Below are 137,213 nucleotides of genomic sequence, written 5' to 3'. Positions count from 1 at the left end.
CCCACACAAATGGCTCAGGTAGTGCAGCTCATCCAGGATGGTACATCAATGCAAGCTGTGGCAAGAAGGTTTGCTGTGTCTGTCAGCGTAGTGTCCAGAGTATGGAGGCACTACCAGGAGACAGGCCAGTACATCAGGAGATGTGGAAGAGGCCATAGAAGGGCAACAACCCAGCAGCAGGACAGCTACCTCCGCCTTTGTGCAAGGAGGAACAGGAGGAGCACTGCCAGAGCCCTGCAAAATGACCTCCAGCGGCCCACAAATGTGCATGTGTCTGCTCAAACGATCAGACACAGACTCCATGAGGGTGGTATGAGGGCCCGACATCCAAAGGTGGGGGTTGTGCATACTGCCCAACACCGTGCAGGACGTTTGCCATTTGCCAGAGAACACCAAGATTGGCAAATTCGCCACTAGCGCCCTGTGCTCTTCACAGATGAAAGCAGGTTCACGCTGAGCACATGTGACAGACGTGACAGAGTCTGGAGATGCCGTGGAGAACTTTCTTCTGCCTGAAACATCCTCCAGCATGACCAGTTTGGCAGTGGGTCAATAATGGTGTGGGGTGGCATTTCTTTGGGGGGCTGGACAGCCCTCCATGTGCTCACCAGAGGTAGCCTGACTGCCATTAGGTACCGAGATGAGATCTTCAGACCCCTTGTGACAGCATATGCTGGTGCAGTTGACCCTGGGTTCCTCCTAATCAAGGACATCATGTGGCTGGAGTGTGTCAGTAGTTCCTGCAAGACGAAGGCATTGATGCTATGGACTGGCCTGCCCGTTCCCCAGACCGGAATCCAATTGAGCACATCTGGGACATCATATCTTGCTCCATCCACCAACGCCACGTTGCACCACAGACTGTCCAGAAGTTGGTGGATCCTTTAGTCCAGGTCTGGGAGGAGATCCCTCAGGAGACCATCCACCACCTCATCAGGAGCATGCCCAGGTGTTGTAGGGAGGTCATACAGGCACGTGGAGGCCACACACACTACTGAGCCTCATTTCGACTTGTTTAAGGACATTACATCAAAGTTGGATCAGCCTGTAGTGTTTTTTTCCACTTTAATTTTGAGAGTGACTCCAAATCCAGACCTCCATGGGTTGATAAATTTGATTTCCATTGATAATTTTTGTGTGATTTTGTTGTCAGCACATTCAACTTATATGTTTTGTTAATTTTCTAAGTGCCAAGAAGTAAACATAAGCTCTGTAGGAAACAAACTTATTTTGCAAATGTTGTATATTTACTACAGATATGCAATATATAAAGGAAAACTATACCCCCAGAATGAATATTTAACCAACAGACAGTTTATATTATGCTAAGTGACCTAGTAAAGAATCTCACCAAACTGGAATATATATATCAGTAAATATTGCCCTTTTACATCCTTTCCCTTGATCCACCATTTAGTGATGGACTGTGTGCTCACATGACCAGAAATAATGCAGCTCCAACTGTAACAGGAAGTAGTGTGGGAGCAAAAGGCAGAACTCTGTCCATTCATTGGCTGATGTGTGCCTTGGCTCGTTTGTGTGCGCTGTGAATCCTATGATCCCAGGAGGTATTAATTATTGAAACGGCAATTTTCTATATAGTAATACCCAATAGCACATACTACTAAAAAAGTATATTTTTCTGAAAATGGTTTATTTAGATGAAGCACGGTTTTACATGAGCTTGTTCATGCAATATAGTTTTCCTTTAATATTCTGAAAAAAATACAATATCTAATATTACAATGTGCCAGACTTTCAGCACCTGGTCAGTCAGTACCTAGTGGCATGCACTAGCCAGCTAATAGTCTTATTATTCTTGTTTTATGAACTTGCAGCACTCTTCTTCTAAATGATCTATATGGTTTTCAAATATATGTCTACTGACAGTGAAGGTCATTCCAAAAACTTTAACTTTTTGTTTTTATTTTGAGTAATTTCCTGTTGATTTTTAGCTATGTTTTAACCATTGTCTTGTTCCAGTATCAAAACTTTTTGATATTCTTTAGTGAATATAGTAATACAGGTATGGGATCCATTATCCGGAAACCCATTATCCAGAAAGCTCCGAATTACGGAAAGCCCGTCTCCCATAGACTCAATTTTAATCAAATAATACAGAATTTTAAAACTGTTTCCCTTTTTCTCTGTAGTAATAAAACAGTACCTGTATTTTATCCCAACTAAGATATAATTACCCCTTATTGGGGGCAGAACAATCCTATTGGGTTTAATTACTGTTTTATTGATTTTTTTAGTAGACTTAAGGTATGGTGATCCAAATTACGGAAAGAACCCAGAATAGCCTTGGTCCCGAGCATTCTGGATAACAGGTCCCATACCTGTACAAAGTTTTCTAAATAGTGAAATCTATTCTCTTTTACCTGCTCAATGTTTTTTTTGTGCCACTGGCTATGGCCCAATGCATCATTCTTAGTACATGTCCAGTTCAGGACCCAGGTCTGCAAGGTCACATAGCATTTTCCTACTTTTAAGGGCGGTTTTGGGCGCTTTAGGCATGTTGGATATTTTGAGCTACCTTAAAGGAGAAAGAAAGGTAAAAACTAAGTGTTCTCAAAAGAAACGCAGGATTTCTGGTCTGTTTGTTTTCCTCTGCCACAGGCACGCAGCTCTCTGCTCTCTCCCTCTCCTGCTCCCCCCTCCCGCAAGAATGCTAAGAACTCACTCCCCCCCTTAGGAATGTGTATCTGAGCCAATCAGCAGGAAGCTGACTCATAGGGGCACATTTACTTATCCACGAATGCTCCGAGCGTTCGGTCGATCGGTCCAATCGTATTTTCCGCCACTTTTTAACTGCTTGCGCAACTTTTTCGTATTTTTTGCGTCAAAAAATCTAATCGGTTTTGCCAATCGTACCATTCGAAAATTTGGTGACTTTCGGATTGCCAATACGATATCGTGACTAATATGATTATTTTCGTAAGCGTTTTCGTGATATTTGCGATCTTCAGAAATTTTAGTTTCCAATCCGAATTTTTCCCATTCCGGATTCGAACTCGTGTTTTGATAAATCTGCCCCTCAGTCTTACACACTGAGCATGTACACTTGGTCTGGGTCTCGGTGCACAGCTCAGCGTTTTTTCTTCCTGTTTGGCTTCTGATCATCTGAACGGGAGAAATATGGGGAGACTTAAGGGCACTATTGGGAGAACTGAAGGTATGCCTGCAGCTTGAGATTAACTCTTTATTAGCCTTTCCTTCTCCTTTAAAAAGTAGCACCAAAGTGCCTGAAACTACACCCCATGGATTTAAATTTAAATTATTAGACAATAGCTTTTGCCAGCACTTGTAAGGTCATAGCTGCAAGGATATGTATCCATACTTGAAAGCAATTGCATATTCCAGGGTTTATATAAATCTTTTTGTCTATATAAATCTATCCTTCATGGCTCTTGAGTACTGGCTAGTTTTTATTGTTCCTGTCCCAGTCTATGCACGTATCTTGTGAATTCTCTAAATTTCATTTTTAATGACAAATATGTAAACAAGCAGAGATGTTGCCCTGGAAAAAAAATAACAAAAATGGGACCTATAAAAGTATGTCGATTAAGCATGTTATTCTGCAACCTATTGTATTTTTTGTGACAGAATACAATAGCTCCTAGTACACTCAAGGTGCTTGACCATTGGTATTTGTCGTTGTTAAGACTGTGGTTCTTGGATAGTTTAGGGTTATTTCTCTAGTTCTACAAAGATAAGAGAACCTCTGCTCTCACCCAATATCAATAAAGAAGGGAATTTAAGACATTTTTTCAATATTGCCCATAAACAATATAGGAGTATGTTGTTGAATAGCTCTGAGGATTATGAAAGGCATTTATTTGTTGATGTCTGTTGAGATAAAACTAAATAACCATGGTAAGCTAAAAAAATAATTTTAAGCTGTTCCCCACAGAGATTGTGTTATCTTTTTTTTACATAGTAAGTCACAACTGAAACATGTAATTTGACCAGATACTAATTTGATACTATGCTGTATTTTAAGGCTAATGTCCCACGAAGCAAGTTAGATGTCTTTGATAGATCTCTGCTACCGCAGGCAGCTAACTGCTCCGAAATGCCTTTCCACCGGCAACAATAGGAGTTGCTGGTGGAAAGGCCTACGCATCACTTTCGGAAGTTTCGTAAACTTTCCTCTTGCAGGTTACTGCAGGAGGCCCAGGGGCAAATTTGCCCAGTGTTCATGAATGAGCCTCGCTTACACAGCATTTCCCCAGGGATGTTCCTCAACCTGCTGCAATATAAATTCAGTACAAAGAATATGACAAACCAGACAAGTTTTGTGTGAAGACCCCTTCATCAGGTAAATATCAGCAAATATTTGTTGTAGAGCTTGGTGGCTTATCAAAGAATCTATGTTCCTCTGTCTTCTTTGTTCTGTAGTGGGCTTCAGTCTGGAGAGGCAAGTGGTCATGGTGAGTGGTGTACTTTGTACTCTGTACAGGTACATTAGAGGGGATTATAGGCAGATGGGGGATGTTCTTTTCTCCTATAAAAACGATCAGCGCACCAGAGGTCACCCCTTTAGATTAGAGGAACGGAGCTTCCATTTGAAGCAGCGTAGGTGGTTTTTCATGGTGAGGGCAGTGAGGTTGGGGAATGCCCTTCCTAGTGATGTGGTAATGGCAGATTCTGTTAATGCCTTTAAGAGGGGCCTGGATGAGTTCTTGAACAATCAGAATATCCAAGGCTATTGTGATACTAATATCTACAGTTAGTACTAGTGGTTGTATTTATAGTTTATGTATGTGAGTGTATAGATTGGTAGGTGTGGGTTGTGTGTGCTGGGTTTACTTGGATGGGTTGAACTTGATGGACTCTGGTCTTTTTTCAACCCTATGTAACTATGTAACTATGTATCTGCCCACCCCCTAGAAAAGTCATAGCACCCCTTTCCCGAATAAGCCGCACAGTTTGACACCTCATTCATGGGTCTACGACAAAAGGTGGTTAATTGCCCCCTACTGGGGCAATTAACCTCCCACCCCTGCTGGGGCAATTTACTGCCCGCCCCTAGAAAAGTCATAGAACCACATTCCTGAATCAGCCGCATGGTTTGACACCCCATTAATGGGTCTACGACAAACGGTGGTTAATTGCCCCCTGCTGGGGTCTCAATGTTAAGTCTATTGGCGGTTAATCTCCCCCTTGCTTGGGCAATTAACCGCCCACCCCTCAGAAAAGTCATAGCACCCCCATTCCTGAATAAGCCACACCGTTTGATGCCTCATTCATGGGTCTACGACAAACTAGTTATTCGCTAAAATCCCCATTATAAGTCAATGGAGCAAATTTGGGGACCTCTCTTGCCCCGGGGGTAAAACTTATACCCTTGTGTGGGGTATCTTCTGACACAGGTTGCAAACCTCTTCAAATGTGGTAAGTTTCACGTTTCTAAAAAACTCCCTCTCTGCGCTAAAATCCTTCATTTCATTCAGTCGGTTAGGATAGGCCAACTGCCAAGATGACGATGACAAGCGGACGAAAAAAACATCCTACAAGCGGGAGGAGCAAGCATAGCCTAGTGGTCAAGGCACCCGCCTTAAGCCAGCCAGCCAGTAGTTCTAATCCCCCCATAGCTAGAAATATGCCTCACCGCAGGTTACGCCCTTGTGACCCCTGGACAGAAGTCACTTAACCTCCCTATGTCCCGGTGACCGCTTGGCCCAGAAATGGGCTGAAGCGGTTGTCGTTATGACTTTTTCAATGGCTACATTTCCCCACAAGTCCTATATTTTGCACTTTCAAGGGCAGCTCACGATTTCTGATACAGGTATGGGACCTGTTACCCAGAATGCTCGGGACCTGGAGTTTCTTTCTGTAATTTGGATCTCCATACCTTAAGTCAACTAAAAATAATTTAAACATTAATGAAACCCAATGGGATTATTTTGCCTCCAGTATGGATTAATGGTATTTTAGTGGGGATCAAGTACAAACTCACTGTTTTATTGATACAGAGAAAAAGGAAATTATTTTAAAACATTAGAATTATTTGCTTATAATGGAGTCTATGGGAGATGGCCTCTCTGTAATTTGGAACGTTCTGGATAATGGGTTTCCAGATAATGGATTTCATACCTGTACCACCATAAGCATGCCTGCTTGTCAAACCGTGCGGCTGATTCGGGAATGGGGTTCTATGACTTTTCTAGGGGCGGGCAGTTAATTGCCCCAGCTGGGGTGGGAGGTTAATTGCCCCAGCAGGGGGGCAATTAACCACCATTTGTCGTAGACCCATGAATGAGGTGTCAAACTGTGCTGCTTATTCGGGAATGGGGTGCTATGACTTTTCTGAGGGGTGGGCAGTTAATTGCCCCAGCAGGGGGCAATTAACCACCGTTTGTCATAGACCTATGAATCAGGTGGCAAACCGTGTGGCTTATTCGGGAATCGGGTGCTATGACTTTTCTGAGGGGTGGGCAGTTAATTGCCCCCGCAGGGGTGGGAGGTGATTCTATTTATACAGTCTGTAAAGGTCAACTAATCAAACCCCACCCACCTCAAACTGAGGGTAATTACAAAGGAATGTAACTTCTGGCAAACCTGCTTGTAAGCCTTATAGATAAATTAGCACCAAAAACAACAATTACTTTTGAAAAAAAAATTAAACCCAACAGTTAAAAAAAACACAATGGTTTTGATAAAAGTTAATAAAGAATACTTCTCCCTCTTTTGTTGAATTGAAAGCAAATTGATTCAACCAGCCACCAGCCTGTTAGTAAGCCCCAGCAGGGGGCAATTAACCACCATTTGTCGTAGACCCATGAATGAGGTGTCAAACCGTGCGGCTTATTCGGGAATGGGGTGCTATGACTTTTCTAGGGGATTGGCGGTTAATTGCCCCAGCAGGGGGTAATTAACCACTGTTTGTCGTAGACCCATGAATGAGGTGTCAAACCGTGCAGCTTATTCGGGAATGGGGTGCTATGACTTTTCTGAGGGGTGGGAGGTTAATTGCCCCAGCAGGGGGCAATTAACCACCGTTTGTCGTAGACCTATGAATGAGGTGTCAAACCATGCGGCTTATTTGGGAATCGGGTGCTATGACTATTCTGAGGGGCGGGCGGTTAATTGACCCCGCAGGGGGGGGAGGTTAATTGCCCCAGCAGGGGGCAATTAACCACCGTTTGTTGTAGACCCATGAATGAGGTGTCGAACCATGCGGCTTATTCGGGAATGGGGTGCTATGACTTTTCTAGGGGGTGGGCGGGTTATTGCCCCAGCAGGGGGTAATTAACCACCGTTTGTCGTAGACCCATGAATGAGGTGTCAAACCGTGCGGCTTATTCGGGAATGGGGTGCTATGACTTTTCTAAGGTTTTGGGAGGTTAATTGCCCCAGCAGGGGGCAATTAACCACCATTTGTCGTAGACCTATGAATGAGGTGTCAAACCGTGTGGCTTATTCAGTAATCGGGTGATATGACTTTTCTGAGGGGTAGGCGGTTAATTGCCCCCGTAGGGGTGGGAGGTTAATTGCCCAAGCAGGGGGCAATTAACCACCGTTAGTCGTAGACCTATGAATGAGGTGTCAAACCCTGCGGCTTATTCGGGAATGGGTGGGCAGTTAATTGCCCCAGCAGTGATAGGAAACTCATTTTTTTCCCATGACAGTTGCTTTCAGCTGGGGCAATTAACCTCCCACCCCTGCGGGGGCAATTAACTGCCCACCCCTCAGAAAAGTCATAGCACCCCATTCCCGAATAAGCCGCACGGTTTGACACCTCATTCATGGGTCTACGACAAACGGTGGTTAATTACCCCCTGCTGGGGCTTACTAACAGGCTGGTGGCTGGTTGAATCAATTTGCTTTCAATTCAACAAAAGAGGGAGAAGTATTCTTTATTAACTTTTATCAAAACCATTGTGTTTTTTTTAACTGTTGGGTTTAATTTTTTTTTCAAAAGTAATTGTTGTTTTTGGTGCTAATTTATCTATAAGGCTTACAAGCAGGTTTGCCAGAAGTTACATTCCTTTGTAATTACCCTCAGTTTGAGGTGGGTGGGGTTTGATTAGTTAACCTTTACAGACTGTATAAATAGAACCACTGGCACTCCAGTGAAGCTTGCTCTGGTGGTAGGTGCTCTGTAAGTGTTTGCTCTTTAAGTGGGTGCTCTGTAAGTGGAGTTATAAACTCAGGAGTTAGTGGGTGCTCTGTAAGTGGAGTTATAAACTCAGGAGTTAGTGGGTGCTCTGTAAGTGGAGTTATAAACTCAGGAGTTAGTGGGTGCTCTGTAAGTGGAGTTATAAACTCAGGAGTTAGTGGGTGCTCTGTAAGTGGAGTTATAAACTCAGGAGTTAGTGGGTGCTCTGTAAGTGGAGTTATAAACTCAGGAGTTAGTGGGTGCTCTGTAAGTGGAGTTATAAACTCAGGAGTTAAACACAAAGGGAGTTAAAAATCAAGGTTAAACAAGGTATTTACTACAAGTTCTTTCACCTATTTTTGTTTAACTGTTCTTGTAACTGGGAGAATGAGTGGTAGCAACATTGAAGGTCTGACACAGTGCACAGCCTGCCACATGTATGCAGTTGTGGAACAACAGTTTCAAAGTGCATACCTCTGTTGTGGATGTGAGCGAGTTGCCACTTTAGAGGCTCGCGTTAGAGCACTAGAGGAACAGCAAAAGGATGAAAGGGCAGTAAGCAGGGTGACAGTTAGAAAATCTAGTGTGGGTAAAAGGAAAAGGGAGGCTGCTCCAGGGTTTGCGCATCCCAACAGATTTGCCAGATTGTGTGAAGAAGATGGGAGTGTGAACTCTGGACTGGCGGTTGTAGATGAGGCTGATCTCTCTAACAGCCGGGAGACCAGTTTCTCTAGTAGTGGTGGGGAGGAGAGCAGAGCTAGGCCTAAACAGATTGGGGTTATAGGGGATTCGATCATTAGGAAAGTGGACAGGGTAATCTGTCAAGCGGATCGCTTCCACCGGACAGTTTGCTGTCTTCCTGGTGCCAGTGTTCGGCATGTGGTTGATCGGGTTGACACATTATTGGGAGGGGCAGGGCATGACCCGGCTGTCTTGGTACATATCGGTACTAACGACAAAATGAACGGTAGGTGGGGGACCTTAAAGAGTGAGTTCAGGGATCTAGGCTCTAAGATTAAGCAAAGGTCCTCCAATGTCATTTTTTCGGAAATTTTGCCGGTGCCATGTGCAAGTTTAGGGAGACAGCGGGAGCTTAGGGAGCTAAATTCATGGCTAAAGTCTTGGTGTAGGAAGGAAGGGTTTGGGTTCCTAGAGCACTGGGCTGACTTTTCCTTGGGGTACAATCTATACAGCCCTGACGGATTGCACCTCAATGGAAGGGGGTCTGCTGTGCTAGGGGAGAGAATGGTTAAGAGGTTGGAGGAGTGTTTAAACTAGACAAGGGGGGGGTGGGTGAGCTAGAGTTCTATAGGAAAATTAGTGTAGACGGGGCAGGGGGACTAGCAAAGGGTTGTGGGGGAGGAGTGAGGGGGGCATATAGTTTATCAGATAAGGAGCCTTAGCTCTAACTCTCCGTTAGCTAATGTAAACATCAGAGGGAGAAGTAGTAATCTCCGCTGCATGCTGGCTAATGCGCGTAGCTTGTCGGGTAAATTAGGGGAGCTGCAAGCTATTGCATGTATTGAAAATTATGATTTAATAGGTATCACTGAGACCTGGTGGGATGAAAAATGCGACTGGGCTGTGAATTTAAATGGTTATACACTCTTTAGGAGGGACAGAGAGATTATAAAGGGTGGAGGGGTTTGTCTTTATGTAAAGTCAGATTTAAAGCCATGTAATAAAGACATTACCAATGAAAACGTTGAATCTCTTTGGATAGAAATTTCAGTAGGGCTGAAGGTCACAAAGAAAATGATCATTGGTGTATGCTATAAACCACCCCGTATAGATGAGGGGGATGAGGCCCAGCTATTGTTGCAAATGGAGGAGGCTTCAAAACTGAGTCAAGCTGTTATTATGGGGGACTTTAATTATCCGGACATTGACTGGAGTAATGGGCTGGCAGAAAAGTCAGAAAAGTCAGAAAAAGCTAGTAGGTTTGTAAATATTCTAAATGACAACTTTTTATTTCAGCCGGTTCAAGAACCTACTAGGAATGACTCTATTTTGGACCTGGTAATATCTAATAATACTGAACTTATCTCTAACATTTGTGTGGGTGAGCATTTGGGGAACAGTGATCACAACATGGTCTCCTTTGAGATAATGCTACAGAGACAGCTCTATAAGGGAGTAACTAAAACGTTCAATTTTAGACGTGCAGACTTTGCCAGTATAAGGGCATCTCTGCAATGTGTCAGCTGGGAAAGGCTTTTCATGGGGTTAGACACAGAAGGAAAATGGAACATCTTTAAAACATTGCTTTGCAAGTATACACAACAGTATATTCCCCTTGTAAGCAAGGAGAGGCATCGCAAAGCAAAACCTTTATGGCTGAATAAAAGTGTTAGTGTCGAGGTTGGTAAGAAAAAACGTGCTTTTAAACATTCAAGTTAGCTGGGACAGCAGAAACTTTCATCAGGTACAAGGAAGCAAATAAAGCAGCAAAAAAGCTATCAGGCAAGCTAAAATAGAAATGGAAAGGGATATTGCAGCTAGGAGTAAAAAGAATCCAAAATTATTTTTTAATTATGTGAATAGTAAAAAAATGAAGCAAGAAGGGGTGGGAACTTTATTATCACGGGGGGGTACGTTGGTTGATGAGAACGGGGAAAAAGCAGAAATTTTGAACTCTTATTTTTCATCTGTCTATACATCTGAGGAGCCGGCTAATGAAGGCTTCCCTTGTAATATACCCAGTTCTAGTAATTTAGCTACTGACGCGTGGGTCACTCAGGAGGGAATTCAAAAAAGACTTGAACATGTAAAGGTAAACAAAGGTCCAGGGCCGGATGGGATTCATCCCAGGGTATTAAATGAGCTGAGCGCTGTGATAGCCAAAAAGGGATCCCGTTCTCAGCCTGAAAACTATAGGCCTATTAGTCTGACATCAGTAGTAGGAAAAGGGGTAATAAGGGATAGGGTACTTGAATACATTGCAGTTCACAATACTATTAGTTTGTGCCAGCATGGTTTTATGCGAAACAGATCTTGCCAGACTAATTTAGTCGCCTTTTATGAGGAGGTGAGTAGGAACCTTGATGCTAAAACTAAAAACTAAACTTTGCTAAAGCGTTTGATACAGTACCTCACAGAAGGTTAATGATCAAATTAAGGAATATTGGCCTAGAACATCATATTTGTAATTGGATAGAGAACTGGCTGAAGGATAGAGTACAAAGAGTGGTGGTAAATGGAACATTTTCTAATTGGGCCAGTGTGGTTAGTGGAGTACCGCAGGGGTCAGTCCTTGGTCCTTTGCTTTTTCACTTGTTTATTAATGACCTGGAGGTGGGCATAGACAGTACTGTTTCTATTTTTGCTGATGACACAAAATTGTGCAAAACTATAAGTTCCATGCAGGATGCTGCCACTTTGCAGAGCAATTTGACAAAATTGGAAAACTGGGCAGCAAACTGGAAAATGAGGTTCAATGTTGATAAGTGCAAAGTTATGCACTTTGGTAGAAATAATATAAACGCGAACTATCTACTGAATGGTAGTGTGTTGGGGGGATCCTTAATGGAGAAGGATCTAGGGGTTTTTGTAGATAACAAGTTGTCTAATTCCAGGCAGTGTCATTCTGTGGCTACTAAAGCAAATAAAGTGCTGTCTTGTATAAAAAAGGGCATTGACTCAAGGGATGAAAACATAATTTTGCCGCTTTATAGGTCCCTGGTAAGGCCTCACCTTGAGTATGCAGTGCAGTTTTGGGCTCCAGTCCTTAAGAAGGATATTAATGAGCTGGAGAGAGTGCAGAGACTGCAACTAAACTGGTAAAGGGGATGGAAGGGTTCAACTATGAGGTTAGACTGTCGAGGTTGGGGTTGTTTTCTCTGGAAAAGAGGCGCTTGCGAGGGGACATGATTACTCTGTACAAGTACATTAGAGGGGATTATAGGCAGTTGGGGGATGTTCTTTTTTCCCATAAAAACAATCAGCGCACCAGAGGCCCCCCCTTTAGATTAGAGGAATGGAGATTCCATTTGCAGCAGCGTAGGTGGTTTTTCACAGCGAGGGCAGTGAGATTGTGGAATGCCCTTAAAGGAGAAGGAAAGGCTTGTAAAGAGTTAATCTTGATTCCCCAGGAGGGGGTGCGAGCGGGGGAATCCAAGATGGCGGCCGTGACAGGCTGCAAATAACAAGCCAATTTTTGGGAGATGTGACCATTATTTTAAAAAATAAATTTGGCGATTTGCTTCGGGCAAGGGACCTCTACACTATATTAAGGGCTACACTAGTAGCCTTTCCTTGCTCTTTAAAGGAGAAGGAAAGGCTAAGTCATTTGGGGGTGCCAAAATGTTAGGCACCCCCAAATGACTTAAATAGCTTACCTTGTACCCTGGGCTGGTGCCCCTGTTAGAAGAAAACCGTACCAGCCTGGGGTAGCTGTAGCGAGCGCTTCCTCCTTCTGCATTTCTTCTGCGCCGAATTCCCTGGGCCGGCGCATGCGCATTAGAGTGAAAAGCCTAACATTTTGGCACCCCCAAGTGACTTAGGCTTTCCTTCTCCTTTAAGAGGGGCCAGGATGAGTTCTTGAACAAGCATAGTATCCAAGGCTATTGTGATACTAATATCTACAGTTAGTATTGATGTTGGTATAAATGGTTTATGTATGTGAGAGTATAGATAGGTCAGTGTAGGTTTGTTTACTTGGAAGGGTTGAACTTGATGGACTCTGGTCTTTTTTCAATCCTTTGTATTTTTACTTAACAATGCAATGCATTAAACATCTCCTAAAATCCTTACAAGCTACGGAGCAGGGAGTAAGATCATAGGCAGGAGTCACCTCTAAATGTCATTTAGATCTTTCATGCGTGGAGACTAGGCAGTGACATGAGTCACAACAGGGCCCTGTACTTATCACTTGCCTATGTCAGGAGTACAGGGCTGCTTTGAGCCTGATAGTGCTGGGTACTGCATTTTGTACATTAATATTTAATCAGCACAAGGTGCAGAGTGCAGCTATCACTCTAGATTCAAGTGTTCTAAATATGAGCACTATAGGTGTGCAATTTTGCACCACTCAGTGCTGTTAATTTTGAGTACAGGGCAGTAATGAGTGAGAAGTGTAGGTCGGAGACAGCATCATGCAATGCAAATGTTTTTAATTAAAGGTGGATTCAAGGCAGGTAGAAAGATAAAATGCACATGCAAATATATATTGCATGATTTATCCCTTTAAGATGTAGGTCAAGAGCCAGCAGTGAGGCACGTCAGAATGAGTAATTAAAGGTGGATTAACTCAGGGTAACATACGGTACTACGTGAAATAACATTTATAATTCATCAAGGGAATATTTACTACCCTCCATGGCTTCATTAATAATTACCTGTTTTACAGAATTGGCTCTAATGCCTCAGCAAAAAGACCTGATGGAGGTTGTTATGGAAAAAGGCAATCATCAAATTGTCGCTTTGAATACAACAGGCTAAATTTAGGCCAGCAAATGGCCTGACCAAATAGGCATGGTCACAGCTTCCAATCAGCATTTATCTTAGGCGTAAAATGTAACAAAAAGGGAAGCAATTTATATTCGGTGTACTTGTTAAATGAGCCGGACTCAGCAATGTTGTGGATCCTTAATGACACTAAAGATGTTTTTATTAAGAGCTGGGCAGCCCTGTTCTGCCTTCTCCTCTCAGACAAGATTTGCAGTCTGTAGCTCTCACTATGAAGTTGTGCTACCCCAACATCCCAATGATAATCAACAGCTTTCTTTATTTTCGGTAAATCTTAAATAAGTCCAGTTTAATGTTTTATACCCCCACCCCCGACTACAAAATGTATTGTGAAAAACCCATGCATTAGAGGTTATGATACCTTTGAGAATTAAATTATCAGCAAACGTTTTAACCAATATGTCTAGCAAACCAACTTGTGGGCCCCCATTCCAAAAATGATTATGATACCCAACTAATTGTACATCTTTACTAATCTACTGTACATAAGATGGCTACTACGAGCAATAAAATATCCCAGCAAAAGCTATAAATCATTTGCAAGGTCTAGCACACAAATTTGTCACTGGGCGAGAGGTGAGTGGGCCCTGGGTCAGTGCACTTTTGCTGTTTTATAAAAGTGCCTCTAACTTCAAAGAAGGAACCTGCAATCTGTAACTCTGCAATTGAACTGTGATTCTCAGCATGCTACAACAGCCAAGCTGTAGTTCAGCAAGAGCTGGAGAACCTTAGGTTTCAGATATCTTATTAATATAAGGCTAATTCCAGAAGAGGCATAGGGCGGATATTTTCGGCAAGTGGAAAACGCTTGCCGGAAATTCCGCCCTACGCCTCCTACTTGTGCCTGCACCCGAATGAATAGAATATGCTCGGGTGCAGGCACATGTAGCGAAAATATGCATAAAAACATGAGAGTTTGAAAGTCTTGCGTTTTTATGCGTATATCGGCTACATGTGCCTGCACCCGAGTGTATCTCACTCATTCCAGTGCAGGCACATGTAGGAGGCGTAGGGTGGTATTTTCAGCAAGCGCTTTTCGCGGATAGTTCAATGAATGTCCCGCATTTCCGTAATCTATTACGGAAATACAGGACATTCATTGAACTATCCGGGACAGCAGGATGCGCTATTAAAAGCAGGACAGTTGGGGGGTATGCAATGAGACCAAATTTCATCACATTCCAGACCATGGAACACCCCACACGCATGCCACCCTCCATTGTCCTGCTGGGTGGGTTCGGCCGAACCCAAAAAAGTGGGTTCAGTGCATCCCTAAAAAAAACAGATGACATGTTCCACACACAATGTTGATTCTGGTGCCATAAGCACACCCAGAATCCTGTTACTGGCATAGAGTTGATTCGGGAGCTAACTTTGTGCCTGAGTATCAGAGAGCTGTGTGGCAAATATATACTGAGTTACTGACTTAACTTAATGTAGACAGTTATATTTTAAGACAATTTGCAGTTGGTGTTAATTTTTTTGTGGTTTTCAAAACAGCTTTTTGTTTAGCAGCTCGTTTAGTTTGGAATTTTAGCAGCTATCTGGTTGCTAGGGTCTAGTTTACCATAACAACCAGGCAGTAATTTTAAGAAAAGGCTGAACAGTCAAGGGATGTCATTTTAGACTTAAAATAGATCCCAGCATTTCAGTAAACTGAGGCGGCTCGGGCAGGCCAAAATATAAAATTGCAGGTCTATGGCAGCCTACTGCACCCACTCTGGCATTTGCCAGAATATTCCGAGAACCAGCCCAGGCCTGCATGTGATACTAACTTCCTCTGTAAGCATGAACTGCTTTAGGGTTCACCCAATGTGTAATCATTTAATTATCAGAATAGTCTGAGCATTGATTTATGTTATCATTAATTATACATAATTATAAGTTCAAAATTAATGATCTCTCATTATTAAATCTCCCCTAATAACACATGTAATTAAACATTTTATTTATACCACTCACAGAATATGTTTCTTTTCAGGTTCCATTAAATGGTTATTACATTACCAGATAGCGCATAATACTTTTTAAGTATTCTAAAAGCTTTTAGGCTAATGCCACGCCATGCGTATGGCATATATTTTCGGCAAGCCAAAAAACGCTTGCCAAAAATGCACGCCATACACTCCTGTGCCTGCACCTGAATGAATGGAATACGCTCAGGTGTAGGCACATGTAGCCGATATCCGCATAAATCACAAGACTTCTGCATGCTCTCTCGCTATTTTATGCAGATTTCGGCTACACGTGCCTGCACCCGAGCGTATTCTATTTATTCGGGTGCAGGCACAGGTAGGAGCATATGGCACGTATTTTCAGAAAGTGTTTTTGCCACATGGTGTGGCATTAGCCCAAGACACTGAATTATTTCTGGATCAGCATAAATAAAGCAGTAGGATTTGTAATCAGTGATGCGCTGCTATCATCTGCTGACAAATTCAAGAACTACACTAGTTAGCCTTCGGGCATGTAGTACATTATGTAGACTAAGGAAATTTGAATCCTGGCTTTAAGGTTGCTCAGATATGCTTAATCACAAAACAAAAACTGTAGTACCGTGTTAGCCAGTGTCAAAAATAATAATAAAAAAACAACAAAACACAAATACAAGAGTATTGTAGAAATGATACCTATATTGGCTAACAATAAAAATACATTGCAAGCTTTCGGAGCCCTAAGGCCCCTTCATCAGGCAAAATACAAATGAGAACTGAAATGGCACAACATTTATACTGATAGATCAGAGAGAAGTGTTTACAAGCAATAAATTAGGAAGTTACAGATAGATAGAGATAACTTGTGAAGATAGTGAACGTAATTAAGGTTTATTAGGGTGGGTTGTTAATAGTCCAGGGGTCTGGATTCAGTCAGATCAGATAGTGTGACATGAAACCTGACCCCAAATTAAGGCCCTGTCTTAATGCGTTAAATAACTCCATACATTTGAATTCATAGATCTTCCTTTCTCGTTCAGATCCAAAGTTCCCTTTTAGAATTAACACCTTCATGTCCTGAAGCCTGTGGTCCTGATTGCAGAAGTGTTGTCCCACTGGTGTATCACATGCTTTGGTTTTGACCTTATGTCTGTGATGGTTCATCCTTGTGCGCAGTTATTGCCCTGTTTCTCCAATGTACATTCCTCCTGTAGGGCACTTAGTACATATGATCAAGTACACAACATTGGAGGAAGCACATGAATAGCAGTCCTGAATGGTGTAGACTTTTTGTGTATTCGGTATTGCAATTTGATCTTTGCACAGAACAGTCCTATTGGGTTTATTCAATATTTAAATGAATTTTAGCAGACTTACGTTATGGAGATCCAAACTACAGACAGATCCCTTATCTCCCAGGTCCCGAGCAATCTGGATAACAGGTCCCATACCTGTACCTGGAAGTGGTTGTAAAGGAAACTGTTGTGAAATTCCACATGCACAAAATATATCATAAGCGTTCCCATGTACCTTAAATTTGGTAAGGTGTAAAAAGAAATACAAGACTTCTCAATGTGTGCTTCAACAGGTCTGCACTTGTATTTAATGTATAAAACCTAATAACAGTAAAAGTACAGTCTTCCAGAAAATAAACCACAGTCTCATAACAAGATGTTTAGTTTCAAAGTGACACCAGAAGCCTTAGCAACACTTTCAACACTGGCACATCTTCACTGTGGGAATGGGGATAGCAGTTGTGATCAGGGATTGTATTTCTTCATGTCCACAGAAGTGAATGTTTCCGGAGAGCGGTGCTGGTTCCATGCAGGTGGAAACCTTAAGGGAATACCCAGCGCCTTCTGTCTTGATCTGGCGCAGTTACACCATAAAGAATAGGCATAATGACATTGGTGATCATGGAATCCATGTTTTGCTACTCAGAGGCACATGTTCATGCTGAAACAAGGTAGGCTTTGCACTGGAAAGGTTCACAGCTAAAACATCCATAGTTAAAGTGGTGGTTCACATTTTAAGTTAACTTTTAGTATGTTGTAAAATGGCCAGTTCTAAGCAACTTTTTAATTGGTCTTCATTCTTTATTTTTCATAGTTTTTTAATTATTTGCCTTCTTCTTCTAACTGTTTGCAGCTTTCAAATATGGGTTGGTGACCCCAGCAGCCAAATAAGTATCACTTTGTGTACAGTTTTGTTGTTATTGTTATTTTTTATAACTTATTTTTCTAATTAAGTCCTCTCCTATTCATATACCAGATTCTATTCAAACCATTCCCTGGTTGCTAAGGTATTTTGGACCCTTGCAACCACATAGCTGCTGAAACTCCAAACTGTAGAGCTGCTGAACAAAAATCACAAAAACAAATAAAAAACTACAAATAATAAAAAATGAAGACCAATCGCAAATTGTCTCCAAATATTACTCTCTTCATCATACTAGAAGGTGAACAACCCTTTAAAATCCAAAAAAAACTCTTTTAGTTAAAAAAAAGTTTACTTAAAAGATTGTACAGCCATCCAAATGAACCTGCACCACACAGCACCTTTTAAACATCATTCATCTCTTAGACCGATTTGGCAGCTTATCGGCCCGTGTAGGGGCAGCAACGAGGGGCATGCCCGACCGATATCTGGGCTGACATTGGCCAGATATCGATCGGGCAGGTTAAAAGATCTAGTAGGATCGGGGACTGCATCAGCCCATTGCCGCTGTTATAATTCGAACGTTTGGCCCCAGGGCCAAAGATCAAATTAGCCTACATTTGCCCAATATCACACACCCATAGGTGGGGATATCGGGAGAAGATCCGCTCGCCAAGCCAGCAGATCTTAAAGCTGGCCATACACGGGCAGATCCGCTCGTTTGGCGATGTCGCCAAGCGAGCGGATCTTCGCCCGATATCCCCACCTACGGGTGGGCGATATCGGGTAGCAGGTAGCAGGCCCTGGGGCCAAACGATTGGATTACATTTGCGGCCATGGGGCAGTCGGTTCGGGGACCGCATCAACGAGCCGATGCGGTCCCTGATCCGACTGGATTTTCTAACCTGGCCGATCGATATCTGGCCAATTTCAGGCCAGATATCGGTCGGCCAGGCCCCTCGTTTCTGCCCCTACACGGGCCGATAAGCTGCCGAGTCGGCCTGTGTATCCCCATGTATGGCCACCTTTAGTGTCACAGTGCTGTATCCCACAGGCCCATTTATTTGTACATCTCGTAAAACTAATAAGGACTCCCAGACACTATGCTTTAAACACATAATCACGAGTCTTTAATCCTTTATGACTTTCATGTCCTTTACTTAATGTTCACAGGAATGATATCTTGATTGGACTACTGTTTGCTGACAAGTTATAATGTGCAGATGATAATGGTGCTTCATAGATTGCGAGCATTTAACTTTCCCAAGAGGAGATACTCTGCACAGCCGAACAGTTGGCATCATGGAAAGGCCCCGCTCCCAGAAGGTTGAAATGTTAGAGAAAGACTTTGCACAGTGAGAGGCGGTGCCAATTATATTGCCTTCATAGTAGATAGTTTGTCCCAATGAATTTACCCATATTTTTAGAGTGCTTGGGTGTGTGCGTTCTTTTTATCAGTATAACATGCCTAATTAATATGATTTATTAGAAACTATAAGGCACATTAATCAGCACTGGGTGCACCCTTTACCTGTAACTCAGAGACCTGGCCTTCTGAAAATAAAGAGTAGAGAATGGATACCCCATTTGTCCTGAGACAGTTATAAAGTCCCACGTGACACTGCACTCTTTCCATAAATTCTTCCATGCATTCTACAGGAGAATGGCAAATTCTATAAATCTGCATTATTCACATTATTCCCGAATATAGAAATTAACTGGGAAATTGGGTTAATTAGACATGGACAAAGGACCTGTTTTTTCATGCTGGAAATGCTGAACAAACACACAAGTGATAAGACCAAATATCGCATTCCAGACCATGGAAGTGCCCCACCCCACATGTGTTATTTATGCCAATAACAGGATTCTACCTGTGATTGTGGCACCAGGATCAATAGTGTAGCAGTGCAGAACAACAAATCTGTTTTGTGTGCTGCAAGTTTTTACAATAAAGGTTGTAAAAACATACATTTGTTGTTCTACACTGCTATACTAGTGATCCTGGTGCCACAAGCACAGGTTATTGTGTTCCTGTTATTGGCATAAACACAAGGTGATTTGGAATTATATATATATTTTCCTCTAGAACTTCTATCCCATTTGTGACCCAATAGTGCTGCACATATACAAGTTGTTGACAGAGAAATGGAACCCTGCTGAAGACAGACTTTCAAATGGACCCATCTTTATGAGAAAACGAAAAGCAAAAACCAAGAGTTTGGTTATGCAGCTCATAAGTTTATACTTTTTATTGCTATCCGGTTGCTGGGGCCATTGATGCTAGCAACAGGGCAACTAAAAGATGAAAAAGAGCTAAATTGAGCAAAAATAAAATAATTAACAATAACAATAATAATTTAACCCTACAATCAAACTGTGTTCTGGTTGGCTGAGTTACTGACTAAACTTTTAAGAGCAGAATTATCAAAATGTGAATGTGAACTCCAACTTTCACCCGTTAATAAATACGTTTCTAAAAATCCCATAGGAATAAATAGAAAGTAGATGACACATTTGATAAATCTGCCCCTTAGTGTCATGTAGACAGGTATATTTTGAGACAATTTGCAGCTTAATTTTAAAATTGTTGTTGTGGTTTATGAGGGTCTAGTTTACCATAACAACCAGGCAGTGATTTTTGAATGAAAGACTGAATTAGAGAGAGCCTGAACAGTTAAGGGAAGTCAAATTGCATGTGGGCCTCAGCATTTCAGTAAACAGAGGCCCAGGCAGAATAAAGTGCAGGTCCATGGCAGCCTACAGCACCCACTCACAGTGCCAGTTTAGGCCGGCCTGCAATACTAAGTTCTTCCTCCTCAGTAAAACCTGAGCACTAATTTCTCTTATAATAAAATAATACATAATTATAAGTTAACAACAAATCATCTTTTATAATTAATTCTCTCCTAATAGTACATGTAATTAAACATTTTGTTTATATCAGTCACAGACCCTGTTTTCATTTCCTTTGAAGTTCAGGTTGAAGTAAATGGTTTATTACATTACTGAATATCACCAAGCATGATACTTTGTAAGTGTTCTGGAAACCATTACAGACAATGGATTATTCCTGGATGAGGCAAAGTGGTAGGATTTGTAATCAGTAATGCAACATTACCATCTGCTGACAAATTTGAGAACTACACTAGTTAGCCTCTGGGAACATAATATGGTGAAGAAATTTAAATTTGACTTTAAAGTGGCTGAGGGAAAAATTATTTTATTTCATATTTTCAACAGTGGCTTGTGGTACAGAGACTTTATTCCCCTGTCTCTTTCCTAATGCAGGAACCCATATAGGCTAAACAGTACAGAGTGCTAGTGAAGAGTTAATTTCCTTTTTATGTTGATTTTGTGAACTCACATATTGATCTTTGCCATTTCACCCAGGGATGCTATAAATATATCAAGTAAGACCTCACCCCTATAATGCTGCTAAAAATAAATGATCAGGTCAGTTCATATTATAAAACATAAAATGGTTGAGTAGATGCACTGCGCAAATAACTAGTAACTAAGCTTTTCTCAGTGGTGTTGCTTGATATAAAATATTGAGCCATTTAATGATATGAGGCACAAAGCATCTGGTTCCAGGATCCACAGACACATAATCAGTGTGCACTGATTCTTATCAAAGTAAAGGCAATTAGTATTGATGTTGGTATATAGGGTTTATGTATGTCAGTGTCTAGATAGGTCAGTATGGGTCTGTATGTGAGTGGATAGATAGGTCAGTATGGGTCTGTATGTAAGTGTATATATAGGTCAGTATGGGTCTGTATGTGAGTGTATAGATAGGTCAGTATGGGTCTGTATGTGAGTGGATAGATAGGTCAGTATGGGTCTGTATGTGAGTGGATAGATAGATCAGTATGGGTCTGTATGTGAGTGGATAGATAGGTCAGTATGGGTCTGTATGTGAGTGGATAGATAGGTCAGTATGGGTCTGTATGTGAGTGGATAGATAGGTCAGTATGGGTCTGTATGTGAGTGTATAGATAGGTCAGTGTGGGTCTGTATGTGAGTGTATAGATAGGGCAGTATGGGTTTATCTATGTAAGTGGATAGATAGGTCAGTATAGGTTTGTGCGTGCTGGGTTTACTTGGAAGGGTTGAACTTGATGGATTTTGGTCTTTTTTCACCCTATGAAATTATGTAAGGTCTCCAACCAGAGAGAGAGAGAGAGGCCAAACAAAGTTTTTTGTAGATAGATGTAGTATTCCCATAAACTTCATATGACCATACAAAATTAATAAAAAAATACACGGATGCTGTGGTGTGGAAAGTATTATATAAGCTCCCAAACACCTACTTAGTCTCTCCCACCTGTAAAAGTTTTTACAGAAAGTTCCTATGGGCCTCCTCTACACTACCTTGTCAAATTTAAGGTCCAAATTTACCTCTTCTAAGCGGTAGAACATGATCAGTGATCATATGTTTAAAATGTGGTAATGTGTGTGATGGATAGGAAGTATATGGTTTTGCATTATCAACCTTGTCAGCATTAAGTGCAGCTGGCCAAACCATATGGACACCAGGCCATATAAACTATGTGGCTACTGATGCAAGTCAACTTGTATAATATATTCATCATGTCCTGTGGAAGGCTAAAGGTAATCCCTTATGGCTTACCGCCACATGTCTCGGAACCCCACACATTTAAACCAATCAGCTTATTCCGGCAACTCTGAGGCTTATTGGTAGATGGCAAATCTTGTTTTATAAGTTATTCCCCCAAATTCCTTGCTTTTTCTGTAGCCTATCATAGGCCTCTGTATAGAAGAACATGGTAATGTGGGGTCAGTCTTGTCCAGTTCCCAGTGTTAGAACAGGGAGTGAATGTATGCAGTCCCAACAGAGTAGGTACTGGAGAAATAACTGGTGGATTACTCTTTGGGTTTTGGTGATAAAAGATCCCTATAGTGAAAGCCTTACCATTGTTTAAACATTATTAATGTTCAGCGTAACCTTGAAAGTCTCAAGAACAGTTAATCTTAATTAATTGTTACACCACTCCATAGGTTTAAAGTCTATACAGAATGGAAAAGGACAAATCATCTAGGGGTTTGTAAATGTACTGAGTGTCTGGAATCTGTTTACTCAACATCCACACTACTGCATCTGACCAATAAGACTGTCTTTCTGTAGTATCTGAGAAGTACTCAGCAGGCAATAATTTAGACACCAAAGGGAGCGCTAACTGGGATCTGAGTGTCCCACTGTGCTACAACATGTCAGCCCACAATTGCTGCTGTGTAGATATGCAGTAATACAAATATACAGTTATTACAAAATGTGTTGGTGATCCATATTCTAGGCTTATCCTGCCCTAGGTACCATATACTGTATTGCCAGAGCATCCATCTTTACTCTCATGGGAAAGTGTTTACAAAACCACCAATCAGAAAGTCCATGTGTCACAAATATGTACAGAGGATCTAAAAGGGAAATGACTACAGAGAGCAGAGACTGGTACCTGGAATGGTCCCCCCCAGCCAATGAATTAAATCTTTTCCACAGATTTAAAAAGCATCACAGGGTAAAGGTTAAAAATGAGCAGTTTGATAAGAGTTGCTGCCAAGCAACTTGCGGTTATTAAGGGGTTCCATAGTTTTAAAATGATCTTGTAACTTTATAACTTTGCAACTTTGCAACTTCCAGTGTATGCTGTTGGTTAAAGGAAAAACACAAAGTTCATGAAAAAATCTGTTCATTTATTATATTACAGTCACATAGACAAGATTTTCACATTATTAAACAGTGTTCTTTTTTTTCAAGAATCTTATTTGCCTTTCTGAGAAACTCCCTAGATTATTACTAAATGCTCTAAATTAATAGGTCAGTGATTTTTTAATATAATCAGCAGAATAATTAATATTAAGAAACATTATTTCATGTTCACCCCCAACAGCAGGCTGGCAGACCAAGGCCCCCCCTATTACATCTAATGGAAGTGCATGTGGAGTATCTAACCCCGGGGTTACATTGCCACCAGCTTTGCCCAGAGGTAGCAGAAAGTCAAGTATCGCCCTTAGATGTTTTTTCTGCAATTATATTTGGGTGCCGGTATTTGGTTCAAAAGGGAAATAAATGAGACATGGGACCTAGAACAAACCTCATGGACTATATATTTGGCACAAAATAAAAAAGTCCCTATTTCTACACAGTACTAACCAATCCCCCCAAAATGGCAGTATTTATGAGGGGTTAAGGTGGTCCTAACATAAAACATACATAAACATATACTGTTTGGTTGATGCAAAATAAAGTAGAGGCATTCTGAACCTCCCATCCTCCAGTATTAAGCTGGGACCTTGACCCCAAAATATTTCCTAAGCTGTTCCAGAAACACAAAGGTCAAAACAGTGTGAGGAATAAGCCTGATCCCGGCTGGTACTAAGCCCTGGAATAAAAAAAGGGAGACAAGTTAATATGGAGAGCTAGACATGAAAAGTATGAAAAACAGTCACACGTTTTCCTTCTACATAACTACTATAATGGAACAAGGTATCAAACAACATGGAATCTACTATTTAATTCATATGTGCATAGGTGGGAAAATAATAGGGGTCCTATTATTATTTTTACCCTCAAGTAAAATGTGCAAATCGCTTCCCCACAACGGTTTCTTTCCTATAATTTCAGTGTAACTGCAGGATGATGCAATTATAGCGGATTCATGAATCAGACACAAATTAGCTAAAAAGCTTCTGGCTGGTGTCACTCCCAGCATTCAGCATTCAGTCAAAATGATGTGCATGCCCAATCTTTAGGCGCTAGATTAATTGATGCAGGGCACTGTGTAAACCCTGGAGCTACCTCCAACTTTAGAAGTGACAGTGGTACCAGGGCCCCCCTGTGTCAATAGACGCACAGCACAGGAGGCAGGAAGGGCTGAACAGTGCTGAGCACAACTATATGGAAGTGCAAACAGCAGCTTTTAACACAAATACCTTTTTATAAGCAACAACAGCTTGTGATTTTGTGCAACCATTTTCTATAGGGACACACTAAATCCACTGTTTTGGTATTCTTGGCCGAATCCCAAACCAAATCCTGAATTTGGTGCATCTCTAGTTTTCTTGTAAATGAACCCTAATATCCATTACATTTATTTTAATGTTTCCTTTTATATTTCTCTTATAGGGATATAAAAGCAAATTCTGTAGCAAAAACAATAATGCTTATTTTTTTGTAAATGTTTCCCTTTATGAAGACACTTTATGGGTTTATTAGGATTTGTTTTCAATGTATGCTTTTTTAAATTGATATAAATAAACTTTTGGTGCATTTTCATACATTACAGCACCTCTTTCAAAAACTTCAGTAATATGTTTGAGCACTGTGTGCCTATTTATGCAATATCCTCCACTCAAACAGTTCTCTCTGGGCTGCTGTCAGTGTACTACTTGCTAAAAGCCCCTGATGAATTCTGCACAGTATCCAATATGGTAAGGAATCAGCCAACATCCTACAGTGGTAACTAACTGCTATTTTATTGGTCAGTGTTTTGCTCTCAGTACATGTTTAGGACAATACACTAAAGTCTTTTCACAGTGAAAGGAGGCCAAAGACAGAATTCATGAATTAAATCTTAATGGTTTAATTTGCTTTTAAGATGCAAATATATAATTATATTCCTCTGGAGATTGCATGGACTTTATGCACCTTAAATGAATGGGTGTGGCTGAAATATCAAAACCTATTTATTAGAAACGTTACACTTTTGGCCATTACCTTGAGGGAAAAATGCAGATGAAAGTTGGTGCTGCCTGTATAAACCAATGACAAATATCCCAGATGTACCCTTGTTATCCCCCAGCTGCTTTATAAATCCTATATAAATGTCCCACTAGTTGTAAATTATAATGGCATTAGCTATCTTCTTGCATTGTTACATTTCTGCCCAGAAATGTACCTTATAGAAGGCAAGTGGTCCCAGTTTTGCAGTTTCCAAAGTGCAGTGAACAACCCCCTACAACACAAAACCGTTTTTATTAGCACAGAATATAAAAAGGGCTTGGAATAAATCATAAAAACAAAAATATTCAGAGGCACACAGACATTAAACAGTCATCCTATAATACTCACCCGGTACTCCCCCTTAGCATTCATTAAACGTGTTTTCAAAACATCGAGGGGCTGACATAGAAATGTGGCACATCCTCCCTGTAGATCAACACAAGAGTTTACTTGGAACAAAATCATTCCCTTATCATTATAGTTCTACATATGTATCACACTTAAGATAATTCTCCATCCTTCTTTCCATGCAGATCTAGTGTTGTGTACTCACCGCAATGGAGCTGGCCAGAAAATGGGTAAATATATTATCAGACAGGAATCCAGTGTTTAGAACCAGCTGCTTTGCTTGATCATAGCAAGCCAACTATAAAAGAAACATTCACATTAGATGCGAGGGCAGCAAGCCTAACATTTGTGTGGTATGTAACAGATATAACAGAGTAACAGAGTGTGTTTTGAGACAGAGTGAATGGACAGAGCCAATGTACTGTGGTAGAAAGGTAAAAGAGAGGGTAAGAGAAAGGGGTCACAAATGACAAGCACATATTAAACTAAAATGTACAATTTTATTGTCATGTGTAAGGCCAGCTTTAGCCTGAAGCATATGCAAAAGGACAACAGGGGAAGATTAGATTTTAAGAGATGAGAATAAATATGTTAGGCAGTGCCAGGCCAAGTTGGAAGGGCACCCAAGGCAAGCTGTCCTTTATCAGTATTAATACTTACCTGCCCCACTGTCACCAAAGCTCCTCTACTTGATGCCATAGTGGCCCCTGAGAAGAGCTTTCTGAATCCCTCTAGGGAAGGAAGAAAGATTATATAATGCTGTCTGGGTACATTAAAGGTTTAAAAAAATTAAACACTAAAAGACATAAAGAGGAGGAAAAGATACAAAAGCAACATCAGTACAGTACAAAAAAGTAAGCCAATATATGAAAATACTTAAAAACCCCCCTTCTTTACCTGCAAATCTGTGTATTTAGCATATATCCAACCTCACAAATGGCAAATGGGGAAAAGTTATTATCCAGGCCTTTTAAGGCTGAGCCCTATAGAGCTACAAATATAATCCTAAACTCAAAGAGTGGAGAGTATGTTATGGGGCTGTTGTAACACTCTGTCTGTGTATTGTGCATCTGTATTACAGTATCTTTCTCTGTGTTTTTTTCTTTTTTCGAGAGGAAAAGATTCTGCTAATGCCTTCTGCAAGTACACTGTGGTCTCTTTACTAGAGAATATTGTTGTTAGTGATTATATTCCTTCACTATTTCACTCAGCTGCTGCTGCTGGCTATCCACAGTATTCAAGTTGATTTATGGAATATGGGCACAGGTTTCCCGACCCCAGTGGCGAGAGCTCTCTGCTTATAGTCAATGAGTCCAGGAAAAGAAAATATTAATATGTTAAGTGCACACTATTTAAAGGGGTTGTTTGCCTTCAATGTCCAATATATTAAACCACCAACAATGCTCTCATCCATTTTTGAAGAGTTCTTTGGTAGGCTAGGATACGCTTAGAAGTACATTTTTTGCCTGTGGATCGCAGTTTATTTCTCAGCTTAGCCAAAACATTTAGGATTTTTCAGCTAATGTAATACTGTAAATCCCTAGGAATTCCTGAATATTACTTCACAGAGACTCTCCCCAGAGTTTGTGTAAGAAACCCTTATGCTAACACCAAGTTAGAAAGAAATGGTCATTTTAGAAAAAAGCCTATTCAACGAGGCTCTTGACAATAAGTCCTACTATTGCCTATTGAGTGTATCGGTATGCGTTGTCGGTTATCTTTAATGAAGGCTGAACTGGAAAGGATTATCATTCAGGTAATATCCCCACAACTAGAACAGTAATGAGCTCCAACTTTAAGAATATCAAATGCATAACAACAGGGGGATGCAGAATCAGGGCATCTTTTTGAGAAAAGGGGGTGGGAATTGCACAGTTAGTTTTGCTGCGAGGCCAAACACTAGCAGTTACACAATTGGCTACCCTAAGGTAATCCGAGTAATGGAAAAGCACAATAAATACATATAAGTAAGAACTCTTCTGTCTCTGTTGCAAGTTATCAAGATTAAAAAAAATTAAACATTTTTTAAAAACTCAGAAACATGAAGGTCTCACAATAATCATTTATACATCATCATACCTTCTCTGATGACTCTAAACATGCCGTCCAAGGCGTGAGCATAACTACAAACAACAAATGGGAAGAGCATTATCTTCACTGAAAACATTTTCACAATCCTATGCTACTCTCCGGACATGAAATCTGCACATGTAAACGCTGAATGGTATTTTACAGAAAGCTTGGGTTGTCCTGAAAAAAAGTTATATGTAGTTTTCCTAGATCCCCCCAGGAAATTCTGCAGGCACTTAAAGGAGAAGGAAAGTCATTTTGGCATTTTACTACCAATAGATTTGCCACATTAGTGCCAACTAGAATGCTACATTTATTCTGCAGAAAGCTTTCTCATACCTGAGTAAACAGCCCTAGAAGCTCCCTCCGTTTATTTAAGACAGCAGCTGCCATTTTAAGTAGCTTCCTGCTTGCAGCTCTTGCTGTTGGTAGCTCAGATTACACATTCCTAAGGGAAGGGGGAGGAGGAGAGAGCTGCACAGACTCAGATACCAAATAACATGTTTAAAAAAAGGAGACAAATGGAGGAAATCCTGTGTTTCTTTTGATAGAGGACTCGTTTCTGTGAGTGCTTATGGCTGTATTTACATAGACCTTTTTGACAAAGCTTACTTTGTTTTTACCTTCTTTGGGGGGGGAGGGACAAAGCCTTCCTGTTAGGAAGATCCAGTCCCTGGTGGATATTCCACAGAGCATTGACTCACCAAGGCCCCAGTAAAGCCTTCTTACCCCAGGGGGACCATTACCTTTGGAGAAGTTGGGGAGCAGGGCCCCATGAACAAGAATTAGCTAATGCAGGATAGATTCTAGGAAAGTTTAGAAACTTTCTGGCTCCAACCAGGAGAGATAGCCTGGTTGGAGCCTTTACAGGCTTTGTTGCCTCAGAGAAGTGAACGCAACAGCAACAGAGAATTCAGGCATAGGGGCTGATTTACTAACCCACCAATCCGACCCGAATTGGAAAAGTTCCGACTTGAAAACGAACATTTTGCGACTTTTTCGTATGTTTTGCGATTTTTTCGGATTCTGTACGAATTTTTCGTTACCAATACGATTTTTGCGTAAAAACGCGAGTTTTTCGTATCCATTACGAAAGTTGCGTAAAAAGTTGCGCATTTTTCGTAGCGTTAAAACTTACGCGAAAAGTTGCGCATTTTTCGCGTAAGTTTTAACGCTACGAAAAATGCGCAACTTTTTACGCAACTTTCGTAATGGATAGGAAAACTCGCGTTTTTACGCAAAAATCGTATTGGTAACGAAAAATTCGTAAAGAATCCGAAAAAATCGCAAAATACCGATCATTACGAAAAAAACGCAATCGGACTCCATTCGACCCGTTCGTGGGTAAGTAAATCAGCCCCATAGTGTTCTCCCTGATTCAAGTCGGCTGTAGAGACCACTAGAGGTAGAAACCCTAAGGACTTTGTTACTACCCAGACTACTCTCCACAGTGGTGCCTTTCAATTCTGCTTGCTCTGCATTGAAACTGCCTAATCCATTGCTACATCTGTACTACATGCATTTAAACAGGTGACCAGTAAACACATGAGCAGCTCAGTACATTTTCTGACTTTTCTATACTGTACATGCTCAGGCCTAGTGGGCGCAGCGGAACCCTAGCTAAAAAGGGTATGATAAAAATGCTTAGCAAAAATGAACCATGGTTTAATTCCTTCCAAAGAGGACCACGGGCCTGGTGTGGCACTTAGACTAATGGAACCCCAGGCTGGTGCATATCTTTGTTTCCAAAGAGGAGCAACATTCCTAACAAATGGCACCCCTGAGTAAAGGGGAAAAAAAATCTTGGGGGTTTTAGCTGAATCAGGGCCCCCACCATCTTACTTGCGTCTTAGATGTGCTGGCAGCTTCACGTCATTCTGCATCCTACAAACAAAAATTAAATAAATTAGTAATTTTTTAGAATAACAGCTATTATGCGCTTACAACACAGTACACAGGACCCCTACGCTGTAAATGAGTTATTAGTACTACAGTAGAAAGCATCTCTATAGATTTTGTTGGTAACCACTAGCACAGGGGTGGCCAAGATGTCGATCGCGGCCCACCAGTCGACCCCCCGTGGATTTCTGGTGGACCACGACGAAGCTGGGGGATGTGGAAGTGCGGCGTGAATGCATACGTACACCGCGTTGTGTGGGTCTGCTGCATCTTGGGGGAGGAGTCATCGGTCGATCGCCAATGGAAAAAGTCTGACCACCCCTGCACTAGCATGTCGATAACCTGGGACTGTCAATCATCTTGTGCCAGCCTTCAAAGAAACATCTATCTATTCCCCTCCTGCATGTCTCTAGGCCTTGACCATTTTCACTTATACACTTGACCTGCAATGTGTGTGGAGCTCAGCCCTCCAGTGTTGTACAATGATGCACCTCCACATGACATCATGACGCTCTGACATGGGGCCCAGTTTAAAATAAAAACACTTCAAAGACCCAGTTTAATGACAATTGTAGGTCTCACTTTCTGAGTTCCTGGCTGCAGTCTAAATTGTCTACTTTTTCTGATTTACTGGTTCTCTGCTTACTGTAGCATGTTCCTCAGTTTTAGGCTTTGTCCTAAGCCCCTCCTTCCAGGTCAGAAAGGCTGTCTGGCCCTGACATACTGTTACTGGGAATCTCAGTAACCTTGTTTTTGACACTTGTTTTGACACTGCAGATGCGTCTAAAAATTATTCAGTACTCTTATATCCTATTGCAAGTCAGACTTCTCTGCTTTAGTAATGACACGGTTTATTTTCATTTGAGGCCTGTGTACATTAGCCTCCAATTTTCTCTATGAAAAAGAAAACTTGAACAGACAACCAGTGGTTGGGAAACACAAATGTTATCACATACAGTCATGTTTAATAAATTTTGAATGTTCCTACCTAGACATGCTCTGAAAAAAAAAAGTAATAATAGTGCACCATGAAATACTAATCTTACCTATAGCATTTTTAAAACTGATTAATACTGCCTACTGCTTGATTATAAATGGAATCAGATCACGAAATTGTTTTTCAGGGTCTGTATGGTAGTAAATGTGCGAGAGTGGAAAAAAAAAGAATTTAGAATCAACACAAGGGGCTTCTTTACTGTACGGGCAGTCCAGTTATAAATGTCACTATAAAGATACTATACTGAATTTGTTGGTGGGTTTTAAAATGGGATGTATGCCTGACAAGCAATAGTAACTGATCCCGGGAATGTTTGCCTTTGAATTTGTGTGGCTAGTCAGATATGTATTAGCTAATTCAGCTATTTATACCGTTATACTGACCCTGAAACTTTTTCTCATAAAGCAAAACCTCCTCTCCTTTACTGCTGAAAAAAAAAACAAAAAAACAATCATACACACTTGTCTACTCCAAAAATAGCTATGGCAGTTTAAATGGCCATACCACCAGCTCTTTAGGCTTGGTATGTAGCTTAACTATTTCTCTATACTAGCACATGACATCAGGTCACACGCAGTAGAATTAGTAGAATGCGATCTCATTACAGTATTGCATTTAGCTAGGCCCCTTCGGATAACAAACACAATGAGGTTGAAGGATGAGCTGACCTACCTGACATTAACCATGTCTGCCGGGGTTCCTATAAATCCACCAGTGAAACCTTAAAGAGCAAACAATAAGGGTGAGGGTCCATCACACAGTCAAACGTTCACACCTTCCTTTGTATCCCTAGATATGGCCCCCAGGAATAAATAACTTTCACTCACACATTTTTCTCAATGCTTAGCACTGGCAACATGGGAATATACAAATGGGTATGAAAGATATATTGCATCTTTTCACAATATAAGGACAAGTATTTATTAATTAATCCACCAAATGGATAAATACGTGACCTTATATCTATATATGGCTTAATACTAAGTGGAGGGCACAGACTGTAAAAGTTATTTGCCTGGGTGCTGTATAGTAAATGTAAAACATGAAACTAAAGTGAATCCAGCACTCACAGGACTTAAAAAATCCTTTTATTTGTGCAAAATCAACATTTTGTTCACATACTCAGACACATGGCTTAATATATGTTGCCCACAGGGGCAGACATGCACTAATGCCAGCAACACAAACATCTAATTTGGCCCCTGCTGCACCAAGGTCACCTTCCACACAGTAGCATCATTCAGCACTGATTTAACACTAAACTGCTGGGGCATTAAACTATTCACTAAAATTATAGGCCAAGTACTGGATGTGTGTGTTTTCCTAACCAGTATAAAGCTAGTACATGCCTATATACTAGTTCTGTGCACATTACAGTTTTGTGATGTACAGTCAGGGGTGTCATCAGGGAGGACAAAAGGAACTCCAGTTAGGGGCACCATGGCAGAGAGGGACACCAAGTTACGTGAAGGTGAGAAATGTGGGTCAGAAAGGCTTGCAACTGAGAGAGTGCGGTTTGGTCAGATGCGAATTGGGTTTGGGCAAAATGTGGTGGTTCTGAATGTAGCCATGGTTTGCCTCCCCATGATTAATGCCTGTGGCCCTGTGTATGGTGTAGTGTAACATTCATTTACTGTGTGCCAAAATACACCCATACAACTTTACAGTATTCACCCTGGCATTCACCCCCAAACCAACTTCCCCTGTCTCCTCTGCCTAAAGTTCCTCACCCCCAACTGCTCCCAGAAGCACCTTCTGATAAAATGGCAGTGGTGCCTTATTGTCCTGCATCAGGCGATCTCTTGCAGTCTCATAGATTGCAAAACGCGTTAGTGAGTAGGTGATCTGCAATGGAATGACAAAAGAGGTGAAACTGAAAAAGAGATGTGATACAGGAATATTTAGAGCCTGATAACAAATCAGGAAAATCTATTAAGTGGTAGATCAATGCCCCAAAGAAATAAGTATGAACAATTCTCCAATAAATTATTAGTTTGAAGGTATAACATTAAGCAAGGCAATATAATGGGACACACAGGAGATGTAAAATTACAATGTGACAAACAGTCTGGTGTGCATATAAACTATATAAGAAAGTGCCATTTGGTGGGGGGATCTCTTATGTGAACTTTTAAAGACTGTATGTGCAGCACAGTGGGAAGGTCACAGGTGTGTGTGGTAGTTATGTGTGTGTGCTAATGTCAGGACTTGTGTGTCAGCACAGTGCACAGTCTAGAGGGAAAAGAGGTAGTCACAAAACTGCTTTGTCAGCCACCACATGTGGTGTGAGAAACAGTCACAATACCACCAGGGGGAGTAATGCAACAGTACTGCATAACATCTCAAGTAGAATGGGAAGCAGTGAGTGCTGAGTTCTATATTACTGACACAAAAGCACAGTCACTATATATTCAGTCTTCATATCAGCCAAGTGTGGCCTGATAAAGTTGAGGACTGCAAAGGTGACTTGAACCCAAAAAAATCCACCGAGAGGATATAATGATGGGCAATCAAAAATAGCACATAGGTAGATATGTTACATTGAGAAAAATTTTGCTTGGACCAACAATGATCAGAGTGAATTCCAGGCCAAGTAAATTTTCCTTCCAGCTTTCTGTTACCTGTCTAAACAATGAGGCGCTTAAACCATTATATAATGCCAAAAATCCATCATTCCTTATGACACTGATTGCCATTCCAGTCATTCGCATCTTCACCTCCTGCTGCGTCTGCAAGTGAACCTGGGGAGAAGCAGAAAGTACATGGTAAATAAAAGGCAAAGACACCAGAGGTCACCCCTATAGATTAGAGGAACAGAGCTTCCATTTGAAGCAGCGTAGGTGGTTTTTCACGGTGAGGGCAGTGAGGCTGTGGAATGCCCTTCCTAGTGATGTGGTAATGGCAGACTCTGTTAATGCCTTTAAGAGGGGCCTGGATGAGTTTTTGAACAAGCAGAATATCCAAGGCTATTGTGATACTAATATCTACAGTTAGTATTACTGGTTGTATATATATAGTTTATGTATGTGAGTGTATAGATTGGTTAGTATAGGTTGTGTGCTGGGTTTACTCGGATGGGTTGAACTTGATGGACAATGGTCTTTTTTCAACCCTATGTAACTATGTAACTATGTAACTATGTAAACTGGCACTGGAAATAAGCCTGCTCACCATACAGGGGTTATTCAGTAAATGAGGCAAATGTTTGTGCTGAACCAGTAACTTATAGCCTCCAGCACCCACCTCTGCTTCAGTGAGTTGATGGGAGTTGCAGTTTCACAAATAGTCACAGATTTAAGTAAAGGTAGCCATATACAAGCTGATTGACCCAATGGTCAAATGGATGGTCAGACCAGGCCTTTCTATTGCAAAGAACACGAAAGATCAGCACATAGAAAAGAGGAGCAGAGACTTCTTTTTTCTCCCTCATCTGAAAATGCACCAAGCACTGGCAGACATGGTGCATCGGCCGATGCAATTTTTAAACCTGCATATGGATATCATTTAGGATTGATGGCCCACTCCAATCAGTACCCACTCCATTTGTGTGCACCGACAAGACTGTAACCTGATTCTTTATAAGACTGCAATCTGCCAGTTAGTGCACCACAAACTGTATATTAGCCAAAAGCACTCTTGAGGGTTTTTTGGGTGGAAATCCACTCAATATAGGGCCTTACAAGCAGAATCGAGTCCTGAGTGCACCCACATATTGAGTAGAGTAGCCCAAATATGTTTACTCAGTCGGCATAAAACATGATCAGAAAAAAAATCCTAACATGCCATGGAAACCCAAGAGCACCAGGCCATCCCATTCAATACAAATTGCTCTGTAACAGATCTGCCACCCTAACACACCACTCCTACTTTTTAAGCACTTATTTACCTCAAAAAAAATAACCATAGTGTAAAAGTTCAGAAAAACACATCAGCACAAATGACTCACTAGCTGGTTCATCATTATAGGGACATACAAACACTTGTGCACTGGCGCTGAGCGATAAGCAACGTGGGTAACTGTTGTGTATACAAAGTATTTAGCCTCATGACCATGGTAACTGATTAGCAGTTCATCGTACTATTGCTTTTGTATCCCATTGCAATTTACAATTATGAAGAAGCCCAAACTAAGCTAAATGGCTATCAGTTTTAGTATGCTAAAATCCCATTTGGGAAAGGTAACACTGTTGGTTCCTAACAGGGGCACTGATGCCACGAGGCAAGTTGAGATTGTTTCCTCGGGCAGCAGCACCCAGCGAGTTACTGGGGCAGCAAAATGCCATACTGGTAACTTTAAGATTTAAAAATTGGAATTTCAGCTCTCTGAATGCAAAGAGTGCAATTGCATAGTAAGCTTGGGGGGGCATCGGAAAAGCACAGGGGCCAGGATCACCCCCGGTTACTAAACTATTGGGCTGGCATGCTGGGGGGCTTGGAGCACTGGCAGGGGGCTCAGCCTGAATGCCAGTCAAGGTGAGATTGGCAAGAATGCCAATTTGCTCTAATAAATACACCTGAATGAAAATTGAAGGTCAGCTAAGGTGAGATTGGGGGGGAATAACTTTTTTGCACTCCTAGATATTCCTGGAACTAAGGCTGACATCCATATTTTCCTACAACTGTAACCTTGTCATGAGCTAAGTGGAGCCCTGGCCAAAAGGTATAATGTTCAAGGTGGGTTTAAACTGCAGATGTCTGACAAGGGCTGGGTTACACTAATCTAAGAGGTAAATGATCAGGGTAACTTCTGCAGTCTGATCCCAACAATCTACCTGATATAAAGTAGTGTTGTACAGCTGCTGCTGCTGCTGAGCTAAACCCACATTCTGTCACTCACTGAGCACACTGGTAGCAGTGCAACAGGAACACATACATGCTTACAGCACAGGCATGGTTAGGGCGGCTGCAGCCCCTCTGATTAGAACATACCTTGATTAAGTCGAGGGGGTGGGTGCAGCATGCTGCCCCGCAGGAGGCTAAACCCCCAAAATACCACCTGGACACCCGGCGCTCTGCCATCTCTCGGCCCCTCTCTCTCACACTCTCCCACACTCTCCCCGGCCTCTGGAGCGCAGGCAGTGCAAGGGACGGGGGCGGAGCTGCGGTCTCTCTGTAGAGTGGATCTGCAAGCAGCCAATCAGAGGCCAGGGAGAACAAGATTACGCCACCCCGTGTGACAGGCAAGAGGCTGCTAGTTAAAGCGGCGCTGCTGGGGGAAGGTTATGTTGTGCAGGCAGCCATTGGGAAGGGAGGATTATAAATGAGGAATAAGTAGCTGAGCTGAGCATGACTGGGCAATGTGCTAGGGCAGGGGAAGCCGTTCGGGGCGGCACGTACCCTTCTGCCCGGAGACACTCAGCAGGAACCATTGCGCTGTATTGCTTATTGCACTTCTCTAGGCCGCATGAACCGGAGAGCAGCACAAGCAGCACGAATGGAGTCTGTGGAACAGTTTACTGCCGCTGATTTAATCAGTTGTATGTATAACAACAAGCACTTTCCAGTTCAAAATCACTACACCCAGAATCCAGCTGAGAACATGTGAAAAGTTGTAGTTCGGCGGCGTGCATTCTGTGGTTTACTAGACTAATATATATATATATATAATTAGTCTAGTAAACCATATATAAAGGACTGACATATCGCCTAATGTTTATATGAGTTTTCCCCCGCACCAATTCAGTCTGAGGCCCTTTGCCCCCAGCCCAGGCTTTTATATAGAAGCTTGCAAAGCCTGTAATGATAAACTGCTGATCAAGGATAAAGATAGAAACACTCTTATTATCAAGATTTCTATGGGTGTGTGGATTTTTTTGCACATCTATTATTCTCCCCTCCATTATCAACATCCATGCATTCTAAATATTATCAGGCCAAAACACTACTTTTTAAAAAAACATTCCTATATTTAGGTTTTCACACAATATGTCCCCTTTAAATAATAATAGCCAAGTGGAAGTGTTTAACCCCTACATAAAAAGACTTTATCAAACAAGTGAGGGAGGTGTAATAGGGAGTAATGGGGCAATAAAACAAATCTTACAGAAATGTATGTGGCCTTCACAAAACTGAAGGTTATCAGAATAGTAAAATAAACATTGTACTCTGGTGTCAAACAGTGACAGCAGCAAAACTCAATATATTGATTTTAACAGATGAAAGGTTAGAGCTGAATTATGGCTGCCTGTTCCATCATTAAGTTCATATGTAACAAGAAGACTGTAGAGCAAAGGGTCAGAAAACCAGTTATTGCAAACGTGAAGGGACGGCAGAGACACAACGTGCAGGTGAGAGGTAACTGGGAGGGAAAAAACACTGAGCTGGATGTAGTGACTTGTATTGCAGGCTGGCAAATATCAGGCTGTACATAAGAACACAAATACAGAACAAACGGTAGCAAATGTGTATTTACACTGCATGCATGGATACATGTGCTTGATTGAATCCACTAGTAAATACAGAAGTGGAAATAATCCGTACTCTCATTTTTAGGTTGCAATGAAATAAACTTTATACAAAACAAATGAAACCTTTTTTTGTCAGCATTCCAACTGAAAAAAAATGACAATGAAAAACTAAAAGAAAAATATATAGAGTAAATACAGAATATTTTATTTGTGGCCAAAAGCTCGTGTGATCTAAATGCTGGGCTCAAGAGCCATTAGGTTCAGGTCAGCCATCAAAAACTTTGGGACACTCATGAACACACATGCATAATATCAACATTTTTGGCAACATCTATTATCAGAACATCTATTATCAGATAGCAGGTAGGTAGGTTTTGCTAGGAAAAAAGGTTGGTTTTTCATTTTTTTCAACCACAAATATGATACAAACTCACTGATCATTTTACTGAAAAGCAACTGTGTAGGAAATAGACCCTGCAGGTAATATATGGGGTCCCGTGGTACAGTGACTAATATATTGCAATGCATGAAAAATGTTCCCAAAGTTTACGGGCCTAGTTATTTTATAGCTCAGTTTGATAAATAGATCCCCCCATATAAACAGCTGATGTTACGCTATAATAGGCAGTTCATAAAAAGTCAATTTTTCATTATTTAATGTAGTAATAAGTCAGTTCATTGGGGGCAGTGGGATTCACCCTAAGATTAAACCCTACACACCTTTCTGCTGTTGTCACAGTGATCTGTGTTGCCACTGCTTGATATGAAAGTTGCATAAGTTAGTAAATTGCATAAATTTAGGGGCCAAATAACCGATTACAGGCGTGGGATCCGTTATCTGGAAACCCAATATCCAGAAAGCTCGGAAATGCCATCTCCCGTAGACCCCATTTTAATCAATTCAGATTTTTAAAACGGATTTATTTTCTCTGTATTAATAATAAAACAGTAGCTTGTACTTGATGGTAACTAAGCAGCATAAATCCACATTGGTGGCAAAACAATCCTATTGGGTTTATTTCATGTTAAAATTATTTTTCATAGACAATGTATGGAGATCCAAATTACAGAAAGATTCCTTATCCTGAAAACGCCAGGTCTTGAGCATTGTGGATAATAGGTCCTAAGTTTTTTAATTCATTGGTGGTTAGTGGCATTTGCCATAACTTCAAACCTACCTGCCTTTGTGAAGTTGTTCTGTGTTGTCATTGCTATCTATGTGAGAGCTTCCCCAAGTAGTGATGCATACCTCCCAACATTTGAAAATGATGAAGAGGAACAACATTTTTTGCCCATGCCCACTATGTGGCCACACCCCTAGATGTGCCGTTTTTGCACACCATCAAGCTGTCCCGGATACTTACTGAAATGTCCCGCAGTGCCTTTAAGTGTCTTCTCAGGTTCTCTCGGCTCCTTCTGTCAACGCTGTCTTTGGACCTTCACAGCTTCTTCTTGTGCATTTGTCTTTGGCTCTTTCCAGCTCCTTCGGGTCATCTTGGATTTTTGTCGTGGGTGCTGATGCTCTACTGCTCCATTTTTTAAAAAACCAAGCTTGGCAAGTCCCTGACTGTAACAAAGGTGTTTATTAATAATTACATTAATTAATAAGCACCTTTGTTACAATCAGGGACTCAACAAGCTTGTTTTTAAAAAATGGAGCAGTAGAGCTTGTAGAGTAGTAGATAAAGGCACAGCAGCACCAGTGTAACTTTTGTGACCCACAGATTGAGCAGCACCAGTACCCACCCTGTTCGTCCTGAATTTGAATTGAAATGGCTTGCTATGCCTTACTCACATCTCACAAGGCTTGCAGACATTCGGAAAAGGACCAAGATGACCCGAAGCGCCTGAAGGAGCCGGAAAGAGTTGAAGACAAATACGCAGGAAGAAGCCATGAAGAGCCGAAAACAGCGGTGATAGAAGGAGCAGAGAGAACCTAAGAAGACCCAAAGACGAGTGGTACATTTTGGCAAGTATCCGGGACTGTCCCACGTAAAGTGGGACAGTTTGGACCTATGGTGATGTGCGGGTCAGGAAAAACTCAACCTGCACCCGACCCTACCCCACAAAGCCTTAACTAAACTTAACTTGCTAATTTTTTTCAGTATTTAGCTTGCCCAAAATGTGATGTGACCTTGTGAATCAAAAGGGAATCTAAAGCTGGCCATACACGTTCAGATTTTAGTCTTCTTCCAATTAACGTTTGGATATTGACAGCGATCTAAAACGAACATTCAGAAAGAGATTGTAGGATAAAGCCCTTAAAATAACAAATGGGATGAGGTTCTGAACATGAAATAGTTGGCAGACCCCACGTATACGAAAGTGACTTCCTGGAAATGCATTGTGGGTCCTCCAAGGACACTGTCAGATACACAAATGCACAGATTTTTTTTATGGGTTAGATTTTAACAGGTCATGTCCTGCAACAGCACAAGATTTTGTAGGAGCCTAAAAAAATCTGATCTCCATCAGTAATGTAAAAGTAAAGTCGGATGTTCCCTCTTATTCATTCTGGGATATGTGCACAAAAATGTTGTGCACAAATTTTACATGTGTGCATGTTTTTAAAAACTGTGTGCTCAACACAATTAGTCGTGTGCGTATGCAGGAGCTCACAGCTTAGAGGGAACATTGGTTGGATGGTGTTTTGTTCCTGCATCTACATCCAACAGTCAGTGTATTTCAGTGAGAAAATTAAGTCTGTCAGACAGCATCAGATTTGATGTCGTGGGATGAAGACACAGCATGCAGCATTCCCTTCCGACAGGCGAGTTGTATAGGAGGCAATGCTTTCATGTTGTTTATGTAGTTTAATGTCAGTTAAGTCGAGTGGGCCCTCATTTTCTTTTTTTAGTGGCTTTTGTTCTATTAGCCATTTTAGCCAATAACTGGTTTTTGGCTTAACAGCAATTTGAAGGTCAGAATGTCAGCAACCCAAACTGTCCTTTTACTGTCCTATGTATGTCCTGTATTTAGTTAACCCTATGGTTGCTGACTCCATTATGCCAAAAGCCTGGCACATACCTTCAAGAAACGCACCAGAAACTGGTCCAAATATAAAGTTAACGTTAACTGCAAAAGATATTTACAAAAGCACAGAAAAAAGAAAAAGCCACCTTGTTACAGACCAAATGTGAACAGCAGTCTCTTGGTGCATGCACCCTTATATCCCTAGCCACTGATGCCTATATAAATAATAACCACCAGGATAAAAGTCTCATTACACCATCAATGAAAATCAGTCTGCAAGGGACAGGTAACTCATGGTTTACACAGACGCCAGAACAAGCGGAACCACAACCCTTTTTGATCACATGCAAAAAATAAAAATGTTTTATAAAACAAAGATAACTACAGAATAGTATACCTTATGGTTAGGCCTTAGGGGTGATTTTATTACTTACTATAGCCCATTCTGTACTGCTCTGGCTACAAACGAGTTACACAGTCAGCTGGAGCCTTCTAAGCAACTCAGGAAAGGCCTGGAATATAGCACCTGATGTTCAGACTAGGCTCATTTCACCATACAATTGCAAGCTAAGTGTAGCCTTTTCCCTGAAATGGAGATTAGTTGCTTATCATTCTTCCATAAATAAGCAAACATCACTGGGGAAAATGTACCTGTAGCCAACGAGTGCTTAACCATATGCGCTTGCTGCAACCACAGGGGGGCCCTGTACAGAGTCTTTCCTGAATTTAAAATGGTTCAATAAATATTCTCATTTGGCCTGGCTTTAAATTCAAAGTGAAGTAGTAATCATTGCCAGAAAATAAACGATGTGCCCGATATTAGCTTGGCTTTCTACTTGCCAAGGCAAAAATGATTGCCAGAGGTTTATAGAAGAAATCAGTGGAACAGGGTATGAAACGAAAGAAGTAAAAGCAAGATCAGGGTGAGAGTTTAATGTATAAAACAAGATTAGATAATGCACTGTTAAGCAGTAGATGGTAAACAAATTGAAGTGCTTTAAAGGTCAAAGACCTTGCTAGGGAGGAGAAAAAAAAAATCTATGATGCCCAACATTGATGCAACTCCGGGGATACGCTTCGACAGAGATATAGCTGAATATATATATATCTTAGATATCTCCACTCCCATCTGACTGCAAGTGAGAAATAAACAGGTTTTCTTATTTTGCCATCAAGTGACCTTATACAAGTTCTCCTGCCAGGGTGCTGGGGGGACCTTGTCCAGAGTACCAGTGACCTCCTTGCTAGTCTTTAGTCTTTAAGAGTCCAAATGATTTACTCCAGTGCAACCTTCCCTCCTGCTGCCTCCAGGGCAGCTTTTATCTTTTCTGCTTCATCTTTGGAAACATTCGCTTTTATCTCTTGGGGGAGAGCCTCTACGAGCTTCTTGGCCTGTGCAAAACAAAAACAGGCAATTAAAACACCACAGTTACAGTAAAAAAAAAACCATGTCCAACCAGTAGACCAACAATTATGTTTTTAAATAACATTTTTGTAGCTTAAGGTTAAGTGCACATGGGGGTTTGTCGCGGAATCTCTCTGCCTCTTTGTGCATCTACGCTAAATTCCCTTCAGTTTGCCTCAAATGGGGAAATATCTTCCTTACTCCAAGGGAACAATCAGACCAGAACTTTGTTATATGAATAATACTCTTGATGCAGGAAGGTGTGGCCTACATAAGGAAATAAATAGGACACAAGGAAGTAGGGCACATCTGCCAAACAGTATTCTGTTAAAAGGACAAGGTAATTCACTGTGGTGAAGCCTGTATTAAGGTCCACTGCAACCCCATGCACCAGACCTAAACGTGTCTCCTATACCTCCACCCTGGATATCAGCAGGATATCCAGGGCCACCCTGCAAAAGCTGCTTATATGTAATTACACCCCGACTGTGGGTGTGCTGATATATATTTCCAGTGCATCTTCCCCCAGACTAGTGCTCCAGTACAGAACAAATAGCACAGTTCCAGGGAACTTTATTACCACCATCTTTGCAGTATCTCCTTTGCACTTTCTAGGTTTATGCATGCTTAAGTCTAGTAAAATCCTACAACTGTGTATATCCCCAACTCTGGGAGTCTGAGTGAGCACAAAGCATCCTTGGGAAATATAGGGAAGATGGTGGCATGGTAAGAAACTCATACAGGTGAAATAAAGGCCAAAATATACCCATATAGCAGAGAAAGTGGTTCACCGCATGCTAACCAGCCCAATAATGTAATTGTGCAAAAACGTGAAAGGTATTTTCAGGTAGATTTGTTGCCTACCTGAAATTGCCCTAAAACTGCTTCCAACAAGGGAGGGAAAATACAACGAAGCTCTATCCATACTTCTCTAGGAACATTCAAGAGAAGAGAACCATTCTTGAATCAAATGGTCTGCCATTTCCGCTTTGCCTCAGATGGTAAAAAAATCCTTCCTGATTTTGAGAAGGCAATCATACCAGTCCCTGTATCACCTTTGCTCTAAAACTTAATTTTGGTAATCCTGTATTTTACCTCTTGCAAATAAAGGTATCCAACCCTTTCTTGAAGCTATCTAAGATATCTGCCAGTACAAACACTTAAGGCAAAGAATCCCATAACTTCACAGCTGGGAAAATGATTGAACTGCAATGTACTCTGAAGTGAAGTGTCTTTTTTGTCTATTCTGAAACCACTTTTGCTTCATTAATCGATTCTATGTATTTCTCTCACCTGTACCAGGTTCAGTCCTTGAATACAGTTCTTCACTTCTTTGATTAGTTTGACTTTATCTGTAGCATTTACTTCTGTCAATTTTACTGTGAAATGTGTCTTCTCCTTCTTCCCTGGAGCTTCTGCCTCTTCTGCAGCCTAGTATAACACAGTTAAACAAGTTATTTCAGCTACTGTACATGGCTTTGGAAGAAACTGGAAATTTTATCTTTAACATGTCTCTACCTGAGAAGGTGCCGCTGTTGCTCCAGATAACATTGAACCCATTGGCATCATCCCAACATCCTGAATCTTCAGGGTTTTCTACAGAGTAAAGGTAAAAGGATTATTAATATATTCAGAAATCATTCTGAAATATACTCCCAGCTCCACCCAACACTGCCTGTTTCTGTGGTGATTCTGATGGGTTTAGGCCTTAATTAAAGAGGTTGAAATTTAAAAGGCAAATTACATGGTGCAGAAGGTTACTGTGGGTGACCAGGTGGCACAAAGTCATTTTCAGTATACTTTAGCACTGTGCTATGGGTGGAAGGTAACAGAATGTTGGACTGAAGAGAGGGCCTGAAACCAGAAAGTCTAAACTTAAGATATCAACACCCAAGAGGCACAAAAGGCACTGGGTCCCAGCACCAAAAGTACATTGTACACAATGAGACATAATGGTACATTATATACAATGAGACACAACAGGTACTGGAAATCCAACTGCATCATATACAGCGAGAGCCAGTAGATCTGGTTCCTTTCTATGTAAATAAAAAAGATAAGATTTAATAATTGTGTACTTGTGCATTTTTAAAAAAAACCCTGCAAAAGTTCCAGTATTTTTCAGCTAGCGGATTACTCCTCCTGCCAGTTATCTTTGGTGGCCAAGTTTATCCGGGCACACATTGCTATATGCCCAGTGCAGAATAGCAAGATGGTAAACTAACCTGCCTGAATAAGTTAAAAGAGGGCATAGCTGAACTCATATTCAGTGAGAGTGATGCAGAACTCTAGCCATCTTCTCTCACTTATTTCATAGTTTCTTTCCGCTCACCACTTTGACAGCTTTATACTTGGCTATTTGACATTAGGTAGATATAACTAGTTATATTTCTATTAAATCAATATCCTGTTCAGCTTCCATTCTAGTTTCTGAACTGCAGCTTGGTTGCTATGGTACATGAGACCATAACAACCAAACGGATAGAAATTCCAAAACTGGAGAGTGACAGACACACAAAAGTTAAATCATTCAAAAGCCACAAGTAAAAACAAATGACCATTAATTGCAAATGTTTAAAAAGTTAAAAGTTAATTTTAAGGCAACGTATCCATTTAAAGTGATGCTGTAAGGTGTTCACACTCCCTTCAGTGTGACCCTTCTCCTACAAGGCCAGCACTTAGCGTACACACTGGCACCTGAAGCACAGCACCCCAGATGAAGCAGGGACATGAAGGCTGAACATGCAATGGAACTTTGACTGCTTTGAGGCTCTGTCTGAAGAGTTATAGAAATGTTGTACATGGTACAGCAGCCATATGTCTTAAAAGACATGTAAACCCCACACACAAAAATGTAATCAATGAACAGCCTCTTTGAAATCTTTCAATACCTGCCACACTGGTTGTCCAGAGGTTAATAGTAAGGCTACAGCATTAAAGGTGCTATAGGAATAAACCGTGGAAAAAGCTACACTTTGATTTCATCCCACCCAAGTGTGCCTAGAGTAAGGAAAGGTGATTAGTATAACAAATTAGCATCTACAGTAGAAACCTCATTTTAAGTTTATTAGGGGGCCCTGTCAAAACAAAAAACATGTAAAATTAGGGGGGGAAAAAGCAGCTTGCCTTAATGGGGCTGTAAAAAAACATAAAATTGGGGTTTTACTGTACTATGGTCACTGTGTACCTACCCGAAGTAACTCATTGAACTCAGAAACTTCCAGCAGAGTAAGGCTGGCAATTTGGTCAACCAGATTATGGATTTTAGGTGGATATTCCTTGGGTGCATTGTCCAGAGATGGAGAGGGTAGCGCCTGATTCTTCAGCTCACTGGTGGTTCTTAACAACCTGACCGTGGATATCTCAAATCTGAGGATATTAAAGGGATACTGTCATCACAAAATGATTCCCCTTTACAGTACCTTTTTAACACTGGCTTTAAATGTTCTCATTTTTTTGTTTTATTACAGTTTCAGATTACATATATTAATTAATTAGTTTATAAATACATCCGTTTATATTGCCACAGCTATTCCTCATTATCTCCTTTGCTAGAAGTGATACTGTCAATTATATTATCTCAACTCATCAAATAATAGTGCTTCTGAAGCATAATTCATTATGGAAACCAGAGGCTTTTAAAGGGGAAATTTATATAGTTATAGTCATATTTAAAACGGAGACATCTGGCAAGCCATTGCAATGATTTCCCAGGATTCCCTCTGACTCGGAAATTGTTCCTTAATAAGCTGCAGCCTTTTTTTTTTTTTACTGCTGCCCTCCTGGAAAGATGGGTTGGAGATATAATGTTACATGGCATGGGTTAAGCCAGGGGTCCCCAACCTTTCTTACTCGTGAGCCACAGTCAAATGTAAAAGCAACACAAGCACCATAAATGTTCATGGAGGTGCCAAATAAGGGCTAAGATTGGTTATTAGGCAGCCTCTATGCACACTATCAGCTTACAGGGGGCTTTATTTGGTAGTAAATCTTGTTTTTATTCAACCAAAACTTGCCCCCAAGTCAGGAATTTAAAAATAACTACATAGTTACATAGTAAGTTGGGTTGAAAAAAGACATACATCCATCACGTTCAACCATAATGCCTATATATATAACCTGCCTAGCTTCTAGTTGATCCAGAGGAAGGCAAAAAAACCCCATCTGAAGCTTCTCTAATTTGCCGCAGGGGGGAAAAAATTCCTTTCTGACTCCAAGATGGCAATCGGACCAGTCCCTGGATCAACTTGTACCAAGAGCTATATCCCATAACCCTGTATTCCCTCACTTGTACTGAGAGCTATCTCCCATACCCCTGTATTCCCTCACTTGTACTGAGAGCTATCTCCCATAACCCTGTATTCCCTCACTTGTACTGAGAGCTATCTCCCATAACCCTGTATTCCCTCACTTGTACTGAGAGCTATCTCCCATAACCCTGTATTCCCTCACTTGCTAAGAATCCATCCAGCCCCTTCTTAAAGCTATATAATGTATCAGCCAGCACGACTGATTCGGGGAGGGAATTCCACAGCTTCACAGCAGTAAAAAAAATCCTTTCCGAATATTTAAACGGAACCTCCCTTCTTCTAAACGGAGTGGGTGCCCTTGTGTCCGTTGGAAGGCCCTACTGGTAAATAAAGCATTAGAGAGGTTATTATATGATCCCCTTATATATTTATACATAGTTATCATGTCACCCCTTAAACTACCTGGTTTGGGGGCACTGAGAGCAACATCCAAGGGGTTGGTGAGCAACATGTTGCCCCTGAGCCACTGGTTGGGGATCACTGGGTTAAGCTACCTATGTAAAGTACCAGGAAGGCTGATAATGGTATATACATGAAAATCTAATTGCCATGAATTATGGGGCAAATCATACTTTGGCAGACAAGTGATGTGGGAAGGTGAATGTAGGCCAAACTGACAGCAATGGTGTATAGGTAGAACCAATCAGAGGTAGCGATCAGAAATCAAGGAAACAGAGCTGCAATTCAAAGGGCAGAGACAGCAACAATGCAAGTAGCAAAAGCCTAATTTTAAAGGGGTTGTTCACCTTTAAGTTAACTGCAAGCATGTTATAGAATGTTCTATTCCTTAATTATGTAATCTTTGTAGTCTAAGTTTTTGCCTTCCTCTCCCCAGTTTCAAACAGGGTCGCTGACCCCAACAGACAAACTATTGCTTTTTGAGGCTAAAATTAGCTTCGTTGTTACTTTTTACAACTTATTTTGCTATTCAGCCCTCCTACCATACTTATTCCAGTCTCTCATTCAAACCACTACCTGGTTGCTAGGGAAAATATGTTGCTAGCAACCAGGTAGCTGCTGAGATACCAACCTGGAAAGCTGCTTAAAGGAGAAGGAAAGGTACAATCACTGGGGGCACCCCACAGTGATTGTAAACACTTACCTTACACCACGAGCTGGTGCCCCTGTTAGGAGAAAACCGCACCAGCCCAGGGTAGCTCCGAGAGAGCGATCCTGTTCCTTCCTCTGTATTTGTGCCGCTTGTGCACACGCAGTAGAGTGAAAAGCCGAACTTTAACAAAAAAAAAAACTGCCTTTTTCACTCTACTGCGCATATCAGGAGCACCAACCTGGGGTATAAGGTAAGCGATTACAATCACTGGGGGTGACTAATATTCTGGCACCCCCCCCCCCCAGTGATTTTACCTTTTCCTCTCCTTTTACAAATAGCTAAATAACTGAAAAGCCATAAAAAATGCTCACTTATTGCCAACAATTTCAGAATATTACTGTCTATATCATACTAAAAGTTTATTTAAAGGTGATCTGCCCCTTTACACAAAAATCTAACGTTTTCACTCTATTACACATGCATTCGGCCCAGGGCCATCTGAAGAATGAAAAAGATGATAGGGCCATGGTGCTTGCTCAGAAATAGGTAAATATGATCAAATGGGAGTCTAATATAGGCATCTCACAGTGATTTCAACTTTCCTTCTATCTCTTTTAGGAAAATAAGATTTATATTTTTTATTTTCTTTCATTTTTATAGTTTAAAGTTGAGTGAAGTTCCCAAGGAGAGACGGATTTTTAATCACATTTTTGTGGTTACCAGGTGTAAGATAGCAGAAAATTGGAAATCTAAAATAATTCCCAAAATTGAAGATATTCTTAAAACTGTAGAGTTTAATCTCAATGCAGAAAAAACCTGGGCAATCAGATCAGGAAATTTACAGTCCTTTCTGGTGAGATCAAGTTTATGGCATTCGATATACCCAGATACTAAATTGAATGATCTTAATTAGAGGTTATAAATCCCATAAATCTAATAAATCCAATACATCCTATAAACCCTCTCACAGAGATGGAGACTTTTCCAGTTGTGTTCTCTGCATAACACAATAATTTATGAGGAGAGCGTACTGTTCTTAACTCTTAGCAATTGAATACAACTTCATTAGTTGTAGTATTAGGTGTAGTTGTAGTTATAGTTTTTACTATATGTATCCTTCCTTATTGGGATATATCAATTTATTATAGTAAAATATTGCTCTATATTTTTGGTGAAGCAAAATTTCTTAATGATACAGCTTGACTGTGTTCAATCAATCCTTAGATGGATGCGACCCCCAGGATCTCAGTAGTGTCAGTTTATACGTGTTTTGCACGTTTTCAACGCGTGATTAGTATACGGGTATAAATATACGTGTACATAACAAATTTCTTAACCAACAATATTAAATTATATTATATCACATTTTATCATATGTTGACCAATACTGAATGTATAAGTTTTCAACGGCTGTTATTATTTGTACTACAGATTATTTTTCTGCATAATGTAAATATTAATGTTTGAAAATATTTTAACGCCTTTATTTGGCTATAATGTTTAAAAAATCCCAATAAAAATTATTGAAACTAAAGTTGAGTGAAGTTAGGGGTGTGCTTCCCTACATGCTTTATTTCAGTAGGTTCCACAGGGTAACCAAGATGAACACAAGATGAAACTGCAAGGGTTAAAACTCCAAGTGTGTAACACAGGCAGAGGCGCTCAGGGAGCACAAGGCACATTCTCCCTATTATTAGCAGGAGAGAGTAATGCATGGAAGTAATGAACGAACGCAGACAGCATGGAACACAAGGAGTCAATGATAGAAAGCGAACACATTACCGACGCAGAGCTGAGGACACGGCCTGCAATCTCAGGCAGCAGCGAGTTACAGGGAGCATGTCGATTATTCGCTCAGACAGGACTTCGGAGGTCGCTCACAGTCTCAGGATATTACTCCCGTTTCCTGTTGCCGGCTACTGCACATGGAGTCCTCCAATCCTGTGACCTACCCAGCATGCCTTGCGCCAGCCGCAACAAGGATAACTTTATCAGTAGGCTAGTGTGCATAGTGCCACAGAGCGGCAAGTTGGCAGCTTTCACTCACCTGGGGCAGGGCTTATCGCAATTGGAATTGTATAAAGGACATAAGCTAAGCCTATAGAGGTTATGATTTGCAGCTGGAGTTTTCCTCCTCATGCAGTAGGTGAGCCTAATAAGTTTGACAGTGCGGGCAAATAACTTTATAAAGGGTGAATTAGGAAAAGTGTCAGCCAGATGAATGGCTGTGTGGTATTCAGTCCCCGCAATGCCACCCCACCCGCTAGAATGTAAATCAATGGGATGGCATACACGGCGCTGCGATTTGCTGAAGTCGCCCAAAGATTTCTCTCAAGGCAACGTTCAGCCACTTCGGCAAATTGCAGCGCCGCGTATGCCATCCCATCGATTTACATTCTAGCTGGTGGGGTGGCATTGCGGAGAGATTTGTCGCATGGCAACTAATCTCCAGCAGTGCCCCCATAATACATTGGTGCCCAGCAGTGCCCCCATAATACATTGGTGCCCAGCAGCAGTGCCCCCTAATACATTGGTGCCCAGCAGTGCCCCCATAATACATTGGTGCCCAGCAGCAGTGCCCCCATAATACATTGGTTCCCAGCAGCAGTGCCCCCATAATACATTGGTGCCCAGCAGCAGTTCCCCCATAATACATTGGTGCCCAGCAGCAGTGCCCCCATAATACATTGGTGCCCAGCAGCAGTGCCCCCCTAATACATTGGTGCCCAGCAGTGCCCCCATAATAGATTGGTGCCCAGCAGCAGTGCCCCCATAATACATTGGTGCCCAGCAGCAGTGCCCTCCTAATACATTGGTGCCCAGCAGCAGTGCCCCCATAATACATTGGTGCCCAGCTGCAGTGCCCCCATAATACATTGGTGCCTAGCAGCAGTGCCCCCATAATACATTGGTGCCTAGCAGCAGTGCCCCCATAATACATTGGTGCCCAGCAGCAGTGCCCCCATAATACATTGGTGCCCAGCAGCAGTGCCCCCATAATACATTGGTGCCCAGCAGCAGTGCCCCCATAATACATTGGTGCCCAGCAGCAGTGCCCCCATAATACATTGGTGCCCAGCAGTGCCCCCATAATACATTGGTGCCCAGCAGTGCCCCCATAATACATTGGTGCCCAGCAGCAGTGCCCCCATAATACATTGGTGCCCAGCAGCAGTGCCCCCATAATACATTGGTGCCCAGCAGCAGTGCCCCCCTAATACATTGGTGCCCAGCAGTGCCCCCATAATAGATTGGTGCCTAGCAGCAGTGCCCCCATAATACATTGGTGCCCAGCAGCAGTGCCCCCATAATGCATTGGTGCCTAGCAGCAGTGCCCCCATAATACATTGGTGCCCAGCAGCAGTGCCCCCATAATACATTGGTGCCCAGCAGCAGTGCCCCCATAATACATTGGTGGCCAGTGTTCCCCGCAGCCCCCCCTAATACATTGGCGACCTGCAGCAGTTTTACTTCTCCTCCGTTGGCTCCTCCAGCATGTTCGGATTCTTCACCGGCGACGCCTCTGCACGTCTGTCTCCATGTGAATGAAGACAGGCCCTTTTATAAGGTTGCGCCCCGTGCGTACTGATGGCACATGTACACACGGGGCGCAACCATCCCTATGACCAATGACAGGGCCCGGATTTTATTAAAGGGGGCCAGAGCTACTAGGAAAACTGTAGCACCGCCGGGCCCCCTTTAAAAGTAAAAATGGCCCGGGACAGCTGTCCCCGCTGTGCCCCCCTGATGGCTGCCCTGCAGCCCTTAAAATGGTTCACCAAGCACGAAAGCTGTTTAAGTACCCTAAAGGACCATGACCTTCCAACCAACTTTACAATATAAGATAATTTGCAAATTTAATGGTTTTTAACCCCTCCCCTTGGGTAATGTGGCTTAATTTGAAGCTTACATGATTTTTTGGGGGGAACTTTTTACACTTATAGCACATTTATCCCTACACACAGTTTGGTTAATGTAACAATGCAGCACAATTAATTCCATTCAGGATGTGGGGTCCTGCAGAATCTTGACAAACTGGCAATTTGGGATGTAGAAATATGCAGCCACTTATACCCTTTAGGGGTGGTTCACATTCAGTTTAACTTTTTGTATTTTATAGAATGCCTATTCTTAGCAACATTTAAATTGGTTTTCTCTTCTATTTTAATTTTTAAATTGTTTTTGAATTAATTGCCTTCCTCTTTTGACTCTTTCCAGCTTTCAAATGGGGGTCACTGACCCCTGCAACCAAAAAACTGTTGCTCTGTGAGGCTACAATTTTATTATTATTGTTAGCTTGTATCACTTATCTTTCTATTCTCCTTTATTCATATTCCTCACCCTTTTAGACCAGTGGTTTACAACCTTTTTGGCTTCAAGGACCAGTGTCAAGCATGAACATTGTTCCACGGACCGGGGGGGCGTTCATTTGTGCATTCATCTACGCCTTTCTATGTGCGTGGCTTTCCTCCGAGCCTCTACATGCGCGTTGCGTTGATCGACGCAACACTTTTATACGCGCCTTTCTTTGGGTGGCGCTTTGTTTACGCCGCATTTTTACCGCGGCCGGGAACTGAGGCGGCCCCCTAGAAAGCACCCCGCAGCTCGGCACTGGTCCGCGGACCGGCGGTTGGGGCCCCTGTTTTAGACGACTGCCTGGTTCCTAGGTTAAATTGGACTGCAGCAACCAGATAGCTGCTGAAATTCCAAAATAGGGAGCTGCTGCAAAAAGCTAAATAACTAAACAAAACATAAGTAATAAAATAATGAAGACCAATTGCAAATTTTCTCAAAATAGTATTCTCTGCATAATACAAAAGTTAAACAAAAAGGTGAACAGCCCCTTTAATTGGACTGCACTAGGAAATCCTTTGAGGCCGTAGCAAATAAACTTGGCTGTAGCAAGCAATTCCAGGCAGCAGCTGCAAGGGCAAACAATGAGCCGTATTAAAAGGGGTATAGATTCACAGGAGGAGGGGGTTATTCTTCCACTTTACAGAGCGCTGGTAAGGCCCCATCTGGAATATGCCGTGAAGTTTTGGTCTCCAGTGCTCAAACAGGATAATGAGAGGGGCTCCAAAACATAGCAACCAAGCTGGTAAAGGGTATGGAAAGTCTCAATTATGAAGAAAGACTGGCCAAGTTGGGTCTGTTTACACTGGTGATGAGGCGCTTAAGGGGGAACATGAGATAACTATACATCAGGGCCGCCATCAGAGGGGGAAAGGGGCAGTTGCTCTGGGCCCGGTGGCAGATGAGTATCGATTTATGTACCTCATGCACCTGGGATGTAAAAATATGCAGCCACTTAACCCTTAATGGGACTGCACTAGGCAAATCCATAATGGAGAAGGACCTTGGAGTCCTTGTGGATAATAAACTTGGCTGTAGCAAGCAATGCCAGGCAGCAGCTGCAAGGGCAAACAAGGTTTTGAGCTGTATTAAAAGGGGTATAGATTCACGGGAGGAGGGGGTTATTCTTCCCCTTTACAGAGCGCTGGTAAGGCCCAAAACTCCAGTGCTCAAATGGAATAATTTGAGTTAGAGAGGGTCCAGAGAAGGGCAACTAAGCTGGTAAAGGGTATGGAAAAAAGATTAAGATTAAGGCCAAGTTGGGTTTTTATTCTGGAGAAGAGGTGTTTGAGAATATGATAAGGATTAATAACTGGCTGATACATTAGATAGCTTCAAGAAGGAGTTGCATGGCTTTTTAGCAAGTGAGGGAATACAGGGTTATGGAAGATAGCTCTTAGTTGAAGTTGATCCAGGGACTGGTTCGATTGCTATCTTCGAGTTAGGCAGGTTACGTCTATAGGCGTAAAAGGCTGAACTTGATGGGCACATGGCTTTTTTTAAACGTAACTTACTACTATGTAAGTACCTACCTGGAGTTGCTGGCAGGCCGGTACTAGGAGTAGGCAGGAAAGGCATGTGCCTAGGGTGCAGTGGGGGGCGCTGAGCCCATACCCCTTTGCCTGCCCCTACTTTTGGGCAGTCTAATTTACTAATTCTGCACAATAAGCTGGGATTTGCTGTGCTATGGTGCACGCCTATGCGCGTGGGGAAGCGTAGGACACAGAGGAGCAGGTGAAAAGCAGGCCTTATGTTTTCTGTTGTTAATGACTGGGGAGGGCACTGAAAGCAACGTGTCTGTATTTTCAGATGACACAAAGCTATGCTGAACAGTTCAATCGATTCAGGATGTGTGGCACTTTTGCAGGGAGATCAATACCTTTACGTATTTAGGGATAAATGTACATCTGGATCCTGAGCAATATATTCCTATGAATATCACTCCCATCAACCAGCAATTGGCAACATCACTAACTAACTGGGCCTCGCTTTCTCTCACGCCATGGGGCAGGATAAATATAATTGAAATGGTATTTCTACCCAAATACCTATACATTTTCCTTGATACACTGACAATAATCCCTAAACAAATTTGAGACTTAATTCATACCCAGATACGTCCCTTCTTATGGAACAATAAGTTACCAAGGGTCTCATTTGTTACTCTGAATACTTATGATAAAGAAAGGTTGGGGCTTCCAAATCTATATTTTTATTATTTAGCAGCCCAACTTAGTTATATCAATTAGTGACTCACTCAAAATTTGGAAAATTAAAAAGTGATACCAAAGATCATTTACCCCTTTCCCCCCTGTATGAAAAGGGTAAGGTAGCCACATGGCACGCTACCATTAAACTAGCAAAAATTACTCCAACTTACCTCCTCTCTCCCTTTGTGAAAAAAATCTATTCTACATTTTTATCATTCAGAGGCCATATGGTTTTGGGCACCCAAAAAATTAAATACCTGGGGGACGTAGTCCTAAATTCACAATTCATTGAGATGGTGGAACTCAGGAACAAGTTAATATTCCACACCTGCCCAATGTATAGATATCTGCAGATGCAACATACCTTTAGAGCGCTGTTTGGTGCAACTGAGCTGACCCTGGCAGGACCTTCACTCCTTTCGCAGCTAAGGAGGATAGATTCCTCCAAACTGGTCTCCAACTTATATGCTAAATTAATGTCTACCACTCCAGCCCCATTGCAAGCAGAATATAATAGGTGGTGAGAATATATTCCCAGACTAGGGATAGACCAATGGGAAGAGGTTACTGGAAACCTCTATCAGTTTTTGTTTTGTTCCAGAGATAGGCTGATCCAGCACAAATTCTTACTTAGGACGTATTATACCCAATAGATTATGCCGCATGGGTCAAATTACATCCCCAATTTGTAAACAATGTGAAGAGGTAAACGAGTCTTACTAGCATATGATCTGGGCCTGTCCTATTAGCAGAAGAACTGTGGAATGTAGTCCAATCATCCTGGGCTGGAATACCTGCTCATAGGTGCCAGAGGTTGGCCAACTCCATGCAACACAGATGTGCAGCAGTTCTCAAAAGCAGTGATTATACAACTAAATATTAGTTCAGTGATTTAGGAAAGCCAAAATCTTGAAACATTTTTAAGTTTATACAGTGTATGTTTGTAAAGAAGAATGCAGACACTGCTATTTTTTTTTTTTTTTAACAGCAATTTGTTCACTTTTTGTATATAGTCTATAAATAGACGCGAAGCCGCGGACCAGGCCGACAAATAGTTGACCCGCACATCACTAGTCCCTAGCAACCAGATAGCTGCTGAAACTCCAAACTGGACAGCTGCTGAACAAAAAGTGAACTAAAAAACTACAAATAACAAAAAATTAAGATCAATTGCAAATTGTCTCAGAATATTGCTCGCTACATAGTACTAAAAGCTAACTGAAAGGTGGACAACCCCTTTAAAGCTCTTGAGATAACATGGGTGTGGTTTGAAGTGGGCACAGTTTAATAAAAGAACCAACTTCCATTATTGGTCCTTCACCACATAGGCCAGAACAATCCCAGCCCTCAATACCACAGAAGTTGGACAGCACTGTCTATACATAAAACAAAAACAAACAAAAAAAAATAAATAAAAATACGATTAGTTCCAGTCCGATACATATTTATTATGGTGATATTAAACCTTTTAGAAGTCACTAAATTCAAGAGGTGAAAATAAGAGAGAGAAGCCTGGGAAACCACCCATACAGACACAGCTGAACAAGTGCAGTGAATCTGATATATATTACAAGCACAAAAACAGCATCACAATGGAACAGTTGTGGTGGCATTGGAATCCAGGGGTACAACAGAGATATGAGAGCCTTATACGCTACCAATCTAAGCATGAGTAACAAGGCTGAAACAGCCAGTCATATCAGAGCCATACACGGCATTTTTAGGCCATTGCTATTCCAAAAGGAACAACTGCCACTAAGTAGCAAATGTTTAGGGGAGCACAAAGTGAAGCTGGGTATAGAATCCGTTATCTGGAAACCAGTTATCCAGAAAGCTCCTAATTATGGAAAGGTTATCTACCATAGACTCAATTATAAACAAATAATTCAAAATTTCAAAACATATTTCCTTTTTCTCTGTAATAATACCTTGTACTTAATTCCAACTAAGATATAATGAATCCATATTGGAGGCAAAACAATCCCACTGGGTTTATTTAATATTTAAATGATTTTTTAGTATTCTTAAGATGGGGATCTAAATTATGGGATAATAGATCCCAAACCTGTACCTGATATAACTAATCTGTGTTTGGTTAATATTAAGTACTTGTCCTCTGTAATCGTGGGTGTATTTATCATGTAGGCCAACAGTTATTTTTTTATAGCCTTAACATAAATTTTGTTTAATTTTGACACCATTTTATATTTTCGGCTCAGGAATTTGTGGGAGGTGAGAGAGGATAGAGAAGAATATTTGAATGGCATTTCCCATAGGCTTTGGCAAATTATCTTTCTATAATTGTCCAGAATAGCTCAAGTTATCAATATACCCCATATAGCAAATACTTCAAGGATTTCATATATGTACATGTTCCTCGTGAGCTAGATTTTGGTCAGTGCTTAAAGCAGCATTAGATCTGGGCATAAGTTAAAAAAGAAAAGAAAAAAAAAACATGGACAGAGATCAAGTACAGCTAAAATATGAAATTTACATTAATGTAGTGTATTTTTCTGTTTAGCTAAAGGTACATGCTTTACACGCTAGGGCCAAATAGGGTTGATTTAACATGTTTAAGGTAATTCAGTTCTTCATTAGTCAAATGAGATAAGTTGTGCTTCGCTCCCTCCTGTTCCTTGCTGCCCATGTGCTGCTGGCTGCTGCGCAGGCTGTTGCTGACCACCTACAACTGGCATCTGAAAGACAGCGTTAGTTATTAGCCACTATACATATACAAACATCTAGACGCATAGATAGAAAACATACTAACCTGCTGGTACATGGGTTGCTGCCCACCAATGAATGGCTGCTGTTGAGAAGGTAGGTTGCTAAGAGATGGGTCCTGACCAGGCAGAGTAGACATAAGATTCTAAACAGTGGAAATATTGGTAGTAAATCTTTTTAAAAGTGACACTGATACATGAACACACATATTCTTAATGTGAATTAATCTCTCTGGTTGATTTTTTTTTTGATCATATCTATTTGTCTACCCAAAGATTATAAAATGCAAATGAATGAAGCTCATTGGTCATTGGTTGCTATTTTGTATTGATTAGACACGACTCCATATACGCCAGGGTTTGTACACCTTGGTTCAACATTTTATATGGTCAGTTTAGAACTTTTAACAGTTTTAAGCTGAGCAGCAAACTTTCTTTATCTAAAGACGAATATGGCTAGACTAAAGGCAAACTTATAACAGTAATCATTGAAGCCTTCAAAGTTGTGCTCAGTATAGCTCAATGGACCAGCTGGCTATTCTACAGATAAGCAATATTAAAACCCCTAAACCTTTAGTGTATATCTTACTGAACTATCCAATGATATGTAATATAGAACAGCCCCCAAGGCAGTTGTACACAAGGGAACCAGATTGAATAATACGTTGTTTTTCTTTATGTGGCCACCATTACTCCGAACCTTTACTAAAGAGCAATTTACCTGCATATTATATGGCTGATAAGGCATGGGGACAGACTGTGCACCCATGTAACCCACTGCACCCGCAGAAGCAGTCTGGGATATCGAGGGAAGGCTCTGAGATGCCACATTCTATAGGAAAAAAATAAAACATGCTCAAAGTCTGAACATTATTATGTGTGGCCCACTGCTCAAAACATGTAATTGTGCCTCTACACTAAAGTCGGTTTCCTATTAGATTGTAAGCTTTTGCCTGCACTGTTGTCATATTAAATTGTGTATCGCCAATACAGTCTTTTTCATACACTGCAGAACATATTCTGGCTTTATGAGTTAAAAGTTAACAAAAGACGAGCTTTAATTTAGGACTACAATACTGTATCAATTTCAATTATTTCAAATGTGCCGGTGTAGGGGGGGGCAAGGTAATATGGGTGTTTCAAATAATGCAATGAGATGCTAAAAATACTGTTACTGATCTTGTTACTAGTACAGTACACTATGCTTCTATAGGCCCCTCTTTTGTGTGGGAACATTTACTTTTTTGAACATTGCCCACAACACCAGTTCTGGCTCCATTCTTACTCACTCAACACAGTACCCAACACTTAAACCTATTAAATATGGCAGACTACTTTACATGCTCAGAATCATCCCCTCTGATTACCTGGTAGGCTTGAGTAGGTGTGGGCTGATAAGACGTGTATGTTGGGTTGGTGGTTGGTACAGCCTGCCCCTGCTGAGCTGTGGGAGCACATCCTGCTGTGTACATATATGCATTCACCATGTTGGGATCTGTGAGAAAAACACGGTTTTGATTAGGTCTAACATATAAGCAGGATTTCCAACATCCAGTCAAGCACCTTGACATCTCACCTTGAACCTGCATGGCAGGGTATGGCGCTGTGGCTGGCTGTCCTGATGGGTTCATATACACACCATGCATTGGGGAACCCTCCACAGAACCAGATGGGCTAAAGGTACCAGGGTAGGCAGGGGGTCCAGAGGGTGGGTACATAATGCCCCCAGTCGCAGGTAGTGATTGTAGCTGGAGGGTATAACATCATAATTTCAGTTAGTAACTGGCAGTGTTTCTGAAATCTTTGAAAAAAAAAAAAGATGGTGGACAAACCTGTGCATATGGGAGGGAGAAAGCAGGCATCTGGGCTCTCATCTGAATTGTCTGTTTCTGCTGCTCCAGTCGCAATTGTCTCTCCTTTTCCTGCTCCTGCAAACGTTGGATTGCCAGCTGGCGTTGCATCTCCAGGTATTCCTAGGGATTAAAACCAGGCTGACATTATAATGGACCTGCCAACATTATTACTCCTCACTAAAAAAATAAATAAGTGTATTAAGTGACAGGAGGGAGAATCCAATAACTGCTTCCCACACTCACATCCTAAGGAAATCCACCCCTAATAGCATTAGCATTAATCAATTACATGCCACATTCCCCCCACACTGTGTTTAGCAGTTTATCTGCATCACCTGCTTTTTTTGTCTCATAATCTCCAGTTTTTGCGCCAATTGGATTTGCCGTTGCCTCTCAGCCTCCTCTGCTGCACGCCGGAGCTTTTCCCTGTGCTCATCACGAAGAGCATTCAGTGCTCCTCGCGCATCCCGAATTTGTGCAAGTTTGTCTTGCAGGCCCTCGTAGTACACTAATGGGAGAAAAATTAGGTTAAAAGGAAAGAAGCATGATTAAATAATGTTTTTTTAAGAAGGTACTTCTTTGTATTACCAATATTCCTGGAAAAAGCAGCACAATTACTAGCTGTTATATGATTATGGAGTTTTTCTTTCAATAAAATGCTGCAACAAAGACTGTTGCTTCACTAAGTCTGGCACACCTTTTTTATATCAAAGGCTAGAGGAATTTTTAAAACCAAGTGACTGAGACTGTTCGCACATTAAGTAAAATAATGGCTCTTTCCCACCCGCTCCTAAATCTACACATTGTAAACACTTACATCGCCTTTCATCCAACTGATTGAGCATCTCTAGCAACTGTGGGTGCATGTTGTTAATGGACTGGAAGAGGGATAATACAGCAGAGTCATTCGTGATGCTCCTGCCACGCATTTGGTTGCTTTTCATACGGTTCAAAAATGTGGTAACTGCATTCTGCAAAGCTTTTAGGAACTGCTCGTGATTCTCCTCTGACTCCCCATTCTGGTATTGCTGCTGAAAACAACGGAAGTTAGACCAACATGAAAAGGCTTTAGGGTCCTACATGTGCATCAACAGGACACGTGAACTAAACTGACATGTAGAAGCAACAAAGCAGTCTAAATCTTCTTGTCCAAAGCATTTTGATTTAGTTAAATCTCATTCGTGTATGCGGATGATAAAAACACAAAAATAATCAGGTACTGAAATATTACATAACTGGGACCATCAGTTAACCAGGAACAGACTAATGGCCAGTCAGCAAAAGGAAATTTAACTGGATGTTTGCATAGATTCCATGGACTGTTTAGCTGCCTGGCTAAAACAAGTGGGGTAACAAAAGGTAACAGCCAATGAGCTGCCTACCAGTTAAATAAAGCAAATGGCCTTTTGAAGGGGAAAACTTAAGAATATGTTGCAACAACAGAAGAGGGTGATTTGGGAAATAGTGTATGGATAGCTACATATAACAAAAATACTAAACTGTTTTTGGTAACGTGCAATGCCAGCACTCACCATAATGTTAATCCCTTCCCCCTAGGCTAATGGTCAGGACCTGCCACCAACACTTATATATTTTAGCCCTAACCTTAGCCGTGTGTGTGGTTTAATTTTGAGTTAACTTTTAGTATGTTATATAATTCCTTCTAGCAACATTTCAGTTAATCATCATTAGTTTAAGCAAATCGAATGTGCTTTTTTAATAGGCTGAGAAGGCCTGTAGGAAAAGGAAGACATTGGTGAAATGATAGGAGGTGTTAAAACATAAAAACAGTGTTTGTGGGAGAGTCTGTCCTTTGGTCTGGAGGCTTAAGCTGCCATGGGCGACTAGGAAACTATACTATGTGACAAGCAGGGTGCAAAGTGCAAAAGAAAATCCATAATACATCATGTTTATTGCACTTTGTGCACATAGATAAACTGCCTAATTGCGCTTTAAAACGGACCACTTAGACCTGCGTGCACCCAATGATTACAGCGCTGCCTGTATTCAGCATAACTGTATTCATGAGGAGGCAAACAGGGCACATAGGCACTCCCCTTCATACCCTGAATGTAATTCAGATATACATGTCAGGGTCAGAGTAAATTATACCTTATGTTTCATTAAATCTAAAGTCCAGTATTAATCTCAGGCTAAAACAATTCTATATGCCCTCATGATGCAGTGGGACATAAATGTTTCTTCTTAATAATAAAGATAAAAAAAGAAAAAATGCTGTTAAATCCCTTGGGCTAATGAAATATGCTTTCTAGCAGTTATTCCCCATTGTTTTAAGAGATAATCCTATTGCTCATGATAGAAACTAGCATATTCAGTGTGCTATCTGATGTGATCCCTACTTGCCTGTACTAGCACCTGTCACAGGCAAAGCATTCCTTTTTCAAATAAATTCAAGCTAGTGCCAGAGGGTAAGGCCTCTTTGATTGTTGTGGGTCTCTCTGAATGGATTGTAATCAAAATAATGAGACTGCCATAAGCCTTAAACAGGCAACCCCCCCACCCACCCCATCTTTGTAATATTAAGCAGAAGTGAACAACAGCAGTCACCCAATAAACTTTACACTTACCTCCATGACTGTCACTGGCACATCACCTCCCTGAAGAACAGCAGGCTCACTGATTGGGACAGGGGCAGAGGGTGTAGGGCTTTTCCTGACCTCTTCCTGCTTCTTCTCCCAGTAATTACGATTCAGGTAACGAGCTAGCTACAGGGGAGGGGAGGAGGAATCAAAAGTCAGAGGTCAACAGAGACTAAATTCTGAAAAACCCAGTAGTGATTTTTTTCCTTTTGTTACCTCAGGATCAATTTCTTCAGCAAGGGGAGCAGATGAATTCTGGGAAGAAAGAAAAGGAACATACTATCAGGTATACAGTACAAAACCATGAATCATAGCATAGCAACCGACCTTTTATATGCAATCATACTCCTACTCACAAAAATATTTCTGTGTAGAATTTACTGCATATCCATAACAGGTACTTACCAAGGCAGCAGAGTAAAGTGTTGTAACTGGAGGAGCAGAAGAGGTGATAGGGGTGGGATCTGCTTTTGGGTACATGCTGTATGTTGTCTTTTGTCTCTAAAAAAATGATATAGCAAATTGAGTTACAAATTTGATGGCATTTCCCGCATTATCTTGCACCCACTTTTATAATTCTCAAACAGTGCTGGCTAAGTTTGGTTGGGACCCAAGTCTTGGAGCCCAGAGATCTCCTTGTAGGGATGCACCAAGTTTCGGCCTACTTTGGCAGGATTCAGATCTGGCCGAACCAAACCTGAAACCTTGTATTTTGGTTACGTGAACGTGGAAGTGAAAAAAAATTTAAAAACATTTTTAAGCGTGCGCTTCTATTTAACCCTTCAGTAGCCTAATCTGTATATGTAAATTAGGATTCGGGCGAATATTTTAGGAAGGATTCAGGGTTCCGCTGAACCCAAAAAGAGTGGATCAGGTGCATCCCTATTAATTGCTCACACCCAACCCAACCTCCTGCTGCCAATGATTCACACTGCCAATCTGCCCCCCATATCACCCCCCCAGCCAGTTGCTCATTCATGTCCTCTGTTGGTCACGCTCATTGCACCCCATCTTATAGCACCCTAGACAGCCACCTTTATTTCCTACCCCTAGTTCTGTCCTTGTTCTCAAACCATATATGTTAAAACTTACCATCCTCTCCTTTTCTTCAGCCTCAGACTGTGACAAGGCAATTGCTAGCTGTAGCTCCTCCTCTTCCTGCAGGGCAGACTCATCCTTCTTAGGCGGCATCTGAAGATTATAAACACATACAGATAAAGGCTAGGCAAGACCAAACAACACCAGTTAATGGGATGGTTGGTAACAAAGAAGGCAGGAAAACACCTTTCCAAATATGTTTTGAGTTCTTGTTAAAGGGATTCTGTCATGATTTTTATGGTGTACTTTTTATTTCTAAATTACACTGTTTACATAGCACATAATTCACTGTACCATTTAAAATTTTAGTCTTGAACCAACAAATGTACTTTTTTAGTTGTATGTTGGTTTGTAGGCGCCATCTCATCTGAGCTTTCAGGAGTCAGTACTACACAAAAGAACTGCTTTTATATAAGCTATTGTTGTTTCTCCTGCTTAGTATACTTTTAATAGGACCCTAGTCGCATAATAGCAAATCAGAGTTTCTCCTGCTCGGGTGCTATTCTCATGTCACGTGAGCATGTTTACCAATGCAAATTCTTTTTTTTTTTTTTTTGCTACCTTCCCACTGTTCTGCTGATCGACTGCTGGGGGGAAGGGGAGGGAGGGGTGATATCACTTCAAAGTTCAGCTCAGCAGTAATGAATGACTGAAGTTTATCAGAACACAGGTCACATGGCTGTGGCACCCTGGGAAATGAAGAATATGGCTAGCCCCATGTGAAATTTCAAAATAAAAAATTGATTTGAGCCTTTAAAGAAAAAAGGATTTCAATGCAGGATTCTGCTGGAGAAGCACTATTAACTAATGTGTTTTGGAAAAAAAAAAACGTTTTCCCATGACAATATTCCTTAATAACTAGACTTCCATTCAAGGGAATTGAAGGTAGTAATCTGTTAGGATAAAAATATAGACACGTGAACATTATTAGACTGCTTAGACAATTTTTATATATAAACTTTGTGTGTAGAGGTATAGCAGAGCATCCCAGCATGTAATCCACATGTACCTTGGGTGCTACTGGGCTCATCTTTTGTTGTAAAGCTCTATACCTGACACTTCTTCTCTTCCCCAGATAACGTCATATCACAAATTAAACAGAAACATGAAGGGAACATAAGATGAGCTGGATAACCACAGAAGGTGAAATGGAAGGACAAACAGTAAAATAAAGGTTACTACAGGGAAGGTATAATCTATACTGGAAACATGATAAACACATCCATATGCATAGTTAAACCCCTAAAACACTAAAAGTGGCCATACATGGGCAGATTTCAGCTGCTGATTCGGGTCCTTCAGACCAATTCTGCCCCTGTATGGGCAACCCTGACGGGCCTACATGACCAATATCTGGCCTAAAATTGGGCAGATCTCGATCGGGCAGGTTTGATTTTCCCTCGGGTCGAGGACCGCGTCGGCTCGCTGACGTGGTCCTTTGGCCAATAGCACCTATGCCCGCTGTTGTAATTCGATGGTTTGGCCTAGAGTCGACCGATCGAATTAGCCCAATATCGCCCACATTTGTGTGGGCATATCAGAGAAGATCTGCTCGTTTGGCCTATAAGTATTCACTGGCACTGTACATTAATTTATGTGTTCAAAAATAGTAAAGCCAAAATTTGGATGCCTACATATTTTCATTTTAAGGATGGGTGGATTCTTCACATTTATGGCCAGAGCTCTAACAAAAAGTTATTATGCTTTAGCTGCTCCCATAATTGTTGTTATTAATACAAAAATATATATTTGCTAGCGCTGACAGAACATTACAAAAATATATATTTGCTAGTGCTGACAGAATAATATCCTACTAAACACTAGTAGCACTTACATGTGATAGTGCTCCAAAAAAGGGATTTTGTCTTACCTATAAAATCCTTTATTCTCATTGTTGAAAGGAAGGGGTCACAGGCACTAAATTGTTAATTCTACTTTCAAAAGGGACAGAACACTAAAAGAACAAAGGTTTTGACAGCCTTCCTAGGGGACAATACAAACTCTTCCAGAGAGGGTATACCAAGACCACCATCAGTAATTATGAGGCCCCAAACTACTATAATTATGGGGCCCTGTACGATTGCAGGCCTCAGTTATTAGCTATCTGGTCGCCTGAGACCTGGGAGATGTGGGCTCTCCCAATAACTAAAGTAGGGCCCCTATGAAAAAAATGCCCCTTTCATTCATGACCATGTCAACTGTTTTCTGTTGAGCAAATCTCCAGGCAGAATTCTCTAATTAAATTAGTTTGTTGTACCGTATTCAGAAGATCACCTTATGTGTTTCATGTTCACATGACACTTAATCATAGGCAAAGCTGTACTCACACTTACAAAATATTTATGAAGTGGAGACGGAAGCACAGTGGAACTGAGCTGTAACTCCTGTCCACTCTAGTATTTCTCCCTATACTGAGCACTGTTCCAGAGTTCCTGACTCAGTAAAATGGAAAGAAAAATAAAAAAATGAATGAAAAGAAGGGAGTCCACCTCCCCTGAGGACACAAGGGGAATCTAGCCTCTGGGGAAAAGTAAGGGCAGCACCCTGTGAAAACTGTCAAAACATTGGTGCTTTGGTGCCTATTTCCCCCTGAAATGAAAGACAGATGATTTGCAACAAATAAATCTAATGTTCACCAAAGTACAGCACCCATATACTATCCCACATAAAATTTGCATGCTATCACATAAAATAAAAGGAAAGTAATTAAACAATGTATTACAGAGGGGATGTCTTCTACCTGCGACTGCTGGGAAAGAGGGCTGGTCAGGTACTCAGGTGGCAGTTCCACACCAGAGGCAGATTTACCTTCACCCTTTCTGCAATAAAATAGGGTAAAAGGTAATGTTCACTTAAATCTTTTGTAAGCTTTAAGCAAAAAATATACTTTGTGCAAAGTTTTATAAAGCATGTGAAACTTGTGAGCAGCATGGTTGCTATAATCTACTGCAATGATGTAAATTATCATGTGTAAATCCCACTGTGGCAAGGAGCAAGGAGAGGGGGGACAGCCCCTAAAGGACCCTACAGCGCTGTGCAATAAATCCAAGGATCAATGCTAAACAGAAACTTGTGACAAAAATATTTTGGGGTATCTACATGCAACACCAAACACCTTTGGAGCAAAGACACTATAAAAATGATTAAAAAACACTATTAAATTTTGCATGCACTCATTTTGTCGCCCCTACATGGCACACACTTTAGTAACCCTATACATGTTGGGCATTGAACTGTTCAAAATACCACTGGCTATTATGTAACATAGTAAGTTGGGTTGAAAAAAGACATACGTCCATCAAGTTCAACCATAATGCCTATATATAACCTGCCTAACTACTAGTTGATCCAGAGGAAGGCAAAAAACTCCATCTGAAGCCTCTCTAATTTGCCGCAGAGGGGAAAAAATTCCTTCCTGACTCCCTGGGGGTTTTTTTTGTTTTTTTTTTTAGTACCCAGACATATGGAAGTAGAATATTGTAAAATCTAAAGCTTTGCAGTAAAAGTCCTAAAACTATAGTGATTTGGTGTTGGAGTATTCAGAAGCCACATGGCTTTTTGAATCAATACCATTTTAACAGAAGCTAGAAATATATTTGATTATATTTTTCTGTATGTTATAAAAAATAGATTATTTTAAAATAGATATATATATATAAATTATTTCCATTTTGTATATATTTATAGTTACAGATGTAGAATAACACTAAAATGTATGCAGATTTAGAAAACTTAGGTTACATAGACATATAATTTTCCTACATTTTTCTGGCACTTACTTGTTCAGCTGCTCATAGCAGGGTTCACAAACACGCACTTCTTTTTCAATTCCAAACTTGGGGATGGTGGAGTACTTGGATGAGCACTTTCCACAAAAGATCTGCCCACATGCCCTGCAGTGGTGCTAGAAATCAGACAGAAGTATAATGCATACATATAGAAACGGCAGAAAAATGTGCATGCAGAAAGTGTAAAAGAATAAATGTGCTGCCTCCTGAACAGGTTACATTCCATTTACCTTTCTTGTTACCACCCCAAACTGAACACGGCAGCGGTGACATTCCTCAGCATCCACCCAATCAGGAGCCTACAGATTATTTAAATAAATAAATAAATAATTATAATTGGACAAGTCATGGATGTTATGATGGGTTATTTTATTAGTGTATTTTCCCACTCTTACCCTCTCTGCTGCAAACATGGCATCACTCTCTTTAAATTCTGGGAAGTTATGACCTGCAACAAGTAATACATCTTAGTTCATACATTTCATGCAACCTATTGCAATGCATCTTCTGCTGTGGAAGGTTAGAGACCTGGAACTATTGATACAAAAGATTTTAACAGGCAGAATTAGAGTCTTTGTTATAGAATGAACCACCTAAATTGAATTCTCTATCCAGTCAGCTGCAAAAAAAAATCTGAAAGCTGCTGACAGCCCAACATTGCTTTGTGATATACACTTACCTTCCACCTTCATGATCTGGTAAGTATCCTGCACAACTTTGTACTTAGGCTCGTTGCGGAAGGCGTGGGCCCAAGCTTGAATCAGGTACAGTATCTTATTGCGAACATTAGGCTCCACCTGTCTCTGTAGAGAGAATAAAAGCTGTCAGTGCTCTGGATCTTGGATAGGCAAGGATTGTATTCAATGAGACCTCAAAGTCCCTTTGTGAGTTAAGCCTACATGCATAAAGATTAATCATACCTTTTGCAATTCCTTTAGTTCTTCCATAGTTTGCTTGTTTGCCACCTCATCGTGTACATGCTGCCCACAGTTCTTCACAACAGATTCCAAAACCTGCAAAGCAGAAGAAGGTGGAAAAATAACATGGCACTGAAAACCCACATTGCTACAGAAAATTGAGCCTACAGTTTTACTGACTAAGGTGATCTTATTAAAATAAGAAACTTTATAAATGTAATAAGATGCAGCTTATCTTACATTTTCCATTTTTGTCCCTTTTAAAATGATGTGCCTAAACAGTAAAATTTGTAACTAAACTGGAAACATTTGTACTAAATTCCTTGTTACATTAGTTTAACAAGATGTCTTACGATAAATTGTGGTACAATTATGCACAGATTTCATATAAACCCTAAATTAAAATGATCTTTTACACACTTTTGATCTAGAGACCTCACCTCTAATGCAAAAAGAGCCACGTGTGGATTCTTGTCATTTATTTTTTTCTTGATGGATGCAACAGCGTATTTAGCTCTACAACAAAACAGTGAAAAATAATCACATTTGATACTAAACATTTTCAGTAGTAAGACCAAAATGTATAAAATGTAAATTTAATGGGGGGACAGGAGGTTAAGCATTACACTTTAAAACTTAACCAAACTAGGCAATGCGAATACCAATGATATATCAGTATACCTGGTACAATCATACATAGATTTAAACATTTACCATGGTCGACTCTAGCATAAGAGGATTTTGTTACATAGCGTTAAATCTGTTTCTCAGTAGTCAAAATACCTACTCCAGGGAATAACCCCAGCCCAACTGTTGAACAGGCCATAGCCTATCCTATCCTATTTTTTTGCAGTCCCTGTATGTTTTAAAAATTTTAAATCTGGGTTTGACTGTAATAAAAACAACAATACACATCTCTACAAGAATATAACTGATACAAGATAAGGAAGCCTTGCATATTTCCTTAAACTTGTTTTCTGGGGGTTTTGCTCATCTGAAAAACCAAAAATGAGACCTTGCAATACCTTGCCCTAACAATAGCTAAGCAGGTTAGAATTATTAAAATGATGGGCTCTAACTTTAAGGTTGGACTTAAACCAGCAAAACACATAAAGAAGTGGCATCTTTGGCAACATTTCTTATTTCTTGTATCATTGGTATCTAAGGTAATGCTGACATGTGTATGACATGAGGCATGTGAATGCAATGGATCTTACTTACTGGGTGTCTCCTTGACGGATCATGTCACATATTTGAAGGATTGACTCCCAGTCTGTCTCTAACAAGAGTTGACTGGTGGCTTTATCTGTGTAGAAAGAAAAAATCAGAATCCCAAATGTTATTACAATTATGACAATTAATTCAACCTACATCTGTGCTTTGGGGTTAGTAGTAATAGATTGAGTATTATTCTAGCACAGGTATGGGATACATTATCAGGAAACCAGTTATCCAGAAAGCTCAGAATTACAGAAAGGCCATGTCCCTAAGACTCCATTTTGATCAAATAAAATGTGAAGATTAGTTTCTTTTTCTCTGTAACAATAAAACAAACAGTACCTTGTACTTGATCCCAACTAAGATTTAATAAATGCTTATTAAACAATCCTATTGGGTTTATATAATGTTTAAATTATCTTTTAGTAGAATAAAGGTGGCCCTACATGTTCAGTAACAATCTTTCCTGTGACCATTGGTTGTCCACTCCACTAACGTTTAGGGCTCTGGCTCACGGGGAGATTAGTCGCCCGCGGCAAAACTCCCTGTTCGCGGGCAACTAATCTCCCCCGCGCTGCCGTGTGTGCCATCCCGCCGGCGATTTACATGTTCGCCGGCGGGATGGCGGGTCATGGCAACTCGGGAGATTAGTCGCCCGCGAACAGGGAGTTTTGTCGCGGGCGACTAATCTCCCCCGTGTGCCAGAGCCCTTAGAGCTAAATCGTCAGATTTGTAGGTAGAAACAATATGAATTCTACTCCTATCTGACAATTCAGCATTAAAGTACAGCTGAAGTTCAGGCACCTTTAAAGCCGCCCAAGCAAAACTTTCCATCCTGCTGATCAACAAGACATTGGATATCCAAGGCTTTTGCCTATATCAGTCGCCTCATCAACCCACCATACACACAACAAATATCGTACAAACCTTAATGTGGCCATCACGCTAAGATCCGCTCGCCTGGTGAGGTCACCAAATGAGAGGATCTTCTCCCCATATCCAAACCTACAGGTGGGCGATATCAGGCTGATTCGGCCCTGGGGCCAAACCATTGAATTAGAACAACAGGTAAAGGCATCCGTCGGTTCGGAGACTGCATCAACGAGCCAATTTGGTCCCGATCCAACTAAATTTTAAAACTGGCCAATCGATATCTGGCCGATTTCAGGAGCTACATACATTTATGCTGCTAATTAAATACAATACAAAGCTAAGCTTTTATATATTGCCCACTATTAACTGTAACTAAATTTGTAAGTAAAAAACCATTATAGCTCCTGCCAATAACACTAATTTGCACAAAGGTAACTATTTTAATGCTTTATTCAAAAAAAGTGATAAGATTTTTGTATTATTAGCCCTTAAGAACCAAGGCATTCCTCTATGACAGGGGTAGGGAACCTATGGCTCGCGAGTCAGATGTGGATCTTTTGATGGCTGCATCTGGCCTGCTGCCAAATCTTTAATAAAAAAAACAACGGGGGGCGTGGCCTCCTCCACATTGCATCTGGCATCCTTGGCACCCACCCTACCTTGCCCCTGCGCTCGGCGGATAGAAGACGTGTTCTAAGCCTTATAACACGTCTTCTATCCGCTGAGCGCAGGCCACGCCCTCCTCCGCATCGCATCCTTGGGACCCACCCTACCTTGCCCCACTGCCAAACATATTGTATGGCTCTCACTGAATTACATTTTAAAATATGTGGTGTTTATGGCTCTTTCAGACAAAAAGTTTCCCGACCCCTGCTCTATGAAATGGTGCAAGTTAGTGATATGTAAATTAATACAGTGATGCCGCCCACGTAAGGGGAATAAGTGAAACGATACCCCTGAAACTATGGATGCCTCAGCCGCAAGATCTTGCTACTGGTGATAAAGATTTTTTTTTTTTTTTGCAATAATGGTAACTGTGGTGTTCTGGATAAGAGGACAAGTCTCCTGTTACTACATCACACGTGCATAATGAGTGAGCTTAGTGCCCGAGCTCAAAGCACAAAGTCATCCTACACCCAGCTGGCTCTTCCTCATAGCAGACATTTGTTTAAAGCCCTGTAAATAAATCCACTAAATAGCCACTGCTTTAGGGCTCTGGCACACGGGGAAATTAGTCGCCCCCGCGACCCGCGACCCGCCATCCCGCCGGCGACTTACATGTTCGCCGGTGGGATGGCGGGTCATGACAACACGGGGAGATTAGTCGCCCGTGAAAAGGGAGATTTGTCACGGGCGACTAATCTCCCCGTGTGCCAGAGCCCTTAGTGTTTAGCAGCACATTGTTGTGGAGGAATAGTGTTTATCATTCATTATCTAAGCTTAACGGTGAAAACACTGGGAACTACTTAGTAGCAGTTATGTGTCACAGCTACTAAATGCCAGAAAATACCCTGCCATAGACAATACTGAGAATTGCCTCTGCTAAAACACACATAGATGCAATTATCAGTAAATGATCAGCATTGTCTATTTTATTTGCCACAGCAAGTAGCTGCTACTAGTAGCTCTGTGTATCTTCACCCTAAAACGCATTTTCTTGACAAGCAGCATCTTAGATCAGGGGGCTCAAACTCAATTTACCTGGGGGCCGCAGGAGGCAAAGTCAGGATGAGGCTGGACCGCATAAGGGATTTCACAAAAAATTGGCTTTCAAGGGATGATGCAAGGCACGGCGGGCGGGAGCTGTTGATTGTGGAAATGACGTTATGCCATCATAACAGTTATTATGGGAAGATGTTCTGTGTGCACAATTAGCTCCTTAGCAGCTAATTGTGCACACAGAACGTCTTCCCATAATAACTGTTATGATGGCATAACGTCATTTCCGCAATCAGCAGCTCCCACCCGCCGTGCCTTGCATTATCCCTTGAATCGCAATAAAATCGCGATCCATTCATTGCTTTTGAGAAGGCGTTGGTGCGGGCCACAAAATATTGTACCGCGGGCCGCGAGTTTGAGTTTAAGGGTGAAGACACACGGAGCTACTAGTAGCAGCTACTTGTCGTGGCTACTAAAAAATACAATGCTGATCATTTACTGATAACTGTCTCTACATGTGTTTTAGCAGAGGCAATTCTCAGTATTGTCTATGGCAGAGTATTTTGTGGCATTTAGTAGCTTTCAAAAGTAGCTGCTACTAGTAGCCCAGTGTGTCTTCACCCTTAGGCTTAGTAGCAGCTACTTGTCACAGCTACTAAGTGCAAGAAAATCCCCTGCCATTGACAATACTGAGAATTGCCTCTGCTAAAACACATGTAGAGACAATTATCAGTAAATGATCAGCATTGTCTATTTTAGTAGCTGCTACAAGTAGCTCCGTGTATCTTCACCCTTGCCAATATACTCAGTATGACTATACAGCAGAAGGGTGGGTACATGAAACCAAGACATAACAATTTCCGTAAAGACGTCCCTGTGTTTCACTTCCGGTATGTGTCAGTACCTGCATGTAATACGTACGATTCGCCTATACACCACCCACTGTACAGCCCGAGGTATTTGTTGATAAAATGAATAAGCATACGATGCAGGCTAAGGAAGCGGTGCTTTTCCCAGCACAGGCTAAAGATACAACTTGCTCTATGATAAGGACAGTTCTAATAGCGCTAACACCTCCGCTCTCTCTCCTAAATAACACTTTCCCAGCCCAAAACCATTACTAACCCAGAAGCCTCTCGAACGTTCCGCTTCCTCTTCCCATTGCGAATCCGAACAGCTGCCAACACACAGTACCCCGAACACTAGCTCCGCTTCCGGTACCGTACGCGGAAATAAAGGGGAGTGGCTAGCGAATAACCCAGCCGCCCCGCTATTGGCTGGCACAACTACTGTGAGTAGGGGGGAAATGCGTCAGATGGAAGACTGTGGGGGGGGGGGAGTCACTATATGGGAGGGGGACGGAGAGATGGCTGAGGACCTTTGCAATTTATGAACTTAAAACCTTAATGATACTGCAGTTTGTAGCAGCCAAAGTGAAGCCTTTATTCCAGCATGTGTCTGCTTCTCGGTGCCCCCGGTGTCGGGAAAACTTTGCTCATGAAGAGGCTCCTAAATATCCTTTTGTTTAATGTAACTTGATTCTTACTGGATGAGTCCAAACTGCACAATTATGTCTTTACCTAATGCCTTTGCTGTTGTTTCCCATCTTTTTGTAGATGAAACACTTAGGGGCTGATTTACTAATCCACGAATCCGAATCCCAAATGGGAAAAAATTGGATTGGAAACGAACATTTTGCAATTTTTCGTATTTTTTGCGATTTTTTTCGTCGCCGTCGCGACACTTTTGTAGCCGTTACGACTTTCGTATTGAGCGCTAGAAAACAGCGGGCAAACCTTTCCGATTTTTCCGCAACGGCTACAAAAAACCGCAAAATACCGATCATTACGAAAAAAACGCATCGGGCGCTTTCGATCCGTTCGTGGATTAGTAAATCGGCCCCTTAATATTCTTTTTTTTTTGTTATACAGACAAAAAGTTCAAAGTTTAAGGGCAGTGACATAGGGGGAGATTAGTTGCCCTGCGACAAATCTTCGTTGCTGTAGGCGACTAATCTCTCCACAATGCCATCCCACTGGCAAGAATGTAAATCATCGGTGGGATGGCATACGCGTTGCTACGATTTGCCGAAGTCGCCCAAAGTTTCCTCTCAGTGCAACTTCGTCAAATCGTAGCGACGTGTTTGCCATCCCACTGGCGATTTATCATGCATTCTTCCCGGTGGGATGGCATTGCAGGGAGGTTAGTCGCCCGCAGCAAGGAAGATTTGTCACGGGGCAACTAATCTCCTCGTCTGCCACTACCCTAAAAAGTCCATATTTATTTGTACATCTGTTAAACAGATGTGGCTACGCACTTCCTCAGAGACCTCAGTAGATCCCACCACATCAACAGATTTATACCCTGCTTTACTGGATCCAACAGCAAATTCAGTTTATAGCCCTTAAAAAAAAAATTTAAATTGACCTGTCCTACCAAGATATATTGAAACTGCTCATTAATAAGGCCTCTCAGGACCATGTATAATGCTACTAATTATAGTGAGCACTAGTGATGTGCAGGTTGAGAGAAACTCGACCCTAACCCAACCCGGCTTTTGCCCTGTATTTATAGAGCCGGGGCCGCCCCACCCCGCAATGACATCACAAAAGGGATGGGGCATGTTGGGCACGCGCCTTTAAATTCAGAAACCAGAAGATGCAGCCGGCAGTGTTAGATCGCAAGCAAACAGAAGAGCTCAACCCGAACCTACCCGCAAGGGATGTGCCGAGGGCTGCTCATCACTAGTGAGCACATTTTGTTACGCTGCAATTTCACTCAGCCTGGTAGAAATAAAAATCTGAGGGTGCTTGAGGATAGGGAAATAAAATTGACTATTAAGTACTGTTTAAAGTGTATAAAGTTTCTTAATATATTTTCAAAAAGGTATATACAATTTTATATGCATTTAAAAGTAGGCAGTCATAGAAGTAAAGAAGATTTTATCTAACAGAAGTTTAATGGTGGGATAGGCACGTTTTATTGGGTCTGCAGAAAAAGATCTCTGAGCTGACAACTTGGACTCTGTTGTATTCTTTAATCTCATAATGCAAAGCTCAGCTCTAAGGATGCAGCTGATATGGGAGATGCTCTACCAACGCAGCCTACAGTAAGTGTTGTAAGGGACAAGGAAAGGCTGGGGAGGGGGTACTAAAAACTAGCTTTCCCCTCATGACAAGGCTAAAGTAATCTGTTTCTTATTTGAAGGTTGGTACTAATCTGACTGATCTGACAATCCAGAAGGCACATGTCACTGTGCGTGAAGTGGGCGGATCCATGGGACCCATTTGGCCAAGTTATTACAGAGACTGTAAATCAGTGATTGTGAGTTGCCAATTTTTTTTTATTAGATGATTTTTATGTTTGGAATATGCCATTAAATTGCACCTATCAGACAAAAATTGTTTCCTCTAGCTCCAAGCGAACTATGCCACCGATACCAGGAGCATGCACAAAATGAGCAAAGGTAGAATATAATCATAGCCCTTTTTAGAACCTCCCACTATAATTACCCTTTAAACCAATATTTTTACCCCTATGTATCAGAGATGTCATTTTGTATATTATTTAAAGGGTCAGTAACACCAAAAATGAATATTTTAATTTCCATCATGTATATGTAAAAAAAATTCTATTTTTACATAGTTACATAGTTACATAGGGTTGAAAAAAGACCATTGTCCATCAAGTTCAACCCATCTGAGTAAACCCAGCACACAACCTATACTAACCAATCTATACACTCACATACATAAACTATATATACAACCACTAGTACTAACTGTAGATATTAGTATCACAATAGCCTTGGATATTCTGATTGTTCAAAAACTCATCCAGGCCCCTCTTAAAGGCGTTAACAGAGTCTGCCATTACCACATCACTAGGAAGGGCATTCCCCAACCTCACTGCCCTCACCGTGAAAAAACAGCTATGCTGCTTCAAATGGAAGCTCTGTTCCTCTAATCTATAGGGGTGACCTCTGGTGCGCTGATTGTTTTTATGGGAAAAAAGAACATCCCCCATCTGCCTATAATCCCCTCTAATGTACTTGTACAGAGTAATCATGTCCCCTCGCAAGCGCCTCTTTTCCAGAGAAAACAACCCCAACCTCGACAGTCTCACCTCATAGCTTAAATCTTCCATCCCCTTTACCAGTTTAGTTGCAGTCTCTGCACTCTCTCCAGCTCATTAATATCCTTCTTAAGGACTGGAGCCCAAAACTGCACTGCATACTCAAGGTGAGGCCTTACCAGGGACCTATAAAGAGGCAAAAATATGTTCTCATCCCTTGAATGACACTGCCTGGAATTAGACAACTTGTTATCAACAAAAACCCCTAGATCCTTCTCCATTAAGGATACCCCCAACACACTACCATTCAGTAGATAGTTCGCGTTTATATTATTTCTACCAAAGTGCATAACTTTGCACTTGTCAACATTGAACCTCATTTTCCAGTTTGCTGCCCAGTTTTCCAATTTTGTCAGATCTCTCTGCAAAGCAGCAGCATCCTGCATGGAACTTATAGTTTTGCACAATTTAGTGTCATCAGCAAAAATAGAAACAGTACTCTGTATGCCCACCTCCAGGTCATTAATAACAAGTTAAAAAGCAAAGGACCAAGGACTGACCCCTGCGGTACTCCACTAACCACACTGGTCCAATTAGAAAATGTTCCATTTACCACCACTCTTTGTAATCTATCCTACAAATATATCTACAAATATTATGTTCTAGCCCAATATTCCTCAATTTGATCATTAACCTTCTGTGAGGTACTGTATCAAACGCTTTAGCAAAATCTAAGTAGATGACATCAACTGCCATTCCAGCATCAAGGTTCCTGCTCACCCCCTCATAAAAGGCAACTAAATTTGTATGGTAATATGTTAGCTATCAGCGTTCAACCGTCTTTTAACTCTTTACAGACCCACCAACAGTGCATTTTCTTTTTGTGGTGTTCCTGATACTTTTTGTTAATATATTAAACACATTTCACATGAAATAATAAATGGCCTCAGGCTGATCATGCAAAAATAAATCTAGTACCACTGTTATCCTATATTCCAAAAAGCAATTAGTTGTTATAGGTGAACTTAAAGGAAATCTATACCCACAAACAATGTAGGTCTCTAAAAAATATTTCCCTTACGTCCTAGGGGACACAGGAACCATGGGGTTAAATCCCCTCCCATCAGGAGGCAGAGCACAAGAAGAACTAAAGTCCTCCCCTCTATGTAACCCTCATCTGCCACTTATACTTCCATTTTATTTGTGTCCTTGCAAAGTCAGGAGGTTGGATCAGGCCGCCAGTTTGCGTAATGTCTCCTCTAGCCTTCCCACCATCAGTACCTCTTCCCCCCCCACCCCACCACCAACATCATCTGTGATTGGATGGATGGGAGGAGAGTGGAAGCCAGAGGAGTAGAGGCGTGTCTTTCCCCTTAGATTGCATGGATAGGGTAGCTCAGGGAGTAGGCACCTGCCTTTCCACCAGACAGGGATCAGGACATGAGCAGAACTTCTGGCGCAAGCATGCCTCCTCTCCTGCAGCCACTGTTTCCATCTGCATGGCGCCAACAGAAGTTTGCATCACTTCCGGGCACATCAGCTGCAATCAGTTTGCGCACAACCAGGGGAGAAAAGGCACAAGCAAATAAGGATTTGCTCCCTTTCATCTATATAAAATCCTCCTTTTCCAGAGGTTCAGAGGACATAAGGCGGGAGGGACAGAACTACGGACAATAGGACCCTGAGGGGTGGCTACTGTGCCATTGCTGGCCATAAAATTCAAGCATGGCTGAGGGGTCAGGAGATGTTCTATTTGCCAGAGAGGGTAAACAGGCAACAAATTTCACCTCTTTGCCTGCGCGCAATATAAGACAAAATTCAAGTGTGGTCAGAAAGAATCTGCTATGCCTGTAAATCTGGCACACAGGCAGAACCCATGATACCAGCTCAAAATGCTACTATACCTGCAGCATCTGCTGCAAATTTGGAGGTTAATATGCCAGATGTGGTAGCGATGGGGGCACCAGAGGTATCACCATGGGTCACTTTCATCCCTTTATGTGACTTAGACAACAAAAAAGTTTACCAACATGTACCCATCCCCCAAAGAATCCATGGAAAAATGCAGTAATCCTCCTCTGGTGGATGCTCCAGTTTCCCAGCATTCTGCCTTACCAGTCCCAGATACTTCAGAATACAAAAACGCTACAGACAAAAATCTGAAAGTTTTCCTTCTCGTCTGGCATGAATTTCATACCTATTTTGGCCTCAGCCTAGGTTGCTAGGGCACTCGAGGCATGTTCGGGGCCCCTTCTTTCTGGCATTCAGGAAGAGATGTCTGTAGAGGATCCGGAGTCCATCGCCCTCCACATACAAGAGGCAAGCTCATTCCTCTGTGATGCCTCCTTAGATGCACTTAAAGCCGTGGCTCGCTCCTTATGGTTATGGCTCTGGTCCGCCGATCTAAGTTCTTAGAAGTTACTGACATGTTTACCCTTCAAGGGTTTAAGGCTTTTTGGGGAGGAACTGGAGAAAATAATATCTCAAGCCACCGGAGGCAAGAATACACTTTTGTCCCAGAACAAATCAAGAGGAACTCCTTCATCACAGAAACGTTCAAGACAATTCTCTCCCTTGGGATGCTACTCCGCCAGGGGAAAGCATTATAGCAGTCAAGAAAGACATCCTCTAAGTCAGTGCTGTCCAACTTCTGTTGTACCGAGGGCCGGAATTTTTCCGACCTACGTGGTGGAGGGCCGATAATGGAAGCCAGTTTTGACCACTCCCCTTTTTGAAACCGCACCCACTTGAAACCACACCCATGTTATCACATGACCATACCCATATTAATGGTTGTAGTACAGAAAAAACCTGCCATACTCTGCCTGCCCTACCCTGCCTGTGTGCCATACTCTGCCTGCCCTATCCTGCCTTTGTGTGTGCCATACTCTGCCTTCCCTACCCTGCCTGTGTGTGCCATACTCTGCCTGCCCTACCCTGCCTGCGTGCCATACTTTCACTGTGTGTGCCATTCTTGGCTGGTTTGTGCCATACTTGGCCTGTGTGTGCCATACTCTGCCTGCCCTACCCTGCCTGTGTGTGCCATACTCTGCCTTCCCTACCCTTCCTGTGTGCGCCATACTCTGCCTTCCCTACCCTGCCTGCGTGTGCCATACATTCACTGTGTGTGCCATTCTTGGCTGGTTTGTGCCAAACTTGGCCTGTGTGTGCCATACTCTGCCTGCCCTACTCTACCTGTGTGTGCCATACTCTGCCTTCCCTACCCTGCCTGTGTGTGCCATACTCTGCTTGCCCTATGATGCCTGTGTGTATGGCACACACAGGCAGCCTACAGTGACACAATGCTGGCACTGCTCCTACAGTCTGCACAATAACTATATATTTAAAAACTTTTTAATTGCAGTACCACCTCAGTATATGTTCTTTTTGTAGTATGCAGGGATTATTTGTGGGTTTCTACTGCTCCTGAGGTGTGAACAGGGGAACAATGGGGGTGATTACAGCCTGAGCCTGAGGTGTGAACACTGCAGGGGGTGAAAAATGCAGAGATTAAAAGGTGTGAACAGTACAGGGGATTACATATTTAAACAATACAGCCTGATTACAGCCTGAATCTGAGGTGAGAACCATGCAGGGGGGGCAGTTAATCACAGTACTGATACCATTTAAAGCTTACACAAGAGTAAGCCATCAAAGCAGCCAGACAGGTGGGGGGCCACACAGAGGGGGGTCGCGGGCCGCATGCGGCCCGCGGGCCGCCAGTTGGACAGCACTGCTCTAAGTCACTCAAAGACAAGCAGTCCTGGCCATCCAACTCACAGAAAGAGCTTCCAGTAGGGGTGGAATTAAGACACTTTACATCGATTTAGGCAACAGATGGTTACCGTCTGAAATTTCATTGCATTCCTTCGCCCAAGATTCTTCATGTCCAGGGTTCTGCTAGACCCTTAGAAGCGATCAGCATTTCTTTCCATCATAGATGATGTGGTGACTTCAAGGGTCATTGTTCCAGTTCCCCCAGGTCGAAGGTTCAAAGGATTTTGTTAGAATCTTTTCATGGTACCCAAAAAGAACGGGTCCTATTACCTGGTACTCAACGTAAAATGCCTCAACAAGTAGGTAATTTACCGCCAATTCAAAATGGAGTTGGTCACGACTGTCATACAGCAATGGAACCGGGGGAGTTTCCTGGCTTCCCAGGATGTGAAGGACACCAATCTTCATGTCCCACTATTTCCACCTCATCAAGAATTTTTTGCCTTTCAAAATTAACATTTCTAATTTGTGGCACTCTTCGCCCCCCAGGATTTTTACCAAAATAATGGCAGCTATGGCTGCCAACCTCCGGGTCCAAGGAGTGTTTATTACTTGGACAACCTCTCTTACAAGGCAGAGAAGTTTCTGGAACTGTCGATGAAGATGCTGGAACAATTTGGTTGGATGATCAACAGAACCAATTATGTCTCATAGCATCTCAGTGTATGCATGTTAAACAGATTACTTCAAAACAGTGGTATTTGATTGCAGCTGATCCCATTCTAAACAAATTGTCTATTGGTAAACCTAGAGTGTGCTTTAGAAGGGCACAGACCATCAAAAATATGGTAGCCCCATCCAGGACTTGGGGGCAAATAAGGCAAGAGTTGCCAAAAAACATTTGGGTTTAAAAGGCACTTTTAAATGCCAAAAGAATAGATGTGGGGCTTGCTCATATGTTATGCCTAAAAAATACATAACTAATAAGATTCCCAGTATAGACATTTTTGTTAATTGTTCCTCTATCTATGTTGTGTATTTGCTCCTATGTCCTTGTAAAAATAATGTATGTGGGTAGATCCAAAAGAACTGTAGGAAAGAGGATCTGTGAGCACATCTGGAATATCGGGATAGCTATAATTAATCTCCGCGTTTCTAGACATTAAAAAGAGCCATAACAGTGATCCTAAGGGTACAATGTTTGTAGCACTGGAGCAAATACCTGATAGCTTCAAAGGAGGTGACAAACTGATTAAGTTGAGGCAAAGAGAGACCGTTTTAGTGTTTTTTATGAACCAATGTTTTAAAATTGAATTGCCCTTTGCTCAAGGAACATTTATTATTTGCTAACATTGGGGAGAGCAGTTCTCAGTGAAATTATGGTCACATATTTACATATGGTCACCTGACCTCCACACCTAAATGAACATGTAAAAATATTGACAGGTTCAGACAGTCAAGAGAGGCTGTTGTAGCAGGTTAACCATATGGTCAACAATGTTTTAATATTGAAATGTCTCTTGTTCAAGGTACATGTATTATTTGTCAGCATAAGGGAGAGCAGTTCACAGGGCAGTATAATCTTGGCCACATATCCCCTCGCTATATTTATATATGGTCATCTGACCTCCAGACCTAAACTAACATGTAAAAAATATTCACAGGTTCAGACAATCAAGAGAAGCTGTTGTAATGGGTTCACCATATGGGGATTAAATATATATATATATATATAGTTACATGAGTCCATCAAGTTTGACCCATCCAAGTAAACCCAGCACACGCAATCTATGCATCTATACTGACTTATCTATACACTTACATACATAAACCCATACTGACCTATCTATCCACTCACATACAGACCCATACTGACCTATCTATCCACTCACATACAGACCCATACTGACCTATCTATCCACTCACATACAGACCCATACTGACCTATCTATACACTCACATACAGACCCATACTGACCTATCTATCCACTCACATACAGACCCATACTGACCTATCCACTCACATACAGACTAGTGCTGGGCGGTATGACCAAAAATTTATATCACGGTATTTTTCAAAATTATATCGGTATCACGGTATTTGACGGTATTTTTTTTTCCCCATGCATGATTAGGTGACCACCCAAAACACCCGCCACCCCAAACACCCCCCCATCCGCACGCAGCTCCCCCACCCCCCCATCCGCACGCACCCCCCCACCCCACCCCAAACACCCCCCCATCCGCACGCACCCCCCCCACCCCCACGCACCCCCCCACCCCAAACACCCCCCCATCCGCACACACCCCTCCCACCCCACCCCAAACACCCCCCCATCCGCACACCCCCCCCCCAAACACCCCCCCATCCGCACACACCCACCCCACCCCAAACACCCCCCATCCCCTTCACATAAATATAACCCCCCACCCCACCCCATCCCACCCCCCCAAACACAACCCCATCCCCTTCACATAAGTATAACCCACCCACCCCCACCCCAAACACCCCCCCCCATCCCCTTCACATAAATAACACCCCCCCCATCCCCTTCACATAAAATATAATTACTTGCCAGGCACCCCCCGACAGCTCACATTGGTATCCGACTCTGAATGCGTCCTAGCGATGGCGCTTTTGTAGAGTATGCGCGCTGACGTCGCGTGCGCGCTGACGTCACGTACGCGCTGACGTCACGCGCGCACCCGGAAGTATTCACGCACACCGGTATGGGGGTATGTACAAAATTCATATCGGTTTCAAAAAAAAAAACGGTGATCGGTTTTTACCGGTATACCGCCCAGCACTAATACAGACCCACACTGACCTATCTATCCACTCACATACAGACCCATACTGACCTATCTATACACTCACATACAGACCCATACTGACCTATCCACTCACATACAGACCCATACTGACCTATCTATCCACTCACATACAGACCCATACTGACCTATACACTCACATACAGACCCATACTGACCTATCTATCCACTCACATACAGACCCACACTGACCTATCTATCCACTCACATACAGACTCATACTGACCTATCTATCCACTCACATACAGACCCACACTGACCTATCTATCCACTCACATACAGACTCATACTGACCTATCTATCCACTCACATACAGACTCATACTGACCTATCTATCCACTCACATACAGACCCACACTGACCTATCTATCCACTCACATACAGACTCATACTGACCTATCTATCCACTCACATACAGACCCATACTGACCTATCTATCCACTCACATACAGACCCATACTGACCTATCTATACACTCACATACAGACCCATACTGACCTATCTATACACTCACATACAGACCCATACTGACCTATCTATACACTCACATACAGACCCATACTGACCTATCTATCCACTCACATACAGACCCATACTGACCTATCTATCCACTCACATACAGACCCACACTGACCTATCTATCCACTCACATACAGACCCACACTGACCTATCTATCCACTCACATACAGACCCATACTGACCTATCTATCCACTCACATACAGACCCATACTGACCTATCTATACACTCACATACAGACCCATACTGACCTATCTATCCACTCACATACAGACCCACACTGACCTATCTATCCACTCACATACAGACCCATACTGACCTATCTATCCACTCACATACAGACCCACACTGACCTATCTATCCACTCACATACAGACCCATACTGACCTATCTATCCACTCACATACAGACCCACACTGACCTATCTATCCACTCACATACAGACCCATACTGACCTATCTATCCACTCACATACAGACCCATACTGACCTATCTATACACTCACATACAGACCCATACTGACCTATCTATCCACTCACATACAGACCCACACTGACCTATCTATCCACTCACATACAGACCCATACTGACCTATCTATCCACTCACATACAGACCCACACTGACCTATCTATCCACTCACATACAGACCCATACTGACCTATCTATCCACTCACATACAGACCCACACTGACCTATCTATCCACTCACATACAGACCCATACTGACCTATCTATCCACTCACATACAGACCCACACTGACCTATCTATACACTCACATACAGACCCATACTGACCTATCTATCCACTCACATACAGACCCACACTGACCTATCTATCCACTCACATACAGACCCATACTGACCTATCTATCCACTCACATACAGACCCACACTGACCTATCTATCCACTCACATACAGACCCATACTGACCTATCTATCCACTCACATACAGACCCACACTGACCTATCTATCCACTCACATACAGACCCATACTGACCTATCTATCCACTCACATACAGACCCACACTGACCTATCTATCCACTCACATACAGACCCATACTGACCTATCTATCCACTCACATACAGACCCATACTGACCTATCTATACACTCACATACAGACCCATACTGACCTATCTATCCACTCACATACAGACCCACACTGACCTATCTATCCACTCACATACAGACCCATACTGACCTATCTATCCACTCACATACAGACCCACACTGACCTATCTATCCACTCACATACAGACCCATACTGACCTATCTATCCACTCACATACAGACCCACACTGACCTATCTATCCACTCACATACAGACCCATACTGACCTATCTATCCACTCACATACAGACCCACACTGACCTATCTATCCACTCACATACAGACCCATACTGACCTATCTATCCACTCACATACAGACCCACACTGACCTATCTATCCACTCACATACAGACCCATACTGACCTATCTATCCACTCACATACAGACCCACACTGACCTATCTATACACTCACATACAGACCCATACTGACCTATCTATCCACTCACATACAGACCCACACTGACCTATCTATCCACTCACATACAGACCCATACTGACCTATCTATCCACTCACATACAGACCCATACTGACCTATCTATCCACTCACATACAGACCCACACTGACCTATCTATCCACTCACATACAGACCCATACTGACCTATCTATCCACTCACATACAGACCCACACTGACCTATCTATCCACTCACATACAGACCCATACTGACCTATCTATCCACTCACATACAGACCCATACTGACCTATCTATACACTCACATACAGACCCATACTGACCTATCTATCCACTCACATACAGACCCACACTGACCTATCTATCCACTCACATACAGACCCATACTGACCTATCTATCCACTCACATACAGACCCACACTGACCTATCTATCCACTCACATACAGACCCATACTGACCTATCTATCCACTCACATACAGACCCACACTGACCTATCTATCCACTCACATACAGACCCACACTGACCTATCTATACACTCACATACAGACCCATACTGACCTATCTATCCACTCACATACAGACCCATACTGACCTATCTATACACTCACATACAGACCCATACTGACCTATCTATCCACTCACATACAGACCCACACTGACCTATCTATACACTCACATACAGACCCATACTGACCTATCTATCCACTCACATACAGACCCACACTGACCTATCTATACACTCACATACAGACCCATACTGACCTATCTATCCACTCACATACAGACCCACACTGACCTATCTATCCACTCACATACAGACCCATACTGACCTATCTATCCACTCACATACAGACCCACACTGACCTATCTATCCACTCACATACAGACCCATACTGACCTATCTATCCACTCACATACAGACCCACACTGACCTATCTATCCACTCACATACAGACCCATACTGACCTATCTATCCACTCACATACAGACCCACACTGACCTATCTATCCACTCACATACAGACCCATACTGACCTATCTATCCACTCACATACAGACCCATACTGACCTATCTATACACTCACATACAGACCCACACTGACCTATCTATCCACTCACATACAGACCCACACTGACCTATCTATCCACTCACATACAGACCCATACTGACCTATCTATCCACTCACATACAGACCCATACTGACCTATCTATCCACTCACATACAGACCCATACTGACCTATCTATCCACTCACATACAGACCCATACTGACCTATCTATCCACTCACATACATACACCATATATACCAACATCAATACTAACTGTAGATATTAGTATCACAATAGCCTTGGATACTATGCTTGTTCAAGAACTCATCCAGGCCCCTCTTAAAGGCATTAACATAATCTGCCATTACAACATCACTAGGAAGGGCATTCCCCAACCTCACTACTTTCACCGTGAAAAACCACCTATGCTGCTTCAAATGGAAGCTCCATTCCTCTAATCTAAAGGGGGGGCCTCTGGCCTGGTCTGAATTTCAGTATCCTTTAGGTGCCACTAATTTTTGAAGGGCTTCATCTGAATACCACTGAATTAATGTATTCTGTTTTATTCATATATTGTGATTTTCATGTTATTTTAGTTTATGGTTGATGCTGCTAACCCAAACCAAGTGTCTGCATCATGTATCCAGCTTCTGGCCGTGCTGTCTGCGGAGCCTTTGGTGTCTGCTTCAGTGCTGATTCTTTTTAATAAGATGTAAGTTTTTATGCCTTCTTTCTTATTGACTTATTATTCTTAGACTATGACTAAGCATGTAGTTAATAAGTTCCATTTTTGTTCCCTGTAGAGACCTGCCATGCTATATGTCATTGGTGGAAATAAAGTCACTGTTTAGAATGGATGACATCATTTCTTGTGCTAAGCAACAAATTTCAGTCCTGCAAACAAGCTCACTAGATGGCACTGGTTTACAAGATGTTATGCACTGGTTGCATTCCAATTGTGCTCAATAACATTCCCTTCACTGGCAATGAAACAGTATGCAGAATGCACCACTTAAATGTTGGATGTACAGCAGTGTTTCCTGGGCAAAACATTCTTAGCACTGTCCCAGTGAAGCCATTTTCCCTTTCTTTGGAGCAGAGAAACAATGGGAAGAAGTGTGTCTATGTGTTTACAGTAGCATTTTCTGCAGAAGGAGTTTGCATCCATTGCACACATTTAGGTATCAACCACATTCAGCCTGATGTGTCCAGATAAAATACAACCAAGGATATCTTTGATACTTACTGAAGCAGTACTTCCTGCATGAATTGGGGACCATTTCCATGTCTTTATCCATGCCAGGGTCTTACAAACATTGGTACGGGATTAACAGAAACATAAGAAGAGATGCTGCAAGTTTTGGCATCACTTTCTCCATCCACTTTCCACTGTCACTCATTTACAGTTACCACATATTAAGAATGGGTCCATTGAAGGTCAAAGCCTCTTTCAGCTGGAATTAAGAGTCTTATTTGATAAGCTATGATTACAATTATGAACATTAATACAAATGATTAAAGTTGAATATGTTTTATGTGGTTTTTTTAATACAAAATTGTAATAAAAGTGTAAACCTTTAATTGTAAAAATGATGCAGGATCATTAAGCTTTTTGATGTGCTGCTAGTGAGCAGTAACCTACACATGCACACAGTAGTAGGACAGTAGTTGCATTAATTAGATGCACTTGGATGATGTTATTTCAAAAATAGTTCAGCATCAGTTCAACACAACCTTTATAACATGATTTTCAGGTTCCCAAAAAGGGTTTTATGGGGAAGCTATTGAACCCAGGTGGCTGCTTTTGTATTATGCTAGAAGTCATAGAAGATCTCCAACCTTAGGTGCTGACTGCAAGGTTGGAGGGCAGCACTGACTTGGCTGCCTGATGGTAGCAAGGAGTCCTGACATGGCACTGCCCTGCCAGCAGTTGCAGGGTTGTTTCCTCTACATGATTTAGTAACATGATTAGTGAGTTTGTATTATAGCTGTGGGTAAAAAAAAATCCACATACATACATAAGTTTAACCTTTTGTTGTAGCAAAACCTTCCTACCTACTACCTGATTGTTTGTGTGGTGCACACAAAGTGCGTGGCCAAAAATGTTGGTCCTGTGTGCTTGGGTTAATGGTGGGGCAGGTAAATAACTTGCATGGGGTACAAAAGTTTCTGATGGCAGCCCTGAATATGATTGAGCACTCCCTCCTTCTGTAAGATTTGCATTTGCTTGGCCTTGGTATCTGTAATCAGGCTGCATCATGGCTCTGTTCTAACCTTTTAACCAATCTTTCATTGTCCACTATGCTAACAAAACCTCATCTCCAGATCAAAGTAATGTAGGGGTGCCACAAGGTCCATCTCCCTGTATGCTATGTCTTTGGGAGGTTTTAGCCACTCATTTGGCTTGAAATATCATCTGTATGATGATGATATCTAAATATATTTATTAGTTGCCAGTCCAGGCCTGCCCCTTAGTGCTCTAGCACTTCTGCCTTGGGGTAAAATGGTTGCCTATTTGTATAAATGAAATTGGTAATACATCCTTCAATGTTTTGACCACATGATGGCGCTAAACAACAATTTATAAATTGCAACTTATTGGTAAGCTTATGTAGTTTGAAAAGACCTCTGGTTGGCCTGAAACATTTAAGTGAACCACAACATATGCTCAATTTGTAATAATGGTGTAATATTATTCAAAGGCCAGTCACATTAGAACCTTCATACAATTACAGCTAATCCTCTTTGAAGCAGTTTTTTTTAATCTTATACAAGTGTTTTTGAGGTAATAACATGAGCAAAATGTTGCCTAGGTCCAGTAACCCATAGCAGCCAAATAGTAACTGTGTTTGTGCAAACTTCACTCATTCTACTATTCCTTTGTCCATAAAGACCCACATCTGGGATTTACAATATATTTCTAAGCTGTATTGACATAATTTCTCCAATAAATCACTAGATCAGTTAATGAACACATGCCTTATACTATTGAGTTGTTTTAGTAGAAGTACATTATGGGACACATTCATTAAAGTATGATTGAATCCGAATACAAGTTTTCATACTGTGTGTAGTTTTTGCGACTTTTTTGTACTTTGTGACAGTTTGCGCAACAATTTGTGCGACAAAATCGTATTTGTCGCTCCGAGTATGAAAGTTTCGGATTCATTATCCTTGACTTTCCTTGGGCCGGGTTGGAGCTGCAGAGTGCCATTGAGCCCTATGGGAGACTTTCCTTGGGCCAGGTTGGAGCTGCAGAGTGCCATTGAGCCCTATGGGAGGCTTTCCTTGGGCCAGGTTGGAGCTGCAGAGTGCCATTGAGCCCTATGGGAGACTTTCCTTGGGCCGGGTTGGAGCTGCAGAGTGCCATTGAGTCCTATGGGAGACTTTCCTTGGGCCGGGTTGGAGCTGCAGAGTGCCATTGAGTCCTATGGGAGACTTTCCTTGGGCCGGGTTGGAGCTGCAGAGTGCCATTGAGCCCTATGGGAGACTTTCCTTGGGCCGGGTTGGAGCTGCAGAGTGCCATTGAGCCCTATGGGAGACTTTCCTTGGGCCGGGTTGGAACTGCAGAGTGCCATTGAGCCCTATGGGAGGCTTTCCTTGGGCCGGGTTGGAGCTGCAGAGTGCCATTGAGCCCTATGGGAGACTTTCCTTGGGCCGGGTTGGAACTGCAGAGTGCCATTGAGCCCTATGGGAGACTTTCCTTGGGCCGGGTTGGAGCTGCAGAGTGCCATTGAGTCCTATGGGAGACTTTCCTTGGGCCGGGTTGGAGCTGCAGAGTGCCATTGAGCCCTATGGGAGACTTTCCTTGGGCCGGGTTGGAGCTGCAGAGTGCCATTGAGCCCTATGGGAGACTTTCCTTGGGCCGGGTTGGAACTGCAGAGTGCCATTGAGCCCTATGGGAGGCTTTCCTTGGGCCGGGTTGGAGCTGCAGAGTGCCATTGAGCCCTATGGGAGACATTCCTTGGGCCGGGTTGGAGCTGCAGAGTGCCATTGAGCCCTATGGGTGACTTTCCTTGGGCCGGGTTGGAGCTGCAGAGTGCCATTGAGCCCTATGGGAGACTTTCCTTGGGCCAGGTTGGAGCTGCAGAGTGCCATTGAGCCCTATGGGAGACTTTCCTTGGGCCGGGTTGGAGCTGCAGAGTGCCATTGAGCCCTATGGGAGACTTTCCTTGGGCCAGGTTAGAGCTGCAGAGTGCCATTGAGCCCTATGGGAGACTTTCCTTGGGCCGGGTTGGAGCTGCAGAGTGCCATTGATTCCTATGGGAGACTTTCCTTGGGCCGGGTTGGAGCTGCAGAGTGCCATTGAGCCCTATGGGAGACTTTCCTTGGGCCGGGTTGGAGCTGCAGAGTGCCATTGAGCCCTATGGGAGACTTTCCTTGGGCCAGGTTGGAGCTGCAGAGTGCCATTGAGCCCTATGGGAGGCTTTCCTTGGGCCAGGTTGGAGCTGCAGAGTGCCATTGAGCCCTATGGGAGACTTTCCTTGGGCCGGGTTGGAGCTGCAGAGTGCCATTGAGCCCTATGGGAGGCTTTCCTTGGGCCAGGTTGGAGCTGCAGAGTGCCATTGAGCCCTATGGGAGGCTTTCCTTGGGCCAGGTTGGAGCTGCAGAGTGCCATTGAGCCCTATGGGAGACTTTCCTTGGGCCGGGTTGGAGCTGCAGAGTGCCATTGAGCCCTATGGGAGACTTTCCTTGGGCCGGGTTGGAGCTGCAGAGTGCCATTGAGCCCTATGGGAGACTTTCCTTGGGCCAGGTTAGAGCTGCAGAGTGCCATTGAGCCCTATGGGAGACTTTCCTTGGGCCGGGTTGGAGCTGCAGAGTGCCATTGATTCCTATGGGAGACTTTCCTTGGGCCGGGTTGGAGCTGCAGAGTGCCATTGAGCCCTATGGGAGACTTTCCTTGGGCCGGGTTGGAGCTGCAGAGTGCCATTGAGCCCTATGGGAGACTTTCCTTGGGCCAGGTTGGAGCTGCAGAGTGCCATTGAGCCCTATGGGAGGCTTTCCTTGGGCCAGGTTGGAGCTGCAGAGTGCCATTGAGCCCTATGGGAGACTTTCCTTGGGCCGGGTTGGAGCTGCAGAGTGCCATTGAGCCCTATGGGAGGCTTTCCTTGGGCCAGGTTGGAGCTGCAGAGTGCCATTGAGCCCTATGGGAGGCTTTCCTTGGGCCAGGTTGGAGCTGCAGAGTGCCATTGAGCCCTATGGGAGACTTTCCTTGGGCCGGGTTGGAGCTGCAGAGTGCCATTGAGCCCTATGGGAGACTTTCCTTGGGCCGGGTTGGAGCTGCAGAGTGCCATTGAGGCTTCAAAAAACATGCACTGAAGGATCAAAGTCAGAAAGGTTTTCCCGCCATTTCTGATCATTCGGATAAGAAAATTTCGTGACTTTCGGATCGCCAATATGATATTATCGTGACTATATTATTGATTTTTTCCTAAGCATTTTAATGACATTTTCGATCATCAGAAATTATATTATCTAATCCAAATGTTACCAATTTCGGGATTCACACTCGTACTTTGATGAATCTGCCCCATAGTGTGTTTATCTATCCTGCCTGGCCAAATCCTATATTCATGTTGTAAAATAACTCATTATGTTATGCATTACACCATGGAGCTGGAAATCCCACTGCGGCAGCACGGACAAGTAGGCATCCTGCCAGTCACTTCTAAAGTTTATCGTTTGTGTCACTTCCCAAGTGACAAGTGTAGTAATTTAGTAATCAACTGCTGTAACCATACTCAGCTGCTCTCTCTCCATATTTCTGTCCTCAGTGCCTGGAGCACTTCTGTGATTCCCTTGCTTTACTTCTAACCACAGAATATTCAAAGCATTGTGGGAATTGGGGTCTTGGCGGAAGGGTAGCTGACAACATTGTTTCAGTAGTACCTGTAGTTATAAGCAGCAGTACATGGAATGATAAAGCACAGAGTAATTACTTTTAATTACATTTCCAGATTGAAATGTTGTCTTTCATATATTTTGAAAGGTTTCTAGCAGCCTTTTGACCTGGTAGCCAGCAAGACAGTTGTGTAAGGCAAGCCACTGGTTCTTTTAATGGAGGATCCCCATTAAAGTGCGGCCCTATTTAAAAACCTCCTCTGGTCTCTCTACCAATACGGACCCTGTGTGAGCATGCGCAGTTGAAGCGGATTCCCAACTAGCCCCAACTGCACAAGCTCACGCAGGGTCCGTTCTGGCGGTGAGACCCGAAGCATTTTCTAACGGACGGAAGATGGAGCCTAGATAGGGACACTTTTTAATGTAATAGGAGGGAGAGGGGGTTGATGGGGGGCAGTTAAAAGGGCTTTTGTACTAGGGGGGGTTTAGTTCTCCTTTAACTTTTAGTATTCTATAAAATTGCCTATTCATTGCAACTTTTCAATTGGTCTTCCTTTTTCATTTTCTCTAGTTTTTAGAATTATTTGCCTTCCTCTTCAGACTCTTTCCAGCATTCCAATAACCACAGCAACCAAAAGCTATTTCTCTGCGACACTATAATTTAATTATTGTTACTTTTTATTACTTATCTTTCTATTTAGGCCCTCCTCCGTTCTTATTCTTGTTTGTCCCATGGCTTCTGCCTGAAGAACTTATCTTTGTAGTTGAAATAGATGGTACTCAGGGATAGGTCCAATAATTAACGCTCTTGATCTGAATTAAAGGGGATGTTCAACTTCAGACAGTTCAAATTTGAACTTGTCAGAATTTTTTTTTTTTTTCGGAAATCATCTTTATTATTTAAAATGTTGTTTTAAAACTTGATCAGCGCTGCTCAAGCTCTCACCGATCTGCTATGTGTGTAGGGGATAAATTGGATCTCAATACCTTAAGTTTGCTAAAGAATCAATAAAACATTAATTAAACCCTATGGGATTGTTTTGCATCCAATAAGGATTATTTGTATCTTAGTTGGGATCGAATACAGGTATCGGACCCCTTATCCGGAAACCCGTTATCCAGAAAGCTCCGAATTACGGAAAGCCCGTCTCCCATAGACTCCATTATAAGCAAATAATTCAGAATTTTAAAACTGATGTAGAAATAAAACAGAACCTTGTAATTTATCCCAACTAAGATATAAATAATCCTTATTGGATGCAAAACAATCCTATTGGGTTTAATTAATGTTTTATTAATTTTTTAGTAGACTTAAGGTATGGAGATCCAAATTATGGAAAGACCCCTTATCCGGAATACCCTTGGTCCTGAGCATTCTGGATAATGGGTCCTATACCTGTACAAGGTACTGTTTTATTATTACAGAGAAAAAGGAATTTAGTTTTAAAATTCTGAATTATTTGATTAAAATGGAGTCTATGGGAGACGAGCTTTCTGGATAATGGGTTTCCGGATAAGGGATCCCATACCTGTAATAACAAGAAGGTGTGCTGCTATTGAAGGAATACTGTTTGCCGTTAGTTTGTGCAAGCACCCAGTTTATGGTTGGACTGTGACATCCATAGAGAGAGTAATGGAAGCCAAAGTATATTCCTATTTAGAGAAGGAAGCAAGAAGTATTGTGCCTAAGTTTTCTGGTTTTAGAGAGTTACCAGATACAGTGTGTAGGCAATTGGAATCATCAAAGGACATGTAAACCCCACACAAAAATGTAATCAGTGAACAGCCTCTTTGAAATCTTTCAATACCTGCCACTCTGGCTGTGCAGAGGTTAATAGTAAGGCTGCAACATCTCCTTAATCACTTAGATTTCCTTCTCCTCCTGTAACCCACTCGGCACCACACAAATCCTTACCCAATGTTCCATGGAGTTGATGACTTTAAATATTGAATTTATTTCTCAAGAATTGCGTGCCCTAGATGCAGAGATGGTTAAACTTCACTTACACTATAATAAATAAATCTTCTTTCCTTAAGTCTTGGAATTACACAATCACAACAAGTAGGCAGGCGCCATTTTGTGGGCACTGTTAGTAAGGCAAGCTTTGTATCATGCCAAAATAATGTTTATGTGCCAGAATGGGGGACCAGATGCCCAAACTCATGCATTGGCTACACAATTACATGGTGAGGAGGGAGGGGGAGAGTGAGAATTGCAGACACATCTGGGTAGTGCTGAACAGAAAGTTATTGTTTGCCCCGCCTCTTATGGTATAAGTTTTACCCCCGGGGCAAGAGAGGTCCCCAAATTTGCCCCATTGACTTATAATGGGGATTTTGGGGAATAACTAGTTTGTCGTAGACCCATGAATGAGGTGTCAAACGGTGCGGCTTATTCGGGAATGGGGGTGCTATGACTTTTCTGAGGGGTGGGCGGTTAATTGCCCCAGCAAGGGGGAAATTAACCGCCCATAGACCTAACATTGAGACCCCAGCAGGGGGCAATTAACCACCGTTTGTCGTAGACCCATGAATGAGGTGTCAAACCGTGCGGCTTATTCGGGAATGGGGTGCTATGACTTTTCTGAGGGGTGGGCGGTTAATTGCCCCAGCCAGGGGTGGGAGGTGAATTGCCCCAGCAGGGGGGCAATTAGCCACCTTTTGTCGTAGACCCATGAATGAGGTGTCAAACTGTGCGGCTTATTCGGGAATGGGGTGCTATGACTTTTCTAGGGGGTGGGCAGTTAATTGCCCCAGCAGGGGGTAATTAACCACCGTTTGTCGTAAACCCATGAATGAGGTGTCAAACCGTGCGGCTTATTCGGTAATGGGGTGCTATGACTTTTCTGAGGGGTGGGCGGTTAATTGCCCCCGCAGGGGTGGCCCAGCAGGGGGCAATTAACCACCTTTTGTTGTAGACCTATGAATGAGGTGTCATACTGTGCGGCTTATTCGGGAATGGGGTGCAATGACTTTTCTGAGGGGTGCTCGGTTAATTGCCCCAGCAGGGTGCAATTAACCACCGTTTGTCATAGACCCATGAATGAGGTGTCAAACCGTGCAGCTTATTCAGGAATGGGGTGCTATGAATTTTCTGAGGGGTGGCTGGTTAATTGCCCCAGCAGGGGGCAATTAACCACCGTTTGTCAAACCGGTGTCAAACCGTGCGGCTTATTCGGGAATGGAGTCTATGGGAGATGGCCTCTCCTTAATTTTAACTTTCTGGATAATGGGTTTCCAGATAATGGATCCCATACCTGTACCAGCTATCAAATTGCCCACCATAAGCATGCCTGCTTGCCCCTGTCAAGGTGAGTTGAATCATGCTATCTATGGCAGCTGAAAGCAACTGTCATGGAAAAAAAATAAGTTTCTTATCACTGCTGGGGCAATTAACTGCCCACCCCTCAGAAAAGTCATAGCACCCCTTTCCCGAATAAGCCACATGGTTCGACACCTCATTCATGGGTCTACGACTAACGGTGGTTAATTGCCCCCTGCTTGGGCAATTAACCTCCCACCCCTGCGGGGGCAATTAACCGCCCACCCCTCAGAAAAGTCATATCACCCGATTCCTGAATAAGCCGCACGGTTTGACACCTCATTCATAGGTCTACGACAAATGGTGATTAATTGCCCCCTGCTGGGGCAATTAACCTCCCAACACCTTAGAAAAGTCATAGCACCCGATTCCCGAATAAGCCGCACGGTTTGACACCTCATTCATGGGTCTATGACAAACGGTTGTTAATTACCCCCTGCTGGGGCAATTAACCGCCCACCCCCTAGATAAGTCATAGCACCCCATTCCCGAATAAGCCGCATGGTTTGACACCTCATTCATAGGTCTACGACAAATGGTGGTTAATTGCCCCCTGCTGGGGCAATTAACCGCCCACCCCACAGAAAAGTCATAGCACCCCATTCCTGAATAAGCCGCACGGTTTGACACCTCATTCATGGGTCTACGACAAACAGTGGTTAATTACCCCTTGCTGGGGCAATTAACCACCCACCCCCTAGAAGAGTCATAGCACCCCATTCCCGAATAAGCCGCACGGTTTGACACCTCATTCATGGGTCTACGACAAATGGTGGTTAATTGCCCCCTGCTGGGGCAATTAACCTCCCACCCCTGTTGGGGCAATTAACCGCCCACTCCTAGAAAAGTCATAGAACCCCATTCCTGAATCAGCCGCACGGTTTGACAAGCAGGCATGCTTATGGTGGTACAGGTATGGGATCCATTATCTGGAAACCCATTATCCAGAACGTTCCAAATTACAGAGAGGCCATCTCCCATAGACTCCATTATAAGCAAATAATTCTAATGTTTTAAAATAATTTCCTTTTTCTCTGTATCAATAAAACAGTGAGTTTGTACTTGATCCCCACTAAGATACCATTAATCCATACTGGAGGCAAAATAATGCCATTGGGTTTTATTAATGTTTAAATTATTTTTAGTTGACTTAAGGTATGGAGATCCAAATTACAGAAAGAAACTCCAGGTCCCGAGCATTCTGGGTAACAGGTCCCATACCTGTATCATAAATCGTGAGCTGCCCTTGAAAGTGCAAAATATAGGACTTGTGGGGAAATGTAGCCATTGAAAAAGTCATAACGACAACCGCTTCAGCCCATTTCTGGGCCAAGCGGTCACCGGGACATAGGGAGGTTAAGTGACTTCTGTCCAGGGGTCACAAGGGCGTAACCTGCGGTGAGGCATATTTCTAGCTATGGGGGGATTAGAACTACTGGCTGGCTGGCTTAAGGCGGGTGCCTTGACCACTAGGCTACGCTTGCTCCTCCCGCTTGTAGGATGTTTTTTTCGTCCGCTTGTCATCGTCATCTTGGCAGTTGGCCTATCCTAGCCGACTGAATGAAATGAAGGATTTTAGCGCAGAGAGGGAATTTTTTAGAAACGTGAAACTTACCACATTTGAAGAGGTTTGCAACCTGTGTCAGAAGATACCCCACACAAGGGTATAAATTTTACCCCCGGGGCAAGAGAGGTCCCCAAATTTGCCCCATTGACGTATAATGGGGATTTTGGCGAATAACTAGTTTGTCGTAGACCCATGAATGAGGTGTCAAACGGTGCGGCTTATTCGGGAATGGGGGTGCTATGACTTTTCTGAGGGGTGGGCGGTTAATTGCCCCAGCAAGGGGGAAATTAACCTCCCATAGACTTAACATTGAGACCCCAGCAGGGGGCAATTAACCACCGTTTGTCGTAGACCCATGAATGAGGTGTCAAACCGTGCGGCTTATTTGAGAATGGGGTGCAATGACTTTTCTGAGGGGTGGGCGGTTAATTGCCCCAGCAGGGGGCAATTAACTACCATTTGTCGTAGACCCATGAATGAGGTGTCAAACCGTGTGGCTGATTCGGGAATGGGGTTCTATGACTTTTCTAGGGGCGGGCGGTGAATTGCCCCAGCAGGGGTGGGAGGTTAATTGCCCCAGCAGGGGGCAATTAACCACCTTTTGTCGTCGACCCATGAATGAGGTGTCAAACTGTGTGGCTTATTCGGGAATGGGGTGCTATGACTTTTCTAGGGGGTGGGCAGTTAATTGCCCCATCAGGGGGTAATTAACCACCGTTTGTCGTAGACCCATGAATGAGGTGTCAAACCGTGCGGCTTATTCGGGAATAGGGTGCTATGACTTTTCTGAGGGGTGGGCGGTAAATTGCCCCCGCAGGGGTGGGAGGTTAATTGCCCCAGCAGGGGGCAATTAACCACCGTTTGTCATAGACCCATGAATGAGGTGTCAAACCATTCAGCTTATTCAGGAATGGAGTGCTATGAATCTTCTGAGGGGTGGCTGGTTAATTGCCCCAGCAGGGGGCAATTAACCACAGTTTGTCAAACCGTGTGGCTTATTTGGGAATGGAGTCTATGGGAGATGGCCTCTCCTTAATTTTAACTTTCTCGATAATAGGTTTCCAGATAATGGATCCCATGCCTGTACCAGCTATCAAATTGCCCACCATAAGCATGCCTGCTTGCCCCTGTCAAGGTGAGTTGAATCATGCTATCTATGGCAGCTGAAAGCAACTGTCATGGGAAAAAAATAAGTTTCTTATCACTGCTGGGGCAATTAACTGCCCACCCCTCAGAAAAGTCATGCCTGCTTGCCCCTGTCAAGGTGAGTTGAATCATGCTATCTATAGCAGCTGAAAGCAACTGTCATGGGAAAAAAATAAGTTTCTTATCACTGCTGGGGCAATTAACTGCCCACCCCTCAGAAAAGTCATAGCATCCCAATCCCGAATAAGCCGCATGGTTCGACACCTCATTCATGGGTCTACGACAATCGGTGGTTAATTACCCCCTGCTGGGGCAATTAACCGCCCACCCCCTAGAAAAGTCATAGCACCCCATTCCTGAATAAGCCACATGGTTTGACACCTCAGTCATGGAACAGGCAATATATGATTGGCAGCTGAGATTTTTAAATGCATTTTAATGGGTTTGGATGTGTTAATAAAACTATTGGGTTTCATGTTAAACTTGAAAAGAACATTTATTATACTGCTTTATGTCTGGGAGACAGGTCCCCTTTAAGGAGGAGATGGATGCCAAGCTAGCAACCTACCAGTAGGATGGAGAAGAGCAGCAGCGAGTAGGGAGGAGGAGACATGTCCTGGAGCACTGGCGGAGGTTGCTAGGGAAGAACTAGAGAAGGGAAGCAAAGGGAACAATAGTATATAATCTTCCATAGGTACCTTCCACAGACTCTGAATTCTCTTTACTCAGTAAGGGGTTAATAAGGGGCTTTGAATTTATATGGTTTTCTAAATCGAATAAAGTTGCATATGGAATGCTCACTTATTTATTAAAGGAACAGTAACACTAAAAAATGAAAGAGCTTTAAAGTAATAAAAATATAATGTACTGTTGCCCTGCACTGGTAAAACTGGTGTGTTTGCTACAGTAACACTACTCTGATTTATATAATAAGCTGCTGTGTAGCCACGGGGGCAGCCATTCAAGCTGGAAAAAAGGAGAAAAGGCACAGGTTACATAGCAGATAACAGATAAGTTCTGTAGAATACAATAGTGTTTTATCTGTTATCTGCTATGTGCCTGTGCCTTTTCTCCTTTGAATGGCTGCCCCCATGGCTACATAGCAGCTTATTTATATAAATTATAGTAGACTTTCTGAAGTAAACACACAACTTTTACCAGTGCAGGGCAGCAGCACATTATATTTTAATTATTTTTATATACTTTCTCATTTTTTGGTGTTACTGTTCCTTTAAGGGAAAACTTGTTCAAATAAACGCTTAGAACTCTCATTTGAAAATATGGCTTGAGTTTTCCTAGGACAACTCCCATTGACTTCTATAGAAACTCACAAGTTTTTACATTCGGGTTTTTGGAGTTTTTTTGCACTTGATAAATACAAGACATTCGAGTATTTGACACGTAAATTCTAATTTGTGTTTTTTTAGGACAAAACACTAGAAGAGTGGGAAAAAAATTGAAAACATGAACATTAATAAATCTCCCCCTTAAAGTGCACTTTTCAGCTAATTCTACTGTTGAGCAACAGGTTGATATAAGGAAATTACATCCAAGAACTTTTGGTCTGTAGAGCCCTAGTGTGTTAGTGCCTCCTACAATATACTCGGCTGTAGAGACATATCAGATAAGTAACCAGTATTTCCTAATGTGACACAAGATGTATATAAAGCCTTAATCCGGTCAGGTCTGACATGACATCAAACCATCTGATAAGGGCGGGGCAATCGTGGTGTTAGATACTGAGTACTAGGAGTCAGAGATTTATATCTGACTGGAGATCCAGTGTGTGGGGATTTAATGAACATATTTTTGGTGCAAATGTTACACAAATGGGGTGATTTCAAGTAGGTTGTAAGAATTTTTAACGGTTTATAAGCTCATTACACTGATACTGTATACGCTGCCCAAGATATACAAGGGCCCTGTCTGGCCACCGGGGTGACCAAAAGTGGCAGGTATAGGTTCTATCCGCTGCCCTATGGCGTCCCTGCTGGACAGGCTCTTTGCACCTTTGGTACAGCAAGGAAGTTCATACATCAGTGATAGTTATCCCTTTTTGCATTAAGGCAGTTTTAATCCTTCACATGTCAAGAAATCAATCCCTGGGAGTCAATTTTTTAGGGTGCAGAGGTTGGTCAGTGATCCCTCTGTGATGGAACAAATTAATTTGATGAAGAAATTACAGGATAGGAGTTCCAAGGGTCGTTCTTGGTATGCCACGACAGCATTATGGAGGATAACAATTAAAGCAAATAAGAAATCACGTATACCTTTTGTAATCCACTTTGGGGTTCAGTGAATAATGTACCCAATATTGTAAAAAAATAAGGATATTATGAGTCACCAAGGAGTTCCATGCAGGGCTGGAACTAGGGATAGGCAGAAGAGACAGCTGCCTAGGGCGCAACGATTGGGGGGGGCGCCTCTCCTGCCTACCCCTAGTCTGCGATCAGATTCGCGTCACTGTGCATGGCCCCCCCACACACTTGAACTGCGAATGCGCGCCAAAACACACGCGAAGCAGGGGCCCACCCCTGGTTCCATGACCAAATAAAAGCCTGAGGTCCAAGTGCTTGTATACAAGTCAAGGAACTTCAAGGTGACTTATAAAAATAGAAAATAGAGATATTCTAATACACAAGTTTCAGCGAGTCATGTGACAAATTAGAAGCACTGTGTATAAGGATATATTTAACAGAATATCACTAACTATTTTCCCCAGGTAGAAAAACTTTTTTTGGGGGAGAACACTGTAAAGAACCACAAATACACAGGTTGTATAGTTTAAAAAATTTAGAAGTGTATATCATTTACTGACTTTTCAGTGCAATGCCAAATAAAACCCTGAAATCATATCACAAAAAAGTGTATTCATCTCCATAAATAACACAAAAAGACAAGGGAAAAAAAAATAATTAAAAAACACGCACACAGTTACCAGTTAGGTTTGAGTTAACATTAGTCATTGGTAATAGAAGTTATACAGACCAGCAAAGACATGGATTGAAACACTGTGTATAAAGTGAAGCTCGAGCTATCTGTAGGCTTCTGTGAAATGGATATACAAGTCCTGTTTTTCTCATGCAGTTGGTTGTATTTGGGCTCTCTAGCTCTCCAAAAATAACACGACTTACAAAAAAAAAAAAGTTATAAAAACAAACAAATGAAACCATTAATGTTCTACACTAAAGGGATTTGCATTTTCTGTTACATTAAAACAGGCAAAGTCCTAATAGCCTACAGCAGCCAGTCACCGGTTAGCTTCTCCGAGTCTAGTGCAGATAAAATAATGACAGCAATCAGTCTGGTTGGCATAGGTTAATGGACTTCAGCAACTGGTTTCTACACAATGCCTTACAGTTTTCTCGCAACAATAAAATCAATGTTCATTTAAAACAATTAATGATTGGCACAGCCCTAAATAGTCTATCCCCTGAATTAAATATCCTCAAGCTTATCAGACTGTTCAAACACAGGTCTCAGGATTCGTCGCAACCTCTCCGTTCTTCTCCTTTTCATCCTTCAAGAACTGCTCCACTTCTGCTGAATCCACTTTGGCATTTTCAGCTGCTGAGCCATCAAGTTTTTTAAGTTCTTCTATTTCTGCATTGTCTTTATGATGGGGCTCCTCTACTGTTTTCTTAATGCAGAAGAAATTGCCCAAAGTGAGAACAAAAGCTGAAGTTACGACTTCAACACCAGCAATGATGAATACAAACATGTACTTCCCAGTTGCATCCAAGATTTTTCCTGCAATCAAGAAACATTATTATTTTTACATATAGTTTTTCTACATAAAAAACAAAACACCACTTTACTAGACCCAAAGTACTAGTTCATTCAGTTGCATAAGGCTGCTGTAGTTAGGAAGCACTCACTCCTCTCAAGGTTGAGACTCATTCAACAATGATGTGAAGTGCATAGATCGAACATTAGATATACGGAAACCAGATTTTCTAGTATTTTGGGTCCTCTGAAAGAATCACCACAAGGGTAGCGCTGGATTAACCTGGATAGTTTTCTCTGTTTGCAACCCTCTGATATATTTACTATGGAACTAGGCCTGCCACATGTAAAACATTTTCAGGACAAAGCCAATTATTATAAAATATGTAAGTTGGAAAGTCGATTAGAATGAAATAAATTATGCAGAAAATGGTTTGCACCAACATCCCCTAATGACACCCCCCAACATTTATTCTGGGACAGTTTGTATATTCAAAAGCTCCCCATCTTCCATCCACTAAGGCTCATAATATTAGCAATCTCAGTGCATTGTGCCCAAGTCTGAGCTTTCAGACCTATTGTTTCTCCTACTCCCATGTAACTGGAGGAGTCCCAAGCCGGACTTCTTGGATTACTTTTAAATGCTATTCTGATACCTACTGGGAGCTGCTATCTTGCTCCCTTCCCATTGTTCTGCTGATTGGCCGCTGGGGGTGAGGGGAGAGATATCACTCCAACTTGCGGCTCAGCAGTAAAGTGGGATTGAAGTTTATCAGAGCACAGGTCACATGGCTGTGGCACCCTGGGAAATTAGGAATATGGCTAGCCCCATGTGAAATTTCAAGATTAAAATATTTAAACAAAAAAAAAAAAAAGTCAGTTTGCATTTTTGAAAATACAGATTTCAATGCAGGATTCTGCTGGAGAAGCTCTATTAACTGATGGGTTTTAGGGGGGGGGGGGGGGCACGTTTCCCATTATAGTATTCCTTTAAGTTCTGATTCACTTAAGAATGATAAAAAAAAAAAAAAAAACACAGGATTGCACAGTTATTTTGCTTGTATTTTTCCCCCATTAAAGTAGAACGTACCTGCTGATGGTGGTCCAATAAGAACAGCACAAGCTTCTGCTAGAAGCACCAGCCCAATAGCACTGGAGAATTTATGTGTACCAACAATAGCCATCAGGACTTCAAATTGCAGAGCACCGACCATTCCATAGGAAATCCCAAAGAAGATGCAGAAGACAACCAGTCCTCCGAAGGAATCTGCCATGGAGCCCATCAGATCAGTGAATCCATTAAATACCATAGCAAAGCCAAATAAATAGACCGCGTACGGTCTAACCTGTTTCAGCCCTGTAATTACTCCACATGTGGGCCGTGCAAAGATATCAATAAATCCAAGAACGGTGAGGAGAAAAGCTGCCTTTGTGTCTGGGATGCCAATGTCCTTTGCATAACTTACAACAAACACAGGTGGCACAAACAGCCCAAGAACCATAATGGAGGCAGCCAAGGTGTAAATAACAAACCCTCTATCTTTGAAGACACTGAAATCGAGCAGCTTTTTCTTTGGTTTTATTTCTTTGGTATCCTTGACTTCTTCTACTGCTTTCTTTGGAGGTTCAAGTGGTCTCATCAAAGCCCCACAAGCACAGCAGTTGAGGAGCAGCCCACCCAATATAAGAAAGCCTCCTCGCCAGCCAAACTCGTACTGAAGAATTTGTCCCAGAGGAGACAGGGCGCAGAGAAACACGGGGCTCCCTGCCGCAGCCAGACCATTTGCCAGTGGGCGTCGTTTGTCAAAATATCGGTTCAGCATAATCAGGGAGGGCTGGAAATTGAGTGCAAGGCCCAAACCTGGAGAATATAAAACAATAATTGGATGTTAATAAGCACAGAGCAGCATTTCATTTAAAAATAGATTATTAACAGATGCATGATAATCATTACTGAATATCTACTTAAAGGAATATCCAAATACCATTATGTAGAGTATGAGAATATGAAAATTGGTAGGGTCATCATATCATTTTTAAAAGATGCAGAAATGTACAGACAAAGTGTCAGACTCATTAAGACCCTACTTCAAGTAGACAACAACCCTTTGATGTAATCCTTTACTCCGTTTTCTATTCACATACCTACAGCATCATCAATACCAACAGACCCTCATTTAAAAAGAAATAGTTTAAAATTCCAGTATCAAATGCTTTTGGCAAAGACTTTATAAATTTTGAAATTACAGCAGCTTTCTTACAATCCATAGGTACTGTACTTATGGATTGTAGCCAATCATTTGCCTACAAGCCCCACTTTTCAGTTTAGCCCTTGAACTCTAGGGGGCAGATTTACTAATCCACGAGCGGTCCGAAGGTGTCCTAATGCGTTTTTTCGCAATGATCTGTATTTTTGCGACTTTTTCCTTTATTTTCTGCGACTTTTTCGTCGCCTTCGCGAAAAAAAAAAAAAAAAAAAAAAAATCGGGATTGGTTTTTCCACCGTTTACAATTGCTCAATACAAAAAAATCACGCCGGCGATGAAAATATCTTATACTTGCTATATATTCTGAATTGATCTGATCTGGCACTTCTGTTAAACCAGTCAATATCTCGGTTAATAATGGGGATTTTAAACAAGGCCTGCTCTAAATTAGTAGCATGAACTATTTGTAATAAGGCAAGTGGCACACAGGGATGTTAGTCTGGATTTTTCAGAGCAGGCTCCCTTTCCACCCTTATTAAAAATGTGCCGACATTGAGCCAGAGCGGATTTCGGAGCAAAGTATGCATGTTGTGCTGAAATCCGCTCTGTGTGCACTTGCAGGCTAATGCTGTGCCAGTCAGTGCAGTTGTAAGGACAAGCAAATGGAAGCCCATCAGCTTTTCACCACCTAAAATACCCCTCTATTTCCAGTCGCACCAAAAAATACAAGGCATAGTCATCTGCATTTACTGCATTTACTTGGCAGGGGTTGGTCCGATTGCCCTTCTTGAAATTAAGGGTTTACCTCCGAACTGGAAATTGCTTCAGATGGGTTTTTTCACCTTTGGATCAACAAATCTTAAACTTGATGTACAAGTCTTTTTTTTAAACCCATCAGCTAAGTTACTACTTAACACAAAAAAACTTATTGATTCTGAACCCAGTCTAATATGATTAAACATCACCGAGACTTGTTTAAAAACTAAACAGGTTTCTAAAAAGTAGGGGCATTTAACAAAAATAATATGAAATGATTATCAGGATAGGCAGGATTACCAGGATAAATATAGGATTGTACATAACTCACCGGTGATAACCCCAGCAGTGAGGTAAATTGTGAGGATACTTGTGCAAAAAGAAGCAGCCACCATTCCAAGAGCAGCAAAGAGACCACCAACCATCATTACTGGGCGACAGCCAAACCGATTCACACATATGCTGCATAGCGGGCCTGTATAGTAATAGAGAATCAATATAATTTTAACATCTCAAATATATTAAAACAAAAACCTCTTTGCATTCATGTACTTATTGTATTACAGTTCACTACTTTGTTTCATCCGTATCCCAATCTTTCTGAACTGTGTGTGTGTGAGCTCCTCAATGACTTAGAATGGATTTTAAAATACAAATATATTACAATTATAAAACATACGTCAGGAGCCATATATGAGAATCAAGGAGTATCTCAGAACTTCAGGGCACTTCGGAAATAATTAAGCCTTTATAAAGCGATCAACCAAGGGCAATTCTGTGCCACCGTGAGACAGCCTTCTGAATGCCACCCCACTTGCCACAGCCTATTCGGTCAGCCCAAATGTTGGTATAATGGTTTTGTGCCTTGCTATGAATAGTATGAAAACTGCTGTTTGGGCATGTAAATATGTTATTTTAGACTGTTTTGTCCTCCAGCCTGAAGGGAGTGACTTTGCAGCCGATTACCTCAGCATAACACTTTGGCAACCTCTGACTCAGCCAAGACTACTCAAAAACTCCATACCCCAAAATGTTATCACTACTCACCGATATATACTAAGGGCAACATAATCCTGAAAATAGTAGGTGCTTTTTAGTATTAACTTATTTTGATCATGGCACATTATCACATATTGAAACTACAGTTTCAATTTCAGATGCAAAATCAAAGTGATCATGGTCAGGTTCACCAGCATTAGTAGTATGTGTCTTGACTAGGGTTGCCACATTTTCTGGAAATACCGGTCTTCCTATATTTTAATTTTTTTCCCTATTAATAACATTGGCATTAAGCAACATTTTTACTGCCAGGCCCGTAAGATACTGTCCAGGTGGTAACCCTAGTTTTGACACTTATCCTGCAAGACCAGGAGAAGGAGTGAAAAAGCATTCCCTTTAGGGCCCCTCTAGGCAGTATATCTTCCCTTAGTCTGGCTGTGCTAATGCACCTCTAATCTAAAGGGGTGTCATCTGGTGCACTGATCATTTTTATGGGAAGAAAAGAACTTGTACAGAGTAATCATGTCCCCTCGCAAGTGCCTTTTTTCCCCCCCCCCAGAGAAAACAACCCCAACCCCGACAGTCTAACCTCAGTTAGAATCTTCCATCCCCTTTACCAATTTAGTTCCATGTATTTGCACTCTCTCCAGCTCATTAATATATCCTTAAGAACTCGAGCCAAAACTACACTGCATACTCAAGGCAAGGCAATTAAAATTAGTCTGGCAAGATCAGTTATACATAAAACCATTCTGGCACAAACTTATACTATTGTGATTTGCAATGCATTCATGTATCTTATCCCTTATTACCCCTTCCAATAACATTCCTACCACTATTGTCAGATGAACAGTTTTTAGGCAGAGAATAGGATCTCTTTTAAATTAGCAGCACCATTTTAGCAATTCCCCAGTCTCTCGGCACCATGCCAGACCTCAATGAATCCTGAAAAATTAAGTGTAAGAGGTTTGGCAATCAGAGCTAAGCTCATTTAGTTCCCTGGAATAAATACCATCTGGTCCCAGACCTCTGTTTACCTTTACATATTCAAGTCTCTTTTGAGTTTCTTCCTGAGTGACCCACATATCAGTAGTTATATTATTAGAAATGGGTCTATTAAAAAGGAAGCCTTCATTAAAGATGAAAAATTATTTTGGATCCATTATTATACAGAAAGTAAGGCTGAAACTGACTTGGGGAAGCAGATTCAAAAGCTACTGTGTCAAAATAATTTATACTCAAATATTCAGGGCCATATTTAACAAGAACCCAAAGGCAAGTGCCTAGAGAAGCACCTCAGCCCAACCAGCGGATACTTGTGGCTAAATCCAGCAGTGCAGCTGAAGGGGAGGGAAGGCTACCTAGCTCCTGTGTTTTATACATGCACAGTACAACACGACTGTCACCGTTAATGGGGAAGGCCCTATATGAAATGAAGTCCGGCGCTTCTCTAAATAAAGCCCTGTAAAATTGCCTTATGGGAACCAGTCATAATTCCTCCATAGAAGGAATGATTTTAAGGATAGCTGTGTCTGCCCAATGTCCGTTAAATCCCCCACTGCACTTACCTGTACCATAGAGCATAGCCAGTAGGATGGACGATATCCATGCTGTGTCACTGTATCCTATCCCAAACTCCCTAATCAGTTCTTTAAAAAACACACTGACAGCTTTGGGGAAAGCATATGAAAATCCAGTGATGACAAAACATCCAAACAGAACGGCCCAACCCCATCCACCATCAGGGGCCTTGACGCCAGTTGGCCCATCATCCACAACTGCTCCTCCCATGATGTCAAAATCTCAGGTCCTGAAATAAGTTAAGCAATTGGTTATTGGTGAGACAAATAATGTGTGATAAAGTCAATATGGAGTCCATGTTAAAATTATTGTTAAAATTATATATATTTGCATCTCCAAGATGACTACTTTCTAGTGTTAAGGGTGCCCTCCTAGGGTCCACACTTGAATCAATCAGATTCTGATAGTGTTAATTGTTATAGGTGAATGCAGGAATGGGCAGACCAAATAACCAGAAGATAAATAGCAAATGGCATGAATGTGTGAGTATTTGGTTATTCTGGTTATTTAAAACCCTGCATGGTTGCTTGTTTAAGCAGGACTGTAGCACTCACAATAATTATATTCCAAGTTATAAAACTGTATAATTCTTAAAACACTCAATACAAACTTAATGTTATTTTGAGGTGATATTTACTGTAAATTTAAATACTGTATAGACCTACCATATTAGCAAACTCTGCTTGTTAACTTTTGCAGACAGTCAATTTACATGCAAAAAGAAACACCAACAAATGCAAAAAGGTGGAAAAATGTGCTTTCTTCCTTCGGTTTTTTTTTTTTTTGAAAAAGGAAGTTGCTCCACTTTATTTCTAGCACTATTAGTGAATTTTCAAACACAAAATTTCTAAGAACTCCAATTTGAACTAAACAATAGTTTATACTACACAATGATAAAATGCAATTAATTTTCCATAGATTCCATTTCCATTTCCCTAGATGCTGCAACTTGCTCTCGAGAACTAGACGTTATGTTATCAGCAGTACTGGGATGGCAGGAATTGGATATCCATGTGACATCAGTCAGACCACTGGTTTATGTGGGTTAGTAACTAATGCTTGGCTAGGATCCACAAGCTACTATATTCAGTTGTCTCACATGCTCAAATCTAACTCATTCATCAAAATAATTACAAGTTCCATTTTGCAGCTTGGTATTCGAAAATATACATGTGCAAACTTTGTATAGTGAGAAAGTTCTTTTTTTTTTTTTTTTTTTTTTTTTTTACACAGAATAATCCAGCTGTGTTCCCAAGTGGTGGCTTCATGCGTGTTACTGTACCCACAGCACTGCCCTGAACTGCCAAATACAGGCAAGAAACTGCATGTTGCATCGCAGCTGCATTTGACGGTTCCGTGCAGAGCCATGCTTACAGACAATAGAAATTAAAAGGTCTCTGTTAACTTACTTATGCTTTTCCGAGCAATAGAACACAAAAAAAAGCTGTGTGCAAGAGCCCTAAATTTAGCAAATGTAAAATCTTTGATCTGTGGCAATTAAAAGGTTAAATGGATAATTTTAGAAGACTGCTACATTAGTCAGTACTTACAAAACTCCTCTCTGGGTTAGGTTTCTTCAGTGCCTTTGGGGGCTTGGTTTCAAGGCTTGCATCTGGTAGACTTGAAACTAAATGTTTAGATTATTTAAAAGAATTCAAGTTTCTAAAGCTCTTTATTTTCATATGGTTTCTCTTTGGTATAATCTGCAAAAATAAAAGTGGGGAATTGCAGTTGAGAAAACAGTTTAATATATTCAGCTATACATTTTATAAAAAGGTAGCAAGCAATTAGAGCCTAGAAGCATTTGTTCATAGTGACAGATGCGGATACTAACTGGTTATTATGCTGCCTAATTAACATTTCAATGGATCAACTGATCAAGAACTCTCGCCAGCAACAACTACTGAATTGTTTTCTCAACAAGGAACAGATTCCTAATAGATTAGCCTGGGTGGCCTTTCCTGGGTGTGGGGTATTAGCAGTTGCATTATGACACAATTTATAGAGTAAGGGTAGACATACAAAGGCAGATTTAAGCTGCTCGTCTTTCAGACCTATTCAGGAACTTATCTACCCATGTAAGGGGATCCCCGACGGCCTACCCGGCCAATATCTGGAGAAAACTGGCCATTTGTTGATCAGGCAGGTACCATTTCCCCCCCCATCGGATGGGGACCACACCGGCTCATTGATGCAGTCCTCACTCCGACGGCTCATATACCAGACGTTGTAATTCTGCGTTATCGCTCACCTTAGGTTGGCATATCAGGAGAAAGATCCACTCTTTTGGAACATGTTAATGATTCTCTTTCTAGCACTATATGAGGCTGCTGCCACATGGGACATTTTCTCAGCCTGAACATAAGAGCAGGCTGAGAAAACATCTTGTGTGGCAGAAGCCTGAAGCTGTTCTATTTCACCTATTTATACATAAATCTGGATGTCTCAAATTAAAGGAGAACTAAAGCCTAACTAAAAATGTACAGCATTTCTGCCCTACTTCATGTTTTGGGCTTCTATCCCAGCCCAAACCACAGCCATTTAGCAGGGAAGATATGTGCCCCAGATGCTCCCTGTCTTTTCTGCTGATTCACCGCACATTCTCTGTGCTGCTGTCAGTTACTGAGCTTAGGGACCAACGCACAATATACAAAATATAAATGTCACAATATGAGGCTGATTAGTAATTAATACAGATAACGACTATATGGCAGCTCAGAAACCAGTGCAATTAGAATAAGAATTTAAATAGACAGACCTGTAGCATCAGTTTATGACAGGCCAACCCAAGGTCAGACTGGGGGGTGCAGGGCCCACCAGGGCTGCCGCCCCAGGGGGCCTGCAGGTGCCCCCACTGATCCTCCCTTACCCACCTCCCCCCCCCGCAGGGCCTCCCTAACTTGCCCCCCCCAAAGGGTCCCCCACCTGACATCCTCCCTGGGGCTGGGGCCAACCTCATTTTCTACTCAATTAGCAGCTCAGAGCATAATGAGCATGTGAGTGTCACAAACACTTTCCAAGATGGGGAGCTCCTGTGACAAGTTTGAAGTTCAGTATATAAAATATGGCATTTTTAGCTTTATTCATTTTTAGGTTTTAGTTCTCCTTTATGGCAAATTCTTAATTTTCCCTGGAAATTTCTGCCAAATTATAGCAAAATAATGGTTATCCGTTTTCATTCCCCTAAACTAGAATTGTTTGCAGTGATTTATAGATATTCAAACATTTACAGTAGTTTTGTTTTTAGTTTTTAAACCGAGCACAATGCCCATCACGTAATGCCACAAGCTTTTCCTTGTTGTGCTTGATTCACCACTTGCCAGTAGTGAGATTTTCAGATATTAATTATTCAGAATGTTTTGATCTATATTGTCTGAGGCTTGCCAACTGTGTTGCAATAGCAGGCTATTTTCTTCTGCAACAACTGAGTCATTCTTTTAAAGAGGTAATAAATACTAAAACGAACATTTGCCTTTGTATCAAATGGAACATTTCAACCTGCAGGAGAAAAAAAACTTTTGAAATTGAGTAGGGTAAAAAAAAAATTAAAATTTTTCCCCTTTTTTTTGTATGTATTTTATATTATTATTACTATTAATAACTTCCCATTTTGCCTGTAGCCAACAAATGAAAATATTATCTAGTTGTGCCCCAAGCAAACAAAAAGCAGACCAACTGCCTGACTAAATATTTCTCTCGGTTTCTTCTGTTCAACTTCTATTGATATCAGAATAAACTGCTACGTATGAAACCACTACTGCATCTTACATACATTAGGAACTATTGAAATATTACATATCCTAATCCCTTTAAATACATGCACAATTCCACAAATATTTCTAGATAATTTTCCCCAGCAGACATACATACATATATATAGTCTAATGATAACAAACACATGCACACTGAGCCACTACAGGTATTGGACCCCTTATCTGGAAACCCGTTATCCAGAAAGTTTCGAAATACAGTAAGGCCATCTCCCATAGACTATATTTTAATCAAAATAACTTTTTTCTCTGTAATAACAAAACAGTGCTTTTTACTCTATCCTAAAGATGATATTAATCATTATTAGAGCCAAAACCATCCTATTGGGTTTAATTACGGTTTAATTTTTTTAGTAGACTTAAGGTAGGAGATCCAAATTATGGAAAGATCCCTTATCTGGAAAACCCCAGGTACCGAACATTCTGGATAACAGGTCCTATACCTGTACAATGAAACCTTTGTATCAACTTCCCTTATTACAACATTCCCTTGCATAAGACAACAGGTTTTATTTAAAGTGATGGCCATTAGTACATGTATAATACATAAACGTGACTGCTACCGTGTTTTTGCACGACTTTCTCTTTCAGCAGTGAGGGGAGGGTTAATTTTACATTACATTTTGTGCTATGGAGCAAAAATGATGCAAAGGTCCTTTACAAGTGATGCAAGTTTCTCTATAATAAAGTGCAGGAAGATGGCCTGTTCAAAATCAACATAAAATAGTTTGTATATTAGTCATAAACTGGCCTGTGTTTATTGTCCTAGTTCACAATAGAATACAACTTACAGCTGCAGTATCTCTCTTAGGAAGTTCAGCAATTAATCACATTACTGCTATGTGACCAACACACCACATGACTGCAAGAATGCAGAACCATGGTGTATAACAATGGCATTAGTTTTATAGTGCTAGGATGTTCAGTCTGTCCATCTATTTTATCTGTTGTGAAACTATAATGTCAGACATACTGGGATTTGTAGTTCAGCACAGAGGGCAGCAGGTCAGACACGGCTGTTACAGAATATGTTTTAACACTACACCGCTTGAAACCTGAAGCAGTGAGAAATATTTATACGACTAAAACATTTGGCATCCTGCCCTTGTATGTACCAGTAAAGGTCTTCTCCTTGGGTATTCTTAACCTGCCCCAGAGTGTGCAAGGTTCAGAATACGTCTTTTTCAGGCCACAGAATAACTTTGGTGGCAATGGGTGAATGTCCTTCCTGTGACATTCATACCTCAGAAGAGACCATTTCTTGCACATACACTAGAAATAACCTGAACTATTTTGGGCTGCTGCCCTTTTGGTTGGATAGCTGCCTGGTTCCCAACTTGCTGCAATTTGTCTTGCTCTGTGTGAGCACAAGGCTGAAGCTAATTAATATATCATTAGACTTTATAAAGGCAAAGCCCATTTTCATATGAATGAAGATATGCAGCCGAGGAATTTTCTGTGCACATTATACCATCAACTTAGTGTGAAACATATAGAAAATACAAATTAAAGAAAAATATTCTTGTAAAAGAAAGTATCTATTTTGTTTTACACTAGGAATGTTGGAAGTAGATATCCTGTACAGGCAGTGTTGGACTGGCCCACCAGGAAAACTCCCAGTGGGCCCAGGTGTCAGTGGGTCCTCCTGCTCCTGACCATTTGGCCTGTTTCATGGTCATTCCCTATTTCTGAATGGGAACAAAGAGGGGAAATAGATGGAAGAATAGATGTTAGCATGTAAATAAAAGACTATGAGAATAAAGAGGTTGGGTGAGGAAGGAGGAAAGATAGTTTGGAAAGTGGGCCTAGGGTCTAAGGTTTTCTGGTGGGCCCCTGGGGTCCCAGTCCAACACCATGTACAGGTATGGGATCTGAAAACCACTTATCCAGAAAGCTCTGAATTACAAGAAAGCCAGCTCTCAGACCATTTTAGGAGAGAGATAGAGATAGATATATTCCTTTTTTCTCTGTAATAAAATACTGTTTTGTGGTTGACTGGTAGCAAAATAATCCCATTAGGTTTAATTAACATACATGTATTCTTTCTAGCAGACTTAATTAAAGGTACTTTGATCAAATTAAGTAAATTCTGTAAAATCACAAGTCTGAAACATTCTGGCTAATAGACCCCATACCTGTACAGAAATGGATACCAGGCAGCACTGCTGTTGCTTGGAAGGGCTGTTTATCCATACATATGGTACATAACCTCAAGTAGTATCTTTGGTTTTTCCTTAAAGCAGCGCTGTATCAAACAACAATGGGTTGAAGATGGACGAGATAGAGATCAAACAAAATAAAGCAGCATCAGACACAACAGATGTCTGCGCCTTGGCAGCTGCTTCTGATAGGCTTTATGCAAATAAGCAGATCTACATTAGAATCTACTAACTGACCAACAGCCACCTGCTGTGGGGGAAGGGTGCAGGGAAGATGCTGGACACAACAGCCAACAGGTGGGGATGCGCAGTGACTTAGGGTATGCCGTGCTCTCCATCCCTCTGCTACGGGGCACAAATAAACACATTGTTTCATTTCCTTTTTGCACAAACTGGGTTTATACCAAACAGAAATGTAATTAAAGACAGGATTTGAATAGAGGATAAACTTTGCAATGTATCAGTCTGGTTATTTCCTGTTCAGAGCTCAATAGTCATTCAGCACTTGATATTCATCCGGCACAGAGTGTACATGGTACTCAGGCACAAGGGGAGGGGCCAAACAAACTTCTACTCACAGTATCACTTAAGAACTGCTCACAAGTCACGTACACAGATGCACTAAAATAGGTATATGCATTGTATAATGTCAGGAGGCTGAATCACATCCTTTTGCTCTACAGGGATTTACCATCTAAGGAGCAACCAGGTCATTAACTGTGCATCAAGGCACAACCCTTCTTTATAATTATAAGAACAGCATGTAGCCTACCGACTGTGCCAAATAATAAGCATTATAATAAAATCACCCTGGTCCATGTAATTTTTCTAGGAACGGAACAACCTACTCCAGTATTAGCTGTATGAACAGATATTCATATATTTACAGCACACTAATATCTGTGTGCCCCAACACTAAAGTATCACAAAAGCATACCATCACCAAAAATATAACCCCCTATACAGCTCTAATAGCATGAGTGCAGCCTCCTCACAAATTGTGTATCCCGGCATTAGGCTATATAGGGTCCTGGGCAGGAATGGGTTAACAATGGCTTCAGCCTTGGTCTGCACTTACTTATGGTAATCCACCACTAGTCCTGGGTCAACATATAAATTGCACAGCCAGTGCGACTGCACAGAGGGCTCAGGGGGACATATATTTGACTCTGCAGCACCCAATGGTCCATGGTGGCGGGGACACTAAAGCGGTTCCTATACAGAGACTACAGTGATTTAAAACCTTTTATCTCAGGGGCTTAAGTTATGTTGCAGAATCAGCTTTAAAAAGGTTATTTGCCTCATTATATTACAATAGTATAAATGACATAACTTAGATGATAATGGGAGAGCCCCAGTACATAGGTTATTTATCACTGCTCTACTAAAAGGGGTAACTCACCCTTCAATTAACTTTTAGTAGGACGTTGATAGTAATAGGCAATTTGCAATTGGTCTTTTTAAATACATTTTTTTGTTCACTAGCTCTTCAGTTTGGAAATGCAGCAGGTATTTGGTTGCTAGGGCCCAACACATCCTACCAACCAGCCAGTAGTTTAATGAGTAGGAGCAGACCTAAATAGAAATAAGTAATAAAAAGTAACTGCAAAATCCTTGGCTCACTCAGCAACAGTTTTGGCTGCCAGGGTCACTGACCCCCCTCATTTGAAAGAGGCTGAAGGGAAATCAGAGCTCTAAGAATTAAGTTTCTTTGGCCAAATATATAAAATTCTATCACAACATGTTCGTCCATGAAACAGCACTCTCCAGTAGCCATCAATATCAGCTTTATGGTACAGCAGGTCGATAAATTGTATGGATGTTGCACCACCATTACAGTCTGTTGCACTCCCACTATAAGCAGACGCACACGACCCCCTTGCCGACCCCTTTGCTAGTTACAAACACAGCGCACTCCCATATGAGCCTTATAAACACACAAGCAGCAGCCACACTGTGCAACTCGCTCAATTTCATACCCAATAGCTTTACAAGGCAGCGGTACCTGTAGAATGCAAGGCAGTCGCATCCCCTTCCAAGTAGCAGTAAGAGATCACCAACAGTATATCATAATATTATTCATCACCCCGCCAGTGCCTAGATAACCCAGTGTGTTTGGGCATAGCCCTCTGTACAATCCATATACACCTGACTCATCCACCGGCATGCCAAGCCGACAGTCGCAGGGCGCTTACCTGTAGCTGCCGATAACCCGGCTGTCTCTCTCTGTGACTAGAAAGCTTCAGCTCTCGGAGCTTTAACTAGTCCCGCCCCCGTGATGTCACATGGGGGCAGCAGCTGCAGATAGTACCGCCCACAGGACAGTGTGAAGGTTAAGCAGTGTGTGGAGCATCAGTGGGGGATGGAGAGGATGAACTGCTACTGATGTGGGTGTGATGATGATGATGATGATGATAATAAGGGATCTGTTATTATAGTGCCATTACTCTAACCTGAAAAACCAGGTTGGGGACTGGGAAGGTTTGGAAAGCGACAATGATTATTTCAGTGTTCCCCAAGGAATGTCAGGTTTGTGGGGTGGGCCCCTGTGTACGTGTTAATCATGTTTATATGAGCAGTTTCTTTCTCCCTAAAGCAATAGTATGTTGTGTTATAGTTAGTAGAAGGCAATAGTCCCTGTAAGATATGTGTTTGTACACCCAACAGCCAACAATTCTGAGCACATTCCTGCACACTCTAAATGACTAATGTGTATTTGGGCAAATCCACTGCTCAACATCATTTGTAATGTGGGCACAACAGATAGTATTTGTAAGCAAAAGAAATGAAAGTGACAGCAACACTCTGACTGCCTAGATAAATGAGGTACTTGATTCCTTAAGCCTTAAGCTTTAATTAGTTATTATTTCTAGTATATTTGCAAGAAATTGTGTCTCCTAAGGCAGTGGTCCCCAACCTTTTTTGCACCACGGACCGGTTTCAAGCAAGACAATTTTTCCAAGGACGGGGGATGGGGGGGGGTGGCACAACTAGTGCATAGTATATCGTTTAATTAGGGACCTCCTTCCTACTGTGTCTCATACCACATGGCACTTATATATATATATATTTATTGTATTTATTTATTATATCACTTGTTCTCCCTGTGTGTAATTTGTGGCCCTTGTGGCGCTTTATAAATAAAGTTATACATACATACATACATTACACATATCATGTAAATGTAATTATTACATTTTATATTATGCACTTTATTGATATTATTATTACTACATCATAAAATATAATACAGCTTAATAATATTTGGTCCTTATCGTGATTAGTAGAAAGCTTCCTGGGCTTTGCATAGCTGTTGTCATGGCTGGATAACACATCGGGGAGTTGGGATCACAGGTAATTGGGACCAGAAGTGGCCTGGTTCAGCACAGCCCACGGCCCGGCACTGGTCCCTAGCTCAGTGGTTGGGGACCCCTGTCCTAAGGTGTCACAGAAAGGACATTTACCCATTGCTACCAAAGATTTTCTGTGACCTGAAAAAGAAGCATTCTTGACCCTGCACACTTCAGGACTGATTAAGGACACACAAAGAGATGACCTTGGTACATATAAGGGCAGGCAGACAGATATATCAGTGGTATAATTATTTCTCACGGCATATTCTGTAACAGCTGTGTCTGACCTGCTGCTGTTGTGAAACTACAATGGGATTTGTAGTTCAGCATAAACGGAATGGCCAGGCTCAACATCCTAGCACTTACTGTAAAACTGATGTCATACTGATGCATTCTGCATTCTTTGTCCTATGGTATGTTGGTCACATAGCAGTTATATGATTGATTTGCTGTATATGATTGATTGTTTTATTGCATTATTTGTAGTTAATTAGCACAATAAATACAAGCCAGTTAATTAGAATGGGGCAAAACATTCAAATGCATTTCATATTGATTGCTGCCCTGGGAGGGCATGATGAAAGTTACCTAAAATGCCCCCCTTTTCTGCTTGTCAGGGAAATGTAATTTGGAAAGACAAACTGACATTTCTAATGAACACCTTTTTGACAAGCATCTCCCCAAGAAAATACAATGTCAGGCAAAGGGACAGTTTTTTGGATTTTTGGCAGTTGTACCCCCTAATAGCTGTAATGGCCAAAGCCAGTTATTTTAAAATTATGAGCTCTAATACCTCTTGTAGGTAAAGGGGGCAACCCCCCCAAAAGATGTATTAGACCTAAGGGCAGTGGCACACGGGGTTCATTGAGAGGCAACTTCGGGAAATCGTAGCAATGTGTATGCCATCCCACCGGCGATTTACATTCTTGTCAGTGGGATGGTATTGCGGGGAGATTAGTCGCCCCCAGTAGTAACAAAGATTTGTCGAGGGGTGACTAACCCTGTGTGCCACTGCCCTGTCATTTAAAACTCCACCAACTGCATGAAGAAAGAATGAAGGAGTGGGGGAGTGAAGAGTGATAAGGACGAAGACACACAGTGCTTCTAGTAGCAGCTACTTTTTAATGGCTACTAAACTCCAGAAAATACCCTGCCATAGACAATACTGAGAATTGCCTCTGCTAAAACACACGTAGAGACAATTATTAGTAAATCATCAGCATTGTCTCTTTTAGTAGCCACAACAAGTAGCTGCTACTAGTAGCTCTGTGTGTCTTCACCCTAACTTGGTTTATTTAGAAACAGGACAGAATTTTTAACTGATAATTTTTAGAGTGATTCTTATTTCAGTCAGAAGAAGCTTATTATATTTCATTTTTATTTTTGCAATAGATCCCTTTTAAGGAGTCAGGAAGAAATTTTTCACTCTTTTTATGAATAATCAAGCTGTGAATTATACAGATTTACAACTAAGCCCCTGTATGTCTTCATTCTGGGTATTGGGGTCTCATTTGGCATGGGCAATATATAGAGGGGGAGGCAGTTTGAGAATGGAACAAATAAGAAAAAGAAGAAACACTGAAAAGTTGAAGAATAATGAAAGAGAAATTTACACATAGTTACATAGGGTCAAAAAAAGACCAGAGTCCATCAAGTTCAACCCATCCAAGTAAAACATGTTATTGTTTTATAAGAATCCCTGCATTCCATGGTATTTGTCAGTCTCATTCCTTTCACCCTCAGCACTTCAGTACCTGTGAATGACACATACCAGTCCTCCTGTGGACATGGCTGCTCCACCAAGCATTCCCAAAATGGGTTAACATGCTGAAACTTGGTTTATAATGATCTTTCTTGGGATCCTTCCACCATTTCCCATAATGGCATGAAGGCTGTATGCTCAGTGCCCCATGATGACATGAAAGAGCTGAGTGGAAAGATCCAATAATTTCTAAACCAGAATTTAATGTGATACTGACACTTGAATGTATCACAGTAAGTGCAAATCCTTATAAAAGGAAAGCAAAAACTAGGGACTTTATTTCAGTACATATGGATATTGTCCATATTGCAAAATACTGCAGCCATATTCAGTATGAGGAACAGATCCCATTCTCCGCTTACCTCGTGCCACCCCATAGGGAATGTAATGCATATGAGCAAACTGGCTCTCCCCTTTCCTCACTTTTCAGCCTTGAGCCCAAATCACTGAAGGTTAAAATGCACAACACAATATTCATTGGGCAGATGAGAAGATGCTGTGGGTACAAAGCCTAATCCTGTCCCTGTAGGGTTACTATGCAGCCACTCCTCCTGTGTGCACAGAATATTGGCAGGTGAGGAATAATGCACAGAACCCCCCCATGTTTTAGAACCCCCATACTGAGGGAAAGAGTTTGTGCCTTGTTGGAACTATTTTCTACATCTTAAATCCATTCCCTGGTTTTATAGAATAAACGGCTCAGTGCATGGTACACAATGTATGCCAGAAGTGCAAAGACTTCAGGAATATATGGTCTACTTCATAGTTATTTAAGTTACTAAATCATGGGCCTATCCCTTCAAGTGTTACCCAGAAATGATCTATTGGAATTCTGAGTGGGCAGCATCGTGCTGCTGAGATCTACTGGCCACCAAGTCAAAGTCTATTGGAAGATCACAATCTACCTTTAGTATGGTATGCAATGTCCCTCCGTTATGGGTTCAGGGGTCATGTATTTAGTACAATTAAGCAAAATTAGTTCTACCATTTTAATTTTAGGTTTCTGTTACTGAAGAGAACCAGGCAGTGCCAAGCCAAAGGGAAAGTTGCCAAAGGCATTCAACTGCTTCATTTGTTCCACCTTCACTCCTCTGCTCATGATTCTAATTTAATCCTTAATAGAATGTCCATTTTACAATAATGGATTTTGCTTATTTGACAGTTTTAATACATGAATAAATGTCTTGACTGCCCCAAGGGAGCTCCATTTGTTAGTAATGTTAAAAATGGTACTGAAAGTAAAGATAAAAAGTAGAAGGAAGGCAACATTTTTGTTAGGAAGGTTTGCACAGTAAGGTGGAAACGTGGCCCCACAGCATTTCACAGCATGCATAGTGTGGTCCCCAGTGTTTCATGACAGATGCAGTGTGGCCCTAAGCATTACACCCCCAGTGTTTTTTTTAACAGGCAATGTGTGGCTCCAGAGTTTTATGACAGGCACTGTCTGGCCTCCCATCATTTTACAACAAACACAGCTTGGCCCTAAGTCATACCTCCCAACTGTACAGATTGTTGCGGGACCGTCCCGATTTTAACAGTTCAGCCTGCAGTCCCAGATTCTTTCTGAAATGTTCCTCATTTCCCTTTGATCTCCTGCACTGAATGCTAAAAAAGATACAATGTTTCTAAAACTTGCCCAAAGAATTTCACAGTGTCACAAGCACAGCGTGGATCCGAGAATTTCACAACAGGCACAGTGTGGCACGCCAGCACTGGGATTCAAACTAGGCCCTGGCATTTCCCATAGGCCCAAACAGCCACTCACTTGCCCAATAAATAGTGACTGTATATGCATTTTACAGCAGCCCCCAGTTCTGCACTGCACCCTTTGCTCCTGCACCCAGACCCAGATTTGTGGCGTATGGGAGTTTTGCTCCCATACGGAGCAATGGGGACCTCTCCCCACTGCTTCATATGAGTTGAAATGCACATGCGTGCGTTTGCGCCGGGGGGGGGGGGGCACGGTGAATGGGGTTGGCCTGCACCATTTAAAAAGAACTTTGTTTATGATATATATTATCCTGTTGTATGCTCCTCTGCTTCCATTTTATTATGCTAGTTTAAAAAACCAACATAATATTCATCGACTTCAGCTTGTTGTTTGGATTCTTCTTAATCTTTTTTCTAATTCTTAATGCTTCTCCTCCTACAGTTTTAGGGGCACAACACCCAAATTCTCCACACTTCTTCGTGCTATAGCAGAGCAGGTTGCTTTTGCTTTTCTAAGTGATCCCGCCCCCCCCCCCCCCCCCCCAGTCTTTTTGTGGCGCCAATCCAAACACCCAAATTTTCCCATTAACTTTGACAGGGAAGATTTTTAAACTGTAATCTTAACATGGTCACTTTTGAGACAGCTCTATAAGTGAATAACTAAAACACACAATTTTAGACGTTGCCAGTATAATTGCATCTCTGCAATGAGTCAGTTGGGAAAGGTTTTTCACAGGGTTAAACACAGAAGAAATATATATTTAAATTGTTTTTTTTAACAAGTATACAGGTCAGTATATTCCCCTTGTAAGCAAGGAAAGACATCACAAATGTGTTGAGGTTGGTAAGAAAAAACGTGCTTTTAATGCAAATTAGCTGGGACAGCAGAAACATTCATCAGGTACAAGGAAGCAAATAAAGCAGCATAAAAGCTATCAGGCAAGCTAAACAAGAGATAGAAAGGGGTATTGCAGCTAGGAGTAAGAGGAATCCAAAATTATTTTTTAAATATGTATGTAAATAGTAAAAAATGAAGCAAGAAGGAGTGGGAACCTTATTATCACAGGGGGGTCAGTTGGTTGATGAGAACGGGGAAAAAGCAGAAATTCTGAAGTCGTATTTTTCATCTGTCTACACAACTAAGGAGGCTGCTAAGGCTTCCCTTTTAATAGACCCAATTCTAGTAATATAACTGATGCATGGGTCACTCAGGAGGAAATTCAAAACAGACTTGAACATGTAAATGTTAACAAAGGTCCAGGTGGATCTTATTTATCACAGGGTACTAAACAAGCTTAGCTCTGTGATTTCCAAACCTCCTCGCTTAATTTTTCAGGATTCATTGAGGTCTGGCATGGTGCAGAGAGACTGGCGAATTGCTAATCTGGTGCCGTTATTCAAAAAGGGATCCCGTTCTCAGCCTGAAAGCTATAGGCCTGTTAGTCTGACATCAGTGGTAGGAAAGCTTTTGGAAGGGGTAATAAGGGATAGGGTACTTGAATACATTGCAAATCATAATACAGGTATAGGACCCATTATCCAGAATGCTCGGGACCAAGGGTATTCCGGATAAGGGGTCTTTCCATAATTTGGATCTCCACACCTTAAGTCTACTAAAAAATTAATAAAACATTAATTAAACCCAATAGGATTGTTTTGCATCCAATAAGGATTATTTATATCTTAGTTGGGATCAATTACAAGGTTCTGTTTTATTTCTACATAAAAAAAGAAAATCAGTTTTAAAATTCTGAATTATTTGCTTATAATGGAGTCTATGGGAGACGGGCTTTCCGTAATTCGGAGCTTTCTGGATAACGGGTTTCCGGATAAGGGGTCCGATACCTGTACTATGAGTGTGTGCCAGCATGGTTTTATGCGTAACTGATCTTGTCAGACTTATTTAATTGCCTTTTATATGGAGGTGAGTAGGAACCTCAACGCTGAATTGACAATTGATGTCATCTACTTGGACTTTGCTAAAGCATTTGATACAGTACCTCACAGAAATGTAATAATGTAATTAAGGAATATTGGACTAGAACATAATATTTGTAATTGGATAGAGAACTGGCTGAAGGATAGATTACAAAGTTCCATGCAGGATGCTGCCACTTTGCAGAACAATTTGACAGAATTGGAAAACTGAGCAGCAAAATGGAAAATAAGGTTCAATGTTGAAAAGTGCAAAGTTATGCACTTTGGTAGAAATAATATAAATGTGAGTTATGTACTAAATGGTAGTGTGTTGGGGGGATCCTTAATGGAGAAGGATCTGGGGATTTTTGTAGATAACAAGTTGTCTAATTCCAGGCAGTGTCATTCTGTGGCTACTAAAGCAAATAAAGTGCTGTCTTGTATAAAATGGGCATTGACTCAAGGGATGAAAACACAGTTTTGCCTCTTTTTAGGTCTCTGGTAAGGCCTCACCTTACCAGAGACCTAGGAGAGGGTGGTTTCTCTCTCTCTCTCTCTCTCTCTCTCTCTCTCTCTCTCTCTTTCTGTGCTTCTTTCTAGAGTGATATGTTGCTAGTGGAACAGCTATTATATCTGGAAATATCTGAAACTGATCCTCTTCTTTCTTCTGTCTTTGCACAGCTTGTGCATGCGCAGTAGAGGGAAAAGCCGAACTTTAAATAAAAGCTGTCTTTTTTACTCTATTGCGCCAGCCCCAGGATGGGGAACAGGAGGAAGAGGAACGCTTGTGCGCAGGTACCCCGAGCCAGTGCAGTTTTCTGCTGACAGAAAGGGGCACCGGCCCAGGTGTCAGGTAAGTGTTTACAATGACTGGGGGGTGCCTAACATTTGGCACCCTCAGTGTTGTACCTTTCCTTTTCCTTTAAAAATAAAAAAGCCATGCCAAAATTACATGGTGCTTGCACAGCTTCAAAAGGAAATCTTCCACCTTTCCTATAGCTGCCATACACAGTGTAGGACGCTGAGCACCAAAGCTTTAAGTCAGGGTTAATCCTTTTTATGTTTGTCAGGTTATTTTTTTACAATAAAAGCTCTGCCCCGAATAATGCTGTGTTTTGCCCTGCACTAAAATGCGAACAAGAGCTACCTTCTCATTATAATATACAAAATATTCATTTAAACAACTGGTCTGTATTTTTATTTGTTTTATTCATTTGCTGAATATCCTGGCTCTGTGGTAATAAAACTGCCATCTGGTAGATTTTTGAACACCTGATATGTAGGCTCATTTATTAAGTGCCAATTTCGTTTGCACTTTTTTTTGCACACCACACCCCCCACCCCACTGGAGCATTATACAATCTAATGACATATCTCATTAAAGGGCAGATTTCCTTGGGGGTACTTTTAGGGGCACATTTACTAATCCACGAATGTCCGAAAAGCGTCCGAATGCGTTTTTTTCGTAATGATCGATATTTTGCGACTTTTTTGCGAATTGTCGCGAATTTTTCGAGCTCAATATGAAAAAGTTGCGACAATTCGCGAAAGTCGTAATGGCTATGAAAAAGTTGCGACAATTCCCGAAAGTCATAATGGCTATGAAAAAGTCGCGACAATTCACAAAAGTCATAATGGCTATGAAAAAGTCGCGACAATTCACGAAATTTGTAATGGCTATGAAAAAGTCGCGACAATTCGCGCAAGTTGTAATGGCTACGAAAAAGTCGCGACGGTGACAAAAAAAATGCAAAAAGACGCAAAATGTTCGTTTCCAATCCGATTTTTTCCCATTCAGGATCCGGATTCGTGGATTAGTTTATCCAGGAACATGATATGTTGGTTTTTTTTTCAGGACATCCTAAGCCTTCAAAATATGCTAGAATTTTCATGTAATTCACCTCCTATAACAAGATATTGGCTTCTAAATGTCTAACATATTAAAAAATATATATATTTTTTTCATAATATAAATACATATATCACAAGCATTAATTATTTTATGCACAAAAATACAACTGATTTGGGAAGTCCCATGTCTCATGAATGCACCAATACCAAATATATATATAGTTTTATGGGAATTTCTCACTTGTATGGGACAAAAACTCCCAGAATTCCAAAGCACCTCTCCAGAAAGCTGCATATTTTAGATTTCAAAGGTAAAAATTCCATTAACAGTAGGTTTACCCTATAAAAAAACAGATTCTGATTAATTCAAAAGAGGGAATATTATCTGCCTACTCCAAACTACCAAGATGCAATGCTTTCCTAAAGTTATCAGTTTTTATAAATTTGTAAAATTTTTAAAAATTGCTTCAAAGTTTCCAGTCTATAGCATCTTATCCTACAGGTCATAAGGTAAACACATAAAACATCCTACATATGAATGCCAGGGGTCCACTGAACAGTTTAATGGCCATGTGCATAGGTTTACCTAAGTATGTTGCTTTTAGAGGCCCCAAGATGTATATACAGACCCTGAATGAATATAGCACATAAGGATTGTTCTCACCTGCCAAATCAGTTTTGCAGCCTCACAATTGCGTATTATATGTTGTAAGACCACCTTACTATACTGAGACCCCCAGAAAACCATATATTTTTGGAATGTACATATTCTGATGAATCCAACATGGGTAAAGGGGCCTTCTACACCTAAGTACCAATCAGCAAAGCTTTCATAAAGTTAGCAGTTTTATGACTGAAAATCGCCTACAAATGTTGCAATTTGCCACATTTATCTCACACAATTTCTTACATTCAATGACACATCACCCTAAATATGAACACCAGAGGTCTTCTGAACCTTTTGATATGCATAGATTTACCAAAGTATTGATATATACGGACTCCAAATAAAAAATTCTGCATATGAATTTTCTTGGCTGCGAACTCAGGTTCGGCAAACAAGACCCCTTGCGTATTATGTGTCATAAGACCCCCTAACTGTACAGAGACCGCCAGAAAACCATATATTTTTGGAAAGTACACATAAAATAGGTAAAGACATCTTTTTACACCAAACTATCAAATGGCAAAGCTTTCCTAAACTTTGCACTTTTGATGGCATCCGGGCTCAAGGCTTAGGGGTGGATTTATTAATACTTGTGACTTCGGGCTTGAGCATTCCTTTCCTAAAACCACATGTGAGTTCCTAAACTCACATGTGGTTTCTGAATCTGAATACCTTGGCTTTACTACCAATCATTTTTTTAATTCTTCTGAAAATTACCTAAAATGTTTGCAATTTGCTGCATTTATCTCTCACAATTTCTTACACCTCACCCTAAATGTGATGCCAGAGGTCTGCTAAACAGTTTGATGCCCAATGTGCATAGATATACCCATTAGTGATCCTGGAGCTGCTGCCGCCTCCATTCTCCCCTTCTCTCACTTACAATTTTAGTGTCGGAGTGGGTCGAGAGGGGGCCGCTAGTGGTATTGTGGCAAAATGCCGCCTCTGGTAATTGCCCGCTCTCTGCCACCTGAAGTAAGGTTCTCACCTTACAGACAACAACATTATCAATATATATAGGACATTGAAACATTCTGTGAATTTTGCTACCTGGAATGTCTCAGTGTATATATTGATAAACTGTGCAGAGGACCTCTTTTTGTTGTCTGTAGGAATACGGTCACAGCCTTGCACCCAACCTTTTGGTTTAAAATTTAGTGGTGACCTCAACTTCCCCCTTTTTTGGGGTTGCCTAGGGTGCCTGGTTGGATTGGCCCACCCCTGGTGTCTACAATCACATCGAAGGACCATCTTGGCAGCCCCCTTGGCTCATTGCTCGTTGCTGAGGGGCTTGGGGCACATCTAACTGTCAAAAGATCTGACACTGGCAAAAAGCCGCCAGTGCAGAGAGAAAGCCTTTATTGTGAAGCACATAGGTACTACGTGATTGGTAGGTAAAGGGTTAAAGGCCTCCGGGGTCAAGGCTTAGGGGTGGATTTATTAATACTTGTGACTTCGGGCTTGAGCATTCCTTTCCTAAACCCACATGTGAGTTCTGAATTTGCATACCTTGGCTTTACTACCAATCATTTTTTTAATTCTTAAACTTAACTAAACTCATTTCCTCGAATGCCTAACATTTACTAAAAGAATCCGATAGGAAAAGTCCATGCAAGAAAAAGTAAATAAATTCAGTAAATAACATCAGATGGTTAGTAAATGGCCCCCTAAGTGTAGTGTGTGATCCTGGCATGCAACAGATGCATTTTTAAAAATAAATATGCTTGTGGCAAATATACAGTATATGGGAAAATAAGGATAATAAAATAATGAGAATTTTTTACAGTAATTAATATAGACACAAGGAAACTCTTAAAGTCAGCATTCTTTGTAACAAGTCATCTCGAAATAAATGTAAAGTGCCTCCTACACATATCTTACACATACACACACTAATGGGCAGATTTGAATCCTGAAATGGGTAAAATTCGGATTACCGGTAGATACGATAATTTCTGATGATTGGAAATGTCATCAAAATGCTTACTAAATCCCCATTATCCAGCTGTCCCGATAGTGGGAAACCCGGAATTCCTCCCAGGATTAGATCAGGGATCTTTCAGGTGGTGGGTATTAAACGGTCTCACGGTATTAAGGAACATGTACGGAATCTCTGGTCCCCTGAAGTGGGATAGATTCCAACAATTGTACTCCCCTCCCCCCGGTGAACTTTTAAGGTACATACAGGTACAACATTACCTAAAATCCAAGTTTAAGGATGCAAATACACCACCCTCTACGTACCTGGAAATAATATGTACCAAATACCCATACTCCAAAGGGGTCTTGTCAAAACTATACAACATTTTATCTGAAACTAATCTCCCACCTACCTTACCGTACGTAAAAGCCTGGGAAAAAGATCTGGGTCATACAATTGATGAAAAGGATTGGCTTAAAATATGGGACCAAGCAGCGCATAGCTCAATCAACACAGCCCTGCTGGAAGCGGGGTACAAAGTTCTCTTACGTTGGTACCTGGTCCCAGCCAGGCTACATAAAATAAACAACCAATACAACCCGCAATGTTTCAGAAACTGTAGAGGGGAAGGCACGGTTTATCACATATGGTGGCAGTGTCCCAGGGTACAAAGATTTTGGACTAGGGTCCACGAAATGATATTTTCAGTAACAGGAGTTAACCTACCCAAATCCCCAGAACATGCTTTATTGGGGAAGAAAATACCTAATGTAAATAAAAATACTTGGAAACTGATAAACCAAATTTTCATCGCAGCTAAACTAACAATAGCAAGATCGTGGAAATCCCTATTCTTGCCTATTCTACAATTAAAAAATAAAATTAACTGGATCTATGTTAATGAAAAACTAACCAGTATTTTAACTGATAAGCAAGAACGGTTTCAAAAAGAGTGGGCCCCCTGGGAACAATATTTTACTTCCACAATTTGAACCATGCCTTCCCCTTATATAAATTATATAAATGAAATAAATTATGTGAGTTACTTCAGCTAGGCAAACCATACAAGGTTAACCACATAATCACCCCTCCAGTAGGAGGGCAGGGTAGCAGAAGGGATGAAGTTAAATCAGATAACGGCCCATGAGTCTCAGGGATAGGTCACGATGGAAGCAAAATGGAACAATATCCAGGTTGGACCCAGACCCCGGAGAAAAGTGGAGAGGAGCAATGAGAGATACCCCACCCGGCATGGTTTGGTTATAGTTTAACTAGTTAAAACCTTAATGTTTTCCTTTTGTACGCATGCATTTTCCCTATGTTCTCACCCACCATTCCCCGGCAAGTCAGGATTCTGAAAAAATAAGACCCTGACTTGCACATTCCACCCCACCTACCCAGTCCCCCTTCCCTTTGCTTTATCCCCCTTTTTTTTTTTTTTTTCTTTCCTCCCCCTAAGGAACGACACATCAAAACCAATTTCGATAAACAATGCTACTCTTTATTGACATAACTACGTACAATTGAAAATGTTATTGTATATGTCATGCACTCTGTTATCTTCAATAAAAAAGTTAAAACACAAAAAAAAAAAAAAAAAAATGCTTACTAAAAAATCGTAATAGTCACGATAATATCATATTGGTGATCTGAAAGTCACTAAATTTTCGTATCTAAACGATCGTAAATGGTGGGAAGACCTTTCTGACTATGATCCTTCTGTGCATGTTTTTGGAAGTCTCCCATAGGGCTCAATGGCACTCTGCAGCTCCAACCCGGCCCAAGGAAAGTCTCCCATAGGACTCAATGGCACTCTGCAGCTCCAACCTGGCCCAAGGAAAGTCTCCCATAGGGCTCAATGGCACTCTGCAGCTCCAACCCGGCCCAAGGAAAGTCTCCCATAGGGCTCAATGGCACTCTGCAGCTCCAACCCGGCCCAAGGAAAGTCTCCCATAGGGCTCAATGGCACTCTGCAGCTCCAACCCGGCCCAAGGAAAGTCTCCCATAGGGCTCAATGGCACTCTGCAGCTCCAACCTGGCCCAAGGAAAGTCTCCCATAGGGCTCAATGGCACTCTGCAGCTCCAACCTGGCCCAAGGAAAGTCTCCCATAGGGCTCAATGGCACTCTGCAGCTCCAACCCGGCCCAAGGAAAGTCTCCCATAGGGCTCAATGGCACTCTGCAGCTCCAACCTGGCCCAAGGAAAGTCTCACATAGGGCTCAATGGCACTCTGCAGCTCCAACCCGGCCCAAGGAAAGTCTCCCATAGGGCTCAATGGCACTCTGCAGCTCCAACCTGGCCCAAGGAAAGTCTCCCATAGGGCTCAATGGCACTCTGCAGCTCCAACCCGGCCCAAGGAAAGTCTCACATAGGGCTCAATGGCACTCTGCAGCTCCAACCTGGCCCAAGGAAAGTCTCCCATAGGGCTCAATGGCACTCTGCAGCTCCAACCTGGCCCAAGGAAAGCCTCCCATAGGGCTCAATGGCACTCTGCAGCTCCAACCCGGCCCAAGGAAAGTCTCCCATAGGACTCAATGGCACTTTGCAGCTCCAACCTGGCCCAAGGAAAGTCACGATAACAGAGCTTGAATGAATCCGAAACTTTCAGACTCGCGACAAATACAATTTTGCTGCGTAAATTTTGTCGCAAAGTTTGAAAAAGTCACTCAAATTAACGAAAAAATTGCAGACAATACGCACAGTACGAAAACTTGGAAAAAATATATTTTTTTTCAATTCGTAACCAATCGTACCTTGATAAATGGGCCCCTGAGCGGCTATGTCACATGGGGCATTTTTTACATCACATTATTACAAAACTTTAATGCAGCATAAAAAACGTTTGTGTATACTGTAATTACAGTACTGCTCACCCCAAACAACCATCTAACTTGCTTTTAGCCTTGGACCCCCTTTCTACTATTTTGGGCCCCAGTTTAGGAAATGTTGTCATCTGTTTTGTGATGTGCAATAACAACAAATCATTTGTATCAATGTATAACAGTAATGACCTAGTCCAAAAATGCCTACACTGAATATGGGGACCTCAACAAATGGCTTTAAATAGTGGTATTGCAGGAATTCTGTAATAACGCCATGTAATAGGTTTAGGAAATGACGGCTGTTAATGATGCAGAATTCATTATGTAATTTCACCAACAATCTTATAAAAACACTATGTTTATACGCCAGTATTTTAGGCTAAGGCTAATGCCACAGGTGGTGAATTTCAGGTGTGGACATGGCAGGAAATGTGTTAGTATGCAGTTCTGCAGTGCAGTCAAGGAAGAAGGCTGATGCTAGCATTCTCTGAGTTTGTCTATCCACAGGCTCAGAATCCACCACATGTGGCATTAGCCGTATACATTTGTCATCACCGTATCAAATGTGTTTCAGAGCAAGTGTACTATAGTTTTTCCATATTAATGCTTATTTGGCATTTTTACACCATGAACTGAACAGCACCACGATTATCTTTCAAATTAAAATGCCTTTATTGCACACTTAGGACATAATAGCAATGTTTCAGACCATTCCTGCTAACTACAGTACATGGACTGAGTTAATCTGCCGATATTGGTCCTTTACACAGATTCACCATCTTATCTGCTAGTGTATGGGCACCTGAAATTGGCCAGATTCTGATTGGGCGGGTTGGTTTTTTTCTTCAGATCAGGACCGCATAGGTTTGTTGATGCTGTCCTCGGTCCGACAGCGCCTATGCCCACCATTTTAATTTGGCCCTAGGCCCAAACGATCAAGTTAGCCTGATATCGCCCACCCAGTGTATGGCTTTAAAAGTTAAGGGGGCCCTAAATGAATTTTATTGTGCTACACAGTTATCACTGGATAATCTACTGTTGTATATTCAGTGGATAATTATATTTGAGACAAGGATTAAGTAATAGCTATGGAATAATAAGGGTTTCTGGCATAGATATAGGTTATTTTTCCCAAATCTCAGCCTCCTTGCCTAAATGGGGCCAGTTATGCTGTCACTGCTTTAGCCCTCCCAGGGTACTGCTGCCTGGCATGGCTGCAAATGCAGTTCCAATGGATTTGTTTCTCCTGCTTCAAACTAAAGAAGATTTCATCTGCTGTGTTACTATTTTACCCTTGTAATGTTGATACGCACATACTTAGCACACAATTCATAGATTAAATTTGAGCGCAGTCATTCATCCCTTCATGTAGCTCCATTGACAGGCATGGCATTAGTCTGTGTGGAGCTACAAGGAGCAATTATAGGTGCGGAAATGCAAAACTAGGTAAACATTAGGATTTAGCCCTTTAAGTGCCACAAATCATAGAATCTACTAATCTAAATAGAATCTACAAATAACCAGCCACAGAACATTCAGGGTACAAAAGGGGATCTGTGTCTTTTTACAGCCATGCATCTCTTCTGCATTGTGCCCCTGCCATTAGGCAACAATAAAAGTAGGAGAATGTTTGGTCCCTGAGGTAAAAAAACAAAACAACTGGAGACCTGGACAGAAGCCACATGTTTGCATCTATGGAGCCCTCAGCTCTCATAGCTCTACCTTAGACCATGTGCTGCAGCCCTCCTGCAACTTCTACCTGCCTGCCAACCTGCACACAGGTAAAGGACACACACATTAACATAAATATACTTATACACTAATACAGTTACTTTTACCCTTACACACATTCACACTGGTGTTGAGAGGTGCAGGAGCTTTTGCACACAGTCCCACGTACACATAAACAGTGAATACATATTTCTATTCCCAACCCTTTTTGACCCAGTGCCCAAGATATATTACCAAAAATGCTACTTTGCTGTGGACCTTAAATTTCACTGTCACACCCATAAGGGCCCCTACAGTGCTGTCTCTAGCTTAAGTGCATTCTTCTAGCATTGTACCTGCTCTGCAAATGGTTGTGAATTCCACCATTTCATTCCATTGGAACTCACTTTAAATATTAGTAGCTTTTTCTCTTTCTGCAAAAATGGCAATGCATTGCACTTATTTAGATGCATTATTTAATGCAAACCTTCAATTGATTATGTCATGATTTTTATGGTGTACCTTTATTTCTAAATTACACTGTTTACATAGCAAATAATTCACTCTACCATTTAAAATTTTATTCTTGAGCGAACAACTCTATTTAGCTGTAATATTGGTGTGTAGGTGCCATCTCAGTGCATTGTGCCTGAGTCTGAGCTTTCAGAAGGAGCCAGTGCTACACATTAGAACTGCTTTCATGTAACCTATTGTTTCTCCTACTCCCATGTAACAGGAGGAGTCCCAAGCCAGACTTGGATTTCTTACTATTGAGTGCTATTCTTATACCTACTGGGAGCTGCTATCTTGCCACCTTCCCATTGTTCTGCTGATTGACTGCTGGGAGGGGGGTGATATCACTCCAAGTTGCAGCTCAGCAGTAAAGTGTGACTGAAGTTTATCAGAGCACAGGTCACATGGCTCTGGCACCCTGGGAAATGAAGAATATGGCTAGCCCCATGTGAAATCTCAAAATTAAATATAAAAAAATCTGTTTGCGTTTTTTAACAGATTTCAGTGCTGGAGAAGCTCTATTAACTGACATTTTTTCCCATGACAGTATTCTTTTAAGAAATACTGCTGTTTTTTCAAAGACTTTATAATAAGAAAAGAAAATATTTGGATGCATTAGCTTAAGCATTCGCTTGCTCTAATGTAAAAAAATGATTCTATGTGATATTATATTTTGAAGGAGCCTGGCCATCCCTGCTTTATATAGTGTTTATTAAGTTTTAATACATTTGCTATTTATTACTCTCCTGCTTGTTTTATTGCATAACTCTTCTGACATACTGACAGTTATTGTACATGGCAGTAACTGCAGGGAAATTCCTACTCTCTGCTCAAAAGTTGCATGGCCAGATTCATATGTACCTTTGTTACAAAATATTTTACGTACAAATATACATTTCATGGCAAAACCTGTTTTGCTTGTATCCCTAAGAAACCTATTTACGTAAACAATGAAAGTTCTGAGTTTCTTTTTTTCTTTTTTTTTAAATCTGACTGTATGTAAACTTTAAGGTTATATTTTTATATATGGCAGAAATACGTGTATGTGTATTGTTTATATGGTGCTTCTTGGTTAAGTAGCACTTTTTTACACATAATTAGCACATTTTTACAATAATAGTAATGCAAGGGAGGCTAAGCATTACAATAAACATACACATTTACAAATATTGGGGGGACATTTACTAACGGTCACATTTTTTTTTTCACGATTCGGAATATGATTTTGTCATGGAAAAAAACACAATATTTTGTGTTTGATTAAACAACAAAACTGCCACAAATCTGAAAGAAAAAAATATGCCATCTAAAAGCTGTCGAAGAATGTAGAAGTGAATGGCAGGTGTCATTTTTACAACTGGAAGTTTTTTCTTTGCATCATGGTTTTTTTTACACTGTTACTTGTGCAACAACAAATGATTAGACATTCATGGTTTTCATGGAAATTAGTTTATTCGTGGTTTAAAAAACTCTAAAACCAAAATCCAAATGTTGATAAAAACCCCTCTAAGGGCAGTGGCTCATGGGGAGATTAGTCGTCTCTGATAAATATTCACTATTGCAGGCGACTAATCTCCCATCCCACTGGCACGAATGTAAATCGCTTTGGTCGCCTGAAGTTGCCTCACAAGGAGACATGATGACTCAGTGGGCCCTAGTTACCCAAGCCAATGCTCCACAGGAGAAGGGGCATGCCCAAATTTGTGTGGAAGTGTGGGAACCTAGGGTTACACCAAAGAGATGTATAACACAAGCAATGGCCCTGTGGTCTGGGGAACAGGTTTAGAGCCATGTTCCACACCCAGACAATTTCCCTCATAGAGGGAATGCTTTGTTTGATGTGTGATCTTTAGATAGTAGGTTTTTTACTTCTTCATAAGAGCAAATAACTTGGGCTTCTAGACAGACTGCCGGGTTGTTAAGGTGGCCACACACGTGGCGATCTGACGATCTGAAGATCGTCAGATCCGCAACTAACCTTCAGGGTAGAAACAAGAGCATTTCTACCTCCTTCTGCCGATTCAGCGCTGAAGGCAGATTTTGGTCAGGCGCCTTCTATGGCACCCGATCAAAATCTTTTAACTGGCCCGGTCAGCTTCCTGCTGACTCGCCGACTTGCCATACACGCACCGAATATCGTATGAAACGAGGTTTCGTACGATATTATCGGTGCATGTATGGCCAGCTTTAAAGGGGAAGGAAAGGCTAAGTCACTTGGGGGTGCTAAAATGTTAAGCACCACCAAGTGACTTGAATTGCTTACCTCTGGCGCTGCGCTTCCTCCTTCCGCCTTGGTTTCGCTGCGACTCCGAGTCCGGCGCATGCACAATAGAGTGAAAAAGCCGACTTCTCTGTTAAAGTTCGGCTTTTCACTCTACTGCGCATGCGCGCGCAGCGAAGAAGGAAGGAAGAAGCGATCGCTGCTACCTCCGGTGCTGTTCTCTCCATACAGGGACACCAGCCCGGGGTAGAAGGTAAGCGATTCATGTCACTTGGGGGTGCCTAACATTTTGGCACCCCCAAGTGACTTAGCTTTTCCTTCTCCTTTAAGAGACAGGGAGACCAGGTGCTAGATAAAACAAAGTACTTTATGACATTACTGATCCATTAATAGAGGCAGAATGCACAGATGGTTTTAGTAAAAGTTTGCAAACCCCTGTCTTGAAACTGCATCCTTGAGTGAAAACAGAAGGACAAGAATTTAACAGAGATCGTTCTAAGAAGCATTATAAATGGTGCTGGAGAAAAATATAAACAGTCATATTATTTCTGTTGTTTTGGTATAAACATAATTATTTCTAACACAGGAAATACTGTTATACATATATACACTAACTCCGTTTACATAATACTTCTATTTATAGCACAATTTAGAAGTGTGCAAATTCAATCGAAAATTCAAATGTACTCTTTGAAAAGTTGAGGCGTGAAGAGGCCTATAATTTAATGTAAAAATATAGACATATGTAGAATATACTGAGAAACTGAAACCTATTAAAATTGGTAGACTTCTTAAAATATTCCCTGGCATTTTAACTGCACAAAGGTCCAAACAGCCTCCCACTAAATAGCCCCTCTGGTATTTGTCACAATCCACAGATTGCCAGTCTGGGCCTTCACTGGGGGGGGGGGGGGTGCCATTATTTTAGAGCCACCATCTTTGCACAGTAGAGCGACATTTTCAGATCCGAATCTCCAGGGTCTGAACCAGGGGTAGGCAGAAAAAGCACGTGCCTAGGGTGCTACTGGGAGGGCTACGCTAGGGCCCTAGACACATGCCTCTGCTGCCTACTCTGCCACCCAATCTGCTGCAGGTCCACATTAGTGAGCACGTGGAAAGTTTGCAGGAGCACAGTTTTGGTAGCTGGTGCTTAAGCAAACAAGGCAAGTAGAACGGACAAGTTAGTAAATTTTGGATGTATAACGATAACATCTGCACATACATTGTATATCTCACAATATCCTTGGGGGACCTACAATGCATTTCCATGAAGTCACTTTCATACGACTGGTGCCTTTTAAAGGCTTTATCCTACAATTTCAGTCTGAATGTTAGTTTTAAATCATTGCATTTAGATGTATGATTGATTCGTTGAAAGATGACTAAAATCTATAAGTGTTTGGCCAGCTTAAGGTTGATGCCCTAAGGCAGTGCTGTCCAACTTCTGTTGTACCGAGGGCCGGAATTTTTCCGACCTACGTGGTGGAGGGCCGATAATGGAAGCCAGTTTTGACCACTCCCCTTTTTGAAACTGCACCCACTTGAAACCACACCCATGTTATCACATGACCATACCCATATTAATGGTTGTAGTACAGCAAAAACCTGCCATACTCTGCCTGCCCTACCCTGCCTTTGTGTGTGCCATACTCTGCCTTCCCTACCCTGCCTGTATGTGCCATACTCTGCCTGCACTACCCTGCCTGTGTGCCATACTTTCACTGTGTGTGCCATTCTTGGTTTGTGCCATACTTGGCCTGTGTGTGCCATACTCTGCCTGCCCTACCCTGCCTGTGTGTGCCATACTCTGCCTTCCCTACCCTGCCTGCGTGTGCCATACTTTCACTGTGTGTGCCATTCTTGGCTGGTTTGTGCCAAACTTGGCCTGTGTGTGCCATACTCTGCCTGCCCTACTCTGCCTGTGTGTGCCATACTCTGCCTTCCCTACTCTGCCTGTGTGTGCCATACTCTGCCTTCCCTACCCTGCCTGTGTGTGCCATACTCTGCCTGCCCTACTCTGCCTGTGTGTGCCATACTCTGCCTTCCCTACCCTGCCTGTGTGTGCCATACTCTGCTTGCCCTATGCTGCCTGTGTGTATGGCACACACAGGCAGCCTACAGTGACACAATGCTGGCACTGCTCCTACAGTCTGCACAATAACTATATATTAAAAAACTTTTTAATTGCAGTACCACCTCAGTATATGTTCTTTTTGTAGTGTGCAGGGATTATTTGTGGGTTTCTACTGCTCCTGAGGAGTGAACAGGGGAACAATGGGGGTGATTACAGTCTGAGCCTGAGGTGTGAACACTGCAGGGGTAGAACAATGCAGAGATTAAAAGGTGTGAAAAACACAGGGGATTACATATTTAAACAATACAGCCTGATTACAGCCTGAATCTGAGGTATGAGCAATGCAGGGGGCCAGTTAATCTCAGTACTGATACCATTTAAAGCTAACACAAGAGTAAGCCATCAAAGCAGCCAGACAGGTGGGGGGCCACACAGAGGGGGGTCGCGGGCCGCATGCGGCCCGCAGGCCGCCAGTTGGACAGCATTGCCCTAAGGAGTTAGTCACCCCCATAGATTTCTGCTATTGTGGGCAACTAACTTCGGCTTTCCGAAGGAAAGTCTCTTAAAAACATAATAACAGCCATAATCTTACCAGTAATATACTGCCCCAGCTCAGCTTTGTGTTGCTTAATTAGCATATGAATCAGCAAAGGTCAGCCCTACAGTACCTGTTACTGTTCAGGGCTGCTTCCTTTCCTTCTGTAAGCCTTTAAGTCAGGGGTCCCCAAACTTTCTTACTCGTGAGCCACAGTCAAATGTAAAAAGACTTGGAGAGCAACACAAGCACCATAAAAGTTCATGGAGGTGCCAAATAAGGGCTGTGATTGGCTATTAGGCAGCCTCTATGCACCCTATCAGCTTACAGGGGGCTTTATTTGGTAGTAATTCTTGTTTTTATTCAACCAAAACAACCAAAACCCAAATCAGGAATTCAAAAAATAACTACCTGGTTTGGGGGCACATCCAAGGGGTTGGTGAGCAACATGTTGCCCCCGAGTCACTGGTTGGGGATCACTGCTTTAAGTGCTTAGAGATATGGAACTGCACCTTTAGACTCCAATGGAGAGATTTAGTCACCTGTGATAGATCTCTGCGAAGTTTCCTCCTGCAGACAACTTTGTGTGACTCTGGAAAGCCAAAGCGATGCGTAGGCCTTTCCACTGGCGATTCCCTTTATTGCTGGTGGAAAGGCATTTTGGATAGATTAGTCATCCATGGGGCATTAGCCTAACAGTCAATTCCCTGGGCCAGCGCAGAGTTAGGGCTCTGGCACACGGGGAGATTAGTCACCCACGACAAATCTCCCTGTTCGCGAAAATGTAAGTTGCTGGTGGGATGGCACACGCTGCGCAGGCGATTTCGGCAAATCGCCGAAGTTGCCTCGCGAGGCCGAAATCGCACCGCCGCATGTGCCATCCCTGCGGCAACTGATGGCAACTCGGGGAGATTAGTCGCCCGCGAACAGGGAGATTTGTCGCGGGCGACTAATCTCCCCGTGTGCCAGAGCCCTTAGCCTGCAGAGTTGTCCCATTCCAGTCCCAATTAGATTACTTTTTATGATGAGGTTTGAAAGAAGCTGGACAGTGGGGGTGCAGTAGATGTGATCTATTAGGATTTTGCCAAAACATTTGATACTGTGCCCCACAAATGACTGTTTTCTAAACTAAGTTAGTAATGTTGTTTGCACATGGATAGGAAGATTGGGCACAGAGGGTGGTTGTTAATGGCACATTTTCTACTTGGAGTAAGGTTCTCAGTGGGGTCCCTCAGGGTTCTGTACTGGGTCCACTTTTGTTTAACTTGCTCATTAATGACTTAGGGGAGGGTATTATAAGTAATGTATCAGTGTTTGCAGATAACACAGAACTCTGCAGCCCAGTCATTTCTATCCAGGATGTGGCATCCTTGCAGCAGGATCTTGACAAAATAGCAATCTGGGCGGCAAAAGAAATTTAATGTGGATAAATGTAAGGTCATTCACCTGGGATGTAAAAATACTGCAGCCACTTGGCAAATCCATAATGGAGAAGGACCTTGGAGTCCCTGTAGATAATAAACTGTAGTAGTAGCTGTAGCAAGCATTGCCAGGCAGCAGCTGCAAGGGCAAACAACAAGCTGTATTAAAAGGGGCATAGATTCGCTGGATGAAGGGGTTATTATACCACTTAACAGAGCACTGGTAAGGCTCCATACAATATCAACAACCTCATTGCACCCCCGCCTAATGGTTTAAAATTTAGTGGTTGAGCACAACTTTCCCTTTTTTTGCTATAGTCCATCTACAATATGCCATTCAGTTTTGCCCTCCAGTGCTCAAATGGGACATTATTGAGTTAGAGAGGGTCCAGAGAAGGGCAACTAAGCTGGTAAAGGGTATGGAAAGTTATGAAGAAAGACTGGAGGTGGGATATGATAACTATGTATAAATAGGGGATCATATAATAATCTCTCTAATTGCTTTATTTACCAGTAGGTCTTTCCAACTGACACAAGGGCACCCATTCCAATTTGAAGAAATTAGGTTGAGCTGAGTTGAGGAATTCCCTCCCTGATTCAGTCGTAATCGCTGATACATTACATGGCTTCAAAAAGGGCTGAAAGGCTTTTTAGCAAGTGAGAAAATACAGGGTTATCCAGGGACTAGTCTGATTGCCATCTTGGAGTCTGAAAGGAATTTCAGTTTAACTAGCAGTTAGACAGCTTATATATAGGCATTAAGGTTGAACTTGATGGACGTGTGTCTTTTTTCAACCCAACTTACTATGTTACTGTTTGCTGCCTGCCTCAACCTTTTGTCTGAATACGACTAAGAGCCTATTTAATCCTTTGGACACTATACTTTCTGTATAGAAGCTTCCTCCTTGGTCCAGACTTCAACTTGGTACGGGCCATCAGGCTCTGATAATTCCCTATGCTAGCAACATTTGTATAGATACGCTACAAGTAGTAACCAGTCACCGCGCATGTACAGTAGCTCCTGTAAGTCCAGAGCATTGTTTACATAGTGGCCATAGTAAGAAGTAATCTCCAGCATGAAGTGGTTAGCAGGTATATTAAAAATAGAACTCTGTCACCGAATGTGAGCAGTACTCATCGAAAGGGGCTGCCCCTGGGATTCCTATTCAGAGAGCGGGTATCTAATATCTGATAAATTACCAGGCCTGGATTTGTGGACAGGCCACAAAGACCTGGGCCTTGGGCGGCAAGGATATGGGGGTGGCACGCTGCCCGCTGGCCACATCTGCACTGGGGACTGGACAGAAGATTTTTACAGTTGTTTGAATTTCTCCAATTGCCCAGTCCCCAGTGCAGCCAATCAATGAGGGAGGAGGTGCAAGCACAGGGGGAGCGGGTGCGAGCACCCCCCTACCTAATCAGTGGAATCTATTTTTGTGGGTCACATATTTAAAGTTGTGTGCCAGTAGAGTATAGTGGGTGTTGTAGTTGCGAGCACTTAAAATAGACTAAATGCCTATGGCACATACCACATTTTTAGACAGCCTCATTAGAGACATCACAATCACAGTAATTATCAGACAGTTCCACAAGATAATGATAGAAGGAGGTTGCATTCCTACGGGCATCAAAGCTTTCGCCACTTTCATTGCACAACAAACCGTGATATCCTACCTTTATCTAAATGCTATTTTTGAACTGTAACCCCCTTAGGGCTCTGGCCACGTATGCCATCCCACCAGCGATTTTACATTTTCGCCGGTGGGATGGCATTTCAGG

General features: G+C 41.9%; 5 protein-coding genes across 14 annotated transcripts; 1 reads left to right on the top strand and 4 right to left on the bottom strand.

The window, feature by feature from the left end:
* Positions 1–23,361: 23,361 nt before the first annotated feature.
* slc25a10 (solute carrier family 25 member 10) lies at positions 23,362–35,804 on the bottom strand. Its single transcript, NM_001017018.3, has 11 exons — positions 35,655–35,804; positions 33,347–33,466; positions 32,456–32,570; positions 31,398–31,446; positions 29,672–29,713; positions 27,839–27,882; positions 26,420–26,490; positions 25,965–26,057; positions 25,760–25,837; positions 25,587–25,643; positions 23,362–24,071 (listed from the first exon to the last, which is right to left on the bottom strand). Exons 1-11 carry the CDS (start codon positions 35,742–35,744, stop codon positions 23,970–23,972), a joined length of 861 nt encoding a protein of 286 aa, NP_001017018.1. The 5' UTR covers positions 35,745–35,804; the 3' UTR covers positions 23,362–23,969.
* A 5,222-nt stretch (positions 35,805–41,026) lies between these two features.
* Positions 41,027–48,762, bottom strand: mrpl12 (mitochondrial ribosomal protein L12). The gene is given in 5 exon segments (NM_001006885.1): positions 41,027–41,497; positions 42,804–42,941; positions 43,029–43,106; positions 44,702–44,879; positions 48,654–48,762. Coding segments are annotated over 5 exon segments (570 nt in total). The 5' UTR covers positions 48,713–48,762; the 3' UTR covers positions 41,027–41,380.
* A 6,099-nt stretch (positions 48,763–54,861) lies between these two features.
* hgs (hepatocyte growth factor-regulated tyrosine kinase substrate) lies at positions 54,862–71,432 on the bottom strand. 8 transcript variants are annotated; one of them, XM_012966602.3, is made up of 21 exons: positions 71,289–71,432; positions 67,635–67,719; positions 66,854–66,929; positions 66,417–66,509; positions 66,176–66,299; positions 65,892–65,944; positions 65,727–65,795; positions 65,488–65,612; positions 64,431–64,527; positions 61,703–61,801; positions 61,016–61,111; positions 60,827–60,865; positions 60,599–60,736; positions 58,828–59,041; positions 58,346–58,518; positions 57,990–58,130; positions 57,734–57,905; positions 57,525–57,652; positions 56,879–56,989; positions 56,205–56,303; positions 54,862–56,130 (listed from the first exon to the last, which is right to left on the bottom strand). In XM_012966602.3, the coding sequence occupies exons 1-21, from the start codon at positions 71,323–71,325 to the stop codon at positions 56,029–56,031; spliced, it is 2,271 nt and encodes a 756-aa protein (XP_012822056.1). In that variant the 5' UTR covers positions 71,326–71,432; the 3' UTR covers positions 54,862–56,028.
* A 78-nt stretch (positions 71,433–71,510) lies between these two features.
* Positions 71,511–85,473, top strand: arl16 (ADP ribosylation factor like GTPase 16). 2 transcript variants are annotated; one of them, XM_031894148.1, is made up of 5 exons: positions 71,511–71,676; positions 73,217–73,272; positions 73,371–73,487; positions 84,480–84,595; positions 84,687–85,473. In XM_031894148.1, exons 1-5 carry the CDS (start codon positions 71,616–71,618, stop codon positions 84,850–84,852), a joined length of 516 nt encoding a protein of 171 aa, XP_031750008.1. In that variant the 5' UTR covers positions 71,511–71,615; the 3' UTR covers positions 84,853–85,473.
* Positions 85,474–98,537: 13,064 nt separating this feature from the next.
* On the bottom strand, positions 98,538–113,259 carry slc16a3 (solute carrier family 16 member 3). Of its 2 annotated transcripts, none has more exons than XM_031894048.1 (6): positions 113,153–113,259; positions 106,579–106,731; positions 105,016–105,257; positions 102,780–102,923; positions 100,576–101,346; positions 98,538–99,509 (listed from the first exon to the last, which is right to left on the bottom strand). In XM_031894048.1, exons 3-6 carry the CDS (start codon positions 105,236–105,238, stop codon positions 99,226–99,228), a joined length of 1,422 nt encoding a protein of 473 aa, XP_031749908.1. In that variant the 5' UTR covers positions 105,239–105,257; positions 106,579–106,731; positions 113,153–113,259; the 3' UTR covers positions 98,538–99,225.
* Positions 113,260–137,213: the final 23,954 nt, after the last annotated feature.

This window comes from Xenopus tropicalis, chromosome 10 (assembly GCF_000004195.4).
Source record: "Xenopus tropicalis strain Nigerian chromosome 10, UCB_Xtro_10.0, whole genome shotgun sequence".
Taxonomy (NCBI): Eukaryota; Metazoa; Chordata; class Amphibia; order Anura; family Pipidae; genus Xenopus; species Xenopus tropicalis.
The sequence above is the reverse complement of the archived record's forward strand: the minus strand, read 5'-3'. Positions and strand labels throughout refer to the sequence as shown.

Coding starts and splice junctions, on each gene's coding strand:
- slc16a3 (XM_031894048.1), bottom strand. CDS start 105,238: ATGGGAGGAGCAGTTGTGGATGATGGGCCAACTGGCGTCAAGGCCCCT. Junction 102,924..105,015: donor GGCTATGCTCTATGGTACAG/GTAAGTGCAGTG, acceptor ATTACTATACAG/GCCCGCTATGCAGCATATGT. Junction 101,347..102,779: donor CACTGCTGGGGTTATCACCG/GTGAGTTATGTA, acceptor TATATTCTCCAG/GTTTGGGCCTTGCACTCAAT.
- slc25a10 (NM_001017018.3), bottom strand. CDS start 35,744: ATGGCAGAGCGCCGGGTGTCCAGGTGGTATTTTGGGGGTTTAGCCTCC. Junction 31,447..32,455: donor GCTTCTGGGAGCAGTTGGGG/GTGAGGAACTTT, acceptor TTGCTCTTTAAG/GTTTCACTGGTGGATTTATA. Junction 26,058..26,419: donor CTTTGGTGACAGTGGGGCAG/GTAAGTATTAAT, acceptor TTTCTTTTATAG/TTGGCTTGCTATGATCAAGC.
- arl16 (XM_031894148.1), top strand. CDS start 71,616: ATGTGTCTGCTTCTCGGTGCCCCCGGTGTCGGGAAAACTTTGCTCATG. Junction 71,677..73,216: donor GCTCATGAAGAGGCTCCTAA/ATATCCTTTTGT, acceptor CTCATAATGCAA/AGCTCAGCTCTAAGGATGCA. Junction 73,488..84,479: donor GAGACTGTAAATCAGTGATT/GTGAGTTGCCAA, acceptor ATGTTATTTTAG/TTTATGGTTGATGCTGCTAA.
- hgs (XM_012966597.3), bottom strand. CDS start 71,325: ATGGGAAGAGGAAGCGGAACGTTCGAGAGGCTTCTGG. Junction 67,720..71,288: donor AACGTTCGAGAGGCTTCTGG/GTTAGTAATGGT, acceptor CTTTCTACACAG/ATAAAGCCACCAGTCAACTC. Junction 56,131..56,204: donor AGCAACCCATGTACCAGCAG/GTTAGTATGTTT, acceptor GCTGTCTTTCAG/ATGCCAGTTGTAGGTGGTCA.